This window comes from Mauremys mutica, chromosome 8, assembly GCF_020497125.1.
Source record: "Mauremys mutica isolate MM-2020 ecotype Southern chromosome 8, ASM2049712v1, whole genome shotgun sequence".
In the NCBI taxonomy this organism is placed as follows: Eukaryota; Metazoa; Chordata; order Testudines; family Geoemydidae; genus Mauremys; species Mauremys mutica.
The window spans coordinates 76196539-76318434 of NC_059079.1; the positions used below are offsets into that span (position 1 = coordinate 76196539).

Genomic DNA, 121896 nt, shown 5'->3' on the forward strand with positions numbered 1-121896 from the left:
CTGAGCATGTGGCCAAGACCCACCAGTTGAACACCTGGGAAAGAATTCTCTGGCTGTTAGAGGTATTTGCTGCTAGCAGTTGCAGATTGGCTACCTGTCATCGTAGGCAGTCTCATCATATCATCCCCTCCATAAATTTAGCAAGGTCAGTATTGAAGCCATTTAGATTTTTTTTTCCCCCACTGATCCCCTTGGAAAGCTGTTCCAGAACTTCACTCCTCTGATGGCTAGAAAACTTCATCTAATTTCAAGCCTAAACTTGTTGATGGCCAGTTTATATCCATTTGTTCTTGTGTCAGCATTGGAACTTAACTTAAATAACTCCCCTCTCTCCCTGGTGTTTATCTCTGTGATATTTATAGAGAGCAACCATATCTCCTCTCACCTTTCATTTGGTTAGCCAAAGCCAAGCTCTTTGAGTCTCCTTTCAGTAGGTAGGTTTTCCATTCCTCTGATCACTCCAGTAGCCCTTCTCTGCACCTGCTCCAGTTTGAATTCATCTTTCTTAAACGTGGGAGACCAGAACTGCACACAGTATTCCAGATGAGGTCTCACTAGTGCCTGCTATAACGGTACTAACACTTCCCTATCTCTGCTGGAAATACCTCACCTGATGCATCCTAGGGTTGCATTCGCCTTTTTCATGGCTACATCACATTTGCACCTTATAGTCCTCCTGTGATCAACCAATAAACCCAGGTCTTTCTCCTCCTTTGTCACTTCAAAATGATACACCTCCAATTTATTGCAAAAAATTCTTGTTGTTAGTCCCTAAGTATACTGTTAATTTCATCCCTTTTCTATTACTCCAGTTTTCAAAGTCATCCAGATCTTCTTGTATAATATTCCGGTCCTCCTCCATACTGGCAATATCTCCCAACTTTGTGTCATCCACAAATTTTATTAGCACACTTCCACTTTTTGAGCCAAGATCATTAATAAAAATGTTAAATAAGATTGGTCCCAAGACCAAGCCCTGAGGAACTCCACTAGTAACCTCCCTCCAGCTTGACCGTTCGCCTTTCGTTATGACCCTTGGTAGCCTCCCCTTTAACCAGTTCCTTATCCACCTTTCAATTCTCATATTAATCGCCATCTTCTCCAGTTTAACTAATAATTTCCCATGTGGAACTATATTAAATGCCTTAATGAAATCCAGGTAGAGTAAATCAACTGATTTTTTTAGACAAAGGAAATGCAGTAATCTTCTCAAAGAGATCAGGTTGGTCTGGCACGCTCTACCTTTTGTAAAACCATGTTATATTTTATTCCAATTACCATTTACCTCTATGTCCTTAACTACTTTTTCTTTCAAAATTTGTCCCAAGACCTTGCATACAATTGAGGTCAAACTAACAGATCGTTTCCCAGATCTCTTCCCCCCACCCTCCTTCTTAAAAATGCAGACTATATTAGCAATTCTCCAGTCATAAGGTACAACTCCCCAATATATAGACTCATTAAAAATCCTTGCTATTGGGCTTGCGTTTTCATATGCCAGTTCCTTTAATATTTTTGGATGGAGATTATCCATCCCCCTCAATTTGGTCCCATTAAACTGTTTAAATTTGACTTACACTTCAGATATGGTAATTTCTACTTCCATATCCTCATTTGCATTAGCCACTCTGCCACTACCTCATAGTTCCTCATTACTCTTATTAAAAACTGAGGTAAAGCATTTGTTGAGGTGTTGAGCTATGCTAGATTATGTTTAATCTCAGTGGCATGGGTTTGTGAGATGTGTTCACCAGCAGATGGAGCCAGAGAGTCATCTTCAAAGACGCATCATTGTTGTCAGTAACATACTTGCTGAAACAGGACATCAGGTGATAGCTAGAATTTGCAGAGAACTGAGGGAATGTGCTTCTGTGCATTTCCACAGGAGAGATGAAAGTCATCAGTGCCACTCGGACAAGTCACAATGACACCCAGATCCTGTTGGTTAAAGGTGTTTGCCTGTTACTCAGAGGCTGGAATCCTGTACCCATTCTTGCGATGGCTTGTGATCCATTTTCCTTTCCTCTTTCCACGTGTCATGAACACAGATTATATCAAGGGCTACCCAGAAAGCTGAGCCAGGTCACTGCATGCCTGGGCATCTGCTTTCTGCTGGAATGCAAACCTACCAAGACCCACTCATTTGGAGAGATTGTCTCCTTTGGGAATCATCATAAGTGTAAGCAGAGTCAGGATGAGCTCTACCCTGACATCTGGTGGTAAATTATGAGGAGTGGGGAAAGGAATTTCAGGCATTTGCATTGGAGTGGGGAAAGGAAATTCAGGCATTTGCATTGGCAAACCCACTCCACTTAGGATACCGCACAGCAGCCTGAGATGGTTATTTTCACAGCTGTGGGATCCCCAATTTCTTTGTTATTGGGGCAGGAGGAATAAAGTGTTGTCACCCTGATTATGTGAATGAGGAACTATAAAACTGCCTTATGACAGAGAATCTCACCATCAAGTAAATAGCACTTGCTAGACAAGGGACATGGGTGCCAAAACCCAGTGAATTGAGAGAGGTTGGGGACTGGTGTGTGTACCTGATGGTATGGGCCTGTAACCGGGTCCTTTCCTGGGCTGGCCCCCTGCTGAGCTTTGTGCTCCCTCAATAAAGCACTGTGAGGCTTTTCTTGCTGCAGCACCCGTGGCTTTTATTTACACACAGTTCCCATCACCAGTGTTACTATTTACAACTTACAGGTCTTTCTATCTCCTCTGTAACAGAGACTCTCCCTTCAGCCTGGAGACTGCCCCTTCCCCCCCTTGCAGTGGCTGCCAGCCAGCCTTTATAGCTCTTCTACCAGCAGGCCCACAGGTGCAGCCAGTTCCAGAGGCCAGGCACCAGCCTTTCCCCAGCCCCAGTCTATTTCTCCTGATTGGGGCTGGCTGAGAAGGGGCTAATTAGGTGCCTTTGCACCAGCACCCTGCTACACACCTCCCCCCTTAAGCTGGTGCCAGGCCTGGCCTCCCTCGGCCTCGCCTTCCGCGGCCAGGGATTTTCTTCTGAGGTTGGGCCCCCTGCCCAGCCGAGGGGTCCCCTGAAACAACCCCATGGGGCTTTGGCACTCCCCACCCACAAAAGGTACATTGGGTAGGGGGTGAGGCACCCCACAGGTCCACGCTTACCCAGAGGTCCTCACACCATTCACACGGCTGGGCCGGCCGCCCCAGAGGCTCCTCTTTCCTTTCCAGTGGGGGTGATGGCTCAGAGCTCACTGTCCCGAGTCGGCCCCCTGTCTCTGGTCCAGGCCCTCTGTCCCTTTGCTGTTGGGCCTCCCTCTGCTGAACGCCTTCTACCTCCCTGAGGGCTCCCTCCCCCAGGTGGTCCTGCCCCAGGAGCTCCCTGGGCTCCTCAGTCATTCCCTCCTGTTTACTAACTTGGCTCTGTTGTCTAGGCTGTTCTATTTCTCCCCCCAGAGGTTATGGGGCCTTCTCTTGCTCCCGATCCGCCTCCCCCGGGGCCTTGCTCTCTCTTTCCAGGGTTCTTTCTCCCCTCTTTCTCGGTTGCTTCCCCCCGGCCGCCTTTCCCCTCAGGGGAAAGCACCAGTCTTGCCCTAGGACCACGGGGTAAGCTAACCCTTCAATTACCCCCACCCGCTTCCAGGTAAACTGCCCGTCTACTTCGAGAGGTACCTGGGCCGCGGGACAACACTTCCTATCCCCGTGGATGCATTCCACCCACATCTGTCCCCCAGGGATAAGCCAGTGTGGCTTCACCAAGCGCCACTGTACAAAGGAGCGGGCGGAGGCCATGTCCACCAGACCCCTCTGGGGTCTTTTCCCTACCTGCACTAGGATGGTGGCCAACCCATGCCTCCTTTCCCCCGCCCCAGCCCTAGTCCATCCACAAAAGTCCGCCGCCCTACACTCCATCACCGGGCAGTCCCGACTTTTGTGTCCCAGCTGGCCACACCGCCAACACACGAACTGCCCCGGGCGGCTAGGGGTCCCCGTGGGCTCCTCTCATCGCTTGTCCGGTGGCTTCACCCCGCTGTGCTCACGGGGTTTCCTGCCCCCCTCTGGGTCTCGCAGGACTCGATGCTCCCTCACTGGGAAGTCAGCCTCCGCATATTCCTCGGTCCTTTGCACGGCCGCTTCCAGAGTGGCCGGCTGATGTCACCGCACCCAAACCCGCACGCTGTCAGGGAGGCCCTGTAGAAACTGTTCAAGGACCACCTGGTCCATTATCTGGCCCACCGTGTGGGCGTCGGGCCTCAACCACCGGGTTGCCCAGTCCGATAACTTTTGCGCAAAGGCCCGGGGTCGCACACGCCCTGTCCATCGGGCTGCCCGAAGCTTCTGGCAGTATTTCTCGCCGACAATCCGAGGCGGTCTAGGATTGCCGCCTTCACCGCATTGTAATCCCTGGCTTGGGTCTCCATCAGGGCCATATACGCGGCCTGCGCTTCCCCAGTGAGATAAGGGCCAAGCCGTAGGGCCCAGGTGGTACGATCCCAACCGGCTCCCAGGGCCACCCGCTCAAAGGTGCCCAAAAAGGCATCGGGGTCATCGGCGGGGGCCATTTTACAAAGGCTGAGGACTGGCGTTCGGGTCCCATCCCCCACAGCAGGACTCACCAATTTCTGCAGGACCTGTTGCTGGACAGTTGACTGCTCTTTGATGAAGTCCTGGAGGGCTTTCTGCTGCTCGGTCTGCCAGATGAAGAGAGCCTGCCGCTCCACTTGGTGGGACTCCTGGAAAGACTGTAGCATCTTTTGCAGTTCAGTTTGCTGCTCAGCGAGCCATTGCAGGGTATCCTCCATGCCCAGGCTGCCACACTGCATCTATGGCACGGATCCCAGACAAGCCCCCACATGTAACCGGGTCCTTTCCTGGGCCGCCCCCCTGCTGAGCTTTGTGCTCCCTCAATAAAGCACTGTGAGGCTTTTCTTGCTGCAGCACCCATGGCTTTTATTTACACACAGTTCCCATCACCAGTGATACTATTTACAACTTACAGATCTTTCTATCTCCTCTGTTACAGAGACTCTCCCTTCAACCTGGAGACTGGCCATTCCCCCCCTTGCAGTGGCTGCCAGCCAGCCTTTATAGCTCTTCTACCAGCAGGCCCACAGGTGCAGCCAGTTCCTGAGGCCAGGCACCAGCCTTTCCCCAGCCCCAGTCTATTTCTCCTGATTGGGGCTGGCTGAGCAGGGGCTAATTTTGCTACAGGGCCTCTTTTGAGGGCCTGGAACACCAATTGCGCATCCTCCTCTCTCCACTGTTGAAGAGCAGAGCTAATTTTGAATCCTTTAGGAGTCCATCTAGAGGCTGCTGACCTGAATTCACGTTGGGTCATTGGTGCACCAGCACTGGGGCTCCCCTACTACAAGCTGAAATCACTAAAAGAGCTAAGCTTACTGAGCTGAGATCACTGAGTGCTGTGTTAACTAGAGGGGGCGCCTGAAAAATCTATCGCTAAGTGGCTGGCAGAGTGGAGCAGTTGCAGCACGTTTGAGCAGCCCACGGAACAGTGAGCGGAGCGGAGCGGTTTGCAGGTCAGCTGGAGGAGCGGCACAGCTGGTGGAGTGGAGCCAGTCGTGGTGAAGGCTGCAGCAGAACGCCATGGAGAGGCGGAGCAGTTGGCCCCGGCCCACGTAAGGTGTCCCTTAACACCCTGTGTGCGCCCCTCCCCCCCATTTCCACCCAGGCTAGGGGAGTAAAACTCTGCAGATAAACTTTTGAACTCTGGGGTGGCACTGACCGGAGACAGAGACTTTTGGGTTGTTGGACTTTGGGGTGATTGGACTTAAGTCCCTAAGGGGGAAAGGACATTGCCAAACGTACTTGGAGGTGGGTTTTTTGCTTATGGTTTGTGTATAATCCTGTTTGTGGTGTCTCTCCAACGTGATGCCACATTGTTTCCCTCCTTTATTAAAAGGATTTTGCTACACTCGGACTCTGTGCTTGTGAGTGGGGAAGTATTGCCTCCTAGAGGCACCTGGGGGGGTGGTATGTAATTGTCCCAGGTCACTGGGTGGGGCTCGAGCCGGTTTTGCATTGTGTTATTGAAAAAGAACCTCTGGATACTGAACCCGGCCCTTGTTGCTGCCAACTCAGAGGGGCAGAAGGGTTACATAAGGAAGATTTTAAAACATCTCTTTCTTGGCCTGTGCGTTTTAGGAAGACATTATCTCAGTCATTTAAACTGAAGACCTCTCTTGCGACAGGATCTCCACAGTTTAAGCTTTGTTGGAGGCTCAGAGAGGCTTACACTGATCTTTTCTCTCATGAGTTTTTCACACCTGTGGGTCAGACTCCCACTAGTGGAAGCCAGCGCCACTTCATAAAGTCCCTTTAGTTGTAGTTCATTCCCTTTGCAATGTGTAGCAGACACCACAGGTAGCTAGCCTGAGCAGCTGTAAGTCGCAAGGCAGCACCAGATTTTTTCTATAGTCAGTGGCTGGCAGAGGTTAGTGTGTCTTCTTGCTCTCTCTACCAGCTCAGGTAATTGACAAGTAAAGAGACACTGAGCGGTCCCATCCCAGCTTGCTAATTCCTTCTCACCTCTTCTCACTAGAGATGGGCCTAAACTAGAAAACTCAGATCTAGATCCAGATCCAAAGTTTCCCCAATTTGGGGAGTACTGAGATCCAGGGATTTGGCCTGGCCCATTATAGAGATTGGAGCCAACTGCAAAGTTCAGATCTGTTGTGGAAAATTGACCACACAGCTGATTTTAGATCAGACAGCCTGAGGCACCTTTATTTCATACAAGCATATATGCAGGGAGAGACAGCATGGCCCCATGCAAGAGGCAAAGTGCTCTGCTCTTTACAAATTTTATCAAGCTTATAAAGGCTAAAACCACAAACTACAATTTGATACATTGCCTTATTTGGAATTAAGATTTTGCAAACCAAGCAAGCCATCTCAATATTTTCCATTTTAGGTTTTTCCTGTTATTGTTCTTCGGCAGTCAAGTTGGTGGTCTGACTGTTCTAACGACCCCTACTTTGCGGTTACATTATGCAAAGGCTCTTGCCCCATTCTAATTGTCACAAGCTGAGCTGGCACATATGGGCTCTCTTTGTCCCTCTCCCTAGTTCCCCTTTCCCTGGTTTCTTGCTTTCCCAGTGCCCCTTGTACAGATAAACAAGTTTTGCAGAAGTTCAAACCTTTGCTCTTACATAGCAATTGTTTTAACTATAGGCCTTGGGCCTGCAAAGCAAGGGGGGGTTAAGGTACGCTTAAACTCTGAGCCTATAAGCGAGGGGAGATTTGGGGGGGGATTTCCCTATCAGATCCCAATCCATTCTTTCCCCAAATCCTGGGTGTCTGGATCCAGGCTTCTACTTCCGGATGATGTCTAACTCTCAGCTGTCTGGTTTTGCTCCCAGATGGTTTGTAGGGGTAGTTCAAAGCTGAAACCATTTTTCCACCACCTTCCCCAGGAGTTTTGGGACCACACCCAGCTCTGATTCTGTTGCTCTTTATTTGTGGCCAGTGTAGTTGCTGGTTTATGGTGCAGTTGCTGTTATTTTTGCTGTGGAGCTGTTGGTCATGTCATTGTTCTAAAGCTCATTGCAGTGGTCAGGGTGATGCTAAAACCTGCTGTGTTTCCTGTTGCTGATTTTATGGTACAGGCGAGTCGCATCATACGCGCTGACGTTAGAACCTAATCCCTGCATGAGATGCGACTCCACTGTATATTTCTAGATAGCTGCTGCTGCATTGCTGACCCCAGATATTCAAAAATCATGAGACACACTCCAAACAAATCACAAGATTGGCTTAAAAATCATGATTTAAAAAAATAAAATAAAACATTTTGGGTTCTCTTTATTTGCCTTCTGGCTGTTAAGCCTTTAAGATGTGGTCATGTTTTCAACCATCTCTCCACAACAATGAAGATTAGAAACTTATTAAAAAAAATGAATGCTGAGATTCTCATGCCATCACATGATTCCAGGAGCCTGGGACTTTAAGAAAAACACCACTTATCATGAGTTGGCAGTGCCGTTGCTGTGATACTGGTATCACTGATACAAGACAGTGAGACAGAAGGAAGAAGGCAGCATTGTCTAGTGGCTAGACCAGGGCACAAGGAATCATGAGACTTGAGTCCTTTTTCCAGCTTTGTCCCTCATTCACTGTGGGGAAAGTCACGTCTCAGCTCCGTGCCTCACTTTCCCTATCTGAGAGTAAGTGTAGGCTCCCAACATGGTAGTGCTGTCTGGAAATTTGCTGTGGGTGGGGAAATCACAAACATTTTCAAGATTTATTATTTTTTCATCTACATTTTATTTTCATCCAAATTTTCTGGTGCTGTAGTGGGAGCCATGAGCTGGTCCAGGGAGCTCACTGGAGTCCCTCCTTATTTACACTTAGGATTTCACTCTCCAGGGCTCTCAGGCAATTTCCTTTTGCCAGCATGACACTCACCTTAAAGAGAAATTCCAATTCCTCCTACTGACCTATTGCCTCACTTTTAAGTCAGAAATTCTAATGACAAATAAAATATCAAGGTAGAGACTGAAAGTGACACATACCATGATGGAAACAAATGGTACATCCATTTGATTGGAAACCTTTGGTACCCTGCAGCAATATAGACATGGCCTCATATGCGGGGGCGGGGGGAGGGATGGTTTAGTGGTTTAAGCATTGGCCTGCTAAACCCAGCAGTGTGAGTTTAATCCTTGAGGGGGCCACTTAGGGATCTGGGGTACACAAGAGAAATAGTTGGTGTTGGACTAGATGACCTCCTGAGGTCCCTTCCAACCCTGGTATTCTATGATTCTATGAAAACCTACTGTGACTCCATAAGAATACACTGTGTGCAGGGGTGAAATAGGCTACACAGCTGTGTCCCTAACTGCATCCCAATGCTAGATGACAAGGGGCTTATTAGTATGTGGAAGTGAGTTTCAGATGGCCTGACCAGTTGAGCATACCCCAACTCACTAATGTCAGATCTGTATCTAAAGGGTTCCCACTAAGATATCAATAGGCAGCTAATAACATACTGATCCTTAGTCTTGTTGTGTGGTAAATGTACAGAGGACATAGTCAAAATGACAAGTGGGTCTGCCAGGCTGGACTAAAGTTACCCCATCCTAGACAAAGGACTGTGGTTCAGCCACCTAGAAGACATCTCCAAGGTCCATTGAAAGACAATAGGAATGCAAATTAAACAGAGCTATCAAGACAGTAGGGTGAGGAGACTTTACATGGGGGGGGGGACCTTCTGAAGAATCCATTTCAGAGGTTCAGTGCACTATAAAGAGAGGGGCAAAGAACCCCAAGACATCTCTTACCAAAGAAGACAAAGGAACCGATCTCATTGGATTTTGTGGGCCCAGAGTGGAGGTAGAATGGTAAGGAAACTACCTTGAACACAGACTGTAGCTTGTTTTGTTAAATCTTAGCCTCTGGAATGCGCTGTCCACTTTTATTTGCTTGAAACCATTCCTAACTCTATCCTTTGTACCTGAACTCACTTAGAATCCTACCTCCCTTTGTTAATAAACTCGTTTTACTTTGTAATCTAAACCAGCCCAGTGCTTGCTGGAGGTAAAGTGAATGTTAATTCCAGTTAATGTGGCAAGCTGCTGGGTATTGTGTCTTTAAAGGCACAAATGAACCTTAATATCTCTCTGAGTGCTCCAGGAGAGGGATGGATATTGCAGAGCACACAGCTTTGAGAAAATTCAGGGCTGGGAGTGTGTGGGGAGTCACTCCTGCACAAGGTAACTGGACGAGAGAGACTAGAGCAGGGCTGCTGTGCTGTGGGCAGGCTGGTGGGGTCAGAGATGCTGAACCAGGGCTGCACAGCACACAGTGACTCAGGAAACTGGAAGCATCCAGACAAGAGAACCACAGCAGCAGCAGAGCATTTTGAGGAACCCAGGGTTACAGGGCAGGCTGTAACACAGTCTCTGACTTGTCTGGATTGTACTCCAGAACGTGACAACAGGTGATGAGAAATGTTTAGGCACCAAGGAGCCATGGGTGTCGGGAAGATTATGGAATGCAGACAAGCCGTCTTTCAGGCACTGCCTTTTCCAGGAAAGACACTATGCAAGCTAAGGCTTGCAACTACTCCACTTCTGCAAACTACTCCACTGACTCCCACAGAGATTTGCCTGCACAGAATAGTTTGCAGAACTGGAGCCTAAAGTTGCTTTTCCTGGTGTTTGTTAGTTGGATTGTAATCAACAAATGGAATTTCCTTCTGCATTACAACAACAACGGCTGCTCTGGATCCTGTATTCCATCTCCATGTTTCTGCTGATCACACTTTTCTTCTGCAGTTTGCAGTAGTTAAAATGTTTCTTTCATGCAGATCATTAGTAATAATTATTGCACACTGAGCTGATTTTTGACTAGTGTTGTCTGAGGCTTTTGGGAGCCAGACCATCCAAAAACAGAAGTGAAATAGATGTAAATAGCTCAGACATTATGCTGTGTTCTGATGACAGACCTGAACCAAATCAATGAGGAGGAGGGATAGCTCAGTGGTTTGAGCATTGGCCTGCTAAACCCAGGATTGTGAGTTCAATCCTTGAGAGGACCATTTAGCAATCTGGGGAAAAATCTGTCAGGGATGGTACTTGGTCCTGCTGTATGGGGATTGGGGGAGGTCCCAGATGACTGGAAAAAGGCTAATATAGTGCTTATCTTTGAAGAAGGAGGATCCAGGGAACTACAGACCATTCAGCCTCATCTCAGTCCCTGGAAAAATCATGGAGTAGGTCCTCAAGGAATCAATTCTGAAGCACTTAGAGAAGAGGAAAGTGATCAGGAACAGTCAGCATGGATTCACCAAGGGCAAGTCATGCCTGACTAACCCAATTGCCTTCTAAGAGGAGATAACTGGGTCTGTGGATGAAGGGAAAGCAGTGGGTGTGTTATTCCTTGACTTTAGCAAAGCTTTTTATACATTCTCCCACAGTATTCTTGCCAGCAAGTTAAAGTAGTATGGGATGGATGAATGGACCATAAGGTGGATAGAAAGCTGGCTAGATTGTCAGGCTCAACGGGTAGTGATCAATGGCTCCATGTCTAGGTGGCGGCTGGTTTCAAGCGGAGTGCCCCAAGGGTCAATGCTGGGGCTGGTTTTGTTCAATATCTTCATTAATGATCTGGAGGATGGCGTGGATTGCATCCTCAGCAAGTTTGCAGATGACACTAAACTAGGAGGAGTGGTAGATAGGCTGGAGGGTAGGGATAGGATACTGAGGGACCTAGACAAATTAGAGGATTGGGCCAAAAGAAACCTGATGAGGTTCAACAAGGACAAGTGTAGAGTCCTGCACTTAGGACGGAAGAATGCCATTCACTGTTACAGACTAGGGACCGAATGGCTAGGAAGCAGTTCTGCAGAAAAGGACCTAGGGGTTACAGTGGACAAGAAGCTGGATATGAGTCAACAGTGTGCCCTTGTTGCCAAGAAGGCTAATGGCATTTTGGGCTGTATAAGTAGGGGCATTGCCAGCAGATTGAGGGATGTGATCATTCCCCTCTATTCGATATTGGTGAGGCCTCATCTGGAGTACTGTGTCCAGTTTTGGGCCCCACACTACAAGAAGAATATGGAAAAATTGGAAAGAGTCCAGCGGAGAGCAACAAAAATGATTAGGGGGCTGGAGCACATGACTTATGAGGCGAGGCTGAGAGAACTGGGATTGTTTAGTTTGCAGAAGAGAAGAATGAGGGGGGATTTGATAGCTGCTTTCAACTACCTGAAAAGGGGTTCCAAAGAAGATGGATCTAGACCAGTGGTTCCCAAACAGGAGTTTGCGAACCCCTGGGGGTTCGCAAAATGTTACAAGGGGTTCTCGGGAAAAAATTCCCTAATGGTGGACAGAGCTGCCCCTAGGGACCCAGGGCAGCATGAGGCCAGCAGCCCAAGAGCTAAGCAGATCACACTGAGGAGATTTAAACTTCAAGACTCCTTATAAGAAATGGAAAGGGAGGTGAATATTTTTTGCTGTTTTTAAAATTAAATAGGCAGCTAGTATTGCTTTTAAAATTATTATGAAGAACAAATTTAAGCTTTGTTGTAATGTGCGCTGTTTGCCTGGACTGCTCAAGACCTGAACGCTTGTGTAGGAAGAACTCTTTTGAGTTGGCTTCTTAAATACCTTCATGCTGTTTCACATCTGATAGTCCTTGATGAAACATAGGAGTCTTGTCTTATAACAGGCTTATTCAAAGTGATACAAGCTACGAAAGTGAGATCTTGGAAGAGTGTTGCTGTTTTCATAATGTAATAAAAATACTGTAATGATTTATAATTAATAATAAATAGTGTGTAATAAGCATGTCATAAAACAAATTTTATATTTCCAAGATCACTGCTTTTATTATTTATACTCAGGTAAAGGAGAAAATCCCTGGAAATATTCATTTTTAAGAGGGGGTTTGTGAGACTTGATGTGCTAGTGAAAGGGGTTCACAGGCTGTTAAAGTTTGGGAACCACTGATCTAGCCTGTTCTCAGTGGTAGCAGATGACTGAACAAGGAGTAATGGTCTCAAGTTGCAGCGGGGGAGGTTTAGGTCGGATATTAGGAAAAACTTTTACACTAGGAGGGTGGTGAAGCACTGGAATGGGTTACCCAGGGAGGTGGTGGAATCTCCTTCCTTAGAGGTTTCTAAGGTCAGGCTTGACAAAGCCCTGGCTGGGATGATTTAATTGGGAATTGGTCCGGCTTTGAGCAGGGGGTTGGACTAGATGATCTCCTGAGGTCCCTTCCAAACCTGAAATTCTGTGAGTCAAGGAATCCAACCGCAAGAGGTCTGACGTCAGTGTAGTGACTCACAAACCATGTGAAAAGCTGGATAGGTGTTACAAATGGATCCATGGGATTCTTCTGAGCTGGAGAGTATTGCAAGCAATAGAAGGCATAAAATCCCAGTTTCTGAGTAGGTTTATTTCTTCTCCATCCAGTCATTTTGTAGCCAGTGGTAAATTAGTTCAGTGGGATATATTTAAAATGAGATTGTATCATAGTATAAATGATACTTTCAATTGAGAGAAAGGAGATCCTTCTATGGACACTCACTCCTGCAAAAGATGGATATGAAGGAGGCTGCAGCATCAGAATGCATTGTGAAAAATAAAGGAGTGAGATTTCTCAACAAATAAATGACCAAGCTTATTAGTTGAAATCAACTATGTATTTCACTTTTAATTATTAGACGGACATTGAGACTCTGTTGAACACGGGATTTTGCAAATGATCAAGGACACCTGAAAACTTCATTCAACATCTTCCCAGGAGAGCAGTTTTGTTCTGTTCTACAGGGTTCTGTTTTGTACACACTACCTGAAATATACAAGTCCTAGACTTCTCCACCAGGGAGGCCTATTCTTTTGGGCATTGTTAAGTGACCCTATGTCCCCAGTTTCCGAGGACAGTCCTGGTTTTCCATTTGATGGCTCAGTCTCCCTGGAACTTCTTTTGATGACCCGGCTCTCATGGTCACAATAGGAAATGCTGAGTGCTGAGCTCTTTTGAAAACCTGGCCCTTGGCCTTTTTCTTCTAAGTGATCAGTTCATTTGCCCCAGTTGCTGCTGCTGTTGGTCATTTGGGAATGTTTGTTATTTGCTAGCCTTAGTTGCCCCAGCATTGCTATTGTATGAGAACCACTCTGCAGATGTCTGTAAAACATCCCTTCCCCCATTCTCTTGGCCCTTACTCATGGTGTTGGTCAGTTACCGCTCCCCTTGACAAGCACCATCAAACTGGTGTTTTCACGTAATCCAGTATTTCCCAGACTTTAGCAAGTTGAAACCCACCCCCCATTTCAACAAAATGTAACCAATTATGACCTCCCCTCGCCTGCAGCCCCATCATGTATTGCTGAAGGCCTACCTGAAATGAGCTCTCAATCAGAATAAATAATGTAGATCTTCATAATATTCTACACCTTTACCCCAATATAACGTGACCCGATATAACACGAATTCGGCTATAACGCGGTAAAGCAGCGCTCCGGGGGCGTGGGAGTGTGCACTCTGGCAGATCAAAGCAAGTTCGATATAACGCAGTTTCACCTATAACGCAGTAAGATTTTTTGGCTCCCAAGGACAGCGTTATATCGGGGTAGAGGTGTACTTCTCCTTTCCCTCCTGCTTTGATTGGCAGTGAAATAGTTAACAATGTTGGCACTTAAAATACCATCACTGGCATTTGAGGTAGCACCTATTGAAATGAATGGAGCCTTTCATAGCATGAAGCTACTGTTTCAGACTCTCTGCAAACTCAAACAGCTGGTATTGCATTCATTACACTCAGCTCATTAACCGCTAGTGACTTCAAGCCCACATCTTCAAAGCTATCTAGACCCCTAACTGCCATTGATTTCAACGGGAGTTAGGCACTTAAATACCTTTGAGGATCTTGGCCTTACTTTCTTAGAGTGAAAGTTTAGATTTAGAACTATTCAGAGGTCTGTACAGGCCATGTCAGCCAGGCAGTTGTCCTCTCCCTCCCCTCCTGGGATGTGGGGATACCACACACTTTGGAATATGCTAATTTATTCCATTAAAAGATTGTGGCACTATATAAACTTTTTAAAACCCCATGGCCTCTGGTGACTTCGTCTCTGGGACTTGCTCTAGTTCTAGTGTTTGTTTGTCTGTGATATGTGATTGACATCAATTGATACCCACGAGTGTACAGCGCTTTATTTCCTGTTCACGACCTGAGGCTTTTGTATAAAGCAGGTTTTTGCTCCTCAAGGTAATAGGAAGGCGCTTCTGTACTGAAATATTAGTCAGAGCCAAGATTTTAAAAAATAGGATCCTAACTCAGTGTTACCATCTCTCATGATATTATCGCAAGTCTGATGATACTTACTTGGTAGTTGGCTCTCAAAGCCCTACCTCCTGGAGTCATGTGAATATGTGAGAATCTTGCTTTCGTTAAAAACAGGACATTTCTAGTCCTCCCGGTGTGGAGAAAACCTTCAAAACATGACCTATATGTACTGCAAAGGCTCAAAACCCCAAGTAAAAAGAACCCATGATGTATTGTTTTTAAAATCCTCCTAAAGTTTAAGCCAATCTCCTGATCATAGGGGGCCTGACTCATGGTTTTTGAGTGCCTGGGGTTGGAAATACTGCTAATTTTAGGCACACAGGTCCATTTTTTAGCCTTGATCCCACAAACCCTTACCCACAGGCTTAGTTTAACCTGAGTGACCACTCCCAAAGTCAAGCTAAGCATGAATGAGTCCGCAGGATCAGGGCCACAGATCCAGGAGCCTCACATTTACCACCAATTTATTGAAAATCTTGTCCTCTAGCTCAGTGGTTCTCAACCTTTCCAGATGACTGTACTCCTTTCAGGAGTCTGATTTGTCTTGTGTATCCCAAGTTTAACCTCACTTAAAAACTACTTGTTTACAAAACCAGACATAAAAATACAAAAGTGTCACAGCTCACTGTTACTGAAACATTGCTGGCTTTCTCATTTTTACCATATAATTACAAAACAAATCAACTGAAATATAAATATTGTACTTCCATTTTAGGGTATAGCACATAGAGCACTATAAACATAAACAAGTCATTGTCCAAATGAAATTTTAGTTTGTACTGACTTCGCTAGTGCTTTTTATGTAGCAAGTTGTAAAACTGGGCAAATATCTAGATGAGTTGATGCACTCTTGGAAGACCTCGGCATGCCCCCAGAGATACGCGTATCCTTGGTTCAGAACCACTGCCTAGCTTTTATTTTTGAACTATGAATTCTATTTGCTGTCTGCAGGCCTGACCCAAGCCCAGTGAAGACACCCAGAGACTTCACCGGACTTTGATTCAGACCTTGTTTCTCTCATATATGATTCATTAGTGACTTTAATGATTAAGGTTGGGATTTTCAAAGCTGTATAAGATAATTAAGCCCCACTGTAATATTCAAGTACTATTTATTCCAGTATGTTCAGGGAGGCTATTTTGTGTGCATTGGAATTTCCCAACCTTTACTACTTCTAATTTGCTGAGCTGTAACCACAGCAACACGTGACTGTGTGGGGTGGGGTGGGGTGGCTGGGCACCCATACATGTGACACCATTTTCTTATAAATACTCCTAATTATTGGTGCATTTTCTGCCAGATGTTAAACTCCTTCCACGCAAACTGCTGATCTCGACAAGTTCCAGCCCTGTTTGACTTCCCCTTTTTAAAAAAAAAAAAAAATCCGGGTACAGCCTGTGGCTGATGCAAGGGCTGAGATGCAGCCTCTTCTAGGAATGGACAGTATCAGTTTATATCAGAGACACCTGCAGCTTCCCACTCAGCTTTGCAAAGAACCCAGCCCCTGTGCTGCAGATTCCTGTGTGACCACAGAACATGAGAGTGCTCAGCCTCGGTGGGAGGACTGTAAGGGATTAATTGCATGCAGGCTGCTGGTTTCATTTTCATTCTCTGGGCTGCTCTTCTCAATGAATCATCAGACTCTGAATGAGTTTCCACAAACCTCCACCGTGGGTATCTTCACGCAAAGATTTCAGTTGTCGTGTGGCAGAGCGACGGGTTCCAATTTCTGCTCTCGACCTGCCTCGGAAAGCACTAGCTGCAAGTGTGTGGGCCGGGGCGTGGAGCAAACCACCAGAACAGGAGACATCAGAGCAGCTTCAAGAACCACGGGCTGTTAATTGCACAGGTGAGCACAGCATTCCCCAGCAGGTGCAGAGCAGCTCCCTCCCTCCAGTGCCTGGGTAGCTGGGCCAGACCTAATGCTGACAGACAGCTTGAACCCTGCCCAGGGCCAGCTCCAGGTTTTTTGCCGCCCCAAGCAAAAAAAAAAGAGTGCCGCTCCTTGAAAAGTGCCGCCCCAAGCACGCTGGTGCGTCGAGATGGCCCTGACCCTGCCTCTGCCTTGTTCTTATTCACTGGTGCTTTGGAAGCTGGAGGCAGCCGGGCCTTTGGAGGCCCATGGCTCTGTGATCCCGCTGGCAGTGGTTCTCCGCCTATGGACTGATCAGTCCGTGCTGGCCTGGGAGGCGGAGGTGGGGAATAGGGTTGGGAGGTGTCTGGTGGAGGGAGGTTCTCTCTCTTAAACCGCTCCCCAGAATGTTGTCATGTGAGCCCGCTGGAGTGGCAGTTGCCCTTCTGACAGAACCGCATCCCACGCGGCCCGCTTGGCACTGGAAGACCTGAGGAGTTTAGACTCACCCGGAGTCTGACCATCTCCCATTAGCCCTGCAGGACCTTGTAGGTGACACAGGTTTCCTCCCACAGCTGTTGGCAGGTACTCCCCCTCTCTTCCTGCCCCCCAAGCAGAGCTCTCTATACGGTCACTAAGTCCCTGGCCATTGTCAGTCTAACATGAGGGACACTCTGATGCTATGGTGACGGGCACTAGTACCAAACCCAGACAGACAGGACCCAGCCTGGGACATCAGGTCATGGCCAGTGCCGCAAGTACAATTGCCACTCTTTGTGGGGGGGAAGGCTCAGTAGATAGCTAGGAATTGAGGTCTGCACTAGCCTAGCACTTGGAAGACCTGGGTTTATCTCCTTGCTCCCCAATTTCCTCTGTGACCCTAGGCCAGGGATGCCGAAATGGGGGGATCCTGGGGGGAAGGGGCGGCATAGGAGCGGGGCCTCGGGGGAAGGGGTAGTGCAAGGGCAGGGCCTTGGGGAGAAGGGGTGGCATGGGGGCAGGGCCATGGCTCGGCCGCCGGTGTCAGGGGTGCCATTTAAAGGGGGTGGAGGGCTTCTGCCCCCCTCCCCTCAGTTTTGGCATATGTCCTAGCCCCAGGCAGAGCTCTTAACTGAGGGCACGTCTACACCGGCAAAGTAACAGTGCTGGCAGTTACAGTGCTGCTTAGAGAATGCTGAAGGAAAACCGCTGTTGTGTGTTCAGACTGACAGCTGCCTGCACAATAGCGTGTTCACACTTGCAGCACTTTTCACAGACAGCAAATGTGAAAAATCGGGATGGGGTGTGGGGTAATAGGAGCCTATATAAGAAAAAGACCCCAAAATCAGGACTGTCCCTATAAAATCAGGACATCTGGTCACCCTAAGCACTTGCGAAGCGGTGCACTCTGGGCAGCTATCCCACAGAGCTCCTCTTTCTATTCTGACGCATATGTGGAATGTGAGCTCTGCAGGGAGGTGGGGCTTCCAGGTTGTGCCCCTAGGGCAGGGAGTCAGTCTTTCGTTTACAAACAGGCAGAGTGATTCAGATAAGAATAAACATAAGCTTTCGTGGGTGAATACCCACTTGGTCAGACGCATGCTCCAATACATCTGTTAGTCCATAAGGTGCCACAGGACTCTTTGCTGCTTTTTACAGATCAACTAACAGGGCTACCCCTCTGCTACTCAGATAAGAAAGGGCTGTTAATTAAATTAAGGATCTGGAAGTCCTTAGATGAGCCTGTAAAACAGAAATGCCTCTGCGAGGGGGGGGGGGGAGGGGAGAGGGAGGTGCTTTAAGACAGAACACAGGGGATTCAGAAGACATACAGCCAAGGTTACATTAAGAAAAGAGGGAAATGTGAGGGGGATAGGTGAAAAGAAGGGGCCAAACCCAAGGGAAGGGATAGCATGTGGCACCATCACCACAGTATCTGAGCGCCTCACAATGTCTAACCTAAAAAGCGACAAAGAGTCCTGTGGCACCTTATAGACTAACAGACGTATTGGAGCATAAGTTTTCGTGGGTGAATACCCACTTCATCGGATGCATGTGAATGTCTAACCTATTTCTCCTCACAGTCCCTCAGTGATGTAGAGCAGTGCTCTTATCTCCATTGTACAGCTGGAGTACTGAGGCACAGAGAGTCTAAGGGCCAGATTTTCAAAGGTATTTTGGAACCTAATGGGATTTTCAAAGGCACCTGGAAGGTTAGATGCTTTGTAAAGCCCACTAGATGCCTAGCTGCATCTTTGGGTGCCTAAAAAGCTTTGAAACTCTGTCCCTAAGGTACTGGCCTGAAGCCATACAGGAAGTCCACGTGGGAAGTAGAACCCAGGTCTCTCAGGGCTAGCTCTCTATCCATTGGACCAGCCTCTCTCTCTGCTGCGTGCTGCAAAAAAGAGGATTCTGATAGATGGGAGCAAAACCAAGAAGGCCAGTTCTCTGAGACCCCAGCAAATGGTCCCAGGTGATTGTGAGAAAGAGATCATGCTTCAACGTGTAGATTGCTCTAAGGGGCATATGAATGTTTAACACATCTGGCATGTAAATACCTTGCAACCCAGTCTATAACAGTGCCACGCAAACACCTGTTCTCACTTTCAGGTGACATTGTAAATAAATAGTGGGCAGCATTATCTCCTGTAAATGTAAACAAACTTGTTTGTCTGAGTGATTCTCTGAGCAAGAAGTAGGACTGAGTGGACATGTAGGCTCTAAAGTTTTACATTGTTTTGTGTTTGAGTGCAGTTATGTAAAAAAATAATAATTCTACATTTGTAAGTTGTACTTTCACAATGAAGAGATTACACTACAGTACTTGAATGAGGTGAACTGAAAAATACTATTTCTTTTGGGTTTTTTTACAGTGCAAATATATGTAATAAAAATAATAAAGTGAGCACTATACACTGTATTATGTGTTGTAATAGAAATCAATATACACCTCTACCCCGATATAACGCTGTCCTCGGGAGCCAAAATATCTTACCACGTTATAGGTGAAACTGCGTTATATCGAACTTGCTTTGGCCTCGAGCATTTCCATTATTAATAGTCAGCAAACATGCCTGCCCTGACCCCCACCTACTTCCCACCCCCTGACTGACTCCTCAGAACCCCCGACCCATCCAACCCCCCCACTCCTTGTCCCCTGACTACTCCCTCCAGAGACCACCCACCCCAAATACCCCTCCCAAGACCCCACCCCCTGCCTAAGCCCCCCCTGCTCCTTGTCCCCTGACTGCCCCCTCCAGAGACCCCTCCCCGTCCCTAATCACCCCCAGGACTCCCACGCCCTATCCAATGCCCCCGTTCCCCATCCCCTGACCACTCTGCCCCCAGAACCTCTGAACCATCCAACCCCCCTGCTCCCTGTCCCCTGACCGCCCCCCGAGATGCCCCCCTGCCCCTTATCCAACCCCTCAGCCCCAACCTGGCACCCTTAACAAGCCACTGAGAGCAGCGTGTCAGAGCCAGACATGCTGACGCGCTGATCCGCTGGAGCGTGCAGCGCCGCCCCCCAGAGCGCTGTTTTACTACGTTATATCCAAATTTGTGTTATATTGGGTTGCATTATATTGGAGTAGAGGTGTACTTGAAAATGTAAATAAAATTCAAAATATTTATAATAAATTTAAATTAGTATTCTATTATTGTTCAACAGTGAGATTAAAATTGTGATTAATCGTGATTAATTTTTAATTGAGTTAATTTGTTACAAATAGCTCACATATACAAACATAATTCCAAAAAACATCATTTTGCTGCTACCTTTTTAAAAGCAACACATTTGGGTAAAAACACCATCAACACTAAAGCTTTTTCTCCAAATAAGCAAATCTAACTACTAGTGCATGAAATATAAATGTGTAGCTTTAAATGTATCAGCAGCAAAAAAGAAAAATCTTTTTCCATCTTTATCCATTCTAAGTGCACAGACAAAAAATAATAAAAACTGGTTTGTTATTAAACATCTTACAAACATAACAACAGCCAGGGCTTTGTTTTAGCTACAAATAAAATAAGTTGTAAGTGTAAGCAGGGTGTGAATGAGCTGTCCTTGACATCTAGTGATGAGCTGGGGGAAGACACTTCAGGAACAGCCTGACTTTGCATAGTCATGCCTACTCTGCCTAGGCATGCAGCACGATGATGGATCTGCTTTGCCAAAACGATCCCTTTTGGCTGGTGCTGGGTTACAGATCACTTCAGTATTGAGAGCCGGGGAATGCAATGTTCTTCTTATTGCATGAGTAAAGCAGTGGCAGCAGAGGCAACAGCAAACAGCCAGTTACAGGGCGCACAGTGACTGCATACATTGCTTGGTGCCTCTCCCCTGTTTCTGGGGTGAGAGGTGAACCCACCTCTGAACTCTGGGTCTTTGCTAACCAAAGACAGCCAACTGTGAGTAGGGTGCAGTGGGGGGGGAGGGGAAGGAGGTGATGTGTTAAAGAGACGTTTATTTGTAGGGCTTTCCCACCGCAAGGTGGGAAACTGAGGCAGAGGATACTGCATAATCCGCTGTGAGGTTGGGTTCGTTTAGGGTTGTGTGCTGGTGAATGTGGTGGTTGTATTTTCCCAAACTAATGCTTGGTTCCCTTTTCCTTTTCATGAAAGTTCTCTTTTGTAATACACACACTCAGTGCTCCTGAGAGGGGAAGTATTGGCTCTTAAAGGCACTCTGGGGTGGTGGTAAATTTTCTCAGATTACTAGGTGGGGGCTTCAACCAGCTCTGTGTTGTGTTAAGAGGAACCCCTTGATATTGAACGCAGCCCTTCTTGCTGCCGACTCCACCCAGCAGAAGGGTTAAATAAGATTTTAGCTTTATTAACAGCTAAAAAGTTTAACTATATTTTTATAACAGCTAATCAAATACAATTTGTAAATCCCAATTTTAAAATAAAAAATGTGCAAACCTTAAAGTACAACCAAATACACCTCTACCCCGATATAACTCGACCTGATATAACTCGAATTCGGATATAACACGGTAAAGCAGCACTCCAGGGGGGCGGGGCTGCGCACTGCGGCAGATCAAAGCAAGTTCGATATAACGTGGTAAGATCTTTTTGGCTCCTGAGGACAGCGTTATGTTGGGGTAGAGGTGTAGTTTTTCTATGGGTTTAAACTAAAATAAGGTTTTTGTTTATAATTGTGGTGTTATGAACCAAATCAGAGGTCTGATCCTATGGGGAACTGATTAATTAAAAAAGGGGACTATGTTGTAATAATTGGGCCTAGAAATTTAACTTAATTGTGAGCTCAACAGTAAAAACCATATGTAAATTCATACAATGTCACAATACCCTGTAATGAGAAGTGTAAATGGGAGAAGTTGCACAAGGAACACACAAAAACTAAATCAGTCCAAACGAAAAGGCTACTAATATAACTCAAGCACAAATATAACTTAAAATTGTGTTTGTTAAACAAGAAAAGTGTTAAACCAGCAAGCAGTGAACCAAAATCAGAAATTAGGGCTACTGTAATTGGCGGACAAAATAATGAGGGGAGGGCAAGGGTGCTGGAAAGGGCATGGGCGGGGAGTTATATACCCACATGGTGCCCGGGCACCAGCAATATTCAGAGCCCAGGGACCCAGCTCCACCAATGTTTGGGGCCGGGTCTCCCCCCGCCCAGCCCCACCTGCCGCCCCCCTGCACCTCCCCCAAGTGTCCCCCGGCCCCCCCTTTGCTGGCCCTGTGCATGTCCCTGGGCCCCGGAGGGAGCAGAGCATCCCTGCCTCTTCCGTGCAGCTCCATGCTGCCTCCCTGCAGCAACTGCTGCCGCAGGGTCCTAGGGCCGCCCATATCAACTGGCCCATATCAACTGCCAGGGCAGACTGACTCTGAGCCTGCCCTTCCCCCTCAGACCCCTTCCCTTTTCCGGCAGGACCCTCCAGCAGCATAGGACCCCCCACCCACAGTCACTGCTCCTGCCCCATGCTGGGCAAGGAGGCAGCCCCATCCCTCACCCCCAGTGAGGCTACAGTCAGGGGCAACAGCAGGGAGGAGGCGCACACAGCACTGCCCCCCCCCCCGCACTCACCACGGGGGAGGTGGGGGAGATTCCTGGACCTGAGAGGACAGTGACAGTGGTGGCGGTGAGTGTGCTGCTGGGGGGGGAGGTGTCAAAGTTAGACTCAGGACTCACAGTTTGTCAGACCACTCTGTTTTATTAGCACAGCGCTCTGCTAATAACACCCAGACAATGTGAGCACCATGCAAGACACAAACTATCTTATTTATACAGATAAAAAAGGCGTGAACTTAACAAGATAACAAAGGAAGCAGAATCTGACAAGTTTACCAGAGGCTAGACATGCAAAGTTAATTTCCTTACTAACTTTTACCAATCTCCGATTAATGTTTCACCATTAGCTTAAGTGGGCTCATTGTTTATGCCTTAATGTTTCTTTTCCTGAAACCTGTATTTCAACTTTTATTTCTGCTTAAAGGTCCATACAGCATTTCTTTAATCCATTCTTATTTTTACAATATAATTCATTCAACTTTCACAGCAGGAAAGGGGGGCTCCTCCCCCAGAGCTCGCTGCTGCCGGCAGGGAAAGGGCTGGGGGGGAGTCCTCCTCTCTGGCCCCTGTCCCGGAGCAGCCTGTCTGCACCCCAAACTCATCCCCAGCCCTGCCCCACCCCAGAGCCCATACCCCCAGCCAGAGCTTTCACACCCACTGCACCCTCAACCCTCTACCCTAGCCCTGAGCCCCTCCAACACTCCAAACACCTTATCCCCAGACCCAGCCAGAGCCCTCATCCCCCTGCACCCTAACTGTCTGCCCCAACCCTGAGCCCCCTCCTGCATCATGAACCCCTCATCCCCAGCCCCACCCCACCCCACAGCCCTCACCTCACACCCCAACCCTCTGCCATAGCCCTGAGCCCCCTCCCACACCTCAAACCTCTCACCTCCAGCCCCAGCCAGAGCCCTCACACCCTACACCCCTACCCTCGCCCTGAGCCCCTCCCACACCCCAAACACCTTATTCCCAGACCCAGCCAGAGCCCTCATCCCCCTGCACCCTAACTGTCTGCCCCAACCCTGAGCCCCCTCCTGCATCATGAACCCCTCAACCTCAGCCCCACCCCACAGCCCACGCCCCAACCCTCTGCCATAGCCCTGAGCCCCCTCCCACACCTCAAACAGAGGAGGGATAGCTCAGTGGTTTGAGCATTGGCCTGCTAAACCCAGAGTTGTGAGTTCAATCCTTGAGGGGGCCGCTTAGGGGTCTGGGGCAAAAATTGGTCCTGCTAGTGAAGGCAGGGGGCTGGACTCAATAACCTTTCAAGGTCCCTTCCAGTTCTAGAAGATTGGTATATCTCCAATTATTTATTTTTATTTAAACCTGTCACCTCCAGCCCCAGCCAGAGCCCTCACACCCTACACCCCTACCCTCGCCGTGAGCCCCTCCCACACCCCAAACCCCTCATCCCTAGCCCCATTCAGAGCCCTTATCCCCCCACATCATAACCGTCTGCCCCAACCCTGAGCCCCCTCCTGCCTCATCAACCCCTCATCCTCACCCCACACCTCACCCCTCTTCCATAGCCCTGAGCCCCACCCCAAACCCAGCCCCACCCCTGCACCCCCTCCCTCCTCCAAACTCCCTCCCAGAGCCTGCACCCCCTCCCTACACACCCCCTCCCATCCCCAAACTCCCTCCCAGCACCTGCACCCTGCACCCCTCCTGCACCCCAGACCTCCTCCCCCACCCCAAACTCCATCCCAGAGCCTTGGGCAGGTGGGGGGCAGAGTTTGGGTGGGGGTGGGTTCTGGGCACCACCAACATTTCTATAAACCTGTCGCCCATGGGAATGGGGGAGCCAGGAGGCCATAGCCCTCCCACTTTTTCCCAGACATAAGGGCAAGTGATGGGGCAGGGGGTGGATGGAGAAGAGCAATCGGGGGGTGGGGTCTTGGGTGGAAGGATGGGGTGGGGCCTCCCCCCACTGTTAGGGACCTTCTGCCGCTTCTGCGGGAGGAGCTATTCCGCTCCTTACTCGCATTTTGGGTTCTTAAAGAACAAGACTTAAAGAAAAAGAAAAACTGACTGCTGGAGGAGTGTAACCCAAACACCTCCGGAGTGTGGTGTTCTGTCCCATCTAGTGGCTGAGAGAAAGAGCTGCTGATGACCGGGGTCTGTCATTGTTACACGAGCTTCACCTTCATGGCTGTCACCCCTGCCTTGTCCTAGGACCCCGGGTCCTTGTCATCCTAAGCTTAAAACATTTCCTGACCAAGCCAAATGCCATTGTGAGGCTTTTTCCCTGCCCCTCTCCTCCAATGTTTCCTTTTCCTTCCACACCTTTCCTTCTGTCTAACCAGAGTCTGGCTTAGACAGCCAAACGTGTACATTTTACAACACAGCCGGACCCTGTGATCAAACCAAGGCAGCCAAGTGCAATGCCCTAAACAGCCCAACACTGGTACAAGTTTCCTGAGTCCCAAAGTAGCTAATAAAACTGCCTGTGTTTCTCTAGCAGTAAAAGTTGCAAGTAAAAATCAGAGACAGAAGCGCCATTTTTGATCTTTGGTGCTCTGTTCTGTCCCCTTTGTGTATCTTTGTCTTGTCTTCTAGGAAATGGAATTGGATTTCAACAGCTATTGCAATGACAGCTTAAGTCCATTTCAACTAACTTCTTTTCTCCACCCCAAAAAACCCTGTTATTATCATATTTAACACCATTTAAAAACTGTCAAACAGGGTTTTTTTTTCCATCTAAAAACCTCGCTCCAGCTAAAATACAAAAAAAGAGTTAAAATAAGTCTGTCTTAAAGCATTTGAAATGTAAAGTATTAGCTGTTTTTCCTTCTTTTCTGTATTTTTAATAGAAGGTGTCATAAACAGATAGTTAAGGGTTAATGCCTCTTTTACCTGTAAAGGGTTAAGAAGTTCACCTAGCCTAGCTGACACCTGACCAGAGGAACCAATGGGGGAACAAGATATTTCAAAAGGAAGGAGGGAAGTTTCCTTTGTTTAGAGTCAGTTTCAGTTTCAGTTGTAGTAAAAAAGATCAAGGAACCAGCCTCTTATCAGAGTAATACGTTTTAGAAAAGAATAAATAGGTTTATGTTTATTTTCTTTTGTAACTTGTCTTTGTGCAATTAGGGGAATAATCAAATTTGAGTATTCTTGTGTGTACTAAGGTTTTTGCCCAGGGGAACATCCTGTGTTTTAAATCTGTTGTCTGTGAGATCAGTTTGTATGCTATCTCCCAGGGGGGGTTTCTTTCTTTTACCTTTCTTTTCTTTAATTAAAAGCCTTCTTTTTTAAGAACCTGATTGATTTTTTTCCCGTTTTTTTTTAGATCCAAGGGGATTGGATCTGGACTCACCAGGGATTGGTGGAGGGGAAAAGGGAGGGGGAAGGAGTAATTCTTCCTTGTTTTAAGATCCAAGGGGTTTGGATCAGTGTTCACCAGGGAATTGGTGGAGGAGTCTCTCAAGGCTACCCAGGGAGGGGAAGGTTTTGTGGGGGAAGACAGAGTTTTCCATATGACTCAAATATTTGGATGGTGGCAGCAAAACCAGATCTAAGCTGGTAATTAAGCTTAGGAGGTTCAAATGCAGGTCCTCATATCTGTACTCTAAAGTCCAGAGTGGGGGTGAAACCTGTGACAGAAGGTTAAAATGATTTTTAATGGTCTGTTTGCCACGGCACTAAGCAAGATAAAGTCTCTGTATACCCAACCCAAAATCTTGTTTAACGTTAAACAGTGAGAGTTTTACATTCACTCCTTTGGCCTATACCAGGGGTAGGCAACCTATGGCACGTGTGCCAAAGGCGGCACACAAACTGATTTTCAGTGGCACTCACACTGACCGGGTCTGGCCATCAGTCCAGGGGGCTCTGCATTTTAATTTAATTTTAAATGAAGCTTCTTAAACATTTTAAAAACCTTATTTATTTTACATACAACAATAGTTTAGTTATATATTATAGAGTTATAGAAAGGGACCTTCTAAAAACATTAAGATGTATTACTAGCACACAAAACCTTAAATTAGAGTGAATAAATGAAGACTCGGCACACCACTTCTGAAAGGTTGCCAACCCCTGGCCTATACAGTCCATCTAAATTAGTGCAACAGTTTTGGCACCCAAGATGGGGCCTAAAGGGTTAATACATATCCAGTAGCTAATATCTTAGCAAATAAGCAATTGGTTTTTAAAGATGATTTAAAACAAAAATTTGTTTTAAAATTTTACATGTGTTATTCTAGTTTGCAAAGCCAACCATTAATGCTTTTGTTTTTTAAAAGGTTTTTTTTTAAGTTATAAATTCTTTTACATTTTTTTAACAAATGTTTTGTTTTGTTTTCTTTTTCCCCCCCTTTATTTTAGGGTTTGTAGTTTTTATAAACAGTAAAAACTTTAAAGTTTTAATGTAAAAGTATATTAGAAAAGGAAAAATAGGAAAATAATATTTTAAATTGTTAGATTGCTAAAGCAATCTTTTACTAAAATGCCAACTTAATTAAAAGCTGCTACCGCATTAACTATACATTAAATCTCAAACCACCAAAAGCTATTGCAACATCAAACTTTTTTTTGTAATTTTTGTAAAAAATATCAATCCCAAAGAGCCAGAAGCTGCATTTTCTACCTTTGCTGTTCTTTTCTGACCCCTTTGTGTGTCTTCATCGTGTTTTGTTTTCTAGGAAACAGGACTCGACTTCAACAGGAACAGCAACAATGACGGCTCCAACCCATCTCAACTAACTTTTTCTCTTCCTTCTAAAATCTCTCTCCAGATAAGAAAAAAGAAAACAGTTGCTGAAATAAATTTTACTTACTACTCTGTATTTAAAATGCTTTAACTGTTTTTCCTTCTTTTCTATATTTTTAATAAAAGGTTAGCAAGCTCTTGAATGGTATTTGCTATGATACTAAGCAAAGTAATGTCTCTGTATACCACTTGCTTAACACTGTTTAATGTTAAACAGTGATGGGGTGATATTAACACCTTTGGGCCATATAGACCATCTAAATTAATACAATAGACCTCACCAAATGCTTTGGCATTTGGTCTTTTCAGAGACCCCTAGCTCAGAGGGGCCCAAACGAGGCTGCTATTTTCCCCATGGGATCCTGAGTGAGTTCATGCAGATTGGAAAGGAACCCAAGGTTCAAGATATTGGTCTAGCCCCTTCAGTGCTGCTTGCCTGGGAACACTGCAAAATTCTGTGGCAGCTGCTTGCTGCCTGCTGGTGTTTGAGGAAGATGATGGAGGTTCTCATTAATTTATTCCTCTGTAAATCTCTCCTTGGGCTGGCATAGAGCCAACTTAGCATCTTCAAGCCACCTCTCCTCCCAGTCTTGGGTGCACATCTGGGGCAATGGGTGTCTCCCTGTCCTAGGACTCCCCAGCTGCAAGAATGGTCCCTTGGGGCCATTGGCAGCCAGCACAATGTAGAGAATCCCCGAGGCTGCTCTAAATTGTTCCTTGGGACAAGACCAGTCTCAGCAGCCACAGGATCAAGGAGCTGCAAAGGTGGTTTAGAGGCATCTTTGTGCCACCTTATTTCCCCTCCCCTCCCCCCCATGATGTCAAGCACCCAAAGGCTAGTCCTGAGGATCTGGCCCAGAGTCTCATGAAATGGCTAGCTGGTCACAAATTCTCTAAAGCCATAACAAGCTCCCTTCAGTCTGATCCTCTCTCACCACGGTAACAGAGGGTCACTTGGCCTTAAAGAGCTCCTGAAGCAGGAAAGAGAGGACCCTCAGAAAGCTTTGAGGTTAGATTTTCAGAGGTCGCTGCTTGCATTTTAAGGGCCAGTTTTGAGCCCTTGTGCGGAAAATGACTGACTAACCACCCCACCAAATCAGTGCACGTAGGCCAAATTCCAGCCCTTTGTGGGAAGTGTGCATGAGAGAGATTTGCACAGGCGATCTACAAGTAGTGTGGGAAGGACACAGTTGGGATGGAGGGCACCTGGCCATCCAGGCTAGGCTGGGTTAGCAGTCACCTCTTGCTGCACCTTCTCTCCCCCCCTCACCAGGATTTGGGGCTATTGGATCTGCCCTGTGTTCAGCCTGATTGCCCATATCCCTGTTGCTTCACCAGCCCCAATGCCACGGTCCCTTGGAAAGAACCATTTCAGAGCAGTGCCCTGTAACATGCAGGGCTAAACCACCCCAGAGGTGGCTTCATGTCAGTGATCAGTGCATAAATTGTATAGGTTTATGAAGTGCTTTGGGATTCTTCACGACACTCTAAAAATCCAAGATCTTATTTATTGTGCCTGTCCCTTTGCCTCATCCCTAGCTGCTTTTTAACAATGTCTGGGACTGTCCTCTGGGCTGTTGTTTTTATCAGTGTTTAAGATGTCTGGGTGTGTCTGTTTGCTGCAGATGTCTCATGAAACGGAAAGACCCAGTGTCCAAACTTCCCCGATCATCCCCAAACCTCGGGAAGGAAGGGCTCACTACGCAACCTGGGGCTTCATTGTTCTCTGCATCTTTGCCCTGTATCACATGGAGCAGTCCTGGCACCATCCCGCAGAGTACATCACCTTCTACTTCGCGGCCCTGCAGATCGGAGCTCTGCTCAGAGGGGTTTGTAACTTCATGGAAGAGATTTGGCACATGCAATCCAGGTGACTGAGTTTACAGCTCTCTGCTCTTGAGAGGCATGCTCAGGCTGGCACTTGTAAATGGTCCAGGAAAGAAAGTAAGAGAACTAATCCCTGTGAGGAAGGCGGGCGAACGTAGGTGCATGGTTCCTACTAGCTATACAGGAGCCGTAAAGGAATACAAAGAAGCATAGGCTTTGCAATCTGGTCAGTGATGGTTTCCCATCTGCCCCACTCTCCTTTCTCTTGATGTCCCTCAGGTTTCTTTGCTCAATCCCTCCCTCTTCTCTCTCCCTCTCTCTAGTCTCTTGTGCCTTTACTATTGGGAGCAACTCTGCAGATTGCCCATTACCCATAATGCCCAGGCAAGAAGCTGCATGACTATTAAGTCACAACTTAGGGCTGTCCCATGCCTATGTCCCACACACCTATTAAAGCCCATGGGATCTACGTGGGAGGACATCATCTGAGGGGGTTCTCTCATGTTGTCCTATGTGGGGTCAGGGTTTGCTTCGTCTCTGGCGCAGGTTCACGTCCAAACCCACCAGATCTCAGATGTCCCTGGGTGCCATGTCACCCCAGTGGAGTCAGGCTGCCTGGGCCTGCCCTGGCTGAGGCAAAACCCAAGGTCTCCAGTGCAGAAGGCTCTCCAGCAATGGCACTCCACACTGGGGCTGGATTGCCTTCCCCAGTAAGCTCTACAGTGTTGGTTGGGGAGGCGGCGGGCACTGCCGTAGCTGTTACTTCCCCAGCGTGGGCTCACCTGCTCCCTGCTGGCTGAGTCCCCATCTATGTGGACAGTCTTTTATAGGGACCACCTGGGCTGGGGAGGGAAGAGAATGGATAGAGGTAAATAGTGATGTCCCCCAGTGGTCTATACTGGGCCCGTCCTATTCAACATATTCATAAATGATCTGGAACAAGGGGTAAACCGTGAGCTGGCAAAATTTGCAGATGATACAAAATTACTCAAGATAATTAAATCACAGGCAGACTGTGAAGAGCTACAAAAGGATCTCACAAAACTGGGTGACTGGGCAACAAAATGGCAGATGAAATTCAATGTTGAAAAATGCAGAGTAATGCACGCTGGAAAATATATTCCCAACTATACATACAATATGATGGGATCTAAATTAGCTGTTAGCACTCAAGAAAGAGATCTTGGAGTCATTGTGGATAGTTCTCTGAAAACATCCATTCAGTGTGCAGCAGCAGTCAAAACAGCAAACAGAATGATAGGAATCATTAAGAAAGGAATAGATAATATGACAGAAAATATCATATTGCCTCTATATAAATCCATGGTACGCCCACATCTTGTATACTATGTGCAGATGTGGTCATCCCATCTCAAAAAAGATATATTGGAATTTGAAAAGGTTCAAAAAAGAGCAACAAAAATGATTAGGGGTATGGAACGGCTTCCATAGGAGGAGTGATTAATAAGATTGAGACTTTTCAGCTTGTAAAAGAGACGACTAAGGGGAATATGATAGAGGTCTATAAAATCATGACTGGTGTGGAGAAAGTGAATAAGGAAGTGTTATTTACTCCTCAGAACACAAGAACTATGGGTCACCAAATGAAATTAATAGGCAGCAGATTTAAAACAAACAAAAGGAAGTATCTTTTCACACAATGCACAGTCAACCTGTGGAACTCGTTGCCAGAGGATGTTGTGAAGGCCAAGACTATAACAGGGTTAAAAAAAAAATGAGATAACTTCATGGAGGATAGGTCCATCAATGGCTATTAGCCAGGATGGACGGGGATGGTGTCCCTAGCCTCTGTTTGCCAGAAGCTGGGAATGGGTGACAGGGGATGGATCACTTGATGATTACCTGTTCTGTTCATTCCCTCTGGGGCACCTGGCATTGGTCACTGTCAGAAGACAGGATACTGGGCTAGATGGACCTTTGATCTGACCCAGTATGGCCATTCTTATGTTCTTTTCAATGCAGTGGGGCTATCTCCTTCTCAGGGCAGGGGTGTGCTGAGTCTGGAAACCCCTCCGCACGCCGATCTGCAGGGTGCAGACTGACAGCCCTGCCTCCTTGTCTCCCTTTTCCTCAGATACCGCAACAGCTGGTGGAGGGTGGTGGTTGCCTGCCTGAGCCCGAGTCTGCGCCGCCATATGCTCCTGCTGCTGATCAGCATCTGCGCCCACATGGCCCTGTTCGGCGAGACTGAGCTGCAGCTCTTCCTCAACCTCATCCTCCTCTGCCTCTGCCAGCTCCTCAGCTTCGCCTTTGGGCTTCAGGTAAGGGCAGGACACCCCAATCTCCAGCAGCCTGGCAATACACCCCTCTGCTCCCCAGAGAATCCCCAGCAATCCTGGCAGGCGTAGGCCAGGCCTGCGTAACCCAGGCTATGTGGCGCTCTGCCCTCCACTAGTGGACAGGCCACATATAACATTTTGAGTCCTTTAGCTACACCCTTTGGCTAAGGAGCCTGGGTTCTCTAGTTCACATCATGGACTCATGCTTTAAGGTCCTGAATTCCCCACAAGTAGTGACCCATCCCAAGGTGTTTCATTGCAGCTGCACATGGGAATTGCAACAACTGAACCTAATCAGTTTCTCAATCAATGTTGTGAACTCATTGGGACCCCCTGCGGTGGCTGATCTGAAGTGGATTGGAGTATTGTTCATCTCAGTCTAGCTTCATTCGTCGCCTTACAGGAAGAGCTAGGAGAAGTGGGATGAAGCTGAGCAAAGGAAAACTGAGAATGAAGATAGCTCACATGGCAGGGGGCTGTGCTGGGGCTGTACATCCTGTCTGGGCTGTAAAAATCACCAGCGCTAGTAAGCATTCCCACTAGTAATAATAGGAGATGCTTCTTCAGGAAAAGATGTCTGTGGAAGACATTCCTTGGTCCTTTATATCTGGACTGGGGCAAGCACTGAGGATTATGCTTCAGGGAACGATCCTGCATCACAAAGAGGATGGAGAGCTAAGCTGCTAGGTCAGGCCCATCTCTGATCCCTAGGGACGTTTAATCTGTTGCAAGGGAGATTCAGGTTAGATATTAGGAAAAGCTTTCTGACTCTAAAGGTAGTTAAGCCCTGGAACAGGCTTCCAAGGAAGGTTGTGGAATGCCCATCACTGGAGGTTGTTAAGAACAAATTGGACAAACACCTGTCAGGGATGGTCTAGGTTTAGTTGGTCCTGCCTCAGCGCAGGAGGCTGGACTTGATGCCCTCTCAAGGTCCCTTCCAGCAGGGCTGGCTTTAGGCCGATTTCCCCCGATTTCCCCAAATCGGGCCCCATGCCTAAGAGGGCCCTGTGCCCAGCCAGAGTGCAGCAAGCCCGTGGCCCCGCTCCCTGGGCAGAGCGCTGCAAGCCCTGTGGCCCTGCTCCCCGGCCAGAGCACTGCAAGCCCGTAGCCCTGCTCCTCCCGCCGGAGCGCTGCAATCCCCGCGGCCCTGCTCCCCCGCCCGGAGCACTGCAAGCCCGTGGCCCTGCTCCACCCACCGGAGCACAGCAATCCCCGCGGCCCCACTACCCCGGCCGGAGTGTGGCAAGCCCCACGGCCCCGCTATCCCGGCTGGAGCCCAGCAACCCCGCAGCCCCGCTACCGCGGCTGGAGCGCTGCAAGCCCCGCGGCCCCACTCCCCTGGCCGGAGCGTGGCAAGCCCCGGGGCCCAGCTCCCCTGGCTGGAGCGCGGCAAGTCCCATGGCCCCGCTACCATAGCCGGAGCACGGCAATCCCCACCCCGCTACCCCGGCCAGAGCCCAGCAACCCTGCGGCCCCGCTCCTCCAGCCGGAGCACGGCAAGCCCCGCAGCCGCTCCCCCGGCCGAAGCGCAGCTCTCCGAAGTGCTGCCGAAGACTTGGAGCGCTGCCCAGTGAGTACAAGCCCCACGAATCGGGCCCCACACTTGCTAAAGCCGGCCCTGCCTTCCAGCCCTGCATTTCCATGATTCTAAGATGGAACCTCACCATGTTTGCTGTGGCCGATGAACCCTGCCTTGTCTGCACATGCTGCTCTTCTTCCAACTGAACGGTTTTAGAAGCCACGATGCAGCAAAATTCTTTTCATTAGTACAACCCCATTAATATTTGATATCATCGTCCTGATGCCACCATCCGTCTCGGTAGGGAAGCTAGTGAACTACTCAATTCAACTAGCTTTTAATGAGAACTACCACCCCAGGGTTCCAGTATCATCCCCAGCACCCGCAGAACTGCTACATTAGAATGTTGGCATTTTTAAACCTGGCACTCAAGTGAATGCTTGGGAAGAGAGGTATATTTAGCTGCTATCTACAAAGGGTTAATTAATGGGAGTGCTGCAGAGCTGCCCTCTGCTCTCGATAATGCCAGTGTAAATCCAGGGTATTTCTAATGACTTCATTAGGGTTTCTCTGAATTGACACTCCAGATTCAAAGATTAGAAAACATGCCTTACGATGATAGACTCCAGAAAGCTCAATCTAGTTATTTTAGCAAAGAGAAGATTAAGTGGTGAGTTGTTTACACTCTATAAGTATCTACATGGGGAACAAATATTTAATAATGGGTTCTTCTTTATAGTTTTCTCTGCTAGACTGAAGATTCAATAGCTGGAGGTTGAAGCTAGACAAATTCAGACTGGAAATAAAGCATACATTTATAATGGTGAGAGTGATTAACCATTGGAACAATTTACCAAAGATCATGGTGGATTCTCCATCACTGGCAATCTGTAAACCACGACTGGGTGTCTTTCTAAAACATCTGCTTTAGGAATTATTTTGGGGAAGTTCTTTGGCCTGTGCGATACAGAAGGTCAGATTAGTGATCACAATGGTTCCTTCTGGCCTTGGAATCTACGACACCACTAGAACTGAGAGCAGAGTTTGGCCTATGGTGAGAAATAGAGACCCTTACAGAAATTTTGAACTGAGAGGATTTTGGTGTGAAAGGAGGATCTAGGATGCCTAAGGGGTTTGAACATCTAATCTATATAATACAATTCTGGGATTATCACCAGTCTCTGTGTCACGCTGAAATTTAGACTCTCTGTTGAGTCAGGGTGAAGTGATGAACACAGCTACAAAAATGGTTGAGAGCTCTTTTGTTTAGAATATCACCAGGTTCAGTCGTCACTGAGATTCACCGTCAGTTACCATCCAAGTTTTAAATTCTAGGCCATTTTGACTTCTCAGATTTCACCCCTGCAGCAGCAAGACATGTATCTATGCCATGCCAAGAGTCCTAGGCCATGGTGATATCAGAGGTAACTCAGCCAATCACCACCCTTATTCTACAGCTAATTTGCATGCAGTAATTTCATGGGTTGTAGAGGTAGACTGTGCAGATAATAGATCACGTGGCTCAGCTGCCATACCTGTGTGACAGCACGGGTTTCCAGCCACTGGTCCACACTAAAATTGTCAGACACTTAGGTGGCTTTGAGCATCTCAAGCAGGGCACTTGCAGGCTGGATTTCTGGGCTGTATTCCCAACTGTGCTGCTGAAGCCTTAGGCCTCATAGTGGTGTATAGCAGACCTGGAAGTTACACGTGTGTGTGGTCAGAATCGGGCCTGCTCTTTGAGTTGGGGTAAGACACTTAACCCTGGTGGGCCGCCCTTTCCTCATCTGTTAAGGGAAGATGATGACTGACCTGCCTCGTAGGGCTGCTGTGGGAGTTGAGTAGGGTTGGGTTTATAAACTCTTTGAGGAGTTCTAGACCTGCAGTGTATGGCTCATGCAAGGGAAAGCATGGCTGCTTGGCTTTCAGGTGTATTCAGAGAGACGGCAGGAGACACAGTCACCAGTGGGTGTGGGGGAAATTCTGCTTAGCTTGTAAGATGGTTTAGTTATGGCATTTCTTCCTTCAATCTGTAGAGTCCCTCTGCAGTGGAAATGTCTGAAATCTGTGAAAAGAACAACCGCAACGTAGCACATGGACTAGCCTGGTCTTACTATGTGGGGTATTTAAAGTTAGTTCTGCCACGTAAGTAGTTGTTTCCCTGTTTGTATGGGAATACAAAATCCTTTGTAATAAAACTCCTCCTTTGCACACGTTAAAGGGGAGCCAATGAGCCAGTCAGAAAGCTGCTACCCTGACTTCATTTGTCTCTGCTCCATGTTCTCTTCCTCTAAGGCCTTAAAGACTTGATCAGTGAGTTCAACAGAGCCAATAACAATGTGCTGAAGTGCAAGGAGACCTGGAAATTGCACATCCTTCTCCCGGTGAGCTGTGAGATATATGATGACCTGCAGAAGGCTGACAGCCACATTCAGTACTGGAAGGATCTCCCGGCGCTGCAGCTGGACCGTGCTGGCACTAAATGGAGAAGCTACAAACAAAGCATCTATACAATTTTGGGTGAAGACAAAAAGGTACATTTATCATCACGCTTCTCTAGCTGAAGGGCCACGGGAAGGACGGATGTGAGCAGAGACGGGCCTGGGACACAAAGTTTAGCTGTGGATCCAAATTCCCCAAAGGGTTGAGAAATTCAGGTGCTGGATTTTGGCTTGGGCCCACCTCTAGCCAGGAGACATGAATGTAGGAGTGTAAAGATGGCCATGCTCCAAGATAGGGCTGTAGAGCCTCCACAGGGCCAGTTCAGAACAGCATCCAGCAGTTGGGATGAAGAGAAGCACATGCCTTTGCACAGCCCTGGGATTCACACAAGGCCTTTCCTTGCAGCCATAAACCTTTGCAGGAAAATCCCAGTTTACTTAGCTGTATGCAAACTCTCTACACAGTAAAGCTCCTATCTGCATTAATCCAGCTACACCCAGGAGCTGCACTGACCCTGTTGTATTGACAGCAAAAACAGCCTTGGACGTATACCCTCATGCAGTAGGATAAGGCCTTCCTGTTCCAGCCTCCTTCCATCCCCCAATATACACACTGCCAGCTTGATCACCATCCCTGATTCCCTCTCCCTGTTCCCATTTGTCACTGGCACTATCAGGCCGTGGCAGACACTGAAGTGCCTTGTCCCCCTGCCTGCTTGGACAGCAGAGCACTGACTGCACCAGTCCGGCTGCCCAGCGTAGAGGCAGAGCCACCCCCATGCTCGTGAGCAGGCAGAGAAAGCAGCTGTGAGGAGTCTCTTGGCTGCCCAGGGCCAAGGGCCAGTGGGGAGAGAGCTGGGGTGGTCCTTGCATGGGCACACAGGGCCCCCAAAAGCCTAGCTTTGACCCTGCTTGGCAGAGCTCTGGCAGCTGCTGTGTTGTGCATAGGAGGGGGCACCAAAGGGTTCAGCCAGTAGCGCTGGGATTCCCGGGGGCCAGCCGCCTGGGGAGGGATGCCTTAGCCGTGGTCTCAGGACTGCTGGGGTAATGACCAGGTCTCTCCCTCTCTTGTCCCTCTAGCTGAATTACTGCATTGTGGAATACGCCCCCCCGCTGCAGTCCCTCTATGCTATGTCCCAGGATGAAAGTGCCGCCTTCAGCAGGGAGGATCGCCTGGAGCAAGCCCAGCTCTTCTGTAGGACCTTGGGGGAGATCTTACAGCACTCCAAGGAATGTGCGGGCTGCTACCGGCTCATTGTGTATGAGGGTGAGGAGTTGGGGGACTGCACCAGGGGAGGAGAAGTGCTGGGGTCTTATCCACACCCTGATCCTCAGGCACAGGAGCTTACTGTGGCCTCCGGCACACTCCCAGCACGGCAGTTAGTAGCAGGATTATACCATCATCTCTCTGGTGCTCTCTGGTGTTCACTGTGCTGGGTAAGAGGGGCTCAGGGTCCCCATCATAAGTCACATGGGCCCTTTAATGCACATGGGCTCCTGTGGCATGGGGGGCTGGGTCCTCTCACACCACAGCCCCTTGGGCCATGGGGAGATTTCTGCAGTGCACTGGGGACCTTTCGTGTGCAAGGCCTCCTGATTAATGGGGTCCCTGATGCCCCTCCCCAGGCTCTAAGACAGGGGGGATCCCAAAACACAGCCACTATCCCTCAGAGGTGACTGATGCTGTGGGGTAGGAAAGCCCCATTTAGCCAGTTTTGCCCTCTGCCTGTTTCTCCTGAGTTTGCTGGAACTGGACGACAAAACCCCAGCAGGGCTTCCTGAAAAAACACTTGGAGAGGAACATTTCTCATTTTGCTCAAATTGTGAGTGAAAATTTTCCGTTTTTTTAGTTTTGTTTTGGTGGGGGGAAAACACACCCACTCACTCTCACTTTTCTCTACTGGAGAAAGGGTGGGAAAAGTTGAAGAAGTGTGAGAATGGGGTTTTTTCCCTACTTTCTCTTGCTTTTTTGTGTGTATTCCCCCGTTTTCCACCAGGGAAAAAATGTAAAACTGCGGGAGGGGCAGGGGCAGGAGTTCCCACCAAAATGAAAATTCCCAACGAAATTCAAAAATTTCTTTTTGAAATTCATTGATAAATGAAATGTTTCCACCTTTTGGAGCGGGGGAGAGAGAAATTTTTCATTTTGGTCAAAAGGTGTTTTCTTTCCCCTCCCCCCAAAATGTTTGGCTGGAAGAGCATCCAAACAGCTTTACATTTCACCCTTTCTGCCAACAATTAGCAAGTCTAATGCCAGACACCTGGCTGCATTGGCAGCTGCAAGGCTTGAACCTGTAAATTTTAGGTTAGCTCATATTGTACTAAGCTCCTGGACCTCTAGCTGTGGCCTGGCTGCCACTAGAGGCACCAGAGTGCCCCACCAAGTAGGTGTGAGATGCATGGGCAGCAATGGTACCTCTTCTTGCTGAAGGGTTTGGAGGCTCTGCTTGCTGGAAACTCAGCTTGCCTTGGATTCCAGCCCATTGAAGCCGGTGGGGTTTGTTTTCTATTTTATTTTCCAGAATCGGGAGACAACGACAGCCATTTCCTGTCAAAGGAGATCCTAAGGCACATCAGACAGCAGCACTTGGAGGAATACACCATGTGTGAGGGGAATCACGAGTCCACCACCTTCCTCTCAACAGAGCCCAATATCCTGATCAGTGACTCGGAGCTACCCGGGCCTCTGCGGAGCGATGGCTTCTGAAACGTGTGGGTGGGACTGGCAGGTTACTCTCTCTTCAAGCCAGTGGCATAGCCAGGTTCTAAGAGCAGGGGGAGCAAACATAAAAAAGGCACCCCCCCTTGGCTCTTCCTCTGGCCACACCTCCCTTGGCTCCTCCTCCGGCCACTCTGCGCCCCCCTCTTTGGCTCCTCCGGCCACGCTGCGGCCATGATGCGCCCCCCCCCTCCTCCGGCCGCGCCGCCTCCCTCTTGGAGTCTTGGACCCAACCCCCGGAGCAGCGCTCGGCAGCATCCCGGGCCCCCACCCTCCCAAGGGGCTTCCGAACCACTTGTGGCGACTGGCAGCTCCGTCCGCCTCGTCCCCCACCTCATTGCTGGCTTGAAAAGACTTCTGTGCACACCGCCCTCCGCCGCCTCCCCCTGGTCTCTGGGGAGATTGACTTGAGGAGAAAGGGCAGCCCCTAAGGAAGCATGGAGGGGGAACTCTCACCTGACCAACGCCAGCCTGAGCGCGGGAGACGCCGGGCAGGCTTCAGCAGCGCTTCTAAGCGAGAGAGGCGAACTGTGTCCTGAAATAACCCTGCAACTAGGGCAGCGGGGGGCAGGGGGAGTAATGGGCTGAAAGAGGAGAGCGGGAACGAGCCCGGGCTCTGTTTCTCTTTCTGTTCCCTGGGCCATCCTGGTTGGCTCCTCCGGCCGTGCCGTGCCGCCCCCGCGGCCCCGGCCCCTCGCATGGCTCCTCCGGCCACGCTGCACCCCCCCCATGGCTCCTCTGGCCATGCTGCACCCCCCCACATGGCTCCTCTGGCCGCGCTGCGGCCATGCTGCGCCCCCCCTACTCCTCCAGCCGTGCCCACCGCCCCCCCCCCATGGCTGGTGCTATGGTAACCCCTAACTAAGGCACCGCTTTTGGAAAATGTGCTGAGGGGAAGCTGCTGCTTCCCCTGCACCCCCCCTAGCTATGCTACTGCTTCAAGCATACAAAGAGAGAGGACCAAGACAGTTAGGGCCGTCCTTAGGCATATGCAGCATATACGGCTATGTAGGGCACCCGAAAATTTGGCGCACCCCTGGGTCTTAGTGTCCACCCTTCCACCTTTTCCTATCCCTGTTCTGACCCTTCCTGCAGGCTCCCACCACAGCTGGCTGCTGCAGCCTGGTGAGTCTTCCTCCTGAGGGGATCTAGTACTTAAAAGTGAAAAAGCCTGCCAGACATATTAGCACAACATTGAAACTGTTAAAGAGCCATTCAAGTGGTAATGAAGCCATTTAACAGGCATTTGCCAACCCCCAGGTATGTACTGTCAGTTTCTGAATTTACTGACAAAAACAGTTCTGCATTACTGTAATATTTACTCCGAACATGTTAGTCTACAAGACCTTAGTTTAAAATTTTCTTTAAAAATATTTCATTAGTGAGTTGGTGAAGATTATAAAATCACATCTCTAAAAAATCCTTGCATAGATTTTTAAATGCAAAATTTGAGTATTCATCTTTAACCTTAAATGCTTGGATCTTCAGACATATAGTTTTTTAAATAAATCCTTCAAAAGACCACCCTTCTCTAAAATACACATTTTAATTTTAATTGCTATAGTACAAAAAACATGCTTCCAAAGTCTTCCTGTCCATCCCTTTCTCCCTTCACCTCCCTGTTGAAGAGAGCCCTTAAAAGGACAACACCCCTTTCCTTCCAGATAGCTGGACAAATGAGTTTCCCTTTCTTTACTTCTATTTGATTAATTAGTTTTAAGAGAACCCTCCAGCAAAATCCGTACCTTAGAAAAATATAAAATCCTTTGTTATGCCTAAAATCTTTGGAAACATATTTTTTAAAGTTGGTGAAATTTCATAAACATGACTATTGTTATGGAGATCACACAAAGTAAATCAGCGTTCCCTTTTTCTGAAAGCAATGAACATTGTTATGAACACACTAAACCTCTGTGACTGATTAAAATAATTAAAATATAAAATCATCTTAGAAATACTGATTAAGAAAATGTAAAACAGAAGAGCTGCATCATGTTTTCCATAATATTTAATGTGGTATTCAGCAGGACAGCTGACTTGCCCTTACTACAAAGTTTTTGCAAATAAATATTTGACAAACTTCAGGGTATATCAAAAAACCTGTGACTGACACTTTTTATTCCAAAATTTAGTGGTTTTTATTAGGTACCTTCTGCATGTCCAGTCTTCTGGCATGCAGTGGAAAACATGCTCCATTTTGTTTTTTTTCAAATGTCATTTGCTTCATTTGGGTTCAGGGATTTGGCTGGAAGGGGGTTAGCAGGGAGAGGGAGGGAAGAGAGGCAGACGACAGTGGGAAGAGGGCGGGGCCTGGGCAGAGTGGGGCGGGGCCTGGGACAGAGCAGGGTGAAGTATGGCTGGGGCCACATGCAGAAGAGGTGGGCTAGGGAGCTAGCCTTCTCAAGCAGCAGCTTCAACCACCGCCCATGAGAGCAGGTAAAAGTGGGTCGGCTCCCGCACACCCAGCACACACTGCAGTGTCCTTAGGCAGGAGCCGTATTCACAGAGCCGAATGTGCCGGTGCCACACATTCTGCATGAAGGAGAGAGTACGGGGGTCTCTGCAGGGAACTGTGACTCTCTGCCGCCATGAGGTGGGCCAGGCAGCTCGGTATCCTTTGCTGCCATGTCCCTCCCCACCCCAGGCTGTGAGCCCTGGCTGCCGTTGGGCATGGGGCACCAGTTTAATAATATTGCGTAGGGCCCCATAAATCCGAAGGACGGCCCTGCAGACAGTGCAACATTCAGGCTTCCTTCTTTCCTTCCCATGTACAATTCTCTCTCGTCAAGCATGTCTTGAAAGTCGAGTTCTCTCCATTCCTAGATATAATCATGCTATAGCGCCCCCTATTGGGAAGCTATTGATAGTAACATCCCATTGGTCACATTTATCTGAGATAGTAAAATTAACCATGATTTCCATAAGCTGCTACATGTTTAACATTCTATCATATGCCCATAACGTATGTATTATCATAGATCTAATGTCAGCTTGTTGTTTGTTTTTACATAAACTAACTCTTAACTTGCTTGGCAACTAAGGTATTTTCCCCTGGGTTTGGGAAGGTCGTTCTTTTACGCCTTAGTATTGTTGGGTGTATACTTTGCGTGCGGTTTGATGTTGGCATATGTGCTGGTTCGGTTGTGTTTTGAGAGTCTGTTCTGATATCTATCAGTCACGCAGCCATCTGTGTTCCTTCCCTGTCCTGCTGATCGAGTCTCAGCATAGTGCGTATTTCATTCATGTCCACATTCTTCTCTTGGATACCTAGTGGGAAACTATTTAACGTTTCGGTGAAATAGCTGTTCATCTGCTGCTTTATTATTTAACTGTTCGACACACATGGCTTGCTTCCAAGTGCAGGATTTGTCCTGAGGAAGTAGTTTGATCTCAACAGGGTCTCCTGGTGGTAGTTATGGGAGGTCTTTAGCTTATCAGTCACAGCAGGCTTTGGCTTTTTCTCATCTCTCTTCCTTTTTGTCTGTCACTCCTTTCACCTCTGCTGGCTGCAATAATGCTAGCGTTATAGGCACCAAGGTACATGTTCATCTTGATAGCAAGTGTTGCACCAGGCAGCTAGTAAGGCCTTCTGTGGGCATGTTTCTCCACTGAGGAATGGCTTGCCATATATTTTCTCCGCTGTTTTCAGTTTTCTTTAATAGATCTAAATAATTTTAACTGCCAAATTCCGCATTGCCTTTGACTGGTTGTGGTTAAAGTGGTGATGTGATTTGACTGAATTCCCAGTCCCAGGTAAACTTCTCATTGCAAGTGAACTAGAGTCCCGTTGTCTGAAACAACACCGTTTGGGATACTGCACCTTGCTCAGGCTGTCATGATCGCTGCGGGAGTGTCTGACAGTTTTTCTACTTCCCAGGAGCCTGAATAGTGGTCTACAGCAATGAGGTCATTTGTGGTGAAAAGGTCCATTCCTACGTTGTTCCAAGATACGTTGGGGAGGCTGTGGATTTTCACTGCCTCTCTGCTGCATGGTGTTCCCCAGGTGTATCCCAGCTGCTCACCAGGTCTCAGAGATGCTTGGCACATCTGCCCAGTATACGGCATTTCTGGCTACCGGAGACAGGCTTCTCTTCTGGAATAGCTCCGATGTGTTCCTGAAAGAGTTTCTGTCCTCAGTGATCTGGCTATTCTGATTCGTCCGTCTGTACGTATGATGCTATCTTGTATGTTCAGCTCGTCTCAATAGTTCCACTATTCCTGAAAGGCAGGTGGGACCTCTCCCCTGCTGTCAGGCCATCCTGACAGAAATGAAGGACGTGAGTGCTTGAAAATCTTTGTCTTGTTTCGTTTCCAGATTCTTTCTGGACCAGAGGTCCCCAATCTATGGGCAACCCCCCTAGCAGGGCACCAAGGAATGTTCGGGGGGCCGGGGCCGGCTTTAGGCCGATTCCCCCGATTCCGCCAAATCAGACTCCACGCCTAAGAGGGCCTCGCGCACAGCCAGAGCATGGCAAACCCATGTCCCCACTCCCCGGGTGGAGCGCTGAAAGCCCCACGGCCCCATAACCCTGGCCGTAGCACGGCAAGCCCCGCGGCCTGGCTACACCAGCCAGAGCACAGCAATCCGAAGTGCCGCGGAAGACTCGGAGCGCTGCCTGGTGAGTACAAGCCCCACGAATTGGGCCCCACACTTGCTAAAGCCGGCCCTGCGGGGGGCACAGCTGGAGGGATGGGGAGAGAGCACCACCCAGCTCTGCTCTTGGCCCCGTCTGCCAGCACCGCGCCAGGGCTCCACTCCTGGCCCCATACATGGTGGCCTGGCTCCCGGCCCCGCACCTGAAACTCCTCTCCTGGCCCATGACTGGGGCTCTGCTCCTGGCCCCGTGCTCAGGGTCTTGGCTGCCAGTCCCACACCCAGGGCTCTGCTCCCAGCCCCAAGCCCAGGGTTCTGGCTGCTGGCCCCGCACCTGCAGCTCCGCGCCTGGCCCTGCGCCGGGGTCCTGGCTGCCGGCCTCACGCCTGGGGCCTCACGCCTGACCCCAGCTGCGGCCCCAGTCTCGGACCCCTTTTATCTGTCTGCGGCCCCTGCTCCAGGAGCTGCGGCCCCTGCTCCAGGAGCTGCGGCCCCACTCCCGGCCCTGGCTCTGGGAGGGGGTGTCACGGACAGGGGTAAGTGGGGTAAGTGGGGGCTCGAGGTAAAAAGTTTGGGGACCACTGTTCTAGACTCTGCCTTGAAACTGGCACATAACTGGCTTGGTTGATCTTTTTTATCAGGACGAGAGTCTCTTATTTTTGTTCAGTTGCAATATTTTTCTGTGGCCAGGCTGCTGTGGGTAAGAAGTTAGCTGTGTCCACCCCAGTCTCTGTCTTGTATTGTACATCTAAGTTGTAGCATTGCTATTTGAAAGCATACACTAGAGATGTTTGAGGTCACTAGCAGTGGCTTTTAAAAAATGCTCTCTAGTGGTTTATAGGCACGTTCTATGCAGATGGTTTCCCATACTTGGCCATAGTGGTTGAACTCTTCCCACACGAACTCTAGTGCAAGGCATTCCTTTTCTGTTTGGGTGTATCTTTGTTCCATTGGTGATAGTGACCTTGATGCAAATCCTACTGGCTATGCCTGGTACAGGAGTGATACCCCAAGCCCATCTCACTGGCATCACATTGTAAGGGTGCATCTTTGTTCACATTATAGAATGTCAGGTTCGGATAACTGGACATCAGCCACTGGATCATGTGTAACCATCTTCACGCTGCAACTTTGTCCAGTAGTTGCCTCAGGGGGTTGCACACATCTGAGAGGCTTGGAAAAAAATTTGTTAGCCAGTTGAGAAATCCTAATAGTCTCTGGACTGATTTAATATCTTTCCGTGAGGGCATCTGCTGAATTGGGTTATTAGGTCGTAGCCCTGGTGAGGTCAGCAAGTGTCCCATGCATGACGCTGCAGTCACCTGTAGTCTCCTCTTGTTTTTATTCAACTTAAGATTTTCTTCCCTGGCTCTTTCTTGCAGACAGATGAGGTGGTGATCAGCATCTGCCACAGTGAGGGATGGATTTAGGGGCAGGTGACTCTGGGGTGCTGGGCTTAGGGGGTACCAGACTTGGGGTGCTGTTTTTGTTGTTAGCGACAAAAGGGAAAATAGAATGTTTGAAGTAAAATGTTTCAGATATTCCATAGGAGTTGAGCCTGTCTTCAAGGAAACTCGTATTCATCAGAAGAAGAGACAGTTTGGTTATGAGGGCAGAGATGAGGTGATGGGAAGTTGGGAATTAAAATTCAAGAGGGAGTTGCTCGCTCGTTGATACTGCTTGAAGAAAGATTTAGATAAATGAAGCACCAAGAAAAGACCGGGGGCGGGGAGGTGGGAGGAGCGTTTCTATTACCTTAGTAAGCTGCCAGCAGATAGGGAAACACTCTTGAACAATTGTACGGATCTTCACCGGATGCTACCACATGGGGAACATTCAGATCTCAGTGACATTGACCTCTATGTCGATTTGGACAACATCCATCACATTTTCAGTGCCACCCAGAGGATTCAGGGGGCCTAGGGCAAAGCAATTTCAGGGGCCTCTTCCATAAGAATATACTATTCTATAAAAGCAGCAAAGAATCCTGTGGCACCTTATAGACTAACAGACGTTTTGCAGCATGAGCTTTCGTGGGTGAATACCCACTTCTTCGGATTCACCCACGAAAGCTCATGCTGCAAAACGTCTGTTAGTCTATAAGGTGCCACAGGATTCTTTGCTGCTTTTATAGAATAGTATATTCTCGTCCCCCAACCCCCCGCCGGGCAGCCCTGGGAAAAATAAACATTTTAAAACCTTCCGCATCTCAGGACAAACCCAGTTTTGAGAAAACTTCTTTTCAAGTCACCTTTACAAGGTATCACCGGTTCTCAGCATCAGCTAGTGCTAAAAGGCACTAAAGCTCATTAAAAGCGTTGGACAAATATTTTCCATCAAAACTTTTTTCAGATCGAAAACTAGGGGTTTTTGAAAAGCAGAAGAAAATCACGGACAACGTCTGCTTTCCTTCAAAATTTATTGTGTTTTTTTTTAATCGAAAAGCTGAAATTAGTCTGCCAAAACCTGAACGTGGTTTGGGGTTTCAGAAGTGTGTGGCCAAATATTTGCTGCTTGCTGTGTTTGTTTAAAGAAACAATAAAAAAAATTCTGCTTAAAAAAAAATCCAAAACTTTTGAACCACCTTAGCTTGTGACCAAACGCCTGAGCCCATCCAGTCAGAGATTTTTCCAGGTTTCTGATACTCTGCTGGCTTCCTTGACTCATATCTGTCTCCATAACTTTGGGTTCATTTAGGTTAGAACATAAGAAGATAAGAATGGTCCATCCAGCCCAGTATCCTGTCTACCAACAGTGGCCAATGCCAAGTGCCCCAGAGGGAGTGAACCTAACATGTAAAATGATCAAGTGATCTCTCTCCTGCCATCCATTGCCACCCTCTGACAAACAGAGGCTAGGGACACCATTCCTTACCAATCCTGGCAAATAGCCATTAATAGACTTAACCTCCATGAATGTATCTGTTTCCTAGAGACTGGCTCCACGGGGTCCCTCACAAACTGGAGATGGTTACTGTGGGTTTGTCTATAGTATAGCTTATGTACATACTCCACGAACTGAGCATTTGAGCTTGTTCCAGAATCTGGGATGAGCCTATGTTGTGAAAACTGAAATGCTCAAAATAGCACATGCATGTGAATGGACACAGGGTGCTAAAATTAAATCAACACAGGGGATCTCAAACTGGGGGTCGGGACCCCTCAGGGGGTCACAAGGTTATTACTGGGGGTTGCGAGCTGTTAGCCTCCACCTCACACCCTGCTTTGCCTCCAGCATTTATAATAGTGTTAAATATATAAAAAAGTGTTTTTAATTTATAAGGGGAGGCCACACTCAGAGGTTTGCTATGTGAAAGGGGTCACCAGTACAAAAGTTTGAGAACCACTGAATTAACCCCTCTGGAGCCTTGGGGAATGCCGGCCGGAGCAGCAAAGGGGGGGCGGGAAACCTGCTGGCCAGTCAGAGCGACGAAGGGGGGGGGGCGGGAAACAAACCTGCCGGCCGGAGCAGCGAAGGGGGCGGGGGCGTGAAACAAACCTGCCGGAGCAGCAAGGGTGGAGGGTGCGAAACAAACCGGCCGGCTGGAGCGGCGAAGGAAAGAAAAAAAAAAAAACCAAAAAAATACCTGCAGGGCGGCGGAAGCGCGGGTGCAGGGGGACTCCCAGCCCAGCAGACCCCGGGCAGCGGAGTGCACACCCCAGCTAGCGGGGGAGAAGAGAGAAGGGGGGCGGCCAGGGCTTCCTTAAGCGGGGCACTTGCCATGCTGCCCCTCCCGCCGCGCCGCCTGCTGGGAGGGCTCCGCGCGGCTCCGGTGGGCGGGCTGCCGTGCTGGGCTTGCTGCAGACCTGGCACCGCTCCCAGCAGCTCCCCTCCTCCGCGCCACCGCCCCCTACAGGGCGGCAGGAGCAGCAAACCAAAAAGAAAAAAACCTGCAGGGGCGGTGGAAGCGGCAAAGCACAAAAAAAAAAAGGATTGGGCAGAATGCCACCCCTTGGAATCTGCCGCCCCAAGCACCAGCTTGCTCGGCTGATGCGTGGAGCCGGCCCTGCCTGGATCCAAAATCTGCATCAGTTCCATTGGGATTTCATCTTTTCCTGACTGATCATGCTGGGGGCTCTGCCTGTCTCCAGCACTCCGGACCCTCAGCTACCACCACCACCTGGGACCCCCGATTGATTCAAGCTTCACAGAGTGATGAGTATACATCTCTCTCTCTCTCTCTCTGGGGTATAGCCTTCTAACCCTGACTTGTGTGATCAGTTATAGTTTTCGAAACCTGACTGTTATAATGAAATTTAAGTTAGATTTAATATTATAACTGTTTTGTTTGTTTGGCTTCCCTATGGTTATTACATGGCAATAAATAACTTTCATGATTAAGCTGGTTGCTTCTCTCTCTCTCCCACTCATGGGTGTTTTTTTGGTTTCCTCATTCACTCTGCAACAATGTTCCTCGTTCCTAAGCTAAAAGATCCCTGCAACACCCAAAAAGCCTGTGGAGTTTGCTCAGCGAGTGGGTTACTACCAGAATAATTGTAACATGAAAGTGGGGATAGGGACGTGCTGAACCTGGGACATATGAGGGTGGCAGATTGAAAGTGCTGCTCAACCCAGCCTGCTCAGGCATACTCTATTCCGATGTGATGCCCAGGGCATATGAGGGTTACATCTTGGAAGTGCTGTTCGACCCAGCCTGCTGAGTCCAGGGACATATAAGGGGTCAGCTTGGGAGTGCACCTACCCACAGGCAGAAACCTAATCTTCTAGGAAACTTTTACAGCAGAAATTAAATTACCAAGCGAGTTAAGGCGCCCACAGGTTTAGGTGGCAGCTGAACAGGTGTTTTGTGGAGCATAAAATTGGGACTTAGGCACTGACATTCCTTTGTGGATCCAGGCCTCTGTGACTTCTTTTACAATTTACTTTATGGTTCCCATTATTTTTTCTGTTGATAAATGGGTCCTGGGTGAGGCAGATGCTGTACTAGCTGAATTGTTTTATCTGTTTCCAGGTGTAACCTACCTGGAAGACATCCTCATCCTTCAAAAACATGCTGCAGGGATGCCACCATGCGTGTCTGCTCTGGGTATGTTTTGTTTTGCTTGTGTATCTATAGTACAAATCATTTGTCCCAGGCTGAGAGTCACTAGGTTAATGAATTCACTTGTTTTAGCTGCAAACAGTGGCCTCTGTGTTCCCTGAAATTTCAGCCTGGATACATTTCCATGTAATTTACATTGTCTCAGTGGTATTACAATCATGTTGTCATATAATTAATTTGACTTTTATAGATTTCAAAGGACCATTGTGATCATCTAGTCAGACCTGCTACCCTAGGCAGGACATTCATCCGGTTTTAAGCCGGACCACCCTGCTTTTCTAAGGGTTGTCCCTGGTCCGACACTAAGATAAAACTGGACATGTTTTTGTCCAGTATCAGACAGCGGACACCATTTTGAAGAGCACACATCATCCTGCTCCCGCTGGTGTGACCTTGCACGCATGGTGCATTTGAGGTCACACCAGTGGGGTAGGGTGGTGCACTCTTCAACATAGCATCCCCAATGCGGCATGACCTTGCACGCACCATGCGTGTGAGGTCACACCAACCGAGGCAGAGTCATGCCAGCAAGAGTGGGCCAATGCTGTTCCCAGAAGTACCAGAATGTCCGGTATTCTAGGAATGCGTCAGTGGCCACAGAACTTCTCCAAAATAATTTCTGTTTGAATTAGTTGCTTGGCTGCACTTTTGCTTTCCTCTCATACATAATGCTGAGGAAGTCTTTGTAGCACATTCATTGATCCCTCGTCGTCTATTTTGCATTTAATTTCCTGCTTGTTTGTGTGATGCTGCCTTGTCTTTGCATCTGGTATTAGTCTGAGTTTTACGATTCAGTGTTGTTTTGTATTACATTAATGTCTCATCTGGGCAAAATCTTGGTCACGTGAGGGCATAAACACAAGGAACCATGCTTTGAGCAGCTACAGAACTCCTTCACCAGGAAGCTCCTATGTTTATTAAGCTCCCTGCTATAACACAACCTAGTCCACTTGGATAACTGTGGAGGACCAGGAACTCTATAATTTCCTCTGATTCTCTTGGTGAATTATCTCTGAGTCTGCACCACTCATGTTCTGCATTTGGATGTGAGTTTGTTCACTAGCTTTGCACATCTATAGCTCACAATAGAGTTAGTGGGGCTCTGAGCCTTCTCGTTCAAGGTGCTGTGTCTTTCATCCCTATGTGACATTACCCAGGGCACAATCTGGACTGTTGTACAGCTGTGTCCCCTCAATTCTCCAGCCTGGGGTGCCTTTTACACTGCGAGAGCAACCACTCCTGGGCTGCTCACACCCAGCCTCCAGTATGTAAATCACCCCCACCTATGCTGTACAAATGCTATAGCCAGCCAGCCACCCATGAATTACATTACAGAGAGACAAATTCCCAGTCCCAGACTTGTCCCTAGAAATGTGCGTCTTGGACTGCCCAGCACCCTCCCAGGCCATACAAGTTCCTAGAAAGTCCATCATTTCATTAATAGAAAATGATATGCACAAATCTTGTTATTCCAGATGAAGCTCCCAAACACTTCAATCCAAACACATTGGTTTAGATAAAACAATGAAACAAGTTTATTAACTACAGAAAGATAGATGGAAAGTGATGACAAGTAATGAGGCATGGAAGTCAGAATTAGTTTGTGTTTTACCTTTTATTTCTTTGTAACCAATACCTAGCTTAACCAGCTAAGTGAATTCAAAGCAGAAGTCTCTCTCACCACATGTTCTAACAGTCTTACCGGCTGAATCTTCCAGCCAGTTTCTCCCCCAGTACAATGATGTTTCCTTTGTCTTTCAAGTGTTGTAAGTGCCATGAATAGAGATGAAGGGAGACGTTATTTGTGTCCTCTTGTAGCGAGGTGGTTACCCGCTCCTGCCCTTGGCTGGGGCAAGAAGCCTGGGCTGACTGGGGGAAAGTAGGCTCAGCTGTGGCCATGTCCCAATCAGGCCCAGCTGACCCCTATAAGAGGCAGTGAGACAGGAGCCCAGGCAGTCTCCCTCTTACTTGATAGGCTGGCTGGCTGGGGAACTCACCCAGGGGACCTAGAGGGAGACAGGGCTGGGGAAAGGCCTTAGGAACTGGGAAGCCCTAGGCCAGCAACTCCTCAGGCTGCAGGACCTAGTTCTAGGCCTCCTAGGTATTGAGCTTGCAGAGGGGCAGCCAGAGGGTGGGTAAAGGCAGCCAGTCCAAGCCCCTTGTTGCCTGTGATGATTGGCTGATACACTGCAGTCTGCCCCAGGGTGTGGGGGCTAAACAGAGACTGGCAGTAGCCATGACTGAGGTGATGTGGGGATAGGGAGTGGGGGTTCCCCTGGGGTGGGGAACCCCAGTAAGACTGTGGGGTACTACAGGAGGCAGAACTCTGGGATAAGGGCACCAGGGTCCTGGGAGGGACACGGGGGCCAATGGCAAGCGGATCACTGGCCTGCAGAGGGTGCTCCTGGGTCAAAGTGCTAATTCCCGAGGACACCCAGCAGGAGGCACCACAGGGGATAAGTCTGTATGTTTACACCTCTGTTCTCACTTACAGTTATTTTCTTCTTTGAAAATCATCTCAGGCTGAGGTTCAGAAGGCAGAAAGTCTTCCCGGGAACCTCCAGCTGTGCCACTGCTAAGATGAAAATTTCTCACTCACACCCTTCTTCCTGCTAAAGAATGGTCACTTAATCAGGTGATAGACCATTTGATTATAACGACAACTGGCTGAGGTGTTGGCTAGCCTTTTGTTTCTAGCAGACTGGTTTGAAGCTGTTTCTCCAGACTTGGAACATGTCTTATACAGTAGAATTTAACAACTTTACTTATAATTTTGCCACACATATTTTACCAGGACAATTATGATCAGCAAATTATGGGTTTTCAAATGATGACTCACAAGGCATACTTTGTACAAGATGTATCATAGTCTTGTAAAAAGGGTGAATATAAGGGTACAGTCCATCACACTTTATTACTGATCTATCACAAATTAGTTACTCTCAAGATTTGACACTCATGTGAGTCAGCTATTTTGCACAGTTTGGCAATATACTGATCTATTGTTTTGCCAGATTCTTGACAACACTTATTAACAAGATATAAAAGGTACCTGACACTTTTTGTGGGTTGAAAATGTTTTTGCACCACTTCTAGCATCTTACTTGGGTCCTCCCATTCTGCTGCCAGAGCCTTTGTTGGAGTTAGGGATGATCTCTGGTAAACTTATTAGCATGCATGTACATTCTTATTGTTTTTAATGTTTTCTCTGTAACGCTTTTACATTAAGAATAAATGTGATTGCTTAGAAAGAGCTGAGTGGTACCTTAACTGGAGCAATTACGCTGTTTCCAGTCTCTGAGAAGCAAAGCAGTCCTGCTGAGGCACCTGCCTTTTGAGGGATTTACAGTGTAGGCAGGGAACTGTGCAACCTGGAAATACCCCAGTGAGGAGGGAAAGAGGTATGGGTCTCTGCCCAAGAGAGGTGACAGCTGGGAAGCTAGAGAGCTAAGAGTGGGTGCCCTTGCTGGACCATAGACAGGGAATATGGGTGCAGTTGACCTGAACTGTGACAGGTGTCAACTGGAGAGTGAATCCATGGGTGCTCCCACTCCTCCTCCCTGTCAAGGGCTGAGCATGCGGTCTCCACAGACCCCTACACCCTGCAGGCTCAAGGAGAAAAGGATGGATCTGGGGCACAGGCCTGGCACCATGGAGAGGCATAAGTGGCTCCACTTTCCTGCTCACAACTGGTCGTCTCAGCTCCCCGCCCCAAATTGGACACTGGCTATTCCAGAGTCTGCGAGGCTGATGAGTCCCCACATCTGTACCTGCCACTGCTGGCTGCCTTTTCTCACTGTTCTCGGGCTGTTTGGGCAGAGATGGCTCCCTCCAAGCAGGGTGTAGGTCAGGAAGGCTCCTCCTGGAGGCATATAGGAGACTCAGCCATGGAGGCAGGGGGCAGCAGCAGGCTGTCACTGAGCTGGCTCCCAGCAGCTTAGCAAGCCGGTTCTCCATGGTGCAGCGATAAAAGAGAAGTGGCTAACCTAACCTAACCTAATGGGCCCCAATGGAGAAATGCGTGAACTCTGTTTACCCTCAACTGCGCTTTGGCTCGCACTTGGAAAATTGATTAGAAATCCACCTCTAGACCTTCACAGGGAGAAGAAGAAAACTCCCGAAAGAGGACCTGAGTGGAACTGCTGCAGTGTGGGACTGCTGCAGTCTGCCTGAGTTTGAAGGCAGCCTGGCAGGATGGCTCGGAGACAGGGAACAGTCCCACATTCATCTCAACTCTGTAGCCTAATGAGGCCGATGTCCGTGTCATCATCATTAACCATTTCACTGCCGATCCCCGTATGTCAGAAAGGAACGGGATGGGGCTGTACCAGAGATTGGCACCCTTTGCTGGGAGCAGCAGCTCGCTCTGGTGCTAGAGCTGGGCTGTGTGTGGGAGATGTCGCTGCTTAGTTCCTTTCCCCCTTCAGACCCAGGGGGCACCTCAGCCCTAAGAAGGGGGTGCCAGTCCTGTAGCGCCCAACTGTGCACTGAGGTCGAGCAGAACCCAGCAAGCATCAGAGCCCATGGAGGGGGACCCAACCAGCATGGAGCCCCCAAGCAGGAGGAGGGGGAAGCAGCCAGCTGCCTCCAGGCCTTGCCAGGAGTGAGGGGAGGGGAAAAGGCCAGGGAGGCCTGGGGCTCTCCCCTTAATCCCTCCGCCCCATTCTCTTCCCCCCCCCCTTGAGCCCCAGTTACCTGGGTTTGATTTGTAGATCCCCTCTGACTCCAGTTTGGGTTGATCTTTCCCCACCGGGGTAAGTGCTGGGCCCAGAGATCAGTGCCTCCAGCTCACTGCCATGTGTCACAGCAAAGGCTGCTATCACAGCATGTGCGTCAGTAGCCTGGCAGTGCATCTCTGTGAATATCCTTTCCAGTGCAGGGAAGGGGAGGGCTGCGTTCCTCTGCTTTGATGGAAGCGAGGCCTGATGGTAAAAGATTTGAGAAACGCTGGCTGATTGGATCCTGCAGCACTGAACTCAGGCATGGCAGAGCACAACCAGTGTCCAGTCCTAGCTGCCCTCAGGCATTATCTTTCGGAAAGAAAAGGGATTGCTTCTGGTTACTTCCTGAGCATATTCTCCTGCTTGTTTGTTGTGTTTGCTCGGTTACCTGCTGGCTCACCTCTTCTCTCCCCGGATAAGACGTGTGGTTGGCTGGTATCTGCACCGCCCAGCACTGTGAACGTCACAATGTCTCATCTTACAAACACAGTTAATCAGACTTTTTATGTTTCTCCTCTGCCTTTCACCCCCATTTCTTCTCCCTGTGCCTTGTTATGAGCTTTCCAAGGAGACTGGCGCTTAGGAATAATGTACAGTGAGGGCCGATCACTTGGGTTCAGCAGTGCTGGTGATTGTCAGAGAGCTGTCTGCAGTGCTTCCTGTGCTAGTCCCCTGGCGGTAGTTCTGGACGTCCTTACTCAGGTTTTACTCATTCCACACCCAGGCAAAAAGCCCCTCGAAATCAATGAGAACTTTGAGAAGGGCAAGTAATGAGCACTTCTTGGCTTCGCCCAGTCACTTGAGCATCAGAGGGTTCTGCCTGAGTAAGGAAAGAGTAAAACCTGAGTAAGATCTGCAGGATTTGGTGGATTATACACTAGTCAGTATAGCTTCTCTTGCTGTATTCATAATAATAATAAAATGGAGGTAATGACAAGTTTCCATAGGGAACAGGGCGGCTCAGGGAAGTGTCGATAGCAGAGCTGGGTGGAAAAGTTCCTACAAAACAATTTTGCTTTGGAATTTGTTGATTGGTGAAAATGTTTGTGGCAATGGTTGGATTTAGGACAGAACGGGGGCAGGTTTCCTGCCGACTGCCTGACTCCTCGGCACTCACCTGGTGTGCTGTTGGGGAGCCCCGGGATTACCAAGTCTGTGGTGCTGTGCAGATTCCTTCTGAGTTGGGGACCCCATGGCTTCCAGACTCGTGGGCCAGCTAGTTCCCCAGGCTGATGACTGGGACTCAGCTGGCCTGGGAGCCATGGGAGTCCCAGTGCCTCAGCAGCCCCCCAGCTGGGCTGAAGAGGAGGCAGGAGGCTGGGATTCCTGGTCTCAGAACCATGGCTGAGCCGGGAGCCAGTGTGTCCTGGCTCCTCTACAACCAGCCAGGCAGGCTACTGAGGACGCAGGGCTCTTCTCCAACAACCTTGTGAGGTGGTTGTTCAGCCAGTGACTCAATTGCTCCCTTCATGCTTGTTCAGTGGCTGTTGTGAACTGACCTGGTGATTCAATTTGGTTTCTAGTGGCCACATCTCAACAGCATAACGTCACCAGTCCTGGAGATCAGCCAAGGCCCAAACAGGTCCTGGAGCCTGCCCTCCATTGCTGCTGGCCATGTTATGTAGCTGGATAGGACTTTCCGGGATGTCAATCCAGCCCCTTTCAGCTGCTCTGGGCATGGCAGGGGCACACACCTCAGCGTGAGAGACCAACAGCAAAGGCACTCTTGTGTTTGCTGGGTTAGGAGCACGGAGCCAGATTGCTGAGGGGACGGTGGCAGGGTTATGGGTGCAGAGGAGAAAGCAGTTTGTGATCTGGGGCCTTTGACCTGGTGGTGGGTGATTTCTAGCAGGAGTCCTGCACCTAGTGAGTGTAACCATGGCCGGGCTGGAGCCATCCAACCCCCTGTGTATGAAATGGATGAGGACAGTGTCTCTTGGCATGGCGTTCCCTGCTGTCTCCCCTGTGAGCAACCAACCCACTCCAGAATTCCAGCCTCAGCCTCCAGGATGACAGTGTCCCGGCTGAGATGGAGAAGCCTGGTCATTGCCTTGTCATGCCCCCACCCCCAACTTTGCCTTCGGGAGGCTCCCACAGAGGTCACCATGTTGTGTGACTGCGGCAAAGGAATACAGAGAGTCACCTTCTAACACTGACCAAGGAACTTTATTGGGAAAAGGCCAATAGTGTTATCCATAGAGCTACCCTCTGTGCCTGCTTCACCACTTAGGTTCTGCCTCAAACCATTCCCAGTCATTTGGTTTCCTGCTATACACATCCTCCCACCCACTTCTCCCTCACAACCCCCCCTCCATCACTGGGCCTAGTGCCCTGGGCCTACGGCTCCAGAAGCACAGGCCTCTACCATTTGAGCCAAGGGAGATCTTGTCAAGCTACTTCCAATCCTCTGTCCAGTGCCCATCTCGAGTAGCCAGGATTGGCACACACAGGGGAGTGAAGGGCTATGAATTCACACACTCCTAAGGGCCCAGAGCAGCCCTCTGGAGGTGACTAGCCCTGTGCAGTACAAGAGGCTGCAGTAGTGGACTTCCCAGACCCCCATGCCCTGCCCCCCTGCAGAGCTGTCTGCCCTTGCACAGTAGGGCATGTCACAGGGCAACTGGCCCCTGTAAGTGAAGTGAGTCCAGCCCAGGTGTGTCTCAGGTTGATCTGATTGAGAGGGCAGGGTGGCATGAGAGGCGCCTGGCTGTGATTGGAGGGGTCAGTGCTGGGAGGATGACGCAGACTCAGACTGGCAGAGGGGCTAGCCTGCTGGTCTTCCCTAGCCAGAGGCTGAGATGCCTGGAAGGCCTCCAGCTGGAAGGGCTGGGCTGGTTGTTCGATGACAGGCTGGGTGAGGCAGAAGATGCCAGAGGTGAGGTCTGAGGTAAGTTGCTGGGCTGTGTCTGGGGATGGTCTAAGGGCACGGCGTTGGGGATAAACGGACTTTCCAGGACTCCTTGCACTAGGTGTGTGGCCTCGAGGAGCGGGTAAAATCAGACCCAAGGGAACTTGGGGTGGAGCCTTTAAGAAGCCTGAGAGGGGAAACTGAAGCAGTAACCCCAGCGTTATTGCACCCAACCACAAGGGGGCAGTAGGAGGCAAAGTGAAAGAGTAGGATCTGCCCTGAGAGCACACTTTTGTGCACCACTGTCCCCCACTTTCCCTCTTGTGCAAAGGGGCAGAGGGTCAGCAGGCCCCACTGACTTCAGTGAGAATTAATCCCCGTGAAGAGCTAAGACCAGGGCCCTCTCCCTCATCTCTTCCTCACTCTGTGCTTCTGCTTTAGAGATGGGCCTCGGCCTCTGGACCAAAACACCCCTAACGTGCAGGGCGGCCTAATCTGGGGATCAGGTTCCGATCCATCTCACACCTGCATGAGTCCCTTCTTTTGTGCTTCTTTACCGCCCTTGAAACCTTCAACTCTTCCATCTTGGAGTCCGTGTTCCCATTTCCACCACTGAGCAGTGGTGTAGCCAGGACAGGACACTTGGGTGGGCCCTGACTTCAGATGGGTGAGTAATGACAGGTGGCAGGGGATGGGGGGCAGGAGGAATCAGGGCCACTTCCCCACCACCTCTCCAGCTGGCCTTGCGGGGCTTAATGGACCCGCTGGTCAGGGGCCCCCTGGGGCCCAGGCGTGCACCTGGTGAGCGGGGTTGGGGTGTGGGGCTTTGCTCACCTGGCGCTCCAGCCAGGTAGCAGGGTCTGGGTGCGGGGACTTCCGGGCGCAGCGGGGTAAGCCCCCACTCCCCAGCTGGAGCGCCGGGCAGAGTGGGGTAAGCCCCCGCACCTCGACCCCACTCCCCGGCAGGAGTGCTGGGCAAGCAGGCATAGCGGGGCAAGTGCTGGGGCCGGAGCCAAGCTGGGGGCGGGGAGGGGGGGAGGGAGAGTGAACCTGGATGCTAAGTGCGTGACCGTGCACTCACTGTCTCTCACAGTTCCCTAACACACACACTGTCACTCTCACACCCACATACTCTGCCTCTCATGAGTTGCAGTCCCCCAACACAGATTGTCTCACACACACACACAATCTCACACTCCCCAACATGTGTGCGCGCGCGCGCACACACACGCGCGCGCGTTGTTGTTGTTGTTGTTGCTTGGTACTTCCTGTCAAAATGCTCATGGTGAGCCAGGAGTGGCTAGGGGCTGCAGGAGGGCTGAGGGCTCTGGCAAGATGCAGCCCCCATGGGGCAGCGCGAAGCCTGCCTTGAGCCACTGCTGCAGTGTCTGCTGTGTAAAGCTCAGTGTGTCAGCAATGGGGGGTGGTTCTGGGGGTCTGTGGGCAGGGGTGGTAGCTGTGCCCACTCGACACACTGGGGTCAGCAGCACCGGCTGGGGACTGCCTTCTGTGGTGCCTTCAGGGGCACCAGTTTAATAATACTGCATAGGGTCCCATAAATCCTAAGGACGGCCCTGGGGCTAGGCTAGGAGGAGCAGAGGGTCATGCACATGTTTCCTTGGAGCTCTCTTAGTGTTTCTGCTGAGTTTTGCCCTGACCATGTAGCAGATGCCCCCATGGTGGCAGTTCCAATGCAGTTCCCAGGCTTTCCACTCAGACCCTTCAGTCCCAGCTGGCATTTCTCTGCCGTCTGTCATGTGGCAGCTTCTGAAAACCACAGCTGATCAATTGCAGACTTTCAGGGGCCATTCTAGGCATCAGTGGGCAGAGCTCTATGGATTTGGGTGACAATCGGAAAACCAGAAAAGCTTGATTTCCACAAAAATCCCTGTTTGCTCACTCTGGATAGAGGGATGAGGCAGTGAGCTCCCCATGAGGGGTTAGCGTGAGAGCAGGGCTTTCTCTGCCTGCAGCACCAATGGGCACTCTGTCATTAATTCCTGAGTCGTCCTAGTCCTGCCACTGTGGCTGATGGCCTAAGAAAGGGACAGCGGTTACCTACCCGACAGGGCTGCTATAAAGTGCTTCATGAATGCTGAGTGTCATTAAGGTGTATCACAGAGACAGACGCAGGGATCAGCTACCTTCTTGGCTCTGCCCTTCTCAAGTCCCCGTCACCTCTTGGGCATGGACATTCTGAAATATCTGAAAGAACTGAAGTGTGTTTCAAACGCCCATTGTGACAGCCACCCAAATCTATCTCTTTGAAGCTGCTTTTCGCCCGGGACACACAACTGATTACTGAGTGTGTCTGATCTGCTGGGGATCATGAGGCAATAAAACCAGTGTTCAAATACTGGTGGGTCTTTGGCAAATCCTCAACTCCAAACATTGCTGTTCTCCAACAGAGCCATTGTCCCCTTGGCGACTGTCTGACCAGGGCTGGCCTCCAGCCCCACCACGAGCCATTCACAGGTAGGTGATCTCTATGACATTAGGCTCCTCGTTGCTGCAAGGCAGTTGGTGCTTACAGGAGTACTGGACACTCAGTACAGCAGTGTCATTGCTGCCCGGTTCTCCCTGGTAGTTCTGAGCAGGCTGCGTGCTGCTTTTCCTTTTGGAGCCCAGTTTCTTCCAATCTGTTAGGTGCACCCCGTTCTCCAGATCCTGCGGCATGGGCTCATGGTACAGGGTGATCTGCAGTGTGCACAGCTGCGGGCCGTAGCGCACCAGAACAATGATGACAACAGCCAAGAGGACGAAAATGACCACGATGACCGTGATCATGGGAAGGGCATCGGCCTTCTTGGTCACACCCCGGACGACAGAGCCCGTAGTGAATCCAGCCAAGTCCAGAGGCTCATGTTGCCTTGGCTGGCTGCTCGGGGTGGAGATATTCATTGCTGAAGGATGGACCCTCACCTGTGGAGAAGTAAAACAGATTGGACATATGTAGCATGTCATTTGAACAGTTCTAGTCTGTTACTGCCCGGATATCACTTGGCTAAGTGAAGTGAGAACCCATCTGCAACTCAACAGCATTTCTCTGTTTGGAGGTAACCCAGGAACTTTTGAATGCTGCAGCTGATCAATTGCAAAATTTCAGGGATAGTCTAGGCATCAGCAAGCAGAACCCTATTGGTTTGGGTGAACATTGGAAAAGTCCGAATTCCACTAAAATCACAATTTGATCACTCTGGATACAAGGGAGAGGCAGGGGAGGGTCAGGGTTAGAGTTCACTTCACTTGACTGTGTCATTCAATACAATTTCAGTGTGATGAGTCCTCCGTTTCGGTCCTGAACTGTAGTGTGGCACCCAACCCAAGCCCTCCTGTTCCCCTGGCACTTATGGATCCTGGCCCATAGTGATCCTTCCATGGTATCCTCCAGAGCAGGGAGATCATGCCGGAGGGCCCAGGAGGAGGGAGATCCAGTCATGGAGGGTCTCCTATATACATGGCTCTAAGGGGGATGATTGGGCCTGGTGTAAGGAGTTTAGGATATGTATGTTTTGACTGAGCCGATAATCCCAAATTATCTGCACTGTGCAGCACCTGGGCAACACCGAAATGCTGCTCTGAAACATGCTGCATCCTGGATCCTCTGTGATAGGGGTGGGATTCATCCAGGATTATCAAGAAGGAAGAGCCCTGTAGCCCTCACTGTGGGGGAAGGGCAGAGGCGCTCTAAGACCTGCGCAGTTTGCTCTCTCCGACCCTGCAGAAGCTATCTTGGATAAATCACATTGACAGTAAAACTAGAGCAGCACAGCAGATGTGCGATTATTATCCGCAGGCAACTTGGCACCAATTGCGAGCAGATTATCTGAAGAAATGGATTATTTAAATGCCTGGTACAATGGCTGCCAGCTCGCCGTTCTGTGGGGGGGCAGAGGGGGGCGGCTGTTTGTTGAGTGAGGTGTTTAAACATACAAGGACGCTCAAGCTAGCAGATCACTTTTTCATTCCATTTGCCCAAATTCTGTCCGTGGGGTAGTGCCTGCCACTGGTGCACTGCAGCGTTCTGTCTGCACGGGGCACAGGCAGGTAGCTTCCCTCAGGGTCTACAAAGGCAGTATAGCCACACCTTTCCCTACCACATCTTTATAAAGGAGCAGCATGCAGAGGCAGATTAAAGTTTTGTGGGGTGGCCCTCTCCACCCCTTCTGCCTGTGGTCCCGCCCCTGTTCTACCCCTGCAGCCCTGCCCCCAGCTACACCCCCTTTTGCCCCTTTTCCCCACAGCCCAGCCCTTGTCTACCCATGGTCCCATCCCATTCTGCCCCCCCACACACTGCCCCCCGCAACCCGTTTTCTCCTTTGCTCCCCACTGTTGGCCCAGCGGCTAATCGGTCACTGGCAGCAAGCACTGCCCTCGGGCCTGTTGCACAACTGGGACTGGAGCCATGGCCAGGTCCCAGTCCATCCAGTGTGCTGGCAGCCCAAAGTCTAGCACTGCAGGCAGTGCTGGGTGTAGAGCCCAGGGGCGAGTGATTAGTGGCTCATCAGCGGTAGGGTGACCATACATCCCATTTTGGCTGGGACAGTTCCTTTTTCGGCCCTGTCCTGGCAGTCCTGACTCTTTTGGTGAAACTGGGCATTTGTCCCATTTGCTCTTGCCAGCTGATCATCATTTGGCAAGAGCAAACTGGACAAAGGCAGAATTTTGCCAAAAAAGTGGGGTGGAACCCTAGCGGGGCACAGAGGAATGTGGGGGAGGGTGCAGCAATGCCAGTCCCCATGCCAGTGGGAGGGCTAGGGAGAGTGACTCTGGCAGGGGGCTGGCCCCATGTGCAGGGGGCTTCAGGTTGGGCTCAGACCAGCCTTGCATGCCAGGGGAAGAGTGGGGCCTCAGGCAGCCCCCATGCAAGAGCGGCGGGGGACTCAGGTAGGGCCAGGCACAGAGCAGGAAGGAAGACCTCAGGCCAGCCCCACGCAGGCAGGAGGCAAGGAGGGTTCGGGCTGCCCTGGGTGGGAGGGGGACCTCAGGCCGACCCTGCATGGGGGAGGGAGAGGGAGGCCTTGGGCTGGCCTGTGCGGTGTTTTGTTCTCCCTTTGGGAAAATATGATCACTCTACTCAGGGGAAACCAGAAGCTAGCCCAGTAGTTGGTCACTAATTTCATAGATTCCAAGAGAAGACGACCCCCAGGGTTCCATCTGGTCTGACCTCCTGTGTAACACAGGCCAGAGAACTTGCCCAAAGTATTTCCTAGAGCAGAACTGTTAGAAAAACATCTTGATTTAAAACATTGTCAGTACTGGAGAATCTACCACGACTCTTGGAAAGTTTTTTCCAATGGCTAATTACCTCCCTGTTAACAATGTTTGCCTTATTTCCAGTCTGAATGTGTCTAGTGTCAACTCCCCATGTAAATGGAGTAAACACAATACCCAGTAGCCACCCCTAGAGGGAGTTGGGGAAGGAGGCAGGAGGGGGAAAGGGAAACTGAAGAATGAGCCCTGACTCAGCACCTCACTTAAGCACACCTTTAATGTCAACCATGTGTAGTGCAGCTGAAGTTAGTGTGAAGTGAGTGGGGCTGCTCATGTGCTTAAAGTTATGTGTGTGCTTACATGTGTTACTGAACTGAGACCCTGCGGAGCGTGTGTGAGTTGCTCTAAAGAATGCACTCGAGGGCCCCTCCCCCCGCAATCCTCCTGCCACTTGTGTATCTCACTCAAAGTGCAAATCACTGAAGCACTGTTAGGTAATCAAATGCTTCACAGCAAAGTCAGCCTGAACTGGGCAGCCGGCCTGTCTTTATCAAGTGGGGAATGAGGACTGTAGCCAGTGGTGAGCTGGAGCAGGTTCCCACAGGTTCTCAAGAACCGGTTGCTAAAATTAGACCTCCGTGGAGAACCGGTTGTTAAAGGGCCAGGGAGTGGGCAAAGAACTCTAGTCCCCAGGCCAGACCATCCTGTTGCTCCCAGGATTCCCAGCTGGGGAGGCTGAGGCTCCCCCGGCCCTTCCCCGCTTCCCCCCAACTGCAGTGTGGCCAGCTGCTGGCACCAGCTGGGCAGCTCAGCTGAGCTCTGGAGTCGTCCTGCTGCCACTTTTTGAATGGCCCAGCAAGGTGGGGGTGGGGGCTGCTGCAAGCTCCAGGGCTGGCCAGAGGGGAAGGGAGGGGGCTAGTGGGGCAATTGGCCTAGGCCCTGCAGGGGCCCCCGGCCCCACGGGTATGTCTCCCCCCAGCCCCTGCCCCTGCCCTGCTCACCCCCCACCCCCTTAAATCAGAACTTTTTATAGGGAACCAGTTGTTAAGATTTTGGCAGCTCATCACTGACTGTAGCTCTTCTGAGCTGCCTGGGTCTGTCTATCAATGCTACCATATCCCATCTCCTGCCAGGGCCAGGGGCGGCTCCAGGCACCAGCACAGCAAGCGCATGCCTGGGGCGGCAAGCCATGAGGTGTGACGCGCCGGTCACTTTGAGGGCGGCAGTCAGGCAGCCTTCGGCAGCATGCCTGCGGGAGGTCCGCTGGTCCCACAGCTTTGGTGGCAATTCGGTGGCGGGTGCCGAAGGTGCGGGACCAGCAGATCACCCGCAGAAATGCCGCCGAATCCACGTGACCAGCAGACTGTCCACAGGCGAACTGCCGAAAGCAACCTGACTGCCGTGCTTGGGGCCTCAAAAAACATAGAGCTGCCCCGGCCAGGGCATTCTGCGTTAATTTCAGGTGGTGTAAATTACATTTGCGCAAATAACTTACTCTGCAACCAGAGTAGAAACTCCAAAATTCTCAGCTCCCTTCCTCTAAACCAGTGGCTCTCAACCATTCCAGACTATTGTACCACTTTCAGGAGTCTGATGTGTCTTGCGTACCCCAAGTTTCACCACACTGAAAAACTACTTGCTTACAAAATCAGACATAAAAATACAAAAGTGTCACAGCTCACTATTACAGAAACATTACTGACTTTCTCATTCTTCCATATCATTATGAAATAAATCGATTGGAATATAAATATTGCGCTCACATTTCAATGTACGGTATATGCAGCAGTATAAACAAGTCGTATGAAATTTTAGTTTGTACTAACTTCACTTGTATTTTTTATGTAGCCTGTTGTAAAACTAGGCAAATATTTAGATGAGTTGATGTACCCCCTGGAAGCCCTCTGCGTACCCCCAGGGGTGCACGTACCTCTGGTTGAGAACCACTGCTCTATACCCTGCCCCTGCTCTGTCGAATTCCCCAGTCAGGGCAACTCTTGGGCAGCCCAGTCTCTTCACAATGCACCAGGATTTGTGTGCAGTTTGTGCCCAGGACACAGAGTATCACTGAGGGAGGTTGTGAGCTGAGGCGGGAGGAAGTGACTCAGTGACAGGGAAGGGGAGGGGGTTTGAAGAGAAAAGGAAGCAAAATGAAAGAGTACCCTGCAGCTCAGGTAATACCTTAGCTTCCCAGTCCCTGTGGGAGTCTAATTCTGGGGAGGAGCTCTGAGCCTCAGGGTAGAACTCGGTAGAAATGGCTCCCGGCAGGTCAAATTGGGACTGAAAGTGCTTTATTGGAACTGGACTCACCCAAGAAACTGCCACATCATTACACACACACACACCCACTCACCGGGGAAAGAGGAAATGTCTCTTCACATGCGCTAATGCTGGACTCGTGCCATGCCACATCACACTTATGTACACACATGAGGTAGAGAGAGGCATTGCATCACACAGGGAAATGCCACATTATTACTCTGTCACATACACCCCCACCCCCACACAAAGCATTCCTCTCACCAAGCTACTCTCAGTCACGTGCCAGAGTTATATCCCTTTACCCAGGAAAATACCCCCTCACTACAGCTATGTGTGCACATACACAGACCCAAAAGTTTGTCTCCTGCACCCAATCTCCACTTTTCCCTGAAAAAAAAATCCTCCCCCCTCCCCATTTGGATACTTTTCCTTAAACGTTATTGGGTTTTTAAAGAAACAAAGTACAAAACAAACCCAGTCTCTCTCTCTGTGCACCATGATCCTGGCCTGTCTGTCCAAGCAAACTCATCAGAGTCACCTGAGACAATGTAAAAAGTGCACCACCAGGTAAGCTTCTGGTGAGCACCAGGGGTGTATTGCTGATCTCATGCCCTGACTGGGTCAGTTTTCTTGGATGGGTGTTCCCCTGGTCAGTTTCCTTGTGTGTACCCTTTGCTCAATTTCTCAGTACCTTGCTGTGGGAAGCCATTAGGAGACAGCGAAGTGTCACTGCCTGTTTCCAGCAGTTCCCACAAGGCGCCTGGCTCCAGACAAACACAAAAGGAGGCTCAACCCCTGCCATGCAGCGGTTATGCTCCAGATGCAGGCTACTGAATTCCCTTGCAGTTTTATCAATGAAAAACACCCGTCTGTATGTAAAGAGAGCAACAGTAGCCTTGATATTCTGTGTGAAATGCCACCCTCTCGTACAAGAGCTCAGAATAGTTTTATGCTAGAGGCAATTAGTCTTGTCGAGTGAAACCTACCCAGAATGCACGTGATCTGTACTGCACAATCCACCCGCCCCCTTCTCTTCACATGCTTCTGCATGTGCTCATGAATCTAATCCCCAGTGGGTCCAGTGAATGGTCACTGGACCCAGTCTCACTCCCACTGAAACTGAGGAAAGGATGGCAGGACACAGCCAGCGTGATGGCAGAAATAACTACAGCAGGCGTCGTGCAGTGCAGACTGAACAATTTATTAGCACACTGCAGGTCCTCTAACTGGCTCTATAACACAGCCCTGTTCTGAACTGTTTGTACTAATATCTCACCTGTGTTATTCCACACAAAGTATGATGACTGCCTCTCTCAGGTACTTAGATACTCCAGTCGAGGGGCCAGATGAATGCTACAACTCCCCTGTGAGGCAGGACAGAGCTGTTATACCGATCACAGATGGGAAACTGAGGCACAGAGCAGCTACGCGACTGGCCCAAGGTCATACAGGAAGTCCGGCAGAGCAGGGACTTGAACCTAGGTCTTCAAAGTCCCATATTAGTGGGACTGGCTCAGTCTTTTCTTTTCACACTAACCAGCAACTGTGATTCCAATGACACCTGCCTTTTCCAGAGTGAGTCATAAGGGCCACACAACAGGTACTTAACAACCAGTCAATAACAGCCACTCCAGGGAACACGGGTCCTCTGACTCCAGTTCCACTGATCTGGATACACCTTCCACATCCTGACATCCCATCCCAGAGTGATGGGAAAACTGGCGTTTCCCCTTCACTGGAAAGCAATCTGCTAACTAGTCTGCGAATCGTCCGCTCCCCACTTTTACAGAAATGATCAGAGTCCAACTGCTCTTACCTTGAGGGTGGCTTTCAAAGGAGTGAGCTCAGGCAAACATCGACTAGGGACTTCATATGTATGGAGAGAAAGGGGCTGGATATGTCTCTGTCCCTTCCCAGCCCAAGAGGCTTACTGCAGAGATTTAGCTGGGTTGCGGGCTGCTGTGACCTGGAATCTGTTCTCATTTCAGAATGAAGTAAAACCTTAATCTAGAGATTAATCTCCGAGTACCACATCTGTGCAGAAAGGGCTGTAGTGGATAATTTGTAAGGCTACGTTTTAGTCATGGGTATTTTTAGTGAAAGTCATGGACAGGTGATGGGCAATAAACAAAAAGTCATGGCCCCATGACCTGTCCATGACTTTTACTAAAAATACCTATGACTAAATCTTACCTGCTGAGGGGTGGGGGGGAGCACAGGGCCCCACTGCCACTGGGAGCGGCCCAGGGCCCCCTGCTGCTGTGGGGGGGGAGGATCAGCCCAGGCCCCCTTGCTGCCGCTGGAGGGGGTGTGGCCCAGGGCCCCGCGGCTTCTGGCGGGGAGGAGCAGCCCATTGTCCCGCTGCCACTCCCAGATGGGGACAACCTGGGGTTTCCCACTGCCGTTGGTCCAGGCCGGGGAGGCAGCCTGAGGCCCCACCACTGCCGCCACTGGTCCCGAACCGCTGCTCCAGGGCAGGGCTGCCAGAGCCCCAGCCAGTGCGGCTGGCCCCGGGGCTTCTCCAGCTGCTGGGGTGGTTCTGAGGTCAGCCGCACCAGCGCTGCAAAATTCACAGAAGTCATAGTGTGACGTTATTGACATGAACTGTCACCGAATACATCATTGTTGCAACCAAGGTTCTATAGTTGCACCAAATCTTGTACAAAGGAGGTCGAGTAAGGTGTCTATGGAAAGGTTCCAAAGGGTCCTGTGGCACCTTATAGACTAACAGAAGTTTTGGAGCATGAGCTTTCGTGGGTGAATACCCACTTCGTCGGATGCATGTAGTGGAAATTTCCAGGGGCAAGTATATATATGCAAGCAAGAAGCAGGCTGGAGATAACGAGGTTAGTTCAATCAGGGAGGATGAGGCCCTCTTCTAGCAGTTGAAGTGTGAAAACCAAGGGAGGAGAAACTGGTTTTGTAGTTGGCAAGCCATTCACAGTCTTTGTTTAATCCTGAGCTGATGGTGTCAAATTTGTAGATGAACTGAAGCTCAGCAGTTTCTCTTTGAAGTCTGGTCCTGAAGCTCTTTTGCTGCAGGATGGCCACCTTAAGATCTGCTATTGTGTGGCCAGGGAGGTTGAAGGTTTTTGTATATTGCCATTCCTAATATCTGATTTGTGTCCATTTATCCTTTTCCGTAGAGACTGTCCAGTTTGGCTGATGTACATAGCAGAGGGGCATTGCTGGCATATGATGGCGTATATTACATTGGTGGACGTGCAGGTGAATGAACCGGTGATGGTGTGGCAGATCTGGTTAGGTCCTGTGATGGTGTCGCTGCTGTAGATATGTGGGCAGGGCTGGCATCGAGGTTTGTTGCATGGATTGGTTCCTGAGTTAGAGTTACTATGGTGCGGTGTGCAGTTATTGGTGAGAATATGCTTCAGGTTGTCTGTGGGTAAGGACTGGCCTGCCACCCAAGGCCTGTGAAAGTGTGGGATCATTGTCCAGGATGGGTTGTAGATCCTTGATGATGCATTGGAGGGGTTTTAGCTGGGGACTGTATGTGATGGCCAGTGGAGTCCTGTTGGTTTCTTTCTTGGGTTTGTCTTGCAGTAGGAGGCTTCTGGGTACACGTCTGGCTCTGTTGATCTGTTTCCTTGTTTCCTCATGTGGGTATTGTAGTTTTGAGAATGCTTGGTGGAGATTTTGTAGGTGTTGCTCTCTGTCTGAGGGGTTAGAGCAGATGCGGTTGTACCTCAGTGCTTGGCTGTAGACAATGGATCGTGTGGTGTGCCCAGGATGGAAGCTGGAGGCATGAAGGTAGGCATAGCGGTCGGTAGGTTTTCGGTATAGGGTGGTGTTAATGTTACCATCACTTATTTGCACCATGGTGTCAAGGAAGTGGACCTCCTGTGTAGATTGGTCCAGGCTGAGGTTGATGGTGGGGTGGAAGCTGTTGAAATCGTGGTGGAATTTTTCTAGAGTCTCCTTCCCATGGGTCCAGATGATGAAGATGTCATCAATGTAGCGTAGGTAGAGAAGGGGCGTGAGTGGACGAGAGCTGAGGAAGCGTTGTTCCAGGTCAGCCATAAAAATGTTGGCATATTGTGGGACCATGCGGGTGCCCATAGCGGTGCCACTGATCTGGAGATATATATTGTCATCAAATTTGAAATAGTTGTGTGTGAGGATAAAGGCACAGAGCTCAGCAACCAGTTGTGCTGTGGCATCATCAGGGATACTGTTCCTGACAGCTTGTATTCCATCTGTGTGTGGGATGTTTGTGTAGAGAGCCTCTACATCCATGGTGGCCAGGATGGTGTTTTCTGGAAGGTCACCAATGCATTGGAGTTTCCTCAGGAAATCAGTGGTGTCACGGAGATAGCTGGGCGTGCTGGTAGCATAGGGTCTGAGTAGAGAGTCCACATATCAGACAGTCCTTCAGTGAGAGTGCCAATGCCCGAGATGATGGGGCGTCCAGGATTTCCACGTTTGTGGATCTTGGGTAGTAGATAGAATAACCCTGGTCGGGGCTCTAAGGGTATGTTGATTTGTTCCGGTGTTGGTGTAGGGAGTGTCCTGAGTAGATGGTGCAGTTTTTTAATGTATTCCTCATTGGGATCTGAGGGAAGTGGCCTGTAGAATTTGGTATTGGAGAGTTGTCTGGTGGTCTCCTTTTGGTAGTCAGACCTGTTCATGATGACAACAGCACCTCCTTTATCAGCCTCTTTGATTATAATGTCAGGGTGGTTTCTGAGGCTGTGGATGGCATTGCGTTCTGCACGACTTAGGTTATGAGGCAAGGGATGTTGTTTTTCCACAATTTCTGCCTGTGCACGTTGGCGGAAGCATTCTATGTATAGGTCCAGACTGTCATTTCGACCCTCAGGAGGAGTCCATGTGGAGTTCATCTTTTTGTGCTGTTAGTGGGAGGATAACTGTGTATAAGTGGGCTGTTCAGTGTTATCCTGAAAGTATTCTTTGAGTCAGAGACAGCGAAAGTAGGCTTCCAGATTGCCGCAGAACTGTATCATGTTTGTGGGGGTGGCAGGGCAGAAAGAGAGTCCCCGAGATAGGACAGACTTTTCTTCTGGGCTGAGTGGGTGGTTGGATAGATTAACGATATTGCTGGGTGGGTTAGGGGTACCACGGTTGTGGCCCCATGTGGCAGGTAGGAGTTTAGACAGTTTACAGTCCTTTTTCCTTTGTAGAGAGGTGAAGTGAGTAATGTAGATCTCCTGTCTTATTTTAGTGAAGTCCGTTTGTATGGAAGTTTGGTTATTTATGAGAGTCTCCAGGTTGGAGAGCTCTTTTTTGATGTTTTCCTGTTTGCTGTATAGGATGCTGATCAGGTGGTTCCTCAGTTTCTTTGATAGAGTATGGCATAATCTCTCACTGTGGTCTGTGTAGTGTGTAGATAGCAGTGGATTTTTTACCTTTAGTCCATTTGATATGATGTCCATCTGTTTGCATTTGGAAAGGAAGATGATAACTGTCTGTATTTGTGCAAGTTTCTTCATGAGGTTGATGGATTTCCACTCCATATGGCTAAATGCAGTGCCTTGCATGGTGTCAAGTATCAGAGGGGTAGCCATGTTAGTCTGGATCTGTAAAAGCAGCAAAGAGTCCTGTGGCACCTTATAGACTAACAGAAGTTTTGGAGCATGAGCTTTTGTGGGTGAATGGAAAGGTTGTAATTTGCTGGTTATGATTATGCTGTCTGTATGCATGTATCATTTTTGTATTTGAAATTATGAATATTGGCTATGTACTTGTATCTCAATGTGTTTGATTCTAAGTAGCACCAGTGAAGCATTTGGTCAGCTTCTTGAGAAAGGACTATTCTCAGTAAGTGCCCAATCAAGTGGGCCATTGAAATGTAATGAACTAGAAAGCACACGCCAGCCACACCAAAAGCACAATGCAGCCCCTGTTTGGCATGCTCCTGCTGCAGCCTTGCCAAGGGCACAGAGACCAGGGGCCTTGCACGTGCCAACAGTTCTTAAAGTGATGGTGGAGAACAGCTCACTGGGATCTGGGGGTGCCCCAGGTGTGGAGACTCCCAGGCACTTTAGCAAACTCAGCTGGAAACAAGGCACTGGGCCAAACTGGACCATGGAGTCAGCAGGGGCGACACCATTGACTTCACTCAGAGCTTCGCTTGTTTTCACCAGGGTTCAGATTGGCCCATCACACCTATAAACTTAAAGAAGGACCATTTGGATCCCAAGCCAGAGAGCAGAACCCTCAAAGTCTGGGGTGGTGGGATGCAGGGGTTTGACACAGCGGTGGTCCAGGTGTGCATGGCAAATCTGGATTCGGATTCCGGCCTCTGTCCCAACTCCACTGCAAGCCTTAGAGAGAGTTTGTAACCCGGGGGTTGGTTCTAGTCCCTCCCTAATATGAACCCCAGGAGCTGGTGGAGTGAAAGAAATCCACCTCCCCAAAACAAGCCATCTCCTAAGGAAACGACTGGCCTTCAGCCTTGCCCTGAAAGATACCATGATGTGTGTGTTCAGGTGGGGAAGACCCTGACTCCCATCCACTACGTATAATTTTGGGAGGCCAGGCCCAGAGGTGAATTAAGGTTTCGTGGGGCCTTGGGCCAGAGCAAGTGGGGGGGCCCCCTTCCCAGCCCTTCCACCTGTGGTTCCGCCCCCATTCCACCCCTTCCACCTGCGGACCTGCCCAAAGCCGCACACCATTCTCCCCCTTCCCTGGCCCACCCCTTTTCCACCCAGAGTCCCGCCCCATTCTGCCTCCCCAACACACTACTCCCGTCTTTGCTGTTTTCTGCCCCCCCCCTCCGTGGCCCCAAGACTGGAGAAGCTCTGTCACCCCACCAAGGCCCCAGGGCCTCAGAGGGGTTTGAGAGCTCCCCAGGCCTGAGGTCATGGCAGGGAGCCAGCCAGACCTCCTCCAGGCCTGGGGCCGCAGCCAGGGTCCAGGTGCTGGGGCTTCCCACACCACCCAGCTCTTCTGCTGGGGATGGAGTCGGGGCACTGGGGCTTCACCCGCCCACCTGCCTGGTGCTGCTGCCAGGAAGTGGGGTCAGGGCGCAGTGATTTCCTCCGCCTCAGCACTTGTCTCCAGAGGGCGGGGCGCCAATTTTTTCAGGGGGCCCCACAATTGGCCGGGGCCCCTGGGCATGGGCTCCATGGGCCCACTGGCTAATCCACCACTGCAGCCAGCCACGCCCATTTCACTCACTGCAATGGGGCGGAGGGCAGCAGAGCTGCCCAGCTAGATGCTGCTGGAATGCTGCCAACCTCGATAGAAGCTTCCGGCTTCAACTCCATCCCCGCTCCCCAGCTGCTGCCATAAACCAGCTTTGGGCTCTGTAATGCAGGGGCCTTGCCACCAGCCAGCATAACTGTAGCAGATACCCCAAGAGGCACCGGAGTGTTCCCCACCCCATGGCTGGGGAAAACACCCCTCCGCGCTGGTCCTGAGCTCTGTCAAAACACGGATGGTACCTCCGGGCAGGGAGGAGAGCCGGGGAAGTCTTGGAGACTGAGATGCTGGTAGGAGGCAGACAGTGCCAAAGGGCCACCAGGGAGCAGTGGGCAGAGCCCTGTGGGAGAAGGCACCTGCTTAGATGAGCACTAAGCCATGCTGGGGCAAGCTTCCGCTCTGGCAGAGCACACGGGGGGATGACACCTTCCCTCGCAGCAGAGCTACTGAGGGGCACAGGAGCGGAGCTCAGCTGTCAGCCGGAGGGGAGCTGGGCCGCATGGCCTGCAAAGCAGTGAGAGCTGCAGGGAGTAGCTCCCCTGCATGCTGCAGTCCTGCAGTCCATGTGATCTCCGTGGCGATCTCCTGCCCAGACCGTGAACTTCCAAGGTCCAGGAGCTTTGCATCTGGGCATGCCCCAGTCCTGCAGAGATCCTCAGCCTAGGCCAGGGGTGGGCAAGTTTTTGGCCTGAGGGCCACATTTGGGTGGGGAAATTGCATGCAGGGCCATGAATGTAGGGCTGGGGCAGGGGGTTGCGGTGTGGGAGGGAGTGTGGGTTGTGGGAGCAGGTGTGGTGTGCAGGAAGGGGATCAGGGCAAGAGGTTGGGGTGCAGGAGGGGGTGCGGAGTGCATGAAGGGGCTGAGGGCAGGGGGTGCGGAGTGCAGGAAGGGGCTCAGGGCAGGGGGTAGGAGTGCAGGAGGGGTGTGGGGTGCAGCAGGGGGCTCAGAGAAGAGGGTTGGGGTGTGGGGTGCAGGATGGGTTCGGGGTGCAGGCTCCGGCCCGGCAGTGCTTACCTTGAGTGGCTCCGGGGTGGCAGCGACATTCTGTGGGGCTAAGGCAGGCTCCCTGCCTGCCCTGGCCCCACGCCGCTCCTGGAAGTGGACAGCACCAAGTCCCTGCCACCCCTGGGGAAGGCACCCGCAGGCATCGCCCCCCGCAGCTCCCATTGGCTTGTGGTTCCCTGTTCCCGGCCAATGGGAGCTGGGGGGGTGCCTGCAGGCGAGGACAGCACACAGAGCCCTCTGCCCCCCACCCCCCAGAGACCGCAGGGACATGGGGCTGGCTGCTTCTGGGCGCGGTACGGGTCCAGAGCTGGCAGGGACCCTGCCTTAGCCCTGTGGCGCCACGGGGGTGGCAATCCCGTGGCAATCCTGACAGGCTGGATCTGGCCCGCGGGCCATAGTTTGCCCGCCCCTGGCCTAGGCTCTCGAATGAGATATCTCAGGCCACAGCCAGGCTGGGAAATACGGTGAGTGAGAGCTGCATTTCCCAGGGTGTTTTGGCAGGAAGCGCAGGGATACAGGACCATTATAGACAAAAGGCCCCAGGCCTGCCATCACCTGCTTGCAGGATCAGGGCCAAGGAACCAACCAACCAAACTAACCCCATTTCCCCCACACCTCAGAAATGCCCAGTCTGGGCTGGTTCTTACTGAATCCAAACCTGTTCAGCCACCTGTAAGTTCCATGGGGGCTTCTTGACAGTCTGGATAGAATTCAGAGCAATCAGAGCTCTCTTTGTACCACCTGGACAGGGCCCAGTGCTCCCCAGTCCTGCAGCTGGACAGTCCACTCCTCATCACAGAACTCGGCTCCAGAATTCATTATTTCATTTTTTTAAAATTATGTTTCTAGCTCTTCTGGTTATGAAGTAACCCTTCCAAATGTGACCTGCGCCTCAAGCATTGCAGTATGAGCTGCCTGAGCATGCAACAATAGCTCTGAGAGGCACAAACTCCTCCCATTTGTCTCAGAATGTTAACTCTGGAACATAATGATGATACTACAATGTCAACATTATTAATGATTTCACTGTTCTTTGTCACTTTTTAATGATTTCACTGTTCATTATGACAGCAGGAACTTCCAGCTGATATTCTTAGCCAGGAAACAGCCTCCCAAAACTACTTGGTACCAAAATCTCCAACTGCTTCTTACCCAGCAACTAAAACCTTCTGCTTCCCCATTGACAACTTCTAGCATGTAGTTGGCTGTTATCAATACAAAAATCTACGGCACATTGAAAATGTTGGGGCACAACGAAATAAACACAGCAACACCGGACTGGATCCAAGCCCTGGTCCACCTACCCAGAGTCCTGTTTCTGACAATGGCTAATGTTACCTAGCATAGGTGCTGACTTCTGCTCCCACTGGTGAGTGCTCGAACCCCCCGCTGCCTCCAGCCCTGCCCCAATTCCACCCCTTCCACGAGGCCCCACCCATCCCATCCCTGCTCCGCCCTCATTCCAACCCCTTCCCGCAGATCAGCGCCTCCCCCTCCCTCCCAGAGCCTACCACCTGCCGCGGATCAGCTGTTTCACGGTGTCAGGAGACGTTGGGGGGGCAGGGGAGAAGCGAGGGTGCAGGAGGGCAGGGTGGGAAGAGGTGGGGCACAGCGGGGGTGGGAAGAAGCAGGGTGGGGGCGGGGCCTTGGGGGAAGGGGTGGAGTGGGGGCAGGGCCTGGGTGGAGCCAGGGGGGAGCCACCCTCAGTAGATTAGAAACTCAGCACCTATGCTGTAGCTTCCAAATGCTTCCCAGATATGAACCACCTGAAGGGATAGCTCAGTGGTTTGAGCATTGGCCTGCTAAACCTAGGGTCTTGAGTTCAGTCCTTGAGGGGGCTATTTAAGGATTTGGGAATGAGTTGGGGATTGGTCCTGCTTTGAGCAGGGGGTTGGACTAGATGACCTCCTGAGGTCTCTTCCAACCCTGATATTCTGCTCCCATGAGCTAGTGCAGTACTGAGCCAGATCTGCTGCTGCCAGGGCCCTGAGTCAGCAAAGCACTTCCCTTGAAAAGCAGGTACTCAAATGCCATTGAAGTCAAAGAGGCTTAACCCCATGCATAAGTGCTTTGCCGAACAGGGACCTAAATCTGTGCATGGTGGGGTGGTCCTTTCCATGCAGAAGGGGTGCTCAGACCCACCCTCCCAAGGATCCTCTCCATGCAGCGTGGGGACAGGGATGGCTAGGCTGGGGTTAGGAGAATGCAACCCCTCCCCATCTTATCCAACTTCAGGACGTGTAGCTCTTTCCCTCCCCCTGGCTCTGCTCCATTCAGAGGGAATCCATCCCCGTTAGCACACTCCACTGGGCCCACCCTGACAAGGGGTGGGAGTAGAGGCACAGGTCCTCTTCAGGGATACAGAGCTTGGTAAACTGGGCATAAGCAAACAGTGTATGTTTTAATATGGCTAAATGTCAATGTATACATCTAGGACCAAAGAATGCAGGCCATGCTAACAGGCCGGGGGACTCTATCCTGGGAAGCAGGGACTCTGAAAAGCATTGGGCTTCCTGGTGGATAATCAGGTGAACATGAGCTCCCAGCGCTACGCTGTGATCAAAAGGGCTAATGTGATGCTGGATGCATAAACAAGGGAATCTCGAGTGGAAGCAGAGAGGTCATTTTACCTCAGTATTTGGCACTGCTGGAAGCCCGTGTCCAGTTCTGGTGCCCACAGTTCAAGTAGGATGTTGATAAATTGTACAGGGTTCAGAGAAGAGCCATGAGAATGATTGTGGATTAGACAACATGCCTTATAGTGACGGACTCAAGAAGCTCAATCTATTTAGCTTGACAAAGAGAAGGTGGAGGAGTGACTTAATTACAGTTTATAACCCTCAGGTGGGGGATCATTGTGGAGACTTTCGCCTCAAAACCTCTCCTACAATAACCTTTACCCCAGCAGGGGGTGCTCACACCCATTATGGGCACTTTTCCCATACACAGTCACCCTCTGAGATAGGCAGCAGAAGTAAATTACTCAAGGCTAGCGTCAGAGGCAGGATTAGAACACAGGATCTCTAGGCTGTTAGCTTTGTGCTTAGCCCACTAGGTCACACCACCAAAGCACTGATGTTGTTGTTACACAAATAAATACCATAAAGAAGCTATGTAAGCGCACAACAAAGTGGGCCCGCTGTGTACATTTTATTGCTGTTCACCTCCAGTCGGAGAAGAGAGCTCCCTGACCAAAATGCTGCCAAGGTTTCCTTTGCATTCAGTAAACTATGTCTCATATCCTTTTAAACCATAATGGGCGAAAACAGAGTTCCATGGCGTGGGCTCTCCTGTGGATTCAGGCTGTTTCCTTCTATTATTTAACAGGAAGTTCCGAAAGAATCAGTCCAGGCCAGAAAATTTCTCCTCACCCTTCTTTCGCTCACAGTATGGATAGAGCAGGCTGTGCAGGCACAAGTTACCGAGAAGATGCTGGCCCTGAACGTCTATCTGCTCTTGTGGGTATTTGGCTGCATTCATTTTATAGGTAAGGCAATTAAATCACACTGCAGTGGGGAGGGGTAGATTTTAGAAAGAGTTTGGCTCCCATTTAGGCACCTACAAGAAGTATCCGGTTTTTCAAATGTTCCCAGCCCCCAGCAGGTCCAATAGAAAATCTCAGAATCTGTTTAAGTGCTTATATTGGGAGATCAGCTCTTTAGAAAATCTGGCCATGTTAGCACTTCTAAAGTTTACTTCAGAAGGATCACACTGACATAAAAGAACGCCTATCTTGTGATAACATAGGGACATTGAGGTGGTATTTAGTATTTAATACACCACTTTGGTATAGAAATAGAATTGCTAGAACTACTGCATTTTGAAATGTGCAAGATATTATTGTCCTGTAAAGTATTTTGCTTCTTTCTCTTGATTGATTGATTGATTGATTGTTCATTTCTTGTAGCTGTAAATACAAATAATGTAGTGCTCTGGACAAGACACTGAAATAAGAACATGAATTACCATCCTTATCCAACTGAAGTTCTGGCAGCAGACAGAGATTATTTAATAATCCGGCTTTTAACTGTTCGTTAACACATGATGTTTGGATGTGGGGCAGAGCAAGTGTTAATCCAGAGCCAGCTATTAATGTTTTGAAGTATGGCTTGCTGCTTTTCCCTTTGTTGTAGGCAAGCGGGGTGTGCATTGTACTATTGACAGAGTGCGGAGTAGCTGTGCTTGTTTCTGTATTTAACTGGAGGCAGTGGAAGGGACTGCAAAGTTACTTACTGCTGTTCCCATAATAGATAGCTGCTAAAAAAAAAACAACTTCTTCCTGAATTTTTGGGATGAGAGGTTTTTATTTTATAACTAAACTATATGAAAAGTTGTCCATGCGGTAGAGGCATTGTGCTGTGATAATAATAGGATTTACAGCATTCAGATCAGAAAGTAGAGAATAAACCTATGCATGTCACCAGGGGCGGCTCTAGCCATTTCGCCGCCCCAAGCACGGCGGCATGCCGCGGGGGGCGCTTTGCCGGTCGCCGGTCCCGCGGCTCCGGTGGACCTCCCACAGACGTGCCTGCGGAGGGTCCGCTGGTCCCACGGCTTCGGTGGAGCATCCGCAGGGAATGCCTGCGGGAGGTCCACCGGAGCCGCGGGACCAGCGGACCCTCCACAGGTACGCCTGCGGGAGGTCCACCGGAGCTGCCTGCCGCCCTCCCGGCGACCGGCAGAGCGTCCCCCGTGGCATGCCGCCCCAAGCATGCATTTGGTGTGCTGGGGCCTGGAGCCGCCCCTGCATGTCACACAGAATAATGCTATTGACTCTTCAGTTGCTAGCTGTTCATTGATCATGTAATTCTCAGGAGCAAGAGCATATGTCTTTGAAATTATATCCAAATGATGACTGGACCAAATTCATCCCGGATGTAACACCCCTGGCTTCAGGGGAAGAAGGGATTTTGCCCAGTAATTAGATAAATGATTTTAACAGAATTAGAGAGGTTCCTTAGTATGCTATTAAGCTTTCTAGCAGTTTTGGACAGTTGGTCTCTCAGCAACAATGCTGGTTATTCCACAGAAACCTCTCCTGTGGCTTGACAGACCTGCTATGTCACCCAGCTTTCCAGCTAACTTTTGGATCAGTATTTAAGTATTGAATATTTAAACTCAAAATCCACCTACCTGTTTACCAGGGCCGGCCCACAACATTTTGGCACCATGTCCCCTCGCTTGGGCCAAAACTCTGAAAGGTCTCAATTCTGCCTTCTTCCTGTTCTACTCCTCTCATGGTACTGCTCTGCTACCTACCCCAATGAAGGAGAACTAACAACTTAAAATGCCTTGTTCAAAAAATTTAAGTAACACTTAACTTTCAAACACCTGAACAACAAATGTTACTTTTCTTGTCTGCATAGTAAACCCTTGCATTTTTATCTGTTTGAATAATCAAAGTGGTGCTTTCCGTGCCTTCTTAGTTGCAAAGATTTGAACTGCTTCCTGAAGGTCCACAGTCTGGGCCAGCTCATGCTCTATTGAGTTGGTTGCAAGGCCGACCAGCCTCTCCTGTGTCATTGTGGAGCGTAGATGTGTTTTTATTAACTTCAGCTTGGAGAAGCTGCGTTCTCCACTGGCAACTGTTACAGGAAGTGTTAGAAGTATGTGCAGAGAAACAAAAGCATTTGGAAAGAAGGTGATCATCTTATTTCTGCACATATATTCCAGAACAGCCTTTGGATTTGATCCTGCTGAAATGTGTCTTGAAAGGGCTTTCGGTTCATCTCCTAAATCACTCGCATCAATATCGCGCATGTCATCATGTGTCAACACTGTCTCTAGTGCCCTGCGTTGCTGGTGTAGGTCTTCTTCAGGTATAGTGAGGAGTTTTGGAATGTCATACAACATCCCAAATTTACTGCTATGTTCCTTGAGCTGCATGAAACGTTCTTCAACTGACTATATTGCACAATCTAGCACCTAGTTAAAGAATTCAACTCTGAATTGTTGTTTGGGGTCTCTTATGGGATATCCCATGCCTCGTAATCAAAATGTCTTCTTCTTTGGTTTCAGAGTAGCAGCCATGTTAGTCTGTATCCACAAAAAGAACAGGAGTACTTGTGGCACCTTAGAGACTAACAAATTTATTTGAGCATAAGCTTTCGTGCCAGCAATGCCCCTCTGCCATGTACATTGGCCAAACCAGACAGTCTCTACGCAAAAGAATAAATGGACACAAATCTGACATCAGGAATCATAACACTCAAAAACCAGTAGGAGAACACTTTAACCTGTCTGGTCATTCAATGACAGACCTGCGGGTGGCAATTTTGCAACAGAAAAGCTTCAAAACCAGACTCCAATGAGAAACTGCTGAGCTGGAATTGATATGCAAACTAAATACAATAGGGACTGGGAATGGCTGAGCCATTACAATCATTGAATCTATCTCCCCTTGTAAGTATTCTCACACTTCTTATTAAACTGTCTGTACTGGGCTATCTTGATTATCACTTCAAAAGTTTTTTTCTCTTACTTAATTGGCCTCTCAGAGTTGGTAAGACAACTCCCACCTTTTCATGCTCTCTGTATATGTATATATATATCCTCAATATATGTTCCATTCTATGCATCTGAAGAAGTGGGCTGTAGCCCACGAAAGCTTATGCTCAAATAAATGTGTTAGTCTCTAAGATGCCACAAGTACTCCTGTTCTTTCTTCTTTGGTGACTCTTGTATTCTTGTATGGGTAGGAAAATAGCTTCAGTCTGAAGTTACTCTACCAACTTCTGTGCACTCTTCCGAATGTTTTGAAATCCCTCATCTGACCGGTAAGATTGTAGCTATGACTTTGCTTTGTCCAGTTGTTCCATTGCTCCAGATATCTCAAGGTCAACACCTTGGAGTCTCTTGCTTACAACATTTATTTCAAACAGTATGTCATGCCACAACATTAATCCATACAGAAATTTGAAGTTATGTATGAGTTTGGCTACATTTGCAGCTGTACAGTGCTGGGAGTTAAAGCTGTCTTCGTACAGCCGTGTAGGGAAAGCGCTGCAGTGTGGCCACACTGACAGCTACCAGCACTGCAGTGTGGCCACATTTGCAGTATTTGCAGTGGTGTTGGGAGTGGTGCATTATGGGCAGCTATCCCAGCATTCAAGTGGCTGCAACGTGGGGTGGAGTGTGGCAGGGAGTGTGGGGGAGAGAGTGGATTTTTGGAGCCGACACTGTGTCAGCTCCCTGCCTTGCAAATTCCGACCACTTCCCCCACCCCTCATTCACTCTTAAATGCAAATAGCCTTCAGACCAGATAAGCAGCTGCTCCAACGGGCTCTCTTCCCCCCCCCCCCCGCCCCGTGCTGTTTCTCTCCTCAAGCAAACACTAGCTGTGGACATTGATCCCCCTGCCTGCCTCATTCACAGCAAACAGCAGCTGTGTTTGTTTTTTAGATAAGCAGCTCCAGGATCCCTGAGTTCACAACAAAACAAAGAGAGGCATCATAACAAAACAAAGAGAGTTCTTTAGTTAAAAGCATTATGGGAAAATTCCGGAGGTCAGTTACAGCGTAGTAAGATTAATCACTGTTTACACTGTCACTCCAGCGCTGCAGCACCAGCGCTGCAGTTGTTATTCCCCAGGCCGGGGTGGAGTACAGCCAGCGCTGTAGCCAGGGAGATACAGCGCTGTATGTGCCTTGCAAGTGTGGATGGGGAGTAAATTGCAGCGCTGTAAAGCCACTACTAGCGCTGCAACTCTCCAGTGTAGCCAAGCCCTATGTTTCTGGTGATTCTATTTCCCTCTGCCACTGTTCTCCCATGAACAGTTCCTGTCATAGCATTATCCTCCATAATGGCAACTATGGCATCATCTATCTTCCCAATTTGGTGTTCGATAGGCTTTATCACCTCCACTCAACTTTCCCATTGTGTGGCACTCAGTGGTTTCAGTGTCAGAGAGGATGTTCCCAGATGTTGCTTCAAACTTTGCCATCGATGAGTTGATGCAGAGAAAAATACATAGATGCTTTGAATTACATTTAAAAATTAAGCAGCCTCACTAGAAGCTGATGCTGCATCACTGACCACCAAGTTCAATGAATGAGAACTACATGGGACAAAAAAAGCTCGAGGGTTTAACTCCTGGATCCGTGTCTGCACTCCTCTGTTCTTTCCTCTCATGTTGGCACCATTATCGTAGCTCTGACCTCTCATGTTAGCTATCGCAATTCCCGTATCCTCCAGCTTTTTAAGAAGCACATTTGTCATACCAGCTCCTGTAGTATCATCAATGTCAATACATTCTAGAAAATGCTCTCTGACAGTCACCATTGCAGGGACAATTTCACTAGGTTCTGTTGTTGTTACAAAATGCACCATTAAAGTCATTTATTCCATATGGCTGATGTCAGGTGTGCAGTCCAGAATAACGGTAATATCTTGCTGACTTCAGATCTGCCACAATCTTCTGTTTAACTTTTTTTGCCAGTAACTGTATGATCTCATTTTGAATTGTTTTTCCAATTTAGTGGTGTGTTTCCCTTTGTCTGTTTAACTAGTACTCTCATTTTAAGTTTGTAGGGTTTACTGTTAGATTCAGTTATGGCCTCTGGTCAGCAGCTGGCCATTTAATATGTTGGCATATTTTGTCTCACGGTGTTATTCTTCCATTGATATGGCAGTTCAGGACATAGCTCTTCCGGTTTGTCAGTTTTAATTTCAGAGCAAATTCATACTGATGTGTATGTTGCATGTTATTTCAGTTCCCTCGCAGCTGGTGAAAGGGTCTCTGTGTGACGGCTGCATGAGGCTTAGCGCAAATGGCAGAGGTCAGAACATGTAGGAATAAAGTTAGAAAGGCCAAAAACCAGTAGAGTTTTCCCTTGCAAAGGGAATTAAAACCAATAGTAAAAGGTTCTATAGCCATATAAATAAGAAGAAAACAAAGAAAGAAGAAGTGGGACCACTAAACACTGAGGATGGAATGTAGGTTAAGGATAATCTAGGCATGGCCCAATATCTAAACAAGTACTTTGCCTCAGTCTTTGATGAGGCTAATGAGGAGCTTAGTGATAATGGTAGGATGACAAATAGGAATGAGGATATGGAGGTAGATATTACCACATACGAGGTAGAAGCCAAACTCGAACAGCTTAATGGGATGAAATCAGGAGGCCCAGATAATCTTCATCCAAGAATATTCAAGGAACTGGTACATGAAATTGCAAGCCCATTAGCAAGAATTTGTAATGAATCTGTAAACTCACGGGTTGTACCGTATGACTAGAGAATTGCTAACATAGTTCCTATCTTTAAGAAAGGGAAAAAAAGTGATCCGGGCAACTACATGCCTGTCAGTTTGACATCTGTAGTATGCAAGGTCTTGGAAAAAATGTTGAAAGAAAAAGTAGTCAAAGACATTGAGGTCAATGGTAATTGGGACAAATACAATATGGTTTTACAAAAGGTAGATCGTGCCAAGCCAACCTGATCTCCTTCTTTGAGAAGGTAACAGATTTTTTAGACAAAGGAAACGCAGTGGATCTAATTTACCTTGATTTCAGTAAGACATTTGATACAGTTCCACATGGGGAATTATTAGCTAAATTGGAAAAGATGTAGATCAATATGAAAATTGAAAGGTGGATAAGGAACTGGTTAAAGAAGAGACTACAATGGGTCATACTGAAAGGTGAATTGTCAGGCTGGAGGGAGGTTACTAGTGGAGTTCCTCAGGGATCAGTTTTGGGACCAATCTCATTTAATCTTTTTATTACTGACCTTGGCACAAAAAGTGGGAATGTGCTAATAAAGTTTGCGGATGACACAAAGCTGGGAGGTATTGCCAATACAGAGAAGGACCACGATATCATACAGGAAGTTTGGATGACCTTATAAACTGGAGTAATAGTAATAGGATGAAATTTAATAGTGAAAAGTGCAAGGCCATGCATTTAGGGATTAATAACAAGAACTATTATTATAAGCTGGGGAGGCATCAGTTGGAAGTAACAGAGGAGGAGAAGAACCTTGGAGTATTGGTTGATCACAGGATGACTATGAGCCGCCAATGTGATATGGCTGTGAAAAAAGCTAATGCGGTCTTGGGATGCATCAGGTGAGGTATTTCCAGTAGAGATAAGGAGGTGTTAGTACCGTTATACAAGGCACGGGTGAGACCTGGAATATTGTGTGCAGTTCTGGTCTCCCATGTTTAAGAAGGATGAATTCAAATTGGAACAGGTTCAGAGAAGGGCTACTAGGATGATCCAAGGAATGGAAAACCTGTCATATGAAAGGAGACTCAAAGAGCTTGGCTTGTTTAGCCTAACCAAAAGAAGGCTGAAGGGAGATATGATTGCTCTCTATAAATATATCAGAGGAATAAATACCAGGGAGGGAGAGGAATTATTTAAGGTCAGTACCAATGTGGACACAAGAACAAATGGATATAAACTGGCTATCAGGAAGTTTAGACTTGAAATTAGACAAAGGTTTCTAACCATCAGAGGAGTGAAGTTCTGGAACAGCCTTCCAAGGGGAGTAGTGGGGGCAAAAGACATATCTGGCTTCAAGACTAAGCTTGATAAGTTTATGGAGGGGATGGTATAATGGGATAGCCTAATTTTGGCAATGAATTAGTCTTTGACTACTAGCAGTAAATATGCCCAATGGCTTGTGATGGGATGTTAAGTGGGGTGGGATCTGAGTTACTACAGAGAATTCTTTCCTGGGTGTCTGGCTGGTGAGTCTTGCCCACATGCTCAGAGTTTAGCTGATTGCCATATTTGGGGTCAGGAAGGAATTTTCCTCCAGGGCAGATTGGCAGAAGCCCTGGGCGTTTTTCGCCTTCCTCTGCAGCATGGGGCATGGGGCATGGGTCACTTGCTGGACTTGCTGGAAGGTTCTCTGCACCTTGAAGTCTTTAAACCATGATTTGAGGACTTCAGTGGTTCAGACACAGGTTTGATACAGGAGTGGGTGGGTGAGATTCTGTGGCCTGCGTTGTGCAGGAGGTCAGACTAGATGATCATAATGGTCCCATCTGACCTTAAAATCTATGATTCTATGACTGAGAGAAGTGCTCTTTGTCATCAGATACGCATCAGCTTACAGGGGGCAGCTCAGGTCTGCTTTTGAAACAAAGATATCATAGAAGAGCTGTATGGATGGGAATACCACGGGGAGAGAGACTGTGCTTAGCATGTTGCAAGAGTATATAACTAAATAATCCTGGGAGGATGTGAAAGAAGATCAGGAAAATATTCCTAGCAGTGAAATGCATTAGATGGTGGCCTATGCTCCCGAGGAGAAATAGTGGCAACCCCATTGCATGGGCCATTGCAAATTGGGCTGGACAGTCTGGGGAAGAATACATTGCTGGCCAAAGGAGTAGTGTGGGGGGACAGAAGGAGTTAAAGCTAGTATTAAGCTATCACGGAGTTACCAGGCAATGCTCTGGAACTACTCCATACGAAACAAGTCAGGACTCTGGGGGAGCATGCCTCCTCTCTGTGAGCATACTGTCTCCAGGGCAAGAAGCTTACACAGCTTCTACCTTCCTGGGTCTGACCTCGGAGCATTCAGCATCCCCTTCTCACACCATGCACTTCCCACGGTGAGTCCACACAGGCGGGGCTCCTGGGGAAGCTAGTGGGCCCTGCACTCCAATTCCACAGTCAGACGTGACTCTCAGCCAGCCAGGAAAACAGAAGGTTTATTAGACGACTTGTAGGTAAAGAGAACAGGACTCCTCAGTCAGGTCCATCTTGGGGCCAGTCCATTTCCCCAGTCAGCTCCAAACTGAAACTCTCCAGCCCCTCCTCTGGCCCTTGTCTCTTTCCCGGGCGAGGAGGTCACCTGATCTCTTTGTTCTCCAACACCTTCAGTTGGCACCTTTGCAGGGGAAGGGCCCAGGCCATCAGTTGCCAGGAGATAGGGCGTCGGCCATTTTCTATGCAGATAGCCTCACACTGGCCCTCTAGGGCTCTGCAACAATCACACACCCTTAGCCCACCACCTAGATACTTAAGAACTGCATAGTGGAAACTGAGGCAGCCACACAGTATTCAGAGAAAACATTAAGAACATTTCCACTTCATCACATAGGCTATGTCTGCACTGCACGCTAGGGGTGTGGTTCCCCGTTTCCTGTACATAGACATATTCGTGCTAGTTCTCATCGAGCTAGCATGGGTATAAATAGCAGTGTAGCCTTGGTAGCATGGGTAGTGGCAGCGGAGGCACAACTGAGCCATGCCAAGTAGGTACCCACTGGTTTTACCACATTTGTACCTGGCATGGCTCAGTCATGCCTCCGCTCCTGCCACCCTAGCTACCGCAGCAAGTATGGTTACCACGTGGCTGGTAGGTATTTGAACAGCCTGGCTGGTTTTTTTAGGGATTTGCCAGTTACCAGAAAAATAATTTTATCTGCCAGGTTTTCCTTTATGTGGGTCTAGAGATTTGCATTATTATCACAATGCACTGGGGTATCGAATGTTCAAAGTGTCTATGTCCAGCGAAAGGTGCTGCAGTGTTCCCACTTCCACAGTTTAAGCGATAACTTAACTGTTGAAAATACAGCAGCTGGCTGCCCACCAACACACAAGTGCATGGCGTGGGTGTGTGTGAGAGGGTTTGAGTCACATGAGAGTGAGGAGACATGCAATGTTAGCAGTCTCGTCTATATCTGTGATCTCGCTAGATTCTATAAGTGGCTGTTGAAGGGCCAGGGGTCACAGAGTTGCCTTGTGGTTGGGGTTATGGCGGACCTGACTTGCGGGTGGGTGCATTTCGAAGGTGGTAAATCTAGGGGCTACACTGGCTGGAACACTGAGAGCTCGTGCGAATATGTCTGTGTATGCGCCAGGGGAATCACAGTCCAGCTCATAGTATAGTCTCCCAGTGGCAGTTGTCTTAGCTCACTGCACTGCCAAGGGGGACCACGTTCAGATCCTAGCTCTTGCTCTCCAAAGCTGCTGCAGAGGCCTTCTCTGCCTCCCTGGGTGGGAGCTCCCGGGGTTATTCCCTGGCCACCATCATGACCCACAGGCCTCGAACGCTGGTCCACAGGAGCAGCCTGACAACTGCTGACCCAGGACCCACGAAGCCCAGCCCCAGTTTGAGGCTCCACCCCGATGCCCCCTCGGCAGAGTCCCAGAGCAGTCGATTGACCGCTGGCCCTACTTAAGCCAGCAACAGGAATGGAAAGCTGTTGGAACAACTGGATCCACCCTGCTCTGGACTGTGTACCTTGTGCCTCCTGCTCCCCTGGCTTAACTTCCTGGCATCCTGACCTGGCATGGCTCCAAACCTCTGACTTGTGGGTCTGATCTCTGGTTTGTCTCCTGCCTCTGACTCCCTGGTATCCCAATTCAGTTTGACTCTGGTTACCAACTTGTAGTTCTGTCTCCAGTCTCTCTTTGGCTTCTGACCTCCCAGTATCCTGACCCAGCTGACTGTGGACGCCAGCTCCAACCACTATGTCTGGCTGTCCACAACCCAGCCCTTACAGCCACCCTCTTTGACCAACCCAGCAAGATCCTCCTTCTCCACTCCTTGACCAAAAAAGCCAAGCCAGTCTGACATGTAAGAGGAATGGGGAGGGTGAAAAACAGGAGGATCTCAAGAGAACCACCTTCCAAAAAGTTTGCTCACTAAGCAAATTTTCCTGAAGTAGTGTAGCTCCCGCCCACGCATCATTACGATACATGCTTCAAGTTCCCCAGAGGACTTTCCAGGGAGCTTCTCAAAACTGTTAGCAATGTCCTGTAGGCTGTGCATCCGGGAACCATGTTGTGTCACAGTAGCTGAGTCAGCAGCAGGTGTCCTTAAGGGAAATCGTTCCAGTAACCAAACACCAGCACGTCTCTGCTTTGAAAGTGGATTTTTGCTGCAACCCCAAGCCCGGAGCTGGCAGAAGGACCTGTACACACCATAAGCAAGAGGCATCACTGCTGAGGCTTATCCTCAGGGCCAGGTGGTCCAACCTCTAAGATTTGATGGCTATAAACCACGCAAGAGACTGGCTGGGACAAGCTTAGCTCGGCTGCTGCTGTCTTGGTGAGATGAACTCCCCCTCTTTGGCTCGCGTGGTAGAGCTGCTGCTTATGAGGTAGGAAGGTCCTGGCTGTAGCCTTGCTGGTAATAACCTGTTGGGTGTGCACTAAGGGCACACGACATATGGCTTGACAGAGGGGTTAAATCCAGCCTAGTGTCTGAGCACCACATGCCTGTGGGAGGGTTCAAGGTCAAGGACAACATGGTGACATTCAGGGATCGGAGCCGAGAACACAAGAGTGGCAGGGATCTCTTAGATCTCATCTCCAGTGCAGGATTGTTCCCTCTAGCTAGACAGTGCTTTGACCGAGGGAGAGCACATGGCCTTTCCAGGTCCATCTGCATCTCTGTCTATGTCTCTAGCCTAGAAAGGTTGTGGGTGTTTGGTACACCAGACTGCATCTTTGGTAGTTGTGAGATGACCACACTTTTCAAGCACTTGGGCACCTGGCCTCCAGCCCTATAACTCGCCGGGCAGCCACGTGGCTAGTTGTAAGGTTTGATGCACTGCTCAGCTCCTGCATTTAGAGGGCTTCTGTCTTTACACTGATGATCTGGTGAATAGTTTATTTTTGGATTAGACCCAGCAGCTGTGTGGGGCAGTCGAGTGACTGGGACACCCTGACCCAGTAGCAGTGAAGGAAGAGGCATGGAATGTCACAGCAAGAATTCCCATCCAAGATTTCCCAGAGTCTGGGGGTTTGCAGACTGGGGGACTGGTCCAGGCCCATCTTGACAAGAAACAAGCGTGGCCTGCAGAGCCCTGGGACTCTACCATTGCACATGTGCTAGAGATGTGGACTGGGGCACAGAACTGGCTGCTACCAGAGTGATGTCCACAGGAGCAAAGGTCCTCAAGCAACAGGAGAAATCGTAGATCACTTTCTCAAGGTTGTGTGGCCCTAAATCTAATGGCTATGAATTACATGCCTAGCAACTGGAATGTTTAGCCCAAGCATCTGTCAGGGGGTTACAGACCCATCCTACCACAGGGACTAAGGGGTTAACAGGCAGGTTAGCCATCTCCTCAGCTGCGACTAATTGCTGGGCCAGCAACAGCTGGGGGATAAGAGGCTGCAGCTCAGAGGAGAGGGGAGGCTGCCAGAGACTCAGGGGTACTGAAAGGAGCTGTCCTTGGCAACAGCCTGGCAGGAAGTCAAACCCCCACCCCAAGGAAGAATCAGAGAATGTGAGTCTGCAACAGGCCTACGCTAGAGGGGAGGTGAGTGGCAGCAATGGATTGTGAGGAGCTGGTCCCAGCTGCTTAGTGTAGGGTCCTGGGGCTGGAAACTGAGAGGGGGCCTCCCTTGCCAGCCCCCTTGCCAACCACCCCACCCTCCAGCAAAGGGGACAGTAAAATCCAGAGGAGCAAAGGGGTCAGGACTCTGCAGGGACCTGAGATTATTGGGCTCCTAGTGTATCAGACTCATTATTGCCTCGGAAGGGGAGACACTATAAACAACCTGGCTGCAGTCATAAGAGGAATCTCCTCCAGCATAGAGACAAATGATTGTTGGTGGGCTGGGGGAAACTGAGGCAGAATCACTGTGATGATGTTCACTGTGGTGAGAGGGTGCTGGCTGGCAAAGGCACCTCTGGACAGTACCTGAAAGGCCTGGATTGAACTTTGGGGTTAGAGAGCTGGGTGAGACTCTGTATGAGCCACCCGTGCGCTGAGTAGGTTAGATAAATGTCTATCAGGGATGGTCTAGACAGTATTTGGTCCTGCCATGAGGGCAGGGGACTGGACTCGATGACCTCTCGAGGTCCCTTCCAGTCCTAGAATCTATGAATCTATGACACTTGGCTTCTCATGGGCAGACCATTCACAGTACTCCCCGGGCAGGCCAAGCACCAGGAAGCAAAGCGGCCCAGAAGCCTTGCAGACCAGCCAGCCTGAACAGTAGGAGCGCTGTGTCTTGTGCCCCGACTCAGTGATGAGCTGCCAAAATCTTAACAACCAGTTCCCTACCGGGTCTTCGGCGGCACTTTGGCGGCAGGTCGCTCAGTGCCGCCGAAGACCTGGAGCGAGTGAAGGACCCGCCACCAAAGACTCGGCGCATCACCCGGTGACTACAAGGGGGTTGGACTAGATGACCTCCTGAGGTCCCTTCCAACCCTGAGATTCTATGATTCTATGATACAAGACCCACGTGTTTTTGTACGTGTTTTTTTTAAGTCATCCCTGCTGGGGCCCCGTCTAAACTGTTTGAATCAGGCCCCGCACTCCTGAAAGCTGGCCCTGCACATCGGGGTTGCAAAATTGTATCGGGGCCAGGTAGGGAAGGCTGTGCCTCCCAAATCAGCCTGTCCCCCCCCCATCCCACTCCCCTGGCTGCCCCCCTCAGAACCCTCAACCCATCAACCCCCCCGCTCCTTGTCCCCTGACCACCCCCTCCCGAGACCCCCCACCATAACTGCCCCCCAGGAACCCACCCCCTACCCAACTCGCCCTGCTCCCTGTCCCCTGACTGCCTCGACCCCATCCACCACCACCCCGATAGACTCCTGGAACTCATGCCTACCTGAACCCCCCCATCCCCCGACTGCCCCCCCAGAACCTCTGCCTCCTCCAACCACTCCCTGCCCGGCTTCTGCCTTATCCAACCCTTCCTCCCAGCCCTGGCCTGGCCCCCTTCCCATGCTGCTCAGGGCAGCATGTAAGGATGCCGCGTGGCCCGCTGGAGCTCGCAGCCCCCCGCCTTACCATGCCGCTCAAAGCGGCAGGAGCTGCAGAGCTGCGCAGAGTGCTGGCGCCAGCGGCTCGGTGTGCTGTGGCTCTGTGAGGTGGGGAAGGAAGCGAGGGAGGGGCTGGGGGAGCCTCCCCAGCTGGGAGCTCTGGCAGGCCGGAGACAGGACAGTCCTGCGGGCCAGATGTGGCCCGCGGACCGGAGTTGTTTGTCTGCCTGCCCCTTTAACAGCCGGTTCTGCACCGGCTTCTAAATTTAACAACCGGTTCTTGTGAACCGGTGGAAACCGACTCCAGCTCACCACTGCCCCCACCCCAGCAGCAGCTGTAAGGTGAGGCTGGGGAAGGTGACAGTGAATCCTTTGTCTCAGTGATGTGGAACAGGAACCTGGATGACTGAATTTGTCCTCTGCCTTCTCCCCCTTCCCCCCGCCTTGCCTAATCCCTTTGTGAGGGACCACAGCACAGCTACGTCCAGGCACATTCCTTAGTGCAGGCAGAGGAGACTGCTCTCAGATGGAAGCTGGTGAAGGTGTTTACACAACTCCCCAGGGAGTGAAATGGATGAGTTCAGATAGGCCTGCTTCATCAGGTACTTTCCCTTCCTCCTTCAGCTTTGGCCAGGAAAAACAGGATGCTCAAGAAACAAAGGGGAAAGGAATTGGAATTAGAAAAATCCACCCCCCCACCATCTCTCTGCCCAAATCCAAGCCCTAAAGGTGGGTGTTAATGCTGAGCCAGCCAGAATAAAATGAGAAAAAAACAAAGGCAAGTCTCCAAGAGAGAGCACAGTGTATGTTTCCTCTGTAACATGCTGCAGCAGCTCTGAGAACAAAATGGCAGCCAGCCCTGATGCCAGCAAACTCCTTTGAAATGTAAAAGTGCAGTACAAAGAGAAAGTTTCGTACAAAATAATAGTTGGAAGCCTGTATTGTTGCACTGGTGTAGCAGCTGAGCCAAGTAATCCACCATGTGTACAGTCTCCCTCATACAACCAATGAAACTGTTGCATGAAAATTAGTTGTAGAGTAAGGTGGGTGATTGGTTGAGAACCTCTAATATCACAAGGATCTAGGACTCTTGGCACAGCCTAGATACATGCATTGCTGCAACTGTACACCGCACAGGTGTAATTCATAAAGTCAAAATGGCTGAGAACTTAAAAACTGGACCATACCAGACTGTGAAATCCCAGTGATTGACCCTGGGATATTCTGAACAAAGAGTGCTTTCAGCCGTGCTTGTAGCTGTTCCATGGCTTCACCCTGAATCAACAGACAGTCCAGACTTCAGAGTGACACACAGACAGGTGACAATCCTGTAATTTTATTAGCTAGAAATGCACCATTTTTGGAGTGAAGAGTGTCAGAACCCGCACGATAGCTCTGTTCGTGGACAATGCTTGGATTAGACAATAGCCATCAGCTAGCTGGGCTGGGAGCCTGCTGTGGGTTTCTGGTCCCAGCCTGAACAGAAGGTTTTTCTCAGCCTATTTCACTCAAGCATGGCAAGCAGCAGATCCTTCCCCAGGCCAAGCCAGACAGACCCAAGCAGCCACACAGCAGAGAGGCCGAGAGCACCGCTGCCATGGGAACCCAGAGCAAACACACCACTGTTTTCCAAACAGAGGTGTGCTTAGGAAACTGGAAGCGCCAGCTGGGTGGGGGATCTCCTGGCAGCAGCCAGGGACCTATTCTGAGGACACGGCTTCACAGAACAGATCTGTTTCACTTTGACAGCTGACGATGATGAGGAATGTTGGCGTGGGGGCAGACAAATGCAGGAGGCAGCTCTCCTAGGCCCAGCCTTCAGGAGGGCGCTGGAGGGAAGCACATGCCCCTCATGCATTGCTAGCAGCTTGACTCAATGGAATTAGTAAACAGGATTTGACAAATACCGTAACGTGGCCGTCCCGTCCCACACACGCCACTTCCTCGCATTGTTTGGCTTTCAGCTTGCTGCCTTTTTTTATTATTTTTAAAGAGTCAAATGGTTTTTAATTGACTTTCCATAGAACACTGATCCGTCTCCAGCACAAGCAGCTAGAAAGCAAATCCAGTGAGTAGTGAACAGATGAGAACCAGCCCTCTGCTAGGAGCATGGAGTTGTGATTAAAGCTCTTGATTGGAACCTTTAATCATTTTTTGTTGTTGTCCTGTGGACTTTCCCCAATTTGTCCACATCTTTCCACAGTATGGTGCCCAGAACTGGACATAGTACTCCAGCTGAGGACTTAAGAGTGCTGAGTAGAGGGAAGAATTACTTCTCGTGTCTTATTTGCAACATTCCTGCTAATACATCCCAGAAGGATGCTTGCTTTTTTTTTTTTTTTTGGACAACACTATTACATTGTTGACTCCTATTTAGTTTGTGATCCACTAGAACCCCCAGATCTTTCTGCAGTACTCCTTCCTAGGCAGTCATTGCCAATGTTTCCTCTAATTTTTCCCATCCATGTGCAGAATAAATTTTATTATGTGCACCAATATGGAGAGGATGTGTGGCAGGGATGGGGCCGAGGGGTTCGGAGTGTGGGAGGGGTTTCAGGGCTGGGGCAGAGGGTTAACGTGTGTGGGGGGGTGAGGGTTCCAGCTGGGGGTGCAGGCTCTGGGGTGGGGCTGGGGGGTTGGGGTTCAGGCTGCCCTGGAGCTGCAGTGGGGAGAGAGGACTCCCCTCAGCCCTCTCTCCCCACAGCAGCACCTGGACTGGGGGAGAGGCGCCTCTCCCTGCCGCAGCAGCTCTGGGATTGGGAGGGAGAGGCGCCTCTCCCTGCCGCAGCAGCTCTGGGATTGGGAGGGAGAGGCGCCTCTCCCTGCCGCAGCAGCTCTGGGATTGGGAGGGAGAGGTGCCTCTCCCTGCCGCAGCAGCTCTGAGACTGGGGGGTCCTCCTCTCTCCCTGCCATGCCGCAGCCCCGGAGCTGGCGGGAGGTAAGTGCACGGCCCTTGATGGCCTCCTGCACAGCTGCCCAGGTGTGCACCTTAGCAGGAACTTACAAAATGGGCAATGACCTATTTGTGCAATTGATCATTCCTTCCTAAGCGTAGTACTTTGTATTTGCCCTTATTTAATTACATCCTATTATTTCAGACCATTTCTCCAGTTTATCAAGATCATTTTGAATTCTACTCCTGTCTTCCAAAGTGCTAGTGACCCCTCCCAGCTTGGTGTCATCCACAAATTTTATAAATGTGCTCTCCATGCCATTAGCCAAATCACTGACGAAGATATTTAATAGAACCGCTCTCAGGACAGATCCCTGCAGGATCCTATGCGATATGCCCTTCCAGCTTGAATGTGAACCACGGATAACTACTCTCTGAGTACAGTTGTCCAACCAATTGTGCACCCATCTTATGGACACCTAAGTAGCACAATGGGGCCCGGATCTTCACAGAGGCCTATAGTTACTAGTGTAATATAAATAATCAAGGATAATAAACACAAGGGCCATGGTCATGATGCTGAATGATAAGACATGTCTATGTACATTAAGTAGAGATGGATAAATAGTGTCACACTTTCAGGGTTAACTGCACCTTTGAAACCCCCAGCCCCACCCCAGTTTTTCTCGAGGTCACCCACTTAAAGTTTCAGGCTTCCTAATCGTCACTTCTCGGCCAGAGACCTGTGGGTCTCTGTCTCCAGCCTGGGGGTTTAGACTAGCAGTCCCTCTGCATGTCACTGTGATTTTCCCCATTAGGTCTGAGCGGGTTCCAGCATCTGTGGGTAACATTTCTCCAGGGGCTACAATGGTGTATACCAGTTACCTGCCAGCCTTCACAAAGCCTAAGAATAGTCATATTTGGGTGAAAGCATTACAAAGAACACCCATAAAAACAACCAAGGTTCCTATACGCATACTCAAATCTTACCAGAGGTCACCCAGCCTTTTCTTCAAGGGTTGGGTTAATCCTTGGCCAGGTGGGTGTGTCCGTTTGCTGGATCAAAAAGAAGTCCCTGGATCAGTTTAAACTCAGGCTGTTTAAAGAAAAGATTCTTTGTCTGCTGGTCTCTGAACTAGTGAACTAGTCTCTGCAAGTCCCCCAGCTGACTGTACTTCTCTGGAGTTGTTTGCAGCCTGAGTGATTCCCGCAGTCGGCTCCCATTGTGTTTAATGCCTGGAGGAGCTGTGGTAGCGCTCCTCCCCATAGAATCATAGGACTAGAAGGGACCTTGAGAGGTCATGTAGTCCAGTTCCCTGCACTCATGGCAGGACTAAGTATTAGCTAGACCAGAGGTTCTCAAACTGTGGTCCATGGACCACCAGTGGTCCGCGAGCTCCATTCAGGTGGTCCACGGATGGTTCTCTCTAAGGTGCGTGCCTGGGCAGCTGCACACAAGAAAATGAAGGGCCACCCACCTAATTAATGGAGCTGTTCAGGCGTGGCTCCACTAATTAGGTGCCTGGACCCTGGAGAAGATGCACATGTAAGGTGAGGTGGTGACCTTGGGGGAATAAGGGGTAGGTGGGAGGGGGCAATGGGGTGAGAAGAGGGGTTGAGGGGGAATTTGGGACATGCTGGGCTGCGGCGGCCAGAGAAAGAGGTGACTTTCCCCAGCTCCAGGGCTGTGGCTGCCAGGGAGAGACCTCCCTCCTTCCCAGCCCCAGCTCAGGGGCTGTTGTGTGGGGGAGAGACCCCCCCGCTTCTTATTTGTAGAACAAAAAGTTAATTTATCATTTTTTTGTATATAGTGCTTTTATCCAAAGCGTGTTAAAATAGTTAGCTAACGGTACAAGCAACATTTGGTCTGCCGAGACCCTCAGCAATTTTCAAGTGGTCCACGGGAAAAAAAAGTGAGAACCACTGATCTAGACTGACAAGTGTTTGTCTAACCTGCTCTTAAAAATCTCCAGTGATGGAGATTCCACAACCTCCCTAGGCAATTTATTCCAGTGTTCAACCACCCTGGAGTTGCATACAATCCGTGGCCCTTAATGATATATAAACTTAAAACAATATGGTCCCCAAAGTTTAAGATCCTGCATGTGGTTTCAATATCTGTCACAGCTAGTAACTACAAAAATTATATACAGGATTCCACCCATCAGATTAAATTCTACCTAGCAGAATCTCCACCTGCAGCTTCAATGAGATATAGGATTTTCCTTCATTACCATCATAAACTGTTCTTTACTGTTGCTGTGGGCTGTTTAGCAGCTGCTGTGTTTCACCCACGAGTGCATATCAGCATTTTTGAAAATTGGGTCACTTAAGTGGCTAAATAATTAATTTAGAAGCCTAAATGTAGGCTCGTAATTAGGAAAATCTTGGCTAAAGTGCTTTGAAAGTCTGAGATGAGAGGTCAAAGTATTATGATGATGATGATAATGATTCCACTCTCTTTTCTGGAAGCATGTATTGTGTACCTCATAAAAAACAAAGGGGGCATGGATCTCGGGGCAGAGGGCTGCTAGAAGGTCACAGAGGTCCTGTATTTACCATTTACAGAGCAGAGTAGCAGGGGAATGTGGGAGCTCTCTGCATGTTCAGAAAGGAAGGATTTCACTCCACTCCCAAACAGGCAAGAGTCAGGCCAGGAGGGGGCTACTTATGTGACTCCAGTGGCATAACACCCTCAACGTGTGATTCCAAGGCACAGGGTGTTACACAGCCCTCCTGCGTTGGTGGGATGGAGTTCTCTCCCTCCAACCCCATGCACTTTGCCCTCATAAAGCCCAAATCCGAGTCTTTTTATGGATGACATGAATTCCTCCCCCCCCCCATGAGGAATCCAACAATCTGCTAGCACGTGTCACTGAGCAGAGTCCTTCTGGAGCCTGATTCAAAGCCCAGTGAAGTCAAGGGAAAGATCAGGCCCCTGGTACCAGAGAAGACGAACCACAGCTGTTGATTAAGTTCCTGCCGCTGACTGTAACCTTCTTAAAGAAATCAAGTGCCTCTCTTTATGCTGCATCAGAGCAGCTGGGAAATACACCTGCGAGTAAAAACTCTTGAAACATCTGAAGTTCCAAAAATAAAAACCGACCAGGAATCTCTAAAACCCATCACATTATTGTTTTAATGTACGTGTGGCTCTCTCTATATAAAATAAGGTTAAAGAAGAAATACCACAAATAGAATCCCAAATTCTCCTTCCTCTGGGGAAAAAAAGTTCTTCATGAATGAGGGAGGTGACATGTCCCTGTAGCCCTATGGGGAGCCTGAATCAGTGTTATCAGGACTTTCCTGTTCCAGCAGGGCCAGAAACTGCAGTATTTCCCATCATGAATCACTCAGCAGCCTCCCACCCCGCACCTAAAACTGCAGGATCTAACTGTAAATCACTCCAGCCTCAAGAAAACGGTAATTGGGCAGCACTTAAATTCAGTGGCAAGTCATTTGCGTTGCTCTGATATTTATTGTAATTCCAGCCCTGCTGGAGGCAACCTGTCTGTTATTGTTACTTATTTGTATTTCAGCCGTGCCTAAGGGCTGTTTTCGGGGATTGGGACCTGTGGTGTGATTGATGGGCACTCTCCAGACACATACAACATATTCTTCTATGACCCGAGTCACTCCGCCCCGCCCCCCGCAGCATACAACACGCACATTCTTTGTCAGCATCATTCCCCTCCCCGCACAAGGATTCACCACTTGGAAGCCTGTCAGCAGTGAGCCTTGACGCTTGGCATTTCCTTTAAACACACCCTTTGCGTCTCCACTCCCGCGCCGTCGTTTGGGCTGCCTTTCATTGCTTCCCTGGCTCTGGGTTTAGTTGTCTATCTTGGGGTACGTCCACTCGAGATGGAAATTAAACCTTCGCTCCAGTGTAGACATAGCTGTAGGTGTGACTTGATTAGTGTGTAAATACCTTCCCCAGGAGAGAATACTGGGTACTAAAGGGCTCTTTAATCCAGGGGAGAAAGGCAGAACAAGCGAAGTTGGGACATAAAAAGCAAATTCAAATTAGAAATAAAGCACACATTTTCTGTGCCAGGCTTACAATGGTGCCCTGGCACCCGGCTCGTGTCCCTGCTACGCCTGCACACTGCCCCGAGACCCTGCCCCCACTCAGCCTCTTCCCCCGAGGCCCCGCCCACCGCTTGCTCCTTTCCTTCCCCTCTCACCTGCGTGAGCGGTGGGCGGGGCCTCGAGATGAAGAGGCTGAGCATGGGCGGGGCCTTGGGGAAGACACCAAGCAGGGGCAGGGCCTCAGGGCACAGCGTGGGCGTGGCTTCGGGGGGAAGAAGCTGAGCAAAAGTGGGGCATCTGAGCGGAGCGTGGGTGGGGCCTTTGGGGGCGAGGCCACGATTCAGGCACCAGAGCCCACAAAAGATTAATCAGGCCCTGCACATTTTTAATGTGAAGTTGATTTAACCACTGGAACAAACTACCAAGGGAAGGGGCAGATTCTCCATCTCAAAGACTTCTCAACAAGACAGGCTGCCTTACTGCAGGAGATGCTTTACTCAAACACAAGTTATTGGGCTCAGTGCAGGAGTAGCTGGATGGATCTCTGCCCTCCCCCTGGCAGACCACAGCCTCATCATGACTGCCTTTCTGAGTGCATGGTATTTCCATCAGGTATCATAGAATCTCATGAATCATAGAATCTCAGGGTTGGAAGGGACCTCAGGAGGTCATCTAGTCCAACCCCCGCAGTAGAGCTGATCAGCCCACTGCTCAACAGGTCAGCTGACTGGATGAAAAATCCCATTCTGTCTTTCCTGCTTTAAAGGGCCAGCTCCTAAGTGAGGCCAGGAGCCTGGCTAGCTCAGTCTCACTGGTGTTCTGCAGGCTCAAGTTTACAAAGATCTCCAGAAACCCTCAAGGCTTTTGTTGACCTTCCTTTAACTGGAGCTAGCACATTGATGGTGCACTGTACTGAAGAACTAGCTCCCTCTAGCTGTACTGAGCAGCAACACAACACAACCCTCACTAGGATCTAGTGGGTTGGGGTGGCCAAAGCAGTTGCAGTCACCTTCCCCTTTCCTTTATTTGCCAGGAGGCAGCTTTCTCCTCTCCCCCTTCCCTCCCTCATTCCCACATGTCCAATTTCCGGGCTTAGCTGCTTTAGGGCTTCTATTCAACTGGCTGAAAACTGTATACATCAATTGCCGACCCAGATGCCAATTCTCTTAAAAGTGCATTAAGCCCCAGCTAAGCTGTCTGGAAGTTACCAAGCATAAACAATAGCTATTGTAGAAATTTCAGGTGCTTAGAGTGATACGCGTGCTCTAAAATATATGGCTTAATCTAAAAAAGAAAATGTGATGTTACAGGCAGTTAGTCGTCTAGGCAGGGTGACAGGATGGTGCCTTCGGTTTGGAAAAGTGATAGTTTGGGGAAAGAAGAGCTATTTGCTTTTGGGGAAATTTCTGTGGTACAGTTGCAGCAGAGTATTGTTCAGGTAGGATATTTACAAACCCTGATGTTTAGGGCATTAATATCACATCAATGCCTGTTAAGAGGTGTGGGAGGGATTGTGGCCCAGCAGCTGTTGTCAGTGCAGACTAACTTCCATTGAGATTTGATGCAAATTGTTTCAATTGTTTTGCCACCACGGAACAGAAAAGCAAGGGAGCATTTTCCAGGTAAGGGTGTTTGTTGGGAGAAACTTTAGCTGGAAAGAAACCTATGGCTTAATATTTATTCATAGAATTGTATGTGCTGTTAATCTCCTCATCTGGCTGGGATACTTTTAAAATGGCTTTGGAAAAAACCTTCTAGCTGAGGGTCTTCCATCTGAAAAATATGCACCTGAGGCCACACAAGCACAATCCAATGGCTGGAAGTTGAAGCTAGAGAAATTCAGACTGGAAATACAGTGTAAATTTTGAACAGTGAGGGTAATTAACCATTGGAACAACTTACCAAGGGTCATGGTGGATGTTTTTCTAAAAGATCTGCTCTGGGTCAACCAGGAACCCGTTCAGGGAAGTTCTTGGGCCTGTGCTATATATGAGGTCAGACAGATGGTCCCTTCTGGCCTTGGAAACTATGAAAGCCCCAGAACCTTGGGTTCAGCAGGGCCAGGGTGTGATTGCCCAAAGTCAATGGCATTTAGGCCCTAGGGGCAGACCTAAATACCTTTAAAATCTGGCCCTATGTGCCTACATTCTATTTAAAAATGGGATTTAGGCCCTTCTGAAAATTTGACCCATTGTCATCACTGAATAATTAAGACCACCCAATCCCTTCCAGACAGGCCAGCGAAATCGTTTTGGAGGCTTGGACCTCACTATCTGGTTCTCCCCTTGCCCGCGGAGAGAAGTGATCTAAATTAGCCCTATACCCAGGGCTGGATTAACCCATCGCTGTGCCCTAGGCGGACATACACACCTGGGCCCCTATCTGGTTGGAGGAGGAAGTGGTTTCTTTACCCAGCCCCCTCCTCTCTCCCTGGCGGGGTTGGGAAAGGCAAAGCGAGTCTCAGCTGTGAGTAAGAATTATCTGCCCACTCATCCACTGGTGCCGATTTGCACGTGAACTGAAAGGCCCACATTTGAGCAGCGTTACAAGGTCACAATGCCATTCATGCAGGGGAGTGAGGGTCTTTCAATTTGCCTTCAAATCTGCATCAGTTAAATAAAATAAATACATTTTAAAAATATAGGCATCCCTTCTGAATTTGGGCCATAGCCATGTGCCTAGTTTGCTTACCCATTATTCTGGCCCTGCCTATGCCAGCCGCAGATTAATATCCCCTCCACAGCAGCACAACTTTCTGGCCAGCCACTGGGGGTAGGAGTGGAGTCAAAGTTCTGGTCAGCCCCCTTCCCCACCAGCATACCCCTCGCCCACCTGCATGGGAAGGGAGCAGTAGCCCAGCAGACGCTGATCTCCCACAAGTAGCTCATGAAAGGGAGCAATGGAAGTGATATCCATACAGGCCAGTCCGCTGGCGGGCCACTAGACAGTTTGTTTACATTTGCATGGCCGCCCACAGCTCCCAGTGGCTCTGACAGGCTGTGTTTGGCCCGTGGGCGGCAGGTTGCCCACCACTGCTCTGGGGTACATTCAGGTCTCATTTTCTAGCATCTCTCCACAACTAGGAGAGCTAGAATTTTTTTATTTTTTTGTCAAATAAAAGCAGAGATTCTCATGTAAGCACAGGTGTCCAAAAGCTGGAGTGTGAATGGAACAGCAAACACCTAACAGACAATACAGAGAGGCCAGGCACCCCGGGGAATCCAGGGAAGGGAATCATGGTAAAATTGTTAGTTAATTATTATTAGTTCTGACCTCACATCTTAGGGGCACGGTGGAAGGTCAGTTCGTAGTGAACAGGCGTGCACATCGCTGAATCCTGCACTCAGTCCATGCTCTCAGAACTGTTACAATTCACCTGGCTGCAACCAGTGGAACAATGTCAGTAAAGTGATTTGCAGAGAGACGATACAAGAACAATGTGTCAGCCGCCCATTTGTCGGGCTGCTCTCTGGCTTTCAGCCATGTGAGCTGCGTGGGAGGAGAGGCCCAACGTTCTCATTCTGTAACCACACTTTGGCAGAGTAATTACGTCCATTGATTTGGCTGGAAGCCTGAAAAACGCTAGTGTTGTAAGGGATCATTGTCATTCCTTCTGTATCATGTGTGTGTGTGCGCACGAGTGCTTAATAATAATCCTGGGATATGCTCTGTCTGTGCATGATAGCAACCATGCTGGGATACGTTCTGTATGAGCACACGCACGCGTACATGCATGAGAACAGCAACAATAGGGTACCTTCTGGGCTTGCACTGTAAGTAAGGACGGAGCCTGTGTCGTGATGGGGCTGATTCAACCTCTGGGTGCTGTCTCTCGGCACCTGCAAAGCAGTTTTCACCCCAGTATTGAAGCACTGACCTGGAACAATGGATGCAGTCTCTGTGGCCTGTGCCTGTTTCAGTTTCTATTACGTGCAATGACACTGCTGTGCATGGGATTGATTGGAGCTGTAGAATCCTAAGGATCACTTCCCCTGCAGGAGTCACTGCTTTTAAAGCTGTGTGACTACTCCCTCCATCCTCTACTTCTCTGGTCTGGTGAGAGGCCAGGTTGTGCCTAGAGAACAGGGAAGGGGAGGTAGGACTCCTGAGTTCCAGTCCTGCCTCTGCCACTGAGCTGCTGGGGGTTTTGAACATGAGCAAGACATTCCAGCTGTAGACAGTTCCCTGGCTATGATGGTGCAAAGCAGCTGTAACCTCACTTACACCCAAGGAGACAGTGCTTGTGTGAGGAAGGGGGCATTGGCTAGGGTGAGTAGGGGATGTGCTGCTCCACTGCCTCCCGTCTACAGAGCCTCACTGGGAACTAGATTCACTCCCCTAGCAGAAACCCAGAGGGTGGGGATGAGAATGAGGGATGAAGCCCTCCTTTGGGACTAGGGAGGGGTGAGGTATTCCCAGCTGCACCCGCTTCCCCAAACCTGATCCACAGAATGCCCTGCAGGCTCTGAGGCTGCTCTCTGTCTAGACAAACCGGGGACTTTCCCACATACACAGAGCCAGGTGCCTAGGGGTGGATTTATAGAAACCTGTCACAAATGGAGCCAGAATGGCCCGAGGGGCTCTGCCAAAAGAAACCCCTCCCTGCCAGCCTCAAGGAAAATACCAGCCCATTGTTTCATTGACAAGCTGCCTTTTTCTCTTTCAGATGCTGAGACCATAACTGCATCTCTCACTAGAGGAGGCCCAGCAGGTAAAAAACAAATCATCCCAGGATCTCAGCCCCTCCCTCTTCATATGTGTCTCTTAGAACAGCCACTGTTTAGAGAACAGCTGGGATTACGCTTTAGGATGAAATTCACCCCTGCCTGTAGGGGCAATGTAAGGACCCCAGCATAGTGTGGTGCTTCTGCTATGCAAGGGGCAGGCACATGGAGGTGGACTGGCTCCCCCTCCATCCCGCCTCCCACCCCCTGCCCGTGGTGGAGCTGAGCTCTGCACCAACTCCACCAAGCTCATCATGTAGAGTGTGGGGAGGAATGGGGGCATAGCCATTGGGATCCCAACTGGAGCGCTGGAGAGTCTGTGAAAGAGCTACATTACTTGAACTGCCCCCACACACCCAGGTTGGGATGGGATCCATCCCCCTGCCCCCACGTAGGTTCCTAGATACCACCTACTTACGCTGCCTTTGTGCTGGGGCACGGAAGGCATCACAGTGAAGAATCTGGCCCTCAGTTTGCAGACCGAGGGCCTGGCTTTCAAGGGAGTACAGTGCCCAGCCGCTCCCATTGCGACAGTCAGGGTGCTGAGCGTGTCAGAAACCCTGGCCCTGGCTGTAAGTGATGGGCTTACCTGAAAATCCAGCACTGAGACCCACATCCTCAGAGGGATTTAGGTGCCTAACTTTCATGGAAACCAATGGGAGTCAGGCACCTAAATCCTTCTAAGGGTCTAGGCCTAAGAGCCAGGTTTGTATAAGTATTTAGACACTGAGAAGTGCAGACAGGCACCCGTAGAACAAAATGGGTTGTTTTCCCCCATTAATGCGGACGCTTTTGAAACTATGGACCTTTAAAAACTCCACGCATGAAAACCCGACCTTTTAGCCAATTAATCTCATAGAATCATAGAATATCAGGGTTGGAAGGGACCTCAGGAGGTCATCTAGTCCAACCCCCTGCTCAAAGCAGGACCAATTCCCAACTAAATCATCCCAGCCAGGGCTTTGTCAAGCCTGACCTTAAAAACCTCTAAGAAAGGAGATTCCACCACCTCCCTAGGTAATTCATTCCAGTGCTTCACCACCTTCTGCAAGGGCGAGGGAAACCGGAGCTCTAAGGAGAGCAAGTCAGGTCCAGAAGTGGGACAAACTAAAATGAGCTTTGTGCAATGCAGGAGGAATTGGGGACGCAGTGCTGGTGGGTGTTGGCTGTGCTGTGCATAAGGAAGTTTGCAAGGCCATTGGCTCTCTCTCAACAGCGGTGCAATCAGTTTTCCCACTACCTCACTCCAAATTCCCCTCCCCAGTTGTTATCTCCCTGTTTACCATCAGAAATGTTGTATCTGGAAACCGGTGCTCTGGGGAACAATATCTGTAAAAAAAAAAAAATGGTGCCCCTGAGCTGCCTGGCTGGGGACTAATTCCTGTTGTTTCCCTTGTTTTGAACTTCTGCTGCACATCTGAAAGCTGCTGTCACTTATATAGACACCATCGAGTTAGGAGCAGTGGCTGCAAATTTGGACTCAGTATTGCCAACTCCATGTATTCCTAAATCATGGGTTAGGCTCCCAGAATTATGAGATTGGCTTTAAAATCATGAGATCATGTTGACCCGTGGTGGTGCTCAACAGCATTAAGATCCCAATTTAACAAAGCACTTGAACATGTGCTTTAAGTGTTGTCTCGGCTCCAGAAAACAGCTCAAATGCCTTTCTCCGCCAAGATAGAGCAACGGGCACTAGCTTATTATTGCACAATGCCAAGCATTGGAAACACGCGAAGGAGCAGCACAACAATAATAATAATAATTAATAATAATTAACTTCTGGATTTATTCATCTGGCCTTTGATTTCTGAGCTTTTAGGGGGCACTCAGCTTTTCTCTGTAACTGTGATGACTAGAAAGTTACTTTTAAAAAAGAAATGGAAGCTGAGACCCTGCCCTAATCACAGGATTCCAGGAGCTGGGAGTTGAAGGCAAACACCAAATAACACAAGATTCATGGTAAAATCATGAGAGTTGGCAGGACTGGCTAGATGTGGAAGCGGGAATTTTGATGTTACTCTTTTTTGCTTGTGTTGACTACTGTTGATTTCCACTGAAGGACATCCTTCCTGGAGGACAAGCTCTTGCTTGACTGTCCCTGTGTTTTCTTTCTAATGGTTGCTCCACCATCATAGAGGTGGACAATGTGATTGTGACAGCACAAAAGAGAGGCTTGGGAATTAGATTTCAGTAGTGTTAATGGCACCCGTCCTTGCCAGAACTGGTCAAGGACACGCAAGCTCTTCCCTGAATACTGGAAATATTTTCCTTCCTCTACCCTCCAAGGGGCTTTACTATGAAATGGTGCTGGTTTTCATATGCTTATTCCTGTCCCCTGAGGTTTATATTTTAATGAATTACTGGAAAGAAAGGATCTGAGAAGTTGCGATTGGAAAACCGCTGTTGTCATTTCATGTAAACTAGGGACCAAGGTAATTCTGGCATCTGCAGTCCAGTCCGGAGATGAAAACTTTGAGGAGATGGGCAGATTTTTAAAGCACCACGTGGGATGCCTAGCTGCTTTTGAAAACCCCATTAAGCATCAATCTGCATCTTTAGGCCCCTAAATATCTGACCCGTGGTGGTGCTCAACAGCATTAAGATCCCAATTTAACAAAGCACTTGAACATGTGTTTTAAGTGTTGTCTCGGCTCCAGAAAACAGCTCAAATGCCTTTCTCCGCCAAGATAGAGCAACGGGCACTAGCTTATTATTGCACAATGCCAAGCATTGGAAACACGCGAAGGAGCAGCACAAGAACAATAAGAGACCCACAGAAAACAAAGTTACCCTAAAATGAAGCACTATTATACCCTCGTCTTGCAGCCCTGACCATTAGGAACCTGACTGATTATATTGTTATGTTATACGTACCTGTGGGCTTTGTTCTTGGGGGATGAATTCACCCCAGGGCAAAGGTGTGGCACAAGACCTAGGCACCACTGAAATGAATTTCAGCCTGAGTGAAATCATATCCACACTTTTTGATTAAATAAAGAATAAAAATAATATAGATTCCAAGGGCAAAACATTGTGACCATCTAGTCTGACCTCCTGTAGCACACAGGCCAGAGACCTGCCCCCAAATAATTCCCAGAGAAGATCTTTTAGAAAAACTTCTAATCTTGATTTAAAAATTGTCCATGATGGAGAATCCACCTTGACTCTGGATAAATTGTTCCAACGGTTAATTACTCTCCCTGTTACAAATTTACACCTTACTACATATACATATAGCTCCTTAAACAATAAGATCAACAGGTGTCACACTCTAAACAGCTCATCACCTCTGACTATTTGCTGCTTCTGGGAAGTGGGTTTAGGTGTCTTCTGAAGCCTGGCCAGACAGAAGATGGGACAGGGGACACAATCCAAATGATTAGCAGAGAAAAACATGGGAAGTGGGTTAGCTTGACTCTCCAGTTATGACTCTATACAAAATACCTTGGTCACGTCATTTCAGATACTACAGCCACGCCACGAATCACAGCCGGCGTCACAGCAGGTACAGTCAGCATCTCGATCCAGTTACAACATCCAGTGCTATCCGGTGGTGGTTTGAGAATGAATAGGGCCCAGATCCAACACAACCCGAGGGCCCCCTGCCTGCTGACGTGTCTCTGTCTTTCCTATGGGACTGCATTTCCTCTCCAATTCTGACTGCTGTGCAATGCAACCTCTCCTCCCTCAGGTCTCTGGGGACAGTGGAAAGAGCAGACCCCTAATGGGGACATGAAGCATGGCCCCAGTCTGTCTGCCCAGGAGCAATGGGTGGGAGGCTTGGCTTGGCTGCCTGTGGAGGGGAAGACTGCTAGCTGGGAGCAGAGTCAGCCAGGAGAAGAAGCTGTGAGGCAGGGACGGGGCCTACAAGTGGCTCTGTGGTGGCCGTCCTGGCTCCCTGCCTTGCCAATGCTCCCCATTCCCCTCACTCCCTGGAGCAGACCTCTGCGCTCTCTGGCATTGGGCCCCCTCCCAGTCTAGGGTATGGACCTGCCCCTAGCCACATCAGCCTGTCTCGGGTCTGGTGATGGATGAAGTCCTCTTCAGTGCTGCTTCCTCCTCACCACATCAATCTCTGAACCCTATGCTACGTGGAAGGCCCCTTCCCATCCACCCATCTGTCTGCCTCGGGCCCAGCAGGATGACACCTGCTGCTGGGGTGTGAGGGATCTAACTCCATCACTTTGCTTCTGTGTCAGGTATCATTTCCTCACCATCGCCAGTCCCTGCAGGCCAGAACCACAGCTCAGGTAAAGTTGGGCAAAGGGGAAGAGCTTGAGGGATACTATGGACATGTAGCCCGTGTGGCACTGGATGCCAGCAGAACCCACAGAGCAGTGGTGAAGGGAGCATCCTGGCTGGCATGTCCAGTAACTGGCCTGTGTTGTAGCCTGCTGGGCAGCTTTTGTGTTCAGCCAAGTGAAAACAGAAGCCATTTAGCAGGCAGGTGAACAGACCAGTTGTGGGTCTGCATTTGGGAGGCCTGTCTGCTATGGCCTGCTGAGTGCCTAACTTTGGTGCAGGTCTTGCTTTCAGTGCTTACCTTCTCCTTCTAAGTTTTGCTTAGAGTGTCACGTTCAAGTGGACCCCCCAAAATTCAAAGCAAATGGCAAAGGTGAATTTCTGTAGCTGCTCTTGAGCCATCCAAGCATAAAGGAAGTGAAACACATAAGCCAGAATGTGTCGGAAAGCAAACAATTGTGTGTGGGGGTGATGGGTATTTCTAGGCCAGTAAAAACCTCTTTATTTTAAAAATTCAGAAAAAGGAAAAGGTGCAATACGAGATGGAACTCCTGCCATCTAGCCCAAGAGTTGTGTTCGCCTCAACACACATGAATAATAAGATTTCTGGCTACTGCTAAAGTCACAGTACTGCAGGCACTCTGTTCCCTCAAGCAGAACTAGAAGCAGTTTCCTTGGCTGTTCAATGCTATGCTCTTTTTAACAGATTATCCATAACTCTCAGGAGGCCTGAGGACTTCCTGGGAAGGGCACTGCCTTTAGCTGAGCTGTTTCTAAACATTTATTCCACAGCTTCAAATGTGTTGACTTTAATTACACCAACTCCTAGGCCCTCAAAGCAGACAACAACAGGCCATCTGTCTGGCCCACCTGACGGAAAATCAAAATCGGCATCAACATCAGCTGCAGTTGGTAAGTGCCTGCCGTGTTCCTAGCACAGTACGGTACACTTCATTGTAGTGACACTAAGACTTTGCACACACCGGCTGTCTACACTGCAAGTGAAGGGTGATTGTAGCACAGGTTGGCATATCGGTGCTAGCTTTAATCTAGCTAGCAGGGTAACACCAGAAAGATGCACTCTGGTTGCTACACTGACATATCTACACTATGCTACATGCCAAGTGTGCTACAATCTCACCTTCACTTGCAGTGTAGACATACACAGAGGGTTAGATTGTGCAACCCATCCTCCTGATTGTCAGTGAGTACTTCCTTATACAAGTGATGCCAAGAAGACTATGTAGGTAAAGGCCAAATTGTTGCATGCCCAGTGCACTGAGCCCTTTGGAATAGCAGGCTCTAAGCGCTCACCAACAGGAGTATGAGCCGTCCAGTCTGGCTCATACGCTGTGTAGGAACTTCTCAAGCTCTTCATGAAGTTTCACACAACTTTCCCCTGTATGGCTATTGGGTTAGACAGAAGAGTTATAGAATCAAAGAGCCATAGGATTAGAAGGGACCGCAAGGGTCATCTAGATTAACCCCCTGCCAAGATGCAGGATTTGTTGTGTCTAAACCATCCATGACAGATGGCTATCCAGCCTCCTTTTGAAAACTTCCAGTGAAGGAGCTCCCATGACCTCCCGAGGCAGTCTGTTCCATTGTCCCGCTGTTTTTACAGTTAGGAAGTTTTTCCTGAGATTTAATCTAAATCTGCTGTGCTGTAGTTTGAAACCCTTGCCTCTTGTCCTGCGCTCTGTGGTAAGAGAGCTATGACTTTTCTCCATCTTTTATATGGCAGCCTTTCAAGTATTTGAAGACCACTATCATGTCCCCCCTTAGTCTCCTCTTTTCCTTCAGCCTTTGCTTATATGGCTTGCATTCCATCCCTCTGATCATCTCCTTTGCCTCTGGATCCTTTCCAGTTTGGCTATATCCTTTTTATACATTACTGACCAAAATTGGACATAGTCCTCCAGCCAGGGCCTAACCAGCGCCGAGTAGAGCACTGAGTCTTTAGTTTAACATCTCAGCCGGTATCTCTGATGATTGGACAGGTAAACTAATGCGTGCCATAGATGGTTTATTGGCAAGCAATTTTTTTACTTTCATAAAAGAAGCAGGAAAGCCCAGAGTGCCGGGGCTATGAACTGCCAAGCTAGAGGTGCCAGGACTATGAACTGCCAAGCTAGAGGTGCCAAGGCTCAGCCCGAGCAAGCCCTGGCAAAAATTAAGCACTGGGAAGAGAGTTTGTGGTTAAATTCAGGTTGAAAAAAATCGTCTGAGAGAATGCAGTAACAACTGCAGGGTTTTTTCCAGCTTGCAGTGTTATCCTGTGAGCTGAATTTTGGGGGTTCAGTGAAAGCGTCAGTTTCCCCAAGGAACTTTAAAAAACAAAGGGCAGCCCTATAGTTGACTCCACTGCGCTGACATGCATTGTCTGGTGCATCTTCAGACCACATTCTCCCACACTGCGGTGTTCAGGGTCTGCACTAATTTGTTCACAACCTTGGCATTCAGCATGGCGGGGTGGGGTTGTGGCACTGCAGACGCTCAGGAAGCTCTTTGGGGTGGAGGGTGTTGGCTGCTGGCCAGCTGAAGGGGTGGAATTTTCAAAAGCACCTCAATTGACTTATGATCCCCAGGCTCCTGGAAGATCAATGGGACTTGTGCTCTTAGTCACATACACTTATGAAAATACCCCCCGCCCCCACATGCCTCCCCAAGGCCTTTTGTTGGTGAGTTGGCAAACAGTCAGCATTAAAGTCAAGCCTTCTGATCAGTCAGTGGCACAAATATCTTTGGCAAACGGTTTAGGTGAGTTTCTGATCAGTCACAGGGGAATTTTTAATTCCCTGTTTCCCCGTGGTTTCGATCTAACTTCAAAGCATGGAATAGGGGGTGGGGATGGGGTACAACCACAGTAGGGGTTTGGTTTGGTTTGGTGGGGAAGGTGTTAAGCCTAAAAACAAAGCCCTTTTTCACTGGGTGCCACTGTGGTTAGGGAAAACCAACGTTTCCCTCCAGCTTGGTCTATAATTCTTTTAATTCCTACAAACTGTCCATTGACAAGTCTCGTGTCTTGTGTTTTCCTCATCCAAATCCAGGGGAATTGGGAGCACAGGCTGTGTCCCTTTATATAGCAGCTTTTAATTTAAACAAGAATTCACTGCAATTGAACTAGCTGGTTTACAGGGTCCAGGTGCTCTAAATGAAGTCCAACCTTGGAGTTCTGCTGTCCGTAACACCTGGAATACACGGGGGTGTCATCCCAGCAGTCAGTATAGACCAGATGACAAAATCCAACCAATGCTCCCTGACTGGACTGTGTCTGAGTGTGAAAGGAGTGACCTCACTTTGAGAGTAAAATGCCCCCTGTAATGTCTTGGAAAGATCCTTGCCATGCTTCTGACATAGGCCCTAATCCTGTAGTCTCTTCCGAGCAAGATTCCTATAGACTTCAGGGACAGTTCTCCCAGAGCAAAGGCTCGATCCAGCACTGAAGTCAGTGGAAAGACTCCAATTAAGTTCAGCGGGAGTTGGACTGAGCTCTAAATCCTGAGTTCAGGCTTTGAACCCAAGACTGTGGAACCACCAAAGTCCACCCCTGCCCCCTCAACAGTCCATTCCAGATTTTACACAAGTCCAAGTGCATGTAGTGTAAGTTAGTTTTATCTATGTAGATGTTTATGCTCAGTGAAGCTAATAGTTCTTCAGGGTATCACAGAGCCTGGTATTTAATTTGAATCCTGCTTTATGTAAAAGCTCAGTGCAGCTTTAATTATGGCATTGCTACTGATATTTCCATCATTCCAGGCTTTTTGTGTGGGATCTAACATTTCCCAAATACAAAGTACCCAAGCCAGGCTCAGTAAGCAGAGTAGCAAAGAAAGTCCTATAAGACAGTTGTCAAGTGACCATGGATAAATTAGAAGATGCAGTATTTCAGCACAAGGCAAACAACTTGATGACTAATAGAACCATTGTACAGCAACATCTGCAAGCTGGATAATCCCACTACCAGTTATGTTCCTCCGGCACAGTTCTACTCTGGGAGGCAGCTGTTGAAGGCTGCTTGAAAAATTTCAGTCAAAAAGAAGGTGTGGGGTTTTTGTGGGTTTTTTTTGGGGGGGTGACGAGGGGCAGGGGTGTTGAGAAATGTGTTTTGTCTACATTGAAATTTTCCACGGATAAGTGTCAGTTGGCATTAAAAATTTCCCTTTTCCAAAGCGACATTTTGAACCAAAATGTTTCCATTCAAATTAACATTTTATTTCAATTGAAAATATCAACATTTTTCATTTCAACACTTCCAAATGGAAGTTTTTCAGAAATTTTCATTCTGTGAACATTTTGATACTTCACTTTTTTTGTCCTGATTTGGACGAAAACAAATGTTGAAATATTGGAATGTTCCACAGGACAAAAATTCCATTTTCTGACCAGCTCCTTTGGTTTCCACTTGGAAAATCTGTTTGTGCTCCAGTGTAGGAGCCTAAAGACGGTGTTACAACCCTTTGCACAGCATATCCTGGATTGGAGCCATTACATCACTGTCTCTCAAAGCCATTGCCATAAGCAGAGGCAGAGAGCTGTGCCAGGAGCTAACCAGTGTGTCTGATAGTTCCCATACACTCTCTGGAAAACCTGAAAACACCACAGAAGTTTCCCTTCCTTGGGATGAACTGTTCAGGCATAAAGGGCGGTTGGTTGAGCTAGGCAGGAAAGCTGGTTCTTGTGGCTAAAGCACACAAATGGAAATCGGGAAGTGTGGGCTCTATACTTGGCTCTTGCTGAAGATGTGTCATGCCGCAAATCCCTCGGCCTCTCTGTGCCGGCTGTAAAATGGTAAGTCGTGAACATTCATTCATTCATGCAGATCTTTTGATGAAAAGGGGCACAGACGTGCAAAATACGGTCCTGCTCTCATTGAGGCCAGTGGGAATTTTGCATTGATTTCACTGGGAGCAGCTCAGTCTCTCTCTGCAGTAAGGCTAAACGCTCTTTGGGGGAATGGAGGCACCTTGCCAATGTGGCCTTGGAATTACATTCTCCCCAGATTCTGAGTAGAAAGTCTTTAGGTAAAACTACCTTTTCCACAGGTGCTTCGAAACAAGTGACCTCTACAACCATCGCCTCTGACTGGAGCACAGGACCTTCCCTCCCCGACCCTGCCCCAACGGAGGAGAAATCAGCTCTGACGATGGCAGCGTTTGGTAAGGGCCTGTATTTTGGTGATGCGGAGGCGAAGCTTGGTGATGCAGTTGGTTTCAACCCTGGTAGGATTAGACCAGGAGTAAACTCAGCCTTTTGTGTTAAAGGTTTATTGGAAGTCAAGATGTATTGTCATTTGAGGAAAATACCACCTAAGACAAAAGAGCAAGAGGTTTCTCATTCTAGTGAATATCACCTCTCTGGTCAATACATTTTGATGTTCATTACAACAGAAATAAAAATCTGTTTAATGTTTTCCCTTAAGGATGCAATCCAAGACCCATAGAAGTCAACAGGGCTAACTCATTGACTTCAGTAGGAGTTAGACTGGGCCCCAAACAGACCCGTTACATTATCATTGACTAATTATTCTTTTCTCCATTGCTCAGGTGTCATCAGCTTCATAGTCATCCTGGTAGTTGTTGTTATCGTCCTGGCCAGCGTGGTCAGTCTGAGATTCAAGTGTAACCGTTCCAAAGATGCAGAAGGTATTTGTATATGCTTGTGTGGTTACAGTCATGCCAGAAGTGCTATAAGGGGTTGTATCCAAAGCTAAATGGCATTTCTGGTCCAGATCTCTGTTTTCAGTCACAGATGGGCTTCAGAACTGGGCCAATGTAATTTTGGTATAAAAATCCTTTGTAGGCCGAAACTCTCCATGTTTGGTCTCATCCTGAAATTATTCCTTTCCCTCTTCCCCTTTACCCCCACTAATTAGCAAAAAAAACTTGATCTGGCCACTTTGAGTAGAGAGGGAGGGGAATGAGCTTAAGATGCTTTTATTAAAAATGGCTTTGTCTTTTAAAACCAAACGTAGTGCAGTGGAGAGTAGTCATTTTTGCCTATGTAAATAAAACAATCCAGTGTGAACGTATATTGAAAGACCAAGTCCTACCCTACACATACAAGGGACAGAGGTGAGTCTGGAGCTGCCTCAATGCAATTTGCAGATTTTATTGGCTTTAAACCTCTTGCTCCACGTTGCATTAGCACAGATTTTTGCATTGAATGTGTAGTAAGATTTCCTGGTGAAGCCTGTATTCCAGCTCAAGGACTGTCCACTAGGGGGCAAAGCAGCTCAACTGACAGGACACTGGATGCTTAGCCAAAAGGCTTAAAAGAAACAAGTAAGGCAAACATCAGCACTGTATTCAGCTTTATACAGTTTTCTCTAATCAGGGCTGAAATACCTGGCAGAGGCTTTACATTCCATTGATTGCCATTTACGACACTACCAGGGTCATTCTGAATACATCTTGCTTTGCTCATTGATAGATATTTTTTTTCACCCAGCACCAACTGTTTTTCCCCCCAACAGATAAACAGAAGCCGGGGAGCTCCGTGGTATCTGAAAGGTAAGGCTGCTCGGCAATCACGGCTTTCTTCACGGCCCACTATGAAGGATCAGGGATTAGTATCATTTATTCGTATTGCCATAGCACCTGTGAGCTCCAGGCATGGACTAGGACCGATCTCTGAATTTCTGAGATGCATTGAAGCCAGTGGAGGGCACAGCATCTTCAGGAAATCAGCCTACTTATATTTAGGTACCTATGTACTTAGGTGTGTAAGTTTAGGCCCCCAGATCTGAAAATGCCTTCACTGAGACAGGAGTGGTCCCAAAGACCAAGTTTATATGACACACCCCATTACCACAGTATCTGAGCACCTCACACTCTTTAAGGTATTTACTCCCAATTTACAAATGAGGGACTGAGAGGCTAAGGGTCTTGCCCAGGGTCACTCAGAAAGTCTGTGGCAGGGAATTAACTCAGATCTCCCCAGTCATAGGCTAGTGCCGCAGTCACTAGATCATCCTTCTCTAAACTGTCTGACAATCCAATCTGATTCAACGGAGTAAAGGGAAAGGATGCCTCTTCCTGACTCACTTTTTTCACACTCCTCCACAACACAAACGGTAGTAATACCCCTGAATGCTGCTGCTACTTTAAAACAATATGTTCCTGGGGCTTCTTTGTATAACACAATCAGTAACCTAGTGATTGCCAGAGCCCTGGAGGCTGAACTCCGCTGTGTAGCCCCAAAATGGACACAGCATGAGCAACAGTCAGTGAAAGACTCCCCATGCCTAGCAATGTGTTCAACCATGATGCTGAAGGACCACGTAGTGAAAGGGTAATTCAGGTGCTCTATCCTTTGTGTCCTTGGCCGCTTCATGGAGTCTGCCAACAACGGTACTAATTGTGCTGATAGATTTGTTACATGAACATGTACCTACTTAAGAATTGGTCTGAAACCACAACTTGTTTCCCAGAGACCACTGAGGAGACATCGGATGAGAAGAACTTTCATTTATACCAGTAGAGATGGGTCAAAACCAGAACAATGATTCCAAGTTCAGATGCAAATTTCACAGGACTGTGGTGTATCTCACTGATCCAGTTTGGATCCATTAATCCAGAAGCCTCCTACCCATAACTATGGGGAGTGCCAGATCCAGATTTGAATTCTATAGCTTGGGCTCATCTCTCTTCATGGATTGGAAATGAACCAGCAACCAAGAGGGGGAAAGCTCTAGCAGCTACTCCTGGTCCACTGAGCCATCCTTTTCCCTAGCCTTGTCTGATTGTGATGAGAAACCTCTCCTCTTATGACAGTGCTTTAATTTTCCAAAGACAGTAATTGGCCTGCACCTTCTCTTGTTTAGCAGTTGCTCTCCTGCTACAGCCAAGGACAGCATCACTCTGATCTCCATGAAGAACTTAAGCATGAACAACAGTACAAGTTACCCCTCTTCGGAAAAGGTTTCTCTTTCTAGCCTCAAATTTTAGAGAATTGCTTAGGATATTGTTTCTCTCCTTGGGGAGAAGATCCCTTTGCTTTCTTAATCCATCGGAAAGGTGGTAATAAACAGGTCCATGCAAACTTCCAGAGGTCTGAGTTGGTTCAGAAGAGCATGGAAGAATTTGGGTGCTTATCCAAAGCGTACCTGAACTATCTGAGTCCTTTGAAGCACCATTGGCATGTACTGTCTGTCTTTGTAGGTATAAGTGAGGGTTATGTTGCCATCTAGTGGCCAGCTGACAACACACTGGGAAGGTACTACCACTATGGGTGAAAAAAGTTCTTTAGCTGGAGGTAGAGACCTATGTTTGAGAGATCAGGGACCACTGTCCTCCTCCCAACTCCCACTGTGGGTATGATGTGTTGTGATTGGTGTTTGCAGTACATGGTTTAATTAACATCATATGCCCACCCCCCTCAGCTGGACCATCACTTCCCTAGAGGTTACTATTTGACACCTAGTCTAGCATTTGGGATTGTTGGAGGGATGGCCAAGAGTTCCCAAGTGGCTCTCCAAAGGTTAGTCCCTGGGTGGATACTTTGCTTGTTTTTTTTTGCCTGCCAAGAAAACCTGCTGATGCATCATGTTTTTGGTTCTTTTGTAGGTGTTATGAAGACAATGACATGACAGGAGCCATGAGGAAACACTACTAGCTAATCAGCGCTGACTTTCTATTTTGGCAGGGGGAGGCATTCCCTTTATAAGTTATTACATCCTTTCCAATCAATATATTTACTCTAAAATCAAGCTCAATAACCCGATGTGGGTCATAAGAGTTTTCTCCAGCTGGAGCCAGCCTCTCACCAATAGGCATACCAATTTCAGTGTATTTTAGCAGCTCCTAGGGGGAGGAGAGCCAAACCTACAACTTCACCAATGATACAGGCTGCTCCTTTAATGACCCTTTGGCATCTGTGGCAGACAATCATTGGCTTGCCCCACAGCTGATCACAAACATCCCAGTTCAGCTTTGCACTGAAAGGCATGATCCAAAGCCCATTGAAACAAACAGAAAGATTCCCATTAACTTCAGTAGGTGTGGATCAGGCCTGAAGTCAATGCTTAAGTGCTTTGCTGAATTGAGGCATAATTGCTGATAGGAAAATTGAGGCACGGAGAAGGGCTATCTAAAGCAGGGATGATATTTACCTACCTCACAAGGGTGTTGTGAGGCTACATTCATTAATGCCTGGAAAGCAGTTGGAGATCCATGAATGAAAGCTGCTGGAGAAGTGCAAAGTATTTTAATTATTGTTTTTATGAATTAAACTTCAGCCAGTCAGACACGTTCCTATGACTATAGTAAGCTCCCTGCAGGGAATATCCATAACCCTTCCTTGATGGCAAATGTGGTCTCTGAGTATATGATGCTTCCAACAGGTCTGTGCTCTGATCCCTTCTGAATGGGGACAGCAACATCTGTTAGATGAAATGATTCAGTTACTTGGAATAACAGAAGTAAAGTCACTTTAACAGAATACAGCCCTTTCTTTTCTGCCAGTCTTTGGTTCCTAACTAACAGCTCCAAAGAGCCACTGGGCTTAAGACTATGTCTACATTTAAAATGCTACATGCCACAGCTGCGGCTGCTCCACTGTAGTGGAGACAATACCTACAACAACTGGAGGGGTTCTCCTGTTACTATAGTTAATCCACCTCCCCGAGAGGTGATAGCAAGGTCAACAGAAGAATCCTGTCAACCTAGCACTGGCTACAGTGCAACTAGTTTCCTGGGTCAACCTAACTTTTCAGTGTAAACCCAGCCCTCAAGCAGAGAGACCATGGCACATAATCCCTGTACACTAGTGGACCTGAACACCAGCCTGGGACAAACAAACAATCAGCCACATGTAATTACATTTCAGCCCTTTCTTGAGGGCTCTGTTTATTCTTCAGCACACAAAAAGAAACATGAAATAATGACACACTCAACAGTCGTGTTTCTGAGACTGTTCTCTAGTAGCAAAAGGGTCAACTCTCCCCCAACTCCCCTTCTTGCTCCTCAGAGCCTTCTGCTACAGCCACCGAAGAGAGTACAATGAACTCTCTCCTGGGCCCTCATTGATATCCTCCACCTGGGAATCAGACCCAATCATTAGCTACTGTCCAGCTGGGTCAGCTGATCCCCAGCACCTGCCTCCCTGGCCCAAAAAGGAACAAACCACACCCTTGTTACACTCCCTATGCAACACATAACAGGAAATGTCAATGAGAGTCTCTGCCTAGGCATTTATACTGTGCTCATCACTGTGATGTTTGAGCAGTGGTACCTCAGGTTTAACACAGATGTTTCTTTGTAACATGTTTGTGGCCAGACCATCTCCAAAGCTCTGAGCTTTCAAAAGCTAAGCAATGCTGGGCCAGAGTAGTCTGTAGATTAGAGTCCTCCAAGGAAGATGCAAAGGGCTGCAGGAAATGATACTGATGGGTGCTCCTTCCACCTGCAGTCAGTACTGAATACTGAGCTAGCATGCTGGAGGTGGTGTCCTTTGGGCAAGACACAGAACAGAGATCCTAGGACACTTTTGGTAATAGCACAGCTGACCTGTTCAACTTCCCAGCCTCCTGGTATGGCAGAATTACATTGTGCCTACCTCCTACATTTTCCTAACTTTCAAATGGATCTGGGGATGTTCTACAACAGGGGTCAGCAACCTTTCAGATGTGGTGTGCCGAGTCTTCATTTATTCACTCTAATTTAGGGTTTTGTGTGCCAGTAATACATTTTAACATTTTTAGATGGTCTCTTTCTATAAGTCTGTGATATATAACTAAACTATTGTTGTATGTAAAGTAAATAAGGTTTTTTAAATGTTTAAGAAGCTTCATTTAAAATTAAATTAAAATGCAGAGCCCCCCAGACAGGTGGCCAGGACCCAGGCAGCGTGAGTGCCACTGAAAATCAGCTCATGTGATGCCTTCAGCACACGTGCCATAGGTTGCCTACCCCTGTTCTACAACCTAATCCACTGAGCACTGTTAAAGGTGATACACAAAGAAGTTTGCAAATCAGACTTTTGCTGCCTTTTTTTTTTTTTTGGCTCCTGTGTGATGTGTATATGGAGTCGGGTAGGGTTATTTTAAAAAATTCTGCTAGTTCACCTTCAATAACAGGAATTACTATTATTTACTAGGGGGTCACACCCTGTGTTGCTTATGTTGGCTAAGGCTGAGCTGTACATCCAGTGTCCTTGCAGTCTTCAGTGTGATTTCAGGAATATAGAAGAGACAATAACAAAAGCACACTGTCTCCTGGTGGGTGGGTGGGTGTGTTGCCTTCCTGCTTATTGCTTCCTTCTCCCTCCCTGGTCTCATTTCTGTTTGTTTCCTGGTTCCTGAACTCAGTGTTCCAGTTCCTGTAAGTACTTAGCTTTGGGGGGGTGCAGTTACATAGGGCGTGCCGCTACATACCTTGCCAGTTGAACTGCAGTTAAGTTTTGTTCAAACTGTTTTGACCTAACTGGTTCATCGTTGTTACGTTTTGATTGACTATCTACCTGAGGGTCCTGCTTCCGTTTCCTTGTGTTTAGGGACTGCTGTTCTGGGGTGCATCAGAGTGTAACACCTGGCTCCCTAAAGCAGCCTGGCCTGTCTAAGGAATTCTCCAGCCAGGTAACACATGATAATCCTCGAGGATAGCCCAGACTCCTGTGCCTGGCTCCCTGGGTAGCACACCAGCCTAGCCAGATAAGGTTCCTGCAGCTGTGACATCGGAAAGGTTCATGGATGAGCACCACAGAACCCCTGACCCAGATGACTAATGCAACCCTGTCTCAGACTAAGGTGCCTGAGGTAACCCCAGAAGAAATCCCGTTGAGGCCAGATAGCACCTCAACTTGACGTAGCCAGAAGAGATCTCACAAAGCCCCTAGCTCAGCAAGGTGGCACTGTGTGGTTATGGATTATAAATAGCTAGGTAATAAGACAACACCCACCTACCCCAGTGGGGTTGGGGCACCCCAAAGTTGGTTAAATGGATCTTGAACCCCCCCAGCCCTGCACTTGCCTCTGATTGGGCCTAAACACATTGGTTCCCTTCCGCAACCTCTGAAGAAGCAGGAACTAACCCCAGAAACAAGCACTGCACTCAGCAATGAAACAACAAGCCCTCCAACAGCATCAGAGACAATTTGGGGGTTTTCTAGAGGGTACGCACACAACTCCCCCAATCCCTGCAATAGTACAACCAGGAGCCAGGCACAGGCCTCAGGGCAAGTGTGCTCTTTCTAGCCCCACCCTGTGGCAGACAATCAGCCCAGAGCCTGTGTGATGTCCTGCAGTCAATGCCCTGCCCCTGCACTGGAGGGGCAGCCCTCCCCTCCAGTGGGGCATTCCTCCCCTCCAGTGGGGCAGCTGGTGGGCAGCAGGCAGTCAGAGTGGGATTTCCTCCCCATCCTCCAGGGCTACCCCCTTTTCAGCCTACCTGCTCCTGGGGACAGAGCTGACCCTTCCATGCTGCAGCCACTCTGCACCAGCACTAGGTCATCAGAAAGGTGTCCTAGGTCAGTACAGGGCCCCCCTGGGTTACAGCACCCAAGACTCACTGCCTCTGTGCCCAGCTCCCTACACATCTCCCTCCTTCCATCCCCCTCAGAGCTGCTCTTGTCAGCACAAAAGCATTGTGCCAGTTTCCCATATCCAGGTATGGTGGTGCTTTCACCCTGGGCTAGCTGACTTGGCTGGGCTATAGCCTGAGTGAGGCTTTCACTTGGGCTGATCACACACCCACTTTGCAGTGAGGATGCAGGCTAAACCACTCCAGTCATGGACGGCAGGTATAATAGGCCAGGGAAGGCTAAGGCCTCCCTGGCGCAGCTGCTGCTGACCTGCTGCCAGACACCTGGGCCACGGTGGCCCTGCCCCTTCCCCAAGGTCCACACTGCCTCCTGCTGCTGCCTGATGGTTAGACCTCCACTACACCACCACCCTCCCTCTAAAAGTCCCTGCTGCTCGTCGCGTCCTTCTTCCTCTTGGGAGGGGGAGTGAGGAGGGACGCAGCCAACCAGCAGCGGGTGGGGGCATCTGATTGGGGAGTAAGCAGCTCGAACAGGCGCTTGGGCCAGCCCGGTGCTGGGAGAGGGTGATTCAGTGGGGAAGACCGGCGGCTCGGCCTGGTGCTCGGGGGGTCCAGCGGCTCGGCCGGGAGAGCTTTCAGAAGAAGAGGGTCCAGTGGTTTGGCCTTGCGCTTGGCTCAGCCCAGACCAATAGCCCCCGTCCTCCAATGCCTTCTCACAATTCTCCCCATGTGCTCAGGACAGGCAAGTTCTCCCACAATTCACTGGGATAGAATCATAGAGCAGCTCATCTTCCTGCAGCACAAAGAACCAAGTGCTGTGCCCTGGCCCCAGCAATTCCAACTACACACGCAGTGAGTGCAGCACAAGTGAGGATGCAGTGCAGTAGCTTGGGTATGGCTTGGCATACCTGGGTTGCTCACACAGGTGGCGAGATCCAGATGCCAATCACTTAAGTCTGCAGTGAAAACACACCTACACTGACTGAGATTCCCAAGGCCACCTAGGATCTGGATCCCCAGTTTCCATTTGATTGTAATGGGAATTTATCATCCAAATCCTTAGGTAGCTTTGAAAATCGCAGCCACTATATTTTGCAATTTAACATTCTAAAGCCTAAATTCCATGATTGATAACTGTACATTCCTCTCCGCCCAGCCTACACTCATGACTCGCTCTAACAAACGTAACTTGCTCCATAGCCTGAAGGAACAGACTTTTCAAAATGCCTTATTTAACATGCTGCACAACATGCAGATATTGACTTCCCTTGAGGTGAACATCAAGATGTATCGATCCTCAAGATAAACATTGATGGCAGTGAAAGAAAAATAAATCTCACTATCACTGACTGAGTTAATATATGTATTGTTACATATACTCCATTGCACCAGTCAATCGGGCACAATCATTTAGCTTGATTTAATTTCATAGGGTGATTTAAGGATGTATTGTGGAGAATGCAGGATTGAAATATGCTGATGGCAATTATTGACCTGCAGCTGGGTTTTACAGAACATAATAAAGTTTATGGAATAATAAATGCAATGTTTTCATAAGTAACTATTGATTGAGTTTCTAAATATATCCATTAGTTTAATAATTTAAATGTGTGTGAAAGGTGGACTACAAAGGATGTTTTTTAAATAACCTGCCAAACTCTTCTGTAAAATTACGGAAGGGAAAAACATATAGTTTGGAGCTGATTGGAAAATAGAACTTCTGTCCCACTGAAAATTCTGTCTGTCACAGTCTGATCCAGTCCCCCTCTCTGGACAGACACCAGTCTGTTGTGAGTGAACCCCAATGGCTGGATTCTACGTGCTCTTAAACTTACTGGGTCTGGGCAGAACAGGGTCATTATTCCTAGCTCTGAGTCTCTCCGGCACACTCTTGCATGCAGACCCTGTGTGGCCACCCTTCGTTGGGGTGCAGACTCTGCTGCCCAGCTGCCTTAGACCCCCACCTCTGTAGGTCACCTTGAAAATGAATTGTACAAAAATAGAGTAAAAATGTTTGCAATATTGAATAATACAAGGGTCAAATTCCAAGAATTCTCCTTCTAGTCCCTAAACGGGGGGTGGGCAAACTATGGCCCATGGGCCGGATCCAGCCGTTTTAAGCCCGCCCATGAGCTCCTGCTGGGGAGCGGGGTCTGGAGCTTGCCCCACTCCGGCATTCCAGTTGGGGCTCTGGCTCAGGGGCCGCGCCACACAGCTTGGCCCCACTCCAGCACTCCAGCTGAGGTGTTGGATCAGGGACTGCTCTGGCACTCCAGCCGGGGCGCAGGGTTGTGGGCTGCACCATGCGTCTCCCAGAAGCCACAGCATGGGCCCACTCTGGCCCCTATGCGCTCCAATGGCCCCCTCTGGAGCTCCAATGGGAGCTGTTGGGGCGGTGCCTGCAGATGGAGCAGCATGCAGAACCACCTGTCCGTGCCTCCACATAGGAGCCGGAGAAGGGACATGCCACTGCTTTTGGGAGACTCGAGGAAAGCGCCGCTCGAAGCCTGCACCCTTGAGCCTCTCCCCACGCCCCAATCCCCTATCCCAGCCCTAATTCCCCTCCTGCTCTCCAAACCTCTTAATCCCTGAAGCACCCTCCTGCACCCCAAAACTCTCATCCCCAGCCCCATCCCAGAGCCTGCACCCACAGCGGGAACCTTCACCCCTTCCTGCACCCCAGCCCCAGCCCTGATTCCCCTCCCACTCTTGGTCCCAGCCCAGAGCACCCTCCTATACCCCAAACTCCTCATCCCCAGCCCTACCCCAGAGCCTGCATCCCCAACCAGAGCCCTCACCCCCTCCTGTACCCCAACCCCAATTTTGTGAGCATTCATGGCCCGCCATACAATTTCTATTCCCTGATGTGGCCCTCAGGCCAAAAAGTTTGCCCACCCCTGCCTAAACCATGTGCACATGTACCTCTGAAAACCTGTCCTTTCGTGCTAATTGTTCCTAGGGTCCTACTGCCCCTTCTCGATCTCTAAACTCATGGAAGACACAATCTACAACCAATGAACCACTTTCTGTTCTCCAGCTCTGCCTTGGATCCCTTCCAATCTGTCTCCTGATAGCTCCACTTTACAGAAATTACTCTCAGTAGGGTCTCTAATGACCTCTTTCTGGCCAAACCTCAGGCCTTCTACTCTGTTTTCACCCTCCCCATCCCTCTGCTGCTTTTGACACTGTTGTTTATTCCCTCCTTGGCATCCTACCCTCACTGGGCTTTCAAGATACTATCTTCTCCACCTACCTCTTTGACTTCTCTTTCAGCATCTTTTCAGGCTCCTACATACTGCCCTAATACAATTTGGTCATGTAACTAAGCAGTACAGTTATTCCAAATAAAAGTGTGGAATGAGGCCACACAGTTTATGAGGGAAGATGGTCCCTGAGGGAGTCTGTCTGAGGAAGTGGTCGACAATAGGAACAAGTTTGAGAACCACAATATTGAATCATCCAGCCTGCAGGAACTGATGGGGCCATCTGACTGCAACCTGGGCTATTACTGAAACCTCATCTCTGGGCTCACTGACACTCACTCAGCTCCCTTCATGCTGTACAAAATGCAGCTGCCAAAATGATCTTCCTAACATGTCACTCTCCTCTTTGGATCTCACCACTTGTTCCCACCTTTTCCACTACATCAAAATCAAGCTAATTGCGACTTGCTCATCTCTACTTATGGGACCTTGTTTCTTACTGTGATGCTCCCCACCTCCTCCACTCTCAGTAATGCAAGTTTTGTTGCCCCATTTAATTGACTCTCCCACAACCTTCTCTGCATTTTCTTCCATGCTGTCCCTACACACTGAATGCCCTTCCCAAGCTGATACACTATGACACTATGACACTATCCTCTCACAAGCACCCACATCTCTGGGTTTAAGCCAGCCATTCCTGTTTTTCCCCTTTCCAGCACTGATATAAAACTGGACGTGGTTTTGTCCAGTATCATGCACAGGGAACGCCATTTTGCAGAGCACACTGCTCTGTGCCTGTCAGCATGCCGCATGCTAAGTCACACAGGTGGGGGCAGGGCATTCTGCAAAATGGTGTCCTCCGTGCAGCATGACCTCACACGCACCATGCATGACAGGTCACATTGGTGTGGGTGTGTGGGGGGGGGGATCATGCAGGTGGCAGCAGAGACAGCCAAGGGGATGTCCTGTATTCTGGGGAGGCACAAGTGGCCACCGTACCCTCTCATCGTTTAGATCCTTCAAGATCCACTTTTGCCATGAAGACTGCAAGAGAAAGAGAGTTTATGCACCTCCCCACCCAAAAAGCAAATGGATCTACCAATATGTGCCAGCCACTGCCCTGCCCTTGTCACCTGTAACTCCATCCCTCGCCCTTCTGTTGTACTTGTCTTTCAGGATGTGAGCTATTCAGACACGGACCGCGTGACCCTCTAGGCCTTGTGCGCTTTGCAGGCGCTGTGCAGGCAGACATGTTGGTGTCACTGGGCGTAGCTACCAGGTAACTCGGGGGGGTGGAAGACCACGAGTATCGATGAAGCCCCCCTGCTCTGGATCTAAGTGAGCCACAGTAACTCCATCTTGTAAACTTTAACCAACCTGCATGCTAACAGCCTAAAAGCAAAATCTGTGACAGTCAGCTTTTTAGCAGACAGCTGCAGCCCCGCTTAAACTAGCGAAAGTAGTGAGGAGGCGGGGGAGGAAGGGGAAGAAGTCTTCATGTGCCTGAAGCTGACAAGGTCAACAGATAGACAGACGGATGAGAACCTTTCTAACAAGCTATAATGTAATGTCTAATGCAGCTGCAGTTAACAAGGGAGGGGTAGAGGGGGATTAAAACAAAGGCTTTTACAAACAGCTTGACATATAAAAAGGGGAAACTGCTTGTTTTTGTTGCGCTGGATCTGAGATACTATTTCTCCTAGTGCCTTATTTGAGATCTCAAATAAATTTCTGGATTGCTTCTCCACCTTGGTGTGTTCATTGGGAGCGAAGCACACCGGGCAACGAACCACTGCTGCCTCCTCGGGCTCTTTGAGCCGGCAACAGACACAATGACAATAACAGCACTGCTACCACACCAGAGCTCACTTCGGCTCCTGAGAGCTGCCCTGCAGTGCCTCCTCTGAGCCAAGCCGTACGAGAGTAAACCGCAGCGCCTAGCACCTGCACGAGGAGGGGATGCTCTGAATAACCAGCCGCAGCCAGCCCCGAGGAGCTGCCCCAGAGGTCACAGGCCCATCTCAGTGCTCCCAGTGTTGGAAAAATCATAGTGCTAATGAAGCCTTTCCGTATTAGGCCTGAGTAAACCAAAGTTATGTTATGCTTGTCCAAACTGTGTTGGAAAGCTTACAGAACTCATTAGACTGAAGGCCGTGTATCTACCTAAGTCAGCTATTTCGCTTATCAGTTTTGTTTGGCTCCCCAAGTATATGTTGGCTCCCCAAGTGTATGCAGCTGTGTTCACATGTATGCATCCAAAGTATCTAGTACAAAGGGTCAACGGATGTATCTTGTGTCCCCTTCAGAATGACAAATGTATCCTCAACAGATGTATCTTGTAGCCCCCACAAAATGATATATGTATCCTGCATATCCAATTATCCCCTAACAGATGCATGTACAGGTTCTACAGGTCAACCAAATGACGTAGACAAACGTAGGCTAAGTTGTTTGTTTCGGGGTATAAAGGTAAGCCCATCTGGCCATGGAAGGTGTGTCTCTCTTCTGGCACTAGCCGATCAGAGCACCCGCTCAGCTGACCGATCAATAAAGGGTGTGGTACTTGTCTTCC

General features: G+C 49.1%; 2 protein-coding genes and 1 long non-coding RNA gene across 11 annotated transcripts; 2 read left to right on the forward strand and 1 right to left on the reverse strand.

Annotated features, from left to right (window-relative positions):
• Nucleotides 1–16205: 16205 nt before the first annotated feature.
• Nucleotides 16206–39313, forward strand: STING1 (stimulator of interferon response cGAMP interactor 1). 4 transcript variants are annotated; one of them, XM_045028019.1, is made up of 7 exons: nt 16206–16628; nt 28990–29234; nt 31287–31473; nt 35047–35155; nt 35306–35544; nt 36532–36718; nt 37974–39313. In XM_045028019.1, the coding sequence occupies exons 2-7, from the start codon at nt 28990–28992 to the stop codon at nt 38156–38158; spliced, it is 1152 nt and encodes a 383-aa protein (XP_044883954.1). In that variant the 5' UTR covers nt 16206–16628; the 3' UTR covers nt 38159–39313. The 4 variants fall into 4 exon arrangements, with proteins under 4 accessions (XP_044883954.1, XP_044883956.1, XP_044883955.1 ...); XM_045028021.1 differs by lacking the exon at nt 16206–16628 and adding an exon at nt 17082–17216; XM_045028020.1 differs by lacking the exon at nt 16206–16628 and adding an exon at nt 17084–17179.
• A 1197-nt stretch (nt 39314–40510) lies between these two features.
• ECSCR (endothelial cell surface expressed chemotaxis and apoptosis regulator) lies at nt 40511–112601 on the forward strand. Of its 6 annotated transcripts, none has more exons than XM_045028568.1 (12): nt 40511–40606; nt 47737–47811; nt 74387–74546; nt 99340–99384; nt 102864–102905; nt 103600–103650; nt 104435–104554; nt 108688–108801; nt 109189–109287; nt 110118–110154; nt 111471–111564; nt 112210–112601. In XM_045028568.1, exons 2-12 carry the CDS (start codon nt 47776–47778, stop codon nt 112216–112218), a joined length of 807 nt encoding a protein of 268 aa, XP_044884503.1. In that variant the 5' UTR covers nt 40511–40606; nt 47737–47775; the 3' UTR covers nt 112219–112601. The 6 variants fall into 6 exon arrangements, with proteins under 6 accessions (XP_044884503.1, XP_044884502.1, XP_044884504.1 ...); XM_045028567.1 differs by having other exon boundaries at nt 40518–40606; nt 111468–111564; XM_045028569.1 differs by lacking the exon at nt 102864–102905 and having other exon boundaries at nt 40519–40606; nt 111468–111564.
• A 59-nt stretch (nt 112602–112660) lies between these two features.
• Nucleotides 112661–121352, reverse strand: LOC123376517. Its single transcript, XR_006581819.1, has 3 exons — nt 121194–121352; nt 117957–118098; nt 112661–113024 (listed from the first exon to the last, which is right to left on the reverse strand). It is a non-coding gene; the product is annotated as an uncharacterized LOC123376517 (long non-coding RNA).
• Nucleotides 121353–121896: the final 544 nt, after the last annotated feature.

Bases quoted from the DNA above. Each gene is read 5' to 3' on its own strand.
- ECSCR (XM_045028567.1), top strand. From the start codon at position 47,776: ATGCTGCAGGGATGCCACCATGCGTGTCTGCTCTGG. The intron at 74,547-99,339 runs GTAAGGCAATTA...TTTCTCTTTCAG, and splicing joins TGGCTGCATTCATTTTATAG to ATGCTGAGACCATAACTGCA. The intron at 99,385-102,863 runs GTAAAAAACAAA...ACGTCATTTCAG, and splicing joins CACTAGAGGAGGCCCAGCAG to ATACTACAGCCACGCCACGA.
- STING1 (XM_045028019.1), top strand. From the start codon at position 28,990: ATGTCTCATGAAACGGAAAGACCCAGTGTCCAAACTTCCCCGATCATC. The intron at 29,235-31,286 runs GTGACTGAGTTT...CCTTTTCCTCAG, and splicing joins ATTTGGCACATGCAATCCAG to ATACCGCAACAGCTGGTGGA. The intron at 35,156-35,305 runs GTAAGTAGTTGT...TCTTCCTCTAAG, and splicing joins TTTAAAGTTAGTTCTGCCAC to GCCTTAAAGACTTGATCAGT.